We start from the raw sequence: 112,682 nt of genomic DNA on the forward strand, positions 1-112,682 counted from the left end.
CTGCTTCCCTGGAGACTAGGACAAAATGGAGGAATGGCTTCAAACTACAAGAGAGGAGATTCCATCTGAACACGAGGAAGAACTTCCTGACTGTGAGAGCTGTTCAGCAGTGGAACTCTCTGCCCCAGAGTGTGGTGGAGGCTCCTTCTTTGGAAGCTTTTAAACAGAGGCTGGATGGCCATCTGTCAGGGGTGATTTGAATGCAATATTCCTGCTTCTTGGCAGAATGGGGTTGGACTGGATGGCCCATGAGGTCTCTTCCAACTCTAGGATTCTATGATTCTATAACATCATAAGCAGGCCTTTAGCCAGGATTTTGGTCGGGGGGGGGGGGGGGGGGCTAAAAAAATTTCAGGGGGGGTTTCGGGGGGGCTGAGTTTCGGGAGGGGGCTGAATCTTAGTGAAAGAGGGTCTAGCCTAGCAAACCTTTTGTATCATTACCCCAATACCCCCCTAGATATGGGATATATTGAGTATGATGATCAAATCATGATACGAATAAACATAACAGTTTAAATAATGCACCAGTAAGGCCTTTTCACGAACCACCATGAGAATTTCGGGGGGGGGGGGGCTCAAGCCCCTCAAGCCCCCCCCCCCCCCCCCACCCCGGCTACATGCTTGATCATAAGCAATAATAAAACATTAGGAAGAACTTCCTGACTGTGAGGGCCGTTCAGCAGTGGAACTCTCTGCCCCGGAGTGTGGTGGAGGCTCATTCTTTGGAGGCTTTTAAACAGAGGCTGGATGGCCATCTGTCGGGGGTGCTTTGAATGCAATTTTTCTGCTTCTTGGCAGAATGGGGTTGGACTGGATGGTTCACGAGGTCTCTTCCAACTCTAGGATTCTATGATTCTAAGTCTGTATCCCTGTGTTTTGTGTTTTTTTGTGTGAAAATGTCACATTCCTATCCTTCCTGCAGAGGGCAGTGAAAGTCAACAAACTGAAGATCCGTAAACCTTCATCTCTTTGAAGCTCCTTCTTCACCTCCATATAAAATCCACATTATCTGCTTTGAATTGGATTATATGGCAGTGTGATGATGATGATGATGATGATGATGATGATAAATACTTTGTCGAAGGCTTTCATGGCCAGAATCACTGGATTGTTGTAGGTTTTTTTCAGGCTATATGGCCATGTTTTAGAGGCATTCTCTCCTGACGTTTCGCCTGCATCTATGGCAAGCATCCTCAGAGGTAGTGAGGTCTGTTGGAACTAGGAAAATGGGTTTATATATCTGTGGAATGACCAGGGTGGGACAAAGGACTCTTGTCTGTTGGAGGTAGGTGTGAATGTTTCAATTGGCCACCTTGATTAGCATTTGATGGCCTGACAGTTTGGGGTGTGGATAGTTACTGCCTGGGGGAATCCTTTGTTGAGAGGTGATTAGGTGTCCCTGATTGTTTCTTGTCTAGAGTTCCCCTGTGTTTGAGTGTTGTTCACTAGCTAGCTCCAGCAGACAAGAGTCCTTTGTCCCACCCAGGTTATTCCACAGATATATAAACCCATTTTCCTTGTTCCAACAGACCTCACTACCTCTGAGGATGCTTGCCATAGATGCAGGAGAAACGTCAGGAGAGAATGCCTCTAGACCATGGCCATATAGCCCGAAAAAACCTACAACAACCCAATAATAAAAACTTTAATTATACCCCGCCATCATCTCCCCCAACGAGGACTCAGGGCGGCTTACATGAGGCCAAACCCAACAAATTACAATAAAATAAAATACAAGTTGCAATAAAATAAACAACATTAACAATAAGCAGTATACACAAAACATTAAGGAAAAAAACATGTAGACTCATATAATCCAATTCAAAGCAGATAATGTGGATTATCTGTTTTGATAATGTGGATTATATGGCAGTGTATTACAGGTCTGAATTTCTCAGTTTCGGAATTCTTGCTCTGTGTCCATTTACTCTTTGGACATGTATTTCTTCTTCCTTCTCTGTACACATGGAAATTTATGAATATCGCAGCACACATAAATGATTCCATCTGAACATTAGGAAGAACTTCCTGACTGTGAGAGCCGTTCAGCAGTGGAACTCTCTGCCCCGGAGTGTGGTGGAGGCTCCTTCTCTGGAAGCTTTTAAGCAGAGGCTGGATGGCCATTTGTCAGGGGTGATTTGAATGCAATATTCCTGCTTCTTGGCAGAATGGGGTTGGACTGGACGGCCCATGAGGTCTCTTCCAACTCTTTGAGTCTATGATTCTATGATTCTTTAAAGTACACAAATTTGAATTCAGTATTCTAATGCATTCATACTTCAGAGGATTGGAGATTAACATAAGGTTTGTCTATAAGGGGTGGAGGAGAAAATATATTCCAAATCCAGCACTGGCAAGGAGGCTTCTTCAGTGTCATTATTTAAACTTTGGGTGCATACTGTAGAAATAATGCAGTTTGGTGCAATTTTAAAAGCCATGGTCCATCGCTATGAGATCCAAGGTGTTGTAGTTTGGTGAAGCACCAACACTTTTTGCAGAGAAGGCTAAAGATCTTTGTGAAACCACAACTCCCAGAATCCCATCGCATTGAGCCATGGCAATTCATGTTGAATCAAACAGGGTAGATGTTGAATCAAGCAGGGAGCTTTGAGATGGCTGAAAAGAAGCTCTCCGAAGCTCTAGGTGCTCTTACTGCCTATTACAGGGAAAACCAACTGATCCCTAATCCATCTAAAACACAGACATGCGCCTTTCACCTTAAGAACAGACAAGCATCCCGAGCTCTGAGGATTATTACCTGGGAAGGAATCCCACTGGAGCATTGCAGCGCACCCAAATACCTGGGAGTCACTCTGGACCGTTCTCTTACCTACAAGAAGCACTGCCTGAACATCAAGCAAAAACTGGGCGCTAGAAACAACATCATACGAAAGCTGATGGCACAACCTGGGGATCACAACCAGACACAGTGAAGACATCTGCCCTTGCACTATGCTACTGTGCTGCTGAGTATGCATGCCCAGTGTGGAACACATCTCACCACGCTAAAACAGTGGATGTGGCTCTTAATGAGACATGCCGCATTATCACGGGGTGTCTGCGCCCTACACCACTGGAGAAATTACACTGCTTAGCCGGTATTGCACCACCTGACATCCGCTGGGAAGTAGCAACCAATAGTGAAAGGAACAAGGCAGAGACATCTCCAGCTCATCCCTTGTTTGGGTATCAACCAGCACGTCAACTACTTAAATTAAGAAATAGTTTTCTAAGATCTACAGAGACACTCGCTGGAACACCCCAGCAAGCGAGAGTCCAAAAGTGGCAGGCCCAAACCCAGGACCTCAATCCATGGGTGATACCAGATGAGAGACTCCCCCCTGGGCACACAGAAGACTGGGTGACTTGGAAGGCACTGAACAGACTGCGCTCTGGCACCACGAGGTGCAGAGCCAATCTTAAGAAATGGGGCTACAAAGTGGAATCCACAACATGCGAGTGGGGAGAAGAGCAAAGCACTGACCACCTGCTGCAATGCACCCTGAGCCCTGCCACATGCACCATGGAGGACCTTCTTGAGGCAACACCAGAGGCACTCCAAGGGGCCAGATACTGGTCAAAGGACATTTAACCAACTACCAAGCTTGCAAAATCTGTGTGTTTTTTTCCTTCTTTTTCTTTTTAATCTGTGTGTTTGTTTTGTTCTGTTAGAATTGTAACACAATGGTATGGTTGCTGATGACACGATAAATAAATAAACAGGGTAGATGAAGCCATGGATAATGTGATTGGATTTTGGGTCTTGTGGACCACCTTTCCTCTGCCAGAATGGCTCCTTGTGATGTGTAGTTTCCCAGAGGCACATTTCTACGAGCTCCGAGCCCAGAAGGACACCAGTAGCACTGCTGTAGGTCTTCTAAGCTAACAATGTGACACAACCAATGTGACACAAGTCCATTATGTTTGGAGACATGGTTACATTTAGCAATCCCTGCCATTGATCCCAGTTATTAATATTTCTTGGCAGCAGGACAAAATACTTCACCAGAAAGGAATGCATGGCAACAGATTCACTCCTGCTCTGGGCAAAAAGAAACAGTTCCCAAAGAAGAAGGAGGAAGGGGTCCTATATATACACACACATACATACTAGCCATCCCCTGCCATGCGTTGCTGTGGCCCAATCAGTGTATATAGAACCATAGAATCATAGAATCAAAGAGTTGGAAGAGACCTCATGGGCCATCCAGTCCAACCCCATTCTGCCAAGAAGCAGGAATATTGCATTCAAATCACCCCTGACAGATGGCCATCCAGCCTCTGCTTAAAAGCTTCCAAAGAAGGAGCCTCCACCACACTCCGGGGCAGAGAGTTCCACTGCTGAACGGCTCTCACAGTCAGGAAGTTCTTCCTAATGTTCAGATGGAATCTCCTCTCTTGTAGTTTGAAGCCATTGTTCTGCGTCCTAGTCTCCAAGGAAGCAGAAAACAAGCTTGCTCCCTCCTCCCTGTGGCTTCCTCTCACATATTTATACATGGCTATCATATCTCCTCTCAGCCTTCTCTTCTTCAGGCTAAACATGCCCAGTTCCCCAAGCCGCTCCTCATAGGGCTTGTTCTCCAGACCCTTGATCATTTGAGTCGCCCTCCTCTGGACACATTCCAGCTTGTCAATATCTCTCTTGAATTGTGGTGCCCAGAATTGGACACAATATTCCAGATGTGGTCTAACCAAAGCAGAATAGAGGGGTAGCATTACTTCCTTAGATCTAGACACTATGCTCCTCTTGATGCAGGCCAAAATCCCATTGGCTTTTTTTGCCGCCACATCACATTGTTGGCTCATGTTTAACTTGTTGTCCATGAGGACTCTAAGATCTTTTTCACACGTACTGCTCTTGAGCCAGGCGTCACTCATTCTGTATCTTTGCATTTCATTTTTTCTGCCAAAGTGGAGTATCTTGCATTTGTCACTGTTGAACTTCATTGTGTTAGTTTTGGCCATTCATCTCTCTAATCTGTGAAGATCATTCTGAATCCTGCTCCTGTCCTCTGGAGTGTTGGCTCTCCCTCCCAATTTGGTGTCATCTGCAAACTTGATGATCCTGCCTTCTAACCCTTCATCTAAGTCATTAATAAAGATGTTGAACAGGACCGGGCCCAGGACGGAACCCTGCTTTGGGCACTCCACTTGTCACTTCTTTCCAAGATGAAGAGGAAGCATTAGTGAGCACTCTCTGTGTTCGTCCACTTAACCAATTACAGATCCACCTCACCGTAGTTTTGCCTCGCCCACATTGGACTAGTTTCCTTGCCAGAAGGTCATGGGGGACCTTGTCAAAGAAGGCCTTCCTGAAATCCAGGTACGCTAAGGAGGAAGGGGTCCTATATATACACACACATACATACTAGCCATCCCCTGCCATGCGTTGCTGTGGCCCAATCAGTGTATATGTGTTTTGTATGTGTATATATTTATGTATATATGTATATGTGTGTTTGCGTATATACGAGGGGTATTTTTAAAGTAAGATCCGTTTGAACATAAGTACACAACAAAAGTGTATTTCAAAAAAGTAAATTTATTTTCAGAAAGTACATACTTCACTCTATTTTTCGACATAGTTGCCAAGTTTGTTCAAACACTTATCATACCTCTGAACCAATTTTAAAATACACTTTTCATAAAAACTTGCCGCCTGCTCCGATAACCAAATAGTCTGTAATCAAAGAAGGGCGACCGGAGCAGTCCTCATCATGGACGTTGTCACGGCCATCTTTGAATTGTCGTTCCCACTTACGCACTTTGTTTTCACTCATAACAGTATCACCGCACACTTCACAAATCTGTCGATGAATTTCTGCAGCAGGCAGGTTCCTTGCTGACAAAAACCGTATCACTGAGCGAACCTCACATGCGGAGGGTGAGTTGATAGTCTTAAACATTTTGAAAGCACAGCACAGAACCGTACAGGTGAGCTACAGAGCGGAAACTGAGCACAGTTGTTCCCGAGGCATTAGGCCTGGGTAACAACGGAAAAATTTGTTTCTAAAATCGATTTGTATTTGGGGTTTTTTTTTGTTTCGATATTTAAAATAATTACAAAATTTTCCTTTTAAAAAGTTCGATATTTACGAAATTTCGTAAATGGTAAAAAAATAACGAATCGATTTCCGAAGCAATAACGAATCGATTCGTTAATGGCGGACGCGACCGCGAAATATGCTAAAAAACCTCCAAAACCTTCTGAAGCTTCCCTCTCCCTCTGTTGTCGACTGTTGGTGTGATATTATAATTTTTTTTCACTAATTAAACCATAAAACTGGCCCAGACATGCGGAAATAATAACGAAACGACCTCAGAACAATAACGAAACGAATACAATAACGAAATACGAAGCATTTACAAAACGTCTTTAAAAATTCGTTTTTTAAAACAATTGCTCCAGAATGGTTCGTTATCGCTTCGTAATCAACAAAATTAACGAATTATTAACGAATTACGAATTAACGAAACGAAACCGCCCAGCCCTATAAAATACCCTCTTCATAAAAACTTGCCGCCTGCTCCGATAACCTAATAGTCTTTAATCAAAGAAGGGCAACCGGAGCAGTCCTCATCATGGACGTTGTCACGGCCATCTTTGAATTGTCGTACCCACTTACACACTTTGCTTTCACTCATAACAGTATCACTGTACACTTCACAAATCTGTCGATGAATTTCTGCAACAGGCAGGTTCCTTGCTGACAAAAAACGTATCACTGAGCGAACTTCACATGTGGTGGGTGAGTTGAGAGTCTTAAACATTTTCAAAGCACAGAACAGAACCGAACAGGTTAGCTACAGAGCGGAAACTGAGCACAGTTGTTCCCGAGGCATGCCGGTACACAACGCACGCGCTCGTTGTGGTATGCGCGCGAACTACTAGTGTCTACAACAAAACGGACCTTACTTTAAAAATACCCCTCGTATATGTGTGGATTTCCGCATGCACTGTAGCATCTTTTTGCTTTTTTGGCTTTTTAAGTCCCTTCTGCTGTGTTTTTCGTTGTTTTTCTGAGTGATGGTCACTTGTTGGCCTGATAGCTGTATTGTGTCCAAATTTGGTATCAATTTATCCAGTGGTTTTTGAGTTATGTTCATCCCACAAATGAACATTTCATCTATATCTATCTATCTATCTATCTATCTATCTATCTATCTATCTATCTATCTATGTAGCTATCTACACACTAGCTGTCCCTTCCCATGTGTTGCTGTGGCCCAGTCTGTGTATATGTGTTTTTTGTGTGTTTATATTTGAATATATGTGGTTTTGTGCATGGATTCTAATGTATTATTTATTTAGGTTCTTGTAGGTTTTTTCGGGCTATAGGGCCATGTTCTAGAGGCATTTCTCCTGACGTTTCGCCTGCATCTATGGCAAGCATCCTCAGAGGCACCTCACTGCCTCTGAGGATGCTTGCCATAGATGCAGACAAAACGTCAGGAGAAATGCCTCTAGAACATGGCCCTATAGCCCGAAAAAACCTACAAGAACCTAGTGATTCCAGCCATGAAAGCCTTCGACAATATTATTTATTTATTTATTTGGCTTTTTAAGTCTCTTCTGCTGTGCTTTTCAGTGTTTTTATGAGTGATGGCCACTCATTGGCTTGAGAGGTGTCTTATGTCCAAATTTGGTGTCAATTCATCCAGGGGTTTTTGAGTTATGTTAACCTCACAAACAAACATTACATTTACAAACAAACAAACGAACACCTTCCTCTCTACAACCATCTTGTAGAGAGGAAGGTGCCTTGAAGGTATAAGGCATGCAACCCTGAAGAATACCTGCTTGGAATGGGATTATATGGTAATGGGCCTGGCCTTGGCCGAATTCCAACCAGTGCAACACTTAGGGTTTCCAGGTTGTGTTGGCACAAAATACGAATTAAAGATTCAGCTGAACGCCGATCTGCTTTAGTGAGCCAAACGCATTCGATTTTGGCAATAGCTGATGTCTCACCCATAGCTTGTTTTGTTGAGCTCTGTCGTTTGTGTAATACTAGCAACGCCTTAAATGCAATATTATGTGTGCAGGAACAATGACCTGAAGTTATGGCTGCATCCAGGACCAGACACTGAGAACATCCTCTTAAACAACAAACAAGCTCTGTGGTGGACACACAGACCTCAGACAAGGAGGACCATGTTTCCATGAGATACTAGGGTTCATTTATTTGGGGTAAACCTTGACCCATTTCATGTCCCAGCTTTCATTGGGCCCCTGATCCATTTTTTGGGAGCCTCCTGAAATCGGGAGGGCAGATGCCTGCTTTCGCTCTGGGATGCCGAAAGATCTGTTTTCTATTGAACCAGGTCTAAACATAACACTAATTTATGCTTCATATATAACATTTTGTGCATGAAACAAAGTCTACGATACTAAACTACCAGAATGCAAAGAAGTCACTCTTTCAGGCAACCATATGGGTAATATCAGAGTGATTTTGGAATTCCAGATAAGGGATGCTCAACCTGGACTTCAAAGTCACAGAACGATAGAACTGAACGAAGCCCCAAGGGCCATCCAGTCCTATCTTCTATCACACAGGAAGATACAAGGAAAGCACATCAATAGGAATGTAGTGCAGGCATCCTCAAACTGTGGCCCTCCAGCTGTTTGGGTCTCCATGTTCTAGAAGCCCTAACGGGCTTGTTCAATTCTCAGGAATTCTGGGAGTTGAAGGCCCAAACAGCTGGAGGGCCGCAGTTTGAGGATGCCATGGGCCAACTTGGGCCCTGCAGGTGTTTTGGACTTCAACTCCCATAATTCCTAACAGCCTCCTGGCTGTTGGGAATTATGGGAGTTGAAGTCCAAAACACCTGCAGGGTCCAAGTTGGCCCATGCTTGGTCTAAACTGGGGGAAGTCCATAGTTTCACTCTATTCTGGTTTGGTCGGACTTCACCTGGGGTAACCCTGGGTCCAGTTCTGGGCAGAACAATTTTAGAAAGAGATTGACAAGCTGGAAGGGATCTGAAACCTCTGAGCAGCATCTTATGGAGCTGGGCATGTTTAGCCTTCAGAAGAGAAGGCTGAGAGGAGACATGATGAGGGCTATATGTACAAATATGTGAAGGGAAATCATAGAGAGGAGGGAGCAAGCTTGCTTTCTGCTGCCCTGGAGACTAGGACACAATGGAGCAATGGCTTCAAGCTACAGTAAAAGAAGGAGATTCCATCTGAACATTAGGAAGAACTTCCTGACTGTCAGAGATGTTCAGCAGTGGAACTCTCTGCCCCAGAGTATGGTGGAGGCTCCTTCTTTAGAGGCTTTGAAGCAGAGGCTGGATGGCCATCTATCGGGGGTGCTTTCAAGGCAACTTTCCTGCTTCTTGGCAGAATGGGGTTGGACTGGATGGCCCACCAGGTCTCTTCCAACTCTAGGATTCTAGGATTCTATAATGGCCAGTGCTTCAAAATGTGAAAGGATGTCCCATTGAGGAGGGAAAACCTTGTTTTCTGCTCGTCCAGAGAATAGAATACTACTGAACAATGGATTCAAGTTACAGAAAATGAGATTCTACCACAATGTTAGGGGGAACTTCCTGTTGGTTGGAGCTCTTCAAAACTCTGGTGGAGCTTCTTGCTCTGGAGGTTTTTAGGCAGGGACTAGTGACCACATCACATTGAGATAGATGGCCATCTGTCAGGAGGGGATTATGACTTCCTGCCTGACAGAGTTGGGGTCTCTTCCAACTCTATGTTTCTTTCTATGATTCTATGATTCTAGCAAGTATCTGTTAGAGAGGACCACCACATCAAACCAAGATTTGGCTTCTGGGATCAGACCACTCCTGGCCAGATGTTGGCTTGGTATCTGCAGGAGCATCTACACAATAGAATTAATGCAGATTGACCAACTGTTGTGGCTCAGTTTTCTGGAATCCTGGGAGGTATAGCTTTACCATGTCTTGAACCTTTTCTGTCAGAGAGTGCTGGTGCCTCAGCAAACAAACAACAAACACCAAGATTCCCTAGCATTGAGCCTTGGTAGTCCAAGTGGTGTCTCACCCTGTGACCCTCTGCCACCATTGCAAATGTTTTCCCTCTCTGCCTCTTCCAGGCTCGAAAACCAGCTTCAGCCAAATGCTCGAACATGAAGCAATAAACATGCTTGAACATGAAGCGATGCATTCCAGACACGGTGTTCTGGAGAAGCAGAAGGGAACAAATGCATCCATGGAACAGCAGAAAACGGAGAGCTGCTGCCTCTCGGAGGCGAAACTCTTGTTGAAAGTGAGGAATACTTTTATGTGCCGTGACTGTGCTGCTCGTGGCACAGAAACGCCTGAAACGGGTGACCCACTTTTTCCATGGGTCCTCTGCCTAGCCTTCAGGGCATCTTGCGCATTGTGCCACATCAGAAACCAAGGCTGACAACTGTCATTACTTGTGACGCATAATTTCCTGGATTCAGACCAGACTCCCGGTTGCTCACTTGACTCAAAGGTTCATCAGCTACATTTAGGGTGCATCTACACTATAGAATTAATTCAGTTTGATTCCACTTGAACTGCCATGGCTTAATGCAATGCAATCCTGGGAGTTCTCTGCCAAAGAGTGCTGGTGCCTCCCAAACTACAAATCCCAGGCTTTCATAGCATTGAGTCATGGCAGTTCAAATGGGGTCAAACTGTGACAATTCTACAGTGTAGGTGCATCTTACGTCTGAATTAGAGAATTCCACGTTTTGATATTCTCCTGGTATATACTTACATGTAGGTGACTATTTAGCTTCAAAGATGCCATATAATCCTGATTATCACATCAGATAATCCACATTATCTGCTTTGGACTGGATTATTTAATCTACACTGCCATATAATCCAGTTCAGAGCAGATAATCTGGATTTTATATGGCAGTGTAGAAGGGACATTGGTCTGAAGTGGTTCCATAGCCCTTTCATTCACTCACCTCCATCCAAATCTAACCATGGGATCTGCAGTTTGATTAGGGGAATTTGGAGCTAATAATGTAAATGGCTGTCGAAGGCTTTCATGGCTGGAATCACTGGGTTGTTGTAGGTTTTTCAGGCTATATGGGCATGTTCTAGAAGCATTCTCTCCTGACGTTTCACTGTATCTATGGCAAGCATCCTCAGAGGTTGTGAGGACCTCACAACCTCTGAGGATGCTTGCCATAGATGCAGGCTATTTTATCAAGCTTGGTCATTGCTCTCCTCCCAAGAAGGAAGTGTCTCCTGATTTCCTGGCCACAGTCTGCATCTGCACTCATCTTCGCACCTAGAAATACAAACCCTGTCACGGCCTCCACATTTTCTCCCTCTATTTCTCAGTTGTCAATCATTCTTGTTGCCATGATCTTGGTATTTTTTTTTAATGTTTGGCTGCAACGCAGCTTTTGCACTTTCTTCTTTATTTATTTATTTTATTTCGTGTAGTTCTACCCCGCCCTTCTCAACCCCCGAGGGGGGACTCTGGGCGGCTTACGAAAAGGCACAATTCGATGCCTACACAGTAATACAGATAAAATATAGACAGCAATCAAAACATTTATAACAGTTAAACAATCAATATATATCGCAGTAAAAAAACCAATCTTATGCTCAACGTTCACAACTCAGAATCCATAGTTTCATTCCACATTTTCCATTCCTATCAGTCGTCGTTGTCCTTTATTTATTTATCTTCCAGATTGCTCAAACGCCTGGTCCCAAATCCATGACTTTAATTTCCTTCTAAAGGAAAGGAGGGATGACGATGATCTAATTTCCCCGGGGAGTGAATTCCACAGGTGAGGGGCCACCACCGAGAAGGCCCTGCTCCTCGTCCCTGCCAATCTCACTTGTGATAGAGGCGGGGTCGAGAGCAGGGCCTCCCCGGAAGATCTTAAACTCCGAGGTGGGACGTAGAGGGAGATACGTTCAGGCAGATACACTGGGCCGGAACTGTATAGGGTTTTGTAGGTCAAAACCAGCACTTTGAATTGTGCTCGGAACTGGATCGGCAGCTTGATGAGAAGGCTCCTCAGCTCCTTCTCACTTTCGGCTATCAAAGTGATATCATCTGCATATCTAAGGTTGTTAATGTTTCTTCCAGCAATTTTCACCCCAGCCTTGCATTCATCAAGCCCCGCACATCACATCGCATGATGTGTTCTGCATACAAGTTGAATAGGTTGGGTGAGAGGATACAACCCTGCTGTACTCCTTTCCCAATCTTGAACCAGTCTCCTGTTCCATGGTCAGTTCTGACTGTTGCTCCTTGGTCCTTGTACAGATTCCTCAGGAGAGAGGGAAGGGGGCTTGGGATGCCCATCCCACCAAGAACTTGCCACAATTTATTGTGATCCACACAGTCAAAGGCTTTAGAATAGTCAATAAAACAGAAATAGATGTTCAATGTATTGTCGAAGGCTTTCATGGCTGGAATCACTAGGTTCTTGTGGGTTTTTTCGGGCTATAGAGCCATGTTCTAGAGGCATTTCTCCTGACGTTTCGCCTGCATCTATGGCAAGCATCCTCAGAGGTAGGTAGGTAGAGGTATCCTCACTACCTCTGAGGATGCTTGCCATAGATGCAGGCGAAACGTCAGGAGAAATGTCTCTAGAACATGGCCATATAGCCCGAAAAAACCCACAAGAACCTCGAAATAGATGTTTTTCTGAAACTCCCTGCCTTTCTTCATGATCCAGCAGATATTGGCAATTTGGTCTCTTGTCCCTCTGCCTTTTCTAAACCCAGCTTATCAGTACCTAGAAGGTCATTTTATGCACAACATTTTGTCCATGAAACCACATTTGCGCTCATGGCATCATCGGAAAACCAAGGTGCCACTCTCTGGGTTCTGGAGTATTTCATAACCTGGTTAAGGGATGCTCACTTGCTCAGCCTGTGCTTGGTCTTGGGATATGAGCCACGACATGGCTGGGTTGTGATATGGGGCTCTTTTTCCTTCTTCCAGCCACCCACGAAGGAGGAGGATGCAAAGAGCCAGAGGAGTGGCTGATCCCGCTGAACGGGTTTTGACTGAACTATGCCTCATGCCAAGGAGCAGTATGTGTTTTTCTGATGCATGTATGTGTCAATCCCTGCACTGGGAGAAAATAAGGGAAATAAATGTGTCAGACCCTATTTTGGGAGAAAGGCAGGATAAAAATAAAGATAAACCCAGCCTTCCTAGAACAAGAAATCTCAGAAGCTGAGATTGCTCTTTTAAAGTTCTGAATAAAACCCAGAACGGATTCACTCTTTCCTGGCCAGGGGTGTATCAACATGGCAGAATGAATGCAGTTTGACACGACTTTAGCTGCCATGGTTCAACGACATGGAATCCTGGGATTTGCAGTTTGCTAAGATAGAATCATAGAATCATAGAATCAAAGAGTTGGAAGAGACCTCCTGGGCCATCCAGTCCAACCCCATTCTGCCAAGAAGCAGGAATATTGCATTCAAATCACCCCTGACAGATGGCCATCCAGCCTCTGCTTAAAAGCTTCCAAAGAAGGAGCCTCCACCACACTCCGGGGCAGAGAGTTCCACTGCTGAACGGCTCTCACAGTCAGGAAGTTCTTCCTCATGTTCAGATGGAATCTCCTCTCTTGTAGTTTGAAGCCATTGTTCCATTGCGTCCTAGTCTCCAAGGAAGCAGAAAACAAGCTTGCTCCCTCCTCCTCCCTGTGGCTTCCTCTCACATATTTATACATGGCTATCATATCTCCTCTCATCCTTCTCTTCTTCAGGCTAAACATGCCCAGTTCCCTAAGCCGCTCCTCATAGGGCTTGTTCTCCAGACCCTTGATCATTTTAGTCGCCCTCCTCTGGACACATTCCAGCTTGTCAATATCTCTCTTGAATTGTGGTGCTCAGAATATACACTCTTTGGTAGAGATATATACACTCTTTGGTAGAGAAGGATTAAACACCATATTAAACACCCAGGAGTCCATAATATTGAGCTGTGTGGGGTCAAACTGCATTCATTCTGCAGTCTAGGTACACTCTCTAGTAGGCCTGGGTGGTTTCGTTCGTTAATTTTGTAATTCGTTACTAATTCGTATTTAAATTAGCTTACGATCCAATATTGAGCCATGCAGGAATAGTGTGGATAATGATAATAATGATAATAATAACAACAACAACAACAACAACAACAACACACAGTCCTAGACGCTTGGGAAGTGTTCGACTTGTGATTTTGTGATACGAAATCCAGCATATAGATCTCGTTTGCTGTGACATACTGTGCTTTTGTGTCAGTAAAATAATAATAATAATAATAATAATAATAATAATGTATTTATTAGGCCTGGGTAACAACGGAAAAATTTGTTTCTAAACTCGTTTAGTTTTTAGGGGTCCATTGCGTTTCGTTTTTTAAATGAATTCCGAAATTTTCTTTAAATTTTTTTCGTTATTTATGAAATTTCGTAATTGATTCGTTAATGGCGGACGCGATTGCGCAATACGCAAAAAACCCTCCAAATGGGACAGGGGGAACTTCTGAAGCTTCCCTCTCCCTCTGTTGTTGACTGTTGTGTGATAATTATTTTTTTTATCACTGATAAAACAAACAACAACTATAAAACTTGCACCAGACATACGGAAATAATAACGAAACGATTTCGAAATGATTACGAATCAATAACGAATCAATTACGAAATTGATCAAAAAATTCGTTTCGTTATTTGGATGCTCCAGAATGGTTCGTTATCGGTTCGTAAGCTAATTTAAATACGAATCAATAACGAATTACAAAATTAACGAACGAAACCGCCCAGCCCTAGTATTTATACCCAGCCACCATCTCTCCGATGGGGACTCAGGGCGGCTAACATGGGGCCAAGCCCGAGCAATTACGTCAAATCAAATGAAATACATAGAGCAAATAATAACATTAAATGAGGATTCAACCATCCTCAGCTTGCCCCACACCACTGGAGAAATTACACTGTTTAGCCGGTATTACACCACCTGACATCCGCCAGGAAGTGGCAGCCAATAGTGAAAGGACCAAGGCAGAGACATCTCCAGCCCATTCCTTGTTTGGGTATCAGCCAGCAGGCCAACGACTTAAATCAAGAAATAGTTTTCTAAGATCTACAGAGACACTTGCTGGAACACCTCAGCAAGCGAGAGTCCAAAAGTGGCAGGCTCAAACCCAGAACTTCAATCCATGGCTGATACCAAATGAGATACTCCCACCTGGGCACACAGAAGACTGGGAGACTTGGAAGGCGCTGAACAGACTGTGCTCTGGCACCACGAGATGCAGAGCCCACTTTCAAAATTGGGGCCACAAAGTGGAATCCACAACATGCGAGTGTGGAGAAGAGCAAACCACTGACCACCTGCTTCAATGCAACCTGAGCCCTGCCACATGCACAATGGAGGACCTTCTTGCAGCAACACCAGAGGCACTCCAAGTGGCCAGATACTGGTCAAAGGACATTTAATCAACTCTCATACTCACACATTTTGTATTTTGTGTTTGTTTGCTTTGTTCTGTTAGAAATGTAATACAATGGTCTGGTTGCCCCCTGACACGATAAATAAATAGCTTGCAAATATGTTTTTTTAACAAATCCAAAAAGGAAACATTGATTTTGCCATTTTATATAAGGAACACTACTGTATTCTGCCATTGCATATAACAATATGAAACACAATTTTTGTTCCTTTGTTATAAATGTCATTTCCTCATTGATTCTAACATAAAAACATGGACAAAGTTTATTAAACTACAAAAAAAATGTTTTTGCAGGACATCCTGCAGCATGTTTTGCTCTAGTTTTTCAATAAGCATCTCTCATCATAGTGAAGCCGAGCATGACCCCTCCCCCCAACAAGGGATGGTGACTTATAGTTCTGCAAAGGACAAAGGGACCACACTGCACAATAGGGGTTAAGTCTTGGTCAGTTTGCCACGGCCCTAACAACAATGAGGAACCCATGAAACTTTGGGAATGGCTAGACCTTGGGGTCTCTGCCTCTCTTTCTAGAGAGCTGTAGTTTTCCAAGGACCATGGGACCGGCTTCCATCCCAGCGCTGCAGGGCTTTGCGTCTTAGCCCAGTGGAACTCCATAGACTCCCTTTGGTGGCTTTTTGAATTCTGCTACATTCCTGGACTTCACTCTCTTCAAGGACTTGCTCTTTACCCATGAACTTTCTTCAAGACAACTTATGAATTTATGCTGTGTCCTGATATCGTCTGCTTTTTATAATTGGTATTATTAATCTCTCTCTCTGGGGTCCTGGATGGGAAGATAGCTGCATATGATTTCCCTGTGTATAATTTCTATATGGTTTTTATGTTTCCTTGTATTCTTGACCCTTTGCCCCAGCACCCCAGCAAGCGAGAGTCCAAAAGTGGCAGGCTCAAACCCAGAACCTAAATCAATGGCTGATACCAAATGAGAGACTCCCCCCTGGGCACACAGAAGACTAGGCGACTTGGAAGGCACGGAACAGACTGCGCTCTGGCACCACGAGATGCAGAGCCAACCTTCAGAAATGGGGCCACAAAGTAGAATCCATGACATGCGAGTGCGGAGAAGAGCAAACCACTGACCACCTGCTGCAATGCATCCTGAGCCCTGCCAAATGCACAATGGAGGACCTCCTTGCGGCAACACCAGAGGCACTCCAAGTGGCCAGAAACTGGTCAAAGGACATTTAATCAACTACCAAACTCACAAATTCTGTGTTTTGTCTGTTTGTTTGTTTTTGTTAAAAATGTAATACAAATGTCTGGTTGCTGATGACACAATAAATAAATATAAATACAAATAAATGGGCCATGAAGCAATTCAAGCCTGGACTCTCCCTAGAATCCAAAATGGAAATGGTTGAGCTTTGGGATGAAATGACTGCCTAGAAAATATTATTATTATTATTATTCATTTACAGCTTTTATATTCCGCTCTTCTCCTCACCCCGCAGGGGACTCAGGGCGCATTACAGTGTACACACATATATGGCAAACATTCAATGCCAATTTTAACATACAAACATATACAGACATACACAGAGGCTATTTAACTTTTTCTGGCCGCCAGGGGAGCTGTCGCTTTCATCGTCCATCTGCGACGCTGATGAAGCACTTCCGCATTCCCCGCATGCTTCCCCACTGGAATGCTTTGCTGGAGTCTTCTTTATGGCCTCATAAATCAGTTAATTTAGCCTCCCCACACTTTAAGGTGGTACCTAATTTTCCTACTTGGCATAGAATCATAGAATCATAGAATTATAGAATCATAGAATCAAAAAGTTGGAAGAGACCTCATGGGCCATCCAGTCCAACCCCCTGCCACGAAGCAGGAATATTGCAGTCAAATCACCCCTGACAGATGGCCATCCAGCCTCTGTTTAAAAGCTTCCAAAGAAGGAGCCCCCACCACACTCCGGGGCAGAGAGTTCCACTGCTGAACGGCTCTCACAGTCAGGAAGTTCTTCCTCATGTTCAGATGGAATCTCCTCTCTTGTAGTTTGAAGCCATTGTTCCATTGTGTCCTAGTCTCCAGGGAAGCAGAAAACAAGCTTGCTCCCTCCTCCCTGTGGCTTCCTCTCACATATTTATACATGGCTATCATATCCCCTCTCAGCCTTCTCTTCTTCAGGCTAAACATGCCCTTAAGCCGCTCCTCATAGGGCTTGTTCTCCAGACCGTTGTTCATTTGAGTTGCCCTCCTCTGGACACATTCCAGCTTGTCAACATCTCTCTTGAATTGTGGTGCCCAGAACTGGACACAATATTCCAGATGTGGTCTAACCAAAGCAGAATAGAGGGGTAGCATTACTTCCCTAGATCTAGACACTATGCTCCTCTTGATGCAGGCCAAAATCCCATTGGCTTTTTTTGCTGCCACATCACATTGTTGGCTCATGTTTAACTTGTTGTCCACGAGGACTCCAAGATCTTTTTCACACGTACTGCTCTCGAGCCAGGCATTGTCCCCCATTCTGTATCTTTGCATTTCATTTTTTCTGCCAAAGTGGAGTATCTTGCATTTGTCCCTGTTGAACTTCTTTTTGTTAGTTTTGGCCCTTCATCTCCCTAATCTGTCAAGATCGTTTTGAATCCTGCTCCTGTCCTCTGGAGTATTGGCTATCCCTCCCAATTTGGTGTCGTCTGCAAACTTGATGATCCTGCCTTCTAGCCCTTCATCCAAGTCATTAATAAAGATCCTGATCAGGACCGGGCCCAGGACAGAACCCTGCGGCACTCCGCTCGTCACTTCTTTCCAGGATGAAGAGGAAGCATTGGTGAGCACCCTCTGGGTTCGTCCACTTAACCAATTACAGATCCACCTCACCGTAGTTTTGCCTAGCCCACATTGGACTAGTTTCCTTGCCAGAAGGTCATGGGGGACAGATGCAACTGTCTTTCGGGTTGCAAAGGTCGACAACAGGCTACACACAATTGGTTGGAAACCCACTCCAACCCGGACTGGCTTCGAACTCATGACCTTTTGGTCAGAGTGATCTTAATGCAGCTGACACTCAGCCAGCTGCGCCATGGAAAGGTAGAAGGCAGTTGGAAGGAGGAAGCCTCCATTGCGGATGGATGGCTCCCAATGAGGAAGCCATGGTTGTCCTGCATTTGCAAGACCTGAACAGGACTCTTGAGGACATGAGGACTTGGAGGTCTCCATCATGGAACTGCTGTAGGTTAGAGTCAATGTGATGACAGGTAACAATGACAGCATGATGCATTTAAAACCTAAGGCCGAGCCAATGTAATGAACAAAATTTAAAAGTGCTGGACATGGCAGGTGAAATGTAGAGGTTTTGGAGGTAGGTGCAATGTGCAGACAATCCTAGATCTCTAACAAAGTGCATTTGGGACATGATGCTAGGAGCTTCCTATTCTGGAAAGGCAAACTGGAACAACCAAGTCTTCAGGCCCTTCCTAAAGACCGCCAACGTTGGGGCTTGTCTGATGTGCTTGGGGAGAGAGTTCCAGAGTCGTGGGGCCACCACAGAGAAGGCCCTGTCCCTCGTCCCTACCAAACACGCTTGCGACGCAGGTGGGATCGTGAGCAGGGTCTCTCCGGATGATCGAAGGGAACACGTGGGTTCATATATGGAGATGCGGTCACACAGGTAGGCGGGTTCCAAACCGTTTAGGGCTTTGTAGGTGAGCACCTGCACCTTGAATTGGGACCAGAAGATGAACGGCAGCCAACGGAGCTCCTTAAACAGGAGGGTTGACCTCTCTCTGTAAGGAGCACCAGTTAACAACCTGGCCGCTGACCGCTGGACAAGTTGGAATTTCCGAGCCGTTTTCAAGGGCAGCCCCACGTAGAGCGCATTACAGTAGTCCAATCTGGAGGTAACCAAGGCATGGACCACCCCGGCCAGATCAGCCTTCACGAGGTACGGTCGCAGTTGGCGCATGAGTCTCAATTGTGCAAAAGCCCTTATCATAGAATCATAGAATCATAGAATCAAAGAGTTGGAAGAGACCTCATGGGCCATCCAGTCCAACCCCATTCTGCCAAGAAGCAGGAATATTGCATTCAAATCACCCCTGACAGATGGCCATCCAGCCTTTGCTTAAAAGCTTTCAAAGAAGGAGACTCCACCACACTCCGGGGCAGAGAGTTCCACTGCTGAACGGCTCTCACAGTCAGGAAGTTCTTCCTCGTGTTCAGATGGAATCTCCTCTCTTGTAGTTTGAAGCCATTGTTCCGCATCCTAGTCTCCAAGGAAGCAGAAAACAAGCTCCCTCCTCCTCCCTGTGGCTTCCTCTCACATATTTATACATGGCTATCATATCTCCTCTCAGCCTTCTCTTCTTCAGGCTAAACATGCCCAGTTCCCTAAGCCGCTCCTCATAGGGCTTGTTCTCCAGACCCTTGATCATTTTAGTCACCCTCCTCTGGACACATTCCAGCTTGTCAATATCTCTCTTGAATTGTGGTGCCCAGAATTGGACACAATATTCCAGATGTGGTCTAACCAAAGCAGAATAGAGCATGGGGAGCATTACTTCCTTAGATCTAGACACTATGCTCCTCTTGATGCAGGCCAAAATCCCATTGGCTTTTTTTGCCGCCACATCTCATTGTTGGCTCATGTTTAACTTGTTGTCCACGAGGACTCCAAGGTCTTTTTCACACGTACTGCTCTCGAGCCAGGCATTGTCCCTCATTCTGTATCTTTGCATTTCATTATCTTTTGTCTATCACTCTTCAATCGACCCCAAGAAGAAGAATACGGGGAGGAAGAGGTGGGTGGGTCCACTGGTCACATTCTTTCGGAGTGGTTTGCCAAAAAGGGCTGGGTGGGCTCCGGAGGAGAAGCGGCTTCTGCGGCTGCAGCCGAGTCAACAAATCCCACTCGCCCCAGGTGTCTGTTCCGACTTGTCCTGCGCCTTTGCCAAGTGGGGCCACTCCTCGATCCCCTTCTGTTGTGTTTGAACTCAGAGCCACATTCCCCAATCCCCACAGGCTGCGTTTGGGCTTGTCTGCATGGAGGCGAAGGGCTGGGCCGGGCCGGGGGAAAGCAGGCAGCCACCCCCGATGCACAAAGAATGATGCTGGGGGGTGCATCTGGCCAGAAGTGGGAAGGGAAATCATATTTTTGGCTTCTGCAAAGAGCACAGAACTCAGGCGGGCGGCCAACCCCCGGCTCCCACCGAGAGGAACATCAACTTCTAAGAAGGGCTCCTGCATTTCTGGTTTATTTTGAAAAGAGAAGGAATTAGCATTTGGGCTCCACAAGGAAGTGGAGCAGAAAAGGGCGCATGACTCAGGCTCAAAGAAAACACGGGGGATGCAAATGGTTTGCGAGCCCATTAGCTGAAAAGCATAAGGCAGTTTTTAATGGGGTGGGGAAAACATCAACAATTTAGGAATAGAGCAGGGGAGGAAGGTCTTGGGGGGATTTGAGATGGATACATAATGATTACACTATGTAGCAAAATTCGAAAAAATGCCAGTTTCTGGTGTATTCCTGTTTCATTGTGCAGTCTTTACTTTGAAAGTAGTTGTTCCATTCCAGAAACTTGGTTTTTGTGGCTGTCACAAACTATACTGAACTAGCTGTCCCCTGCCACGCGTTGCTGTGGCTCAGTCTGTTGATCTGGAAAATGGTCTTGGATGGCCTTAAGTATTTTCTGTTGGTCATGGGGGTTCTGTGTGGGAAGTTTGCCCTGACTGTGTCATTCGTGGGGTTCAGAATGCTCTTTGATTGTAGGTGAACTGTTTGCAAGTGACTACAATGCCCAAATGTCAAGGTCTATTTCCCCCAAACGCCATCTGTGTTCATATTTGGGCGTACTGAGTGCTTGTGTCAAGTGTGGTCAAGATCCATCATTGTTTGAGTCCACAGTGCTCTCTGGATGGAGGTGAACTACAACTCCCAAACTCAAAGTCAATGCCCAACAGTATTTTCTGTTGGTCAGGGGAGTCCTGTGTGCCAAGTTTGGTTCAATTCCATCGTTGATGGAGTTCAGAATGCTCTTTGATTGTAGGTGAACTATAAATCCCAGCAACTACAACTCCCAAATGAGATATTCAGTGATATCCAGCCGTATCGCAATATGCTAAAGAAACTGGAACAGAATGGAATAACAAAGATTGAGGACTTACTGAAACCAGACGGAAGTGTAATTCAATGTGTGGTGGTGGTGGGATTGGGGAAAATACTCGTATTTTGAATGTTAATTTCAAAGATTGTATGTTTCTATGTATTATACAATTTTAAAAAACTTTAAAAAGGAGATATTCAGTGAAAAACTAGAGCAAAATGTGCTGATGCATGATGTGCTGATACAAGATGAACTGAACCACCTCGACTGGACTCTACAGGCCAATGGAGACTCCACCACAGACATCAGAAGAGTTGCATGACCAAGAACAAGCCATGAGAGTAAGGACAAAGATCCCCCCAGAGGATACATCATGGCACATGGAAGCTAATGAAGAAACACAACCTACAAACTATCTACAGACCCACCTATGTTCAGCAATGGACAAGAGGGATCCTCTAACCCAGTGTTTCTCAACCTGGGGGTTGGGACCCCTGGAGGGGTCGCGAGGGGGTGTCAGAGGGGTCACCAAAGACCACCAGAAAACACAGTATTTTCTGTTGGTCATGGAGGTTCTGTGTGGGAAGTTTGGCCCAATTCAATCGTTGGTAGGGTTCAGAATGCTCTTTGATTGTAGGTGAACTATAAATCCCAGCAACTACAACTCCCAAATGTCAAGGTCTATTTCCCCAAACTCCACCAGCACTCATATTTGGGCATATTGAGTATTTGTGCCAAGTTTGGTCCAGATCCATCATTGTTTGAGTCCACAGTGCTCTCTGGATATAGGTGAACTACAACTCCCAAACTCAAGGTCAGTGCCCACCAAACCCTTCCAGTATTTTCTGTTAGTCATGGCAGTTCTGTGTGCCAAGTTTGATTCAATTCTATCGTTGGTGGAGTTCAGAATGCTCTTTGATTGTAGGTGAACTATAAATCTCAGCAATTGCAACTCCCACAGCGCAAAATCAATACCCTCCCCCGATCCCACTAGTATTCAAATTTGGGTGTATTGGGTATTTGTGCCAAATTTGGTCCAGTGTATGAAAATACATCCTGTATATCAGATATTTACATTACTATTCATAACAGCAGCAAAATGACAGTTATGAAGTAGCAACTAAACTAATTTTATGTTTGGGGGTCACCATAACATGAGGAAATGTATTAAGGGGTCGTGGCATTAGGAAGGTTGAAAACCACTGCTCTAACCACTGCAAACATCTACTGTATACCATGTAACTGTGGGCAAGAAGTCTACATAGGGACCACCAAATGCAGCAATGCCCAAACATCAATCAAAGAACATGCAAGGCACTGCAGACTCACTCAACCAGAGGAGTCAGCCATAGCAGAGCACCTGATGAACCAACCTGAACATAGAATACTATGGAGAACATAGGAATGTTGGACTATTCCAACAACCACCATGTCAGGCTACACAGAGAAGCCATTGAAATCCACAAGCAGGTGGACAATTTCAACTGAAAGGAGGAAACCATGAAAATGAACAAAATCTGCCTTCCAGGACTAAAAATAACCCTCTAAAATTAGGACAGTAAATAAAGAACAACACTCCAACAAAAGAGGAACTACAGACAGGAAACAATCAGGGCTTGCTAACACCTCCCAACAAAGGATTCCCCCAGGCTGGAATCAGTCAAACTTTGCCGTTGCAAAACTATTCCATGCTAATCAAGCTCGCCAACTGCAACAGGGAAGTAATGCAACTAGGGAAGTCCTGCTTCCCATGCTCTATTCTGCTTTGGTTAGACCACACCTGGAATAGTGTGTCCAATTCTGGGCACCACAATTGAAGGGAGATATTGACAAGCTGGAATGTGTCCAGAGAAAGAGGGCGACTAAAATGATCAAGGGTCTGGAGAACAAGCCCTATGAGGAGCGGCTTAAGGAGCTGGGCATGTTTAGCCTGAAGAAGAGAAGGCTGAGAGGGGATATGATAGCCATGTATAAATATGTGAGAGGAAGCCACAGGGAGGAGGGAGCAAGCTTCTTTTCTGCTTCCTTGGAGACTAGGACGCAATGGAACAACGGCTTCAAACTACAAGAGAGGAGATTCCATCTGAACATGAGGAAGAACTTCCTGACTGTGAGAGCCGTTCAGCAGTGGAACTCTCTGCCCCGGAGTGTGGTGGAGGCTCCTTCTTTGGAAGCTTCTAAACAGAGGCTGGATGGCCATCTGTCAGGGATGCTTTGAATGCAATATTCCTGCTTCTTGGCAGAATGGGGTTGGACTGGATGGCCCAGGAGGTCTCTTCCAACTCTTTGATTCTATGATTCTATGATTCAGCATCAACCTTGCAGTGTATCATTCAAGTACATAACATGACTACCAAGTCCCCTTCCCTCAGCCTTTCTCTCTCCAAGATAAAGCTATTCAGCTCCCTCAACAGCTCCTCATAGGGCTTGGCTTCTAGAACTTTGATCATTTTGCCGGACACCTTCTATGTAAGGCTACACAGGTAAGCCATTGAAATCCACAAGCAGGTAGACAATTTCAACAGAAAGGAGGAAACCATGAAAACGAACAAGATCTGCCTTCCAGGACTAAAAATAACCCTCTAAAATTAGGACAGTAAATAAAGAACAACACTCCAACAAAAGACAGGAAACAATCAGGGCTTGCTAACACCTCCCAACAAAGGATTCCCCCAGGCAGGAATAAGCCAAGCTTTGCAGTTGCAAGACTATTCAATGCTAATTAAGTGGCCAATTGCAGCATCCACACTTGTCTTAAGCAGTCAAGAGTTCTTTCTCCCACCCTGGACATTATTCCACAGGTATATACAGGGGCGGCTCAACCCATTACGCAAAATAAGCATTTGCAGTATAGTTGATTTTGTCCAGGGGAGTTTTTGAGGCACTCTTGGGGGAAAATAGACCTTGACATATGCAAGTTGTAGTTACTGGGATGTATAGTTCACCTACAATCAAAGAGCATTCTGAACTCCACCAATGATGGAATTGAACCAAATATGGCACACAGAACTCCCATGATGAACAGAAAATATATATCAATGATTGGTTGGGGGGTGGGGGGGTGGGGGCAAAATACTGTTTGCTTACCGTTGAAAATTACCTAGGGCCACCTCTGGGTATATAAACCCAATTTTCCAAGTTTCCAACAGACCTCACAACCTCTAAAGGTGGCCATCTGTTGGGAGGGCTTAGATTGTGTCTCTCTGCCTGGTCCTTGGGGTCTCTTCCAACTCTATGCCCTTGGAATTGGAGACGTAGCATCATGAGGTTGGAAATTAGCATCATGAGTTTGGTCAACCCTTCTGACCTTCTTGAGACACTTCCTAAAGATGGCTGGCCACTCTACCTTTTGCCAACTCAAGGTGACCTGACCAAAGCCACTCTGTGGGAAAGGGGCCGGGCGCTGACTTTCCCCAGTTTCCAAACTCATCCAGGAGGTTGGCTGTGCGAACAGCTCCCATCTGGGGTTTAATTGCAGGATGCAACTGGAATGGACGAGGCTGAGAAAGCCAGGCTTGGAATGGGGCGTCTCATCTGGCCAACCGGTTGGACCAGGCCGGCTGCATTTCTCCATGGCTGCGCATCTTCCCTTTGGGATGAGTGAGCCAGGAAAAACATCATCCCAAATAACACGGGAGAAGGAAGAGGGAAGGAGCTGGCCCACAACTCCGAGTATCTCTTAGCTGTCCAAGGCTGGCTCCACACTGGCCTATGTCCCAGCATCTGATCCCAGGTTATTCTCTGCTGTGAGCAGAGTCTTCACTGTCAGATAATCTGGGATAAACAGATTATTATCTGGGATCAGATCCTGGGATGTAGGGTAGTGCATATCCAGGCTAAGAAGACAACACGTAGAATCATAGAATCATAGAATCATAGAATCAAAGAGTTGGAAGAGACCTCATGGGCCATCCAGTCCAACCCCATTCAGCCAAGAAGCAGGAATATTGCATTCAAATCACCCCGGACAGATGGCCATCCAGCCTCTGCTTAAAAGTTTCCAAAGAAGGAGTCTCCACCACACTCCGGGGCAGAGAGTTCCACTGCTGAACGGCTCTCACAGTCAGGAAGTTCTTCCTCACGTTCAGATGGAATCTCCTCTCTTGTAGTTTGAAGCCATTGTTCCGTGTCCTAGTCTCCAAGGAAGCAGAAAACAAGCTTGCTCCCTCCTCCTCCCTGTGGCTTCCTCTCACATATTTATACATGGCTATCATATCTCCTCTCAGCCTTCTCTTCTTCAGGCTAAACATGCCCAGCTCTTTAAGCCGCTCCTCATAGGGCTTGTTCTCCAGACCCTTGATCATTTTAGTCACCCTCCTCTGGACACATTCCAGCTTGTCAATATCTCTCTTCAATTGTGGTGCCCAGAATTGGACACAATATTCCAGGTGTGGTCTAACCAAAGCAGAAAGAGCATGGGGAGCATGACTTCCCTAGATCTAGACACTATGCTCCTCTTGATGCAGGCCAAAATCCCATTGGCTTTTTTTGCCGCCACATCACATTGTTGGCTCATGTTTAACTTGTTGTCCACGAGGACTCCAAGATCTTTTTCACACGTATATTTTCACTCCTCCTTCCCAAGGAGGTTCTTCTCTCCATCCTTTTCCCTACTCCTATTCATCCTTCCTCCTCCTCCTTTTCTTTTCTTCTCATTCCTCCTTTTCTTCCTCCTCCTCCTCCTCTTCTTCACCTTCTTTTTTCTTCTTCTGCCTTTTTCCCTTCACTTTTCATTTCCTCCTCCACCTTTTTTCTCTTCTTGTTACACTTCCCCTCCTCTTTTTCTTTTTCCTCTTCTTCCTCCATTTCTCCTCTTCCTCTTCTCCTTCTATATATCCTTCCCTTCTCCTTCATTTTCTTCTCCTTCCTCTATGCCTTTTTTACCACGTCCCTTCTCTTTCCCCTCTTCTTCTCCTTCTTTTTCATTTCTACTTCTTTGTCTACCCCTCTTCTTATTTTTCTTCTTCATAATCCTCTTCCTTTTCTTCTCACTCTTTGTCCTTCTCCTCCTACTCTTTTTCTCTTCTTCTTCCTTTTCTTCTCATTTTTCCATTCTTTTTAACCATCTTTCTCCTCTTTCTCTTCTTCTTCTTCTTTTCCTTTCCACTTCTTTGTCTTCCTCCTCTTCTTATTTTGCTTCCTCTTCATCCTTTGCCTCTTCTTCTTACTCTTTGTTCTTCTCTTCCTCTCTTCCTTCTCCTCTTCTTCCTCTTCTTCTCTTTCCTCCACTTTTTCTACCTTCACTTTTTCTTTCCCATCTTCCTCCTCTTCTTCTTTTTCCTTTCCATTTATTTGTTTTCCTCCTCTTCTTATTTTAATTCCTCTTCATCCTCTTTCTCTCACTGTTATCTCTTCCTCTTCTCCTTCTCTATCTCCATCTCTTTCCTCCATTTCTTTTTCTTCTTTCACTGTTTCTTCTCCAACTTCCTCCTCTCCCTCCTCTTCTCCTTTTTCCTTTCCACTTCTCTGTCTTCTTCCTCTTCATATTTTTCTTCCTCTTCATCCTCTTTCTCTTCTTCACACTCTTTGTCCTTCTCCTTCTATTCCTCTTCCCCTTCTCCTTCTCTTCTTCTCCTTCTCCTTCCTCCACTTTTTCTTCTTTCACTTTTTTCTTCCCCATCTTCCTCCTCTTCTCCTTCTCCTTTTTCCTTTCCATTTCTTTGTTTTCCTCCTCTTCTTATTTTAATTCCTCTTCATCCTATTCCTCTTTTTCTCACTCTTATTCTCTTCCTCTTCTCCTTCTCTACCTTCTTCTCTTTCCTCCACTTCTTTTTCTTCTTTCACTGTTTCTTCTCCAACTTCCTCCTTTCCCCCCTCTTCTCCTTTTTCCTTTCCACTTCTTTGTCTTCTTCCTCTTCATATTTTTCTTCCTCTCCATCCTCTTTCTCTTCTTCACACTCTTTGTCCTTCTCCTCCTATTCCTCTTCCCCTTCTCCTTCTCTTCTTCTCCTTTTCCTTCTTCTCCTTCCTCCACTTTTTCTTCTTTCACTTTTTCTTCCCCATCTTCCTCCTCTTCTCCTTCTTCTTTTTCCTTTCCACTTCTTTGTTTTCCTCCTCTTCTTATTTTAATTCCTCTTCATCCTATTCCTCTTTTTCTCACTGTTATTCTCTTCCTCTTCTCCTTCTCTACCTTCTTCTCTTTCCTCCACTTCCTTTTCTTCTTTCAGTGTTTCTTCTCCAACTTCCTCCTTTCCCTCCTCTTCTCCTTTTTCCTTTCCACTTCTCTGTCTTCTTCCTCTTCATATTTTTCTTCCTCTTCATCCTCTTTCTCTTCTTCACACTCTTTGTCCTCCTATTCTTCTTCCCCTTCTCCTTCTCTTCTTCTCCTTCTCCTTCTTCTCCTTCCTCCACTTTTTCTTCTTTCATTTTTTCTTCCCCATCTTCCTCCTCTTCTCCTTCTTCTTTTTCCTTTCCCCTTCTTTGTTTTCCTCCTCTTCTTATTTTGATTCCTGTTCATCCCCTTCCTCTTTTTCTCACTGTTATTCTCTTCTCCTTCTTCTCTTTCCTCCACTTCTTTTTCTTCTTTCAGTGTTTCTTCTCCAACTTCCTCCTCTCCATCCTCTTCTCCTTTTTCCTTTCCACTTTTTTGTCTTCTTCCTCTTTATATTTTTCTTCCCCTTCATCCTCTTTCTCTTCTTCACACTCTATGTCCTTTTCCTCCTATTCTTCTCCTCCTTCTCTTCTCCTTCTTCTTCTCCTTCCTCCACTTTTCCTTCTCTCCTTTTTTCTTCCCTATCATCCTCCTCCTCCTTTTCCAACATTTTCCCCAATTTGCAAGTGAATTCAGCTTACAACATTTAGAACAAACATTAGCTAACCATTCTCAGCATCCAAAAGTGGAAGATGTAATTAAAATGGATTTTTTGTTTATTAAAAACATCTCTGCTAAATGATAATCCATTAGAGGCGAAAAGCCACAAAATGTACTAAATGTTGTTGGATATCTAAGAAGAAAGAGGTGCAACTGGGCATTATGGGTAAGATAGCCCTTAATTGCACCCTGGGGAGGGTTCTGATCAGTGAGAAAGAACTCAATTACTTCCCACTCTTGATCGTTCCCGTGTCTTTCCTCCTTCCTTCTTCTGGGAAGAGGAAAAAATGTTGAGCGAATCGTAAACAAGGATGACTTAGAATAAATCGACATCCTGATATGATGCACCGCATGAATGTTCTGGATTAGCACACTTGGGGCCAAAGGAGATTTCATCTTCCTTTCCTGAAACTTTGCATGTTGGCCAACCTAGCAAAACCCTACCCAGGAGATAAACCCAATCCCTGTGATCCAGTCATTTGTTTTGCAAGGGAAACTCCATGGTTAGGGATCATAAAATGGATTGAAAAGCAGGCATTGGTATCATGATACAAACACTCTTGGAATATTGTGGCTGGAGCTGAGCTATTGAGACTTCTGCCTTTGGTCATATCCTGATTCAGCGTGCAACAATGAGTCTACTTTAATTGGGACAAACCCACAAGATGCCAGCTTTGGTTGGGGCTGCAATCCCATTCTCATTTTGCAAATGGGTAAGATTCCTCTGTAGTCCAAAGTGCAACTCAGTTCATGGTAGCAGAAGCAAGGAGTTATGCATGTAGTGTCATTGTGCATAGGACTACTAAGACTCCAAGATCCCTTTTCCATGTTCTGTTTTCAAACCATCCCATATCCTCTTCTCAACCAGATATCTGATGGTCCATTTAGCCAATGAACATTGACTGGCAATCTTAGTTCTCCAAGGTTTCAAGCAGGATTCTTTGCTAGCCCATCTTGCGATTGCTATGGTCTCTCATTCATAGCAACCAGGGTCCATTTCTCTGTTTGACTATGGAAACCCACTAGGTGACCTAGGGCAAGCCACTGTCATCCTCAGAAGCAAACCATGGTGATTCCACTTTGGGCCAAATATTGTGAAGAAAACCCCATGAGTTTACATTCATGTTGCCATGAGATAGAAATGGCATGAAGGCACACAACAATGGCTTCTAATATCTCTACCTGGAGATCTCTGAGGATCTTTTCTGGTGGTTCAGCATCCAAGAACTTACTAGATACTGCCAAGTTTCCAGAATCAGATAAGGTTGGGTGTATTGACATTGGGATGGTGGCACAAATTCAAAGAAGTAATAATTACTTAGGGTCAGGTCTGTCTTGCCCTGTTTCTGGTTTCCACAGCTGTCAGTCACTAGTCAGCCTGCAAACAGGACATGTCCCATCTCCTCATAAATGTTAATTAATGCAACTAATGTTATGGGGCCTGTTTCTGTTGATTATGGAAGCAGAGACCATGGGGAATCTACATCATGTTTTAGCCTGAACTTTGAAGGAGTTTTTTTTATAGTGTCCAATCTATCTAGGTGATAGACTTTGGATGTCTCTGTTGGAGTTTAGACCAGGCATGGGCAAACTTGGGCCTTCCAGGTGTGTTGGACTTCAGCTCCCACAATTCCTAATAGCCTACCTGTGCTGGAACATCTGTACCAGGAGCTTTATTTTCTTTCTATTAAATGTTTGCATGCATTCCAAAGTTTCAGGGATTCTGCAAAAAGGGTGGCTTTTTTTTGTTTGCAGTCATAGGGCAAGCCACCTGTCTATCATTGTTAAGTTTGGATCTGCCCCTTCTCCAAGGGAGATGGGAAGGGAAGAGGGGGCCATTTTTAGTTAGTCTTAGTGAGAAAAGCTAAGTTAGAGGACGTGGACAAGCTTCACCTGCAGAAAAGCTTCCTTTCTCAGGACATTCCGGGGGGAAATTCCCAAAGCTTTGGCTGGGAGCTTGCAGCCTCTCAGCCTTACAGCATCTGAGGGAAACAGCCCTAAAGTCTTAAAGAAATTCCAGAGGGAAAACAGCTTTACAGACCCAAAGAACTCCAGCTGGAGAATCTACAAGCTTTGTCTGGTAGGTTTACTCGGTACCAAGACGCAGTTTGGAATCGGTAGTAGAGCCCACACCAACAAAACTTAGATAACAGACAGCCTGGGAGAGGTTAAAAAAGGGTTTTCCTCTCAAAGTATAAGAACAGTTAATGAAGACAGTTGCCTGTCCCTTGTGGACAAGATTAAGGAAGCCACCAGTTGATTTAAAGCAGGGGTCCACAAACTTTTTAAACAGAGGGCCAGGTCACAGTCCCTCAAACTGTTGGAGGGCTGGATTATGATTTGAAAAACACATGAATGAATTCCTATGCACACTGCACATATCTTATTTGTAGTGTAAAAAGCACTTTAAAACAATACAATAATTAAAATGAAGAACAATTCTAACAAATATAACCTTATTAGTATTTCAATAGGAAGTGTGGACCTGCTTTTGGCTGATGAGATAGGATTGTTGTTGTTGTGTGCTTTCAGACTTAGGTTGACCCTGAGCGAGGGCCGGGTAAATGACTTTGGAGGGCCGCATCCAGCCCCCGGGCCTTAGTTTGAGCACCAGGAAGCCACCAGCTGATTTAAAGCCTTGAAGCATTGGTTTGACTCATGGAAGATTTGAGAAATATCTGTTTAATTTGTTCAATAATAAAGGACTTTGTTTAACTTTTCAAGCCGTCTAAAGACCATTTCTTCAGGAAAACCCTTGAGGGCCTCTTTCGTGGCACCCTGGCTTCCCGCTGGGCACAAGGTGCACATCCTATTTCAAAAGACAATTATTACAGTCCCAGGGCGTGGCAGAACACTACCAGCTTAGAAATTGTAGGAGCTGAAGTCCAAAACACCTAGCAGGCCCACGCTTGCCCATGCCTGGTTTAGACTATCTCTTTGGAGTGGATTAATCGCTCTACAGAAATTAACTACCTCACACAGAAGGTCCTATGTGGCCATTATTTGCCCAGTTCCATTCCCCAAAGCCATCTGAGCTGGCTCCGTTGCAACATCTGCATTTCAGATTTCATTCCATGTGTGAAGAATCACTTCCTTTTGCTGTTCCTGAATTATTCATCACTGGGCCACCTGGGGTTCAGATATCCTCAGAGCAGAAGAAGAAATTCAAATATTCCTCGCCTAGGTCAGTATAATTTCATGGCAATAGTAAGAGAATCGATGGGTTGTTGTAGGTTTTTCCGGGCTATATGGCCATGTTCTGGAGGCAATTTTTCTCCTGACGTTTCGCCTGCATCTATGGCAAGCATCCTCAGAGGTAGTGAGGTCTGTTGGAACTAGGAAAAATGGGTTTATATATCTGTGGAATGACCAGGGTAGGACAAAGGACTCTTGTCTGCTGGGGCTAGATGTGAATGTTTCGGCTGATCACCTTGATTTGCATTCAATGGCTTGGAAGCGCCTGGGGGGAATCTTTTGTTGAGAGGTAATTAGATGTCCCTGCCTGCTTCCTCTCTGTTGCTGTTCTAATTTTTGAGTTTTTTAATACTGGTAGCCAGATTTTGTTCATTTTCATGGTTTCCTCCTTTCTGCTGAAATTGTCCACATGCTTGTGGATTTCCATGGCTTCTCTGTGTAGTCTGACATGGTGGTTGTGAGAGTGGTCCAGCACTTCTGTGTTCTCAAATCATATGCTGTGTCCAGGTTGGTTCATCACAACCACCATGTCAGATTACACAAAGAAGCCATTGAAATCCACAAGCATGTGGACAATTTCAACAGAAAGGAAGAAACCATGAAAATGAACAAAATCTGGCGACCAGTATTAAAAAACTCAAAAATTACAGCAGCAAAACAACAGAGGGGAAACAAACAGGCACATGAAATCACTCTCAACAAAAGATTCCCCCAAGGCACTTCCAAGCCATTGAATGCTAATCAAGGTGATCAGCTGAAACATTCACAGCTAGCCCCAGCAGACAAAAGTCCTTTGTCCCACCCTGGTCATTCCATGGATATATACCCATTTTTCCTACTTCCAACAGACCTCACTACCTCTGAGGATGCTTGCCACAGATGCAGGCGAAACGTCAGGAGAAAAATTGCCTCCAGAACATGGCCATATAGCTCGGAAAAACCTACAACAACCCATGGATTCCGGCCATGAAAGCCTTTGACAATACAGTAAGAGAATCATTTCCCCACAAAGTTTTTTTTTTTTCATTTCCTCACCGACCAAGAAGCGAAAGGACTGGGAAAACGGAGGCGTGTGTTCTTTACAAAAAAGAGGTTACATTTATTGAAAACTGTTATAATACTTTATACAAGTTTTCCTCATAGAAAAGCCATTCCCTCCCCGTCCCTTGTGGGCCAACTGAATGGACGAAGACAGATATGTCCGGGTGCACATTTGGGTCAAATTGCAGAAGATTCACCGAATGAACCCTATGACAAATTGTGTGTGGGAAAATCATATTAACTTCATCAATTGGACAATGTGGGGCCCCCCAAAGTAAATATGTCATTTAGTCCCTCATTACAGACAAGGAAAGGCCTTGGGCCAGCCCTGGAAAGAGATAGGACCGGGTGCAAGTACAGGATGGGGTTGCCTTAAGGTAAATGTAAAGGTAGTCCCCTGACATTAAGTCCAGTCATGTCTGATTCTGGGATGTGGTGCTCATCTCCATTTCTAAGCCGAAGAGCGTTGTCCGTAGACACCTCCAAAGTCATGTGGCCGGCATGACTGCATGGAGCGCCATTACCTTCCCGCCGGAGCGGTACCTATTGATCTACTCACATTTGCATGTTTTCGAACTGCTAGGTTGGCAGAAGCTAGGGCTGACAGCGGAAGCTCAAACCGCTCCCCGGAATCGAACCTGCGACCTTTCGATCAACAAGCTCATCAGCTCAGTGCTTTAACCCACTGCGCCGCCGGGGTTGCCTTAGCCATTTGTTACTATGTGTATGCATCTACATGGTAGAATTATTGCAGTTTGGCACCACTTTGAGTGCTGTGACTCAAGGATATGGAATTTTGGGAACCAAAATTGGTGAGGCTAAGGCCTTGCAAAATGACAACTCTCAGATGATCCGCTTTGAACTGGATTATATGAGTCTACACTGCCATATAATTCAGCTCAATGCAGATAATCTGGGATCAGAAACTTCCTTGTGGGCCAGTTTAGAAGGAGACCCAAAGTCTCCCAAAGGGTTTCAATATGGGACTTGAACCCCAGCTTTCTGGAATCCTATAAGATGCAAACCACACTGTCTCTTCCATTCCTTTTCATAGTGTTTGGGAAAGATGGAAACTCTCCCATCGTTAGCCCTATTCACCCTGCATTCTCATTTATTCCTGATCTTTATGCCCACGGAAAGACGGAAGGAATCGAACCAAAGCTTTAGTATATTCCAAAGCTTTAGTATATTCACACATTCAAAAAGGATTTTTGATCCAGCCGAGCATTCTTCATGATTTTTGACCATTTGGCCTCCGGCGCTGTTGTAGTTCAGCGTGCTGACAGCGTTGCTACTCCTAGTAGCAGAGCGGAAAGGTCTCCTCGGGAGTCAGAGGGAGAACGGCAGCGTCAGCACATTAGAGAAACCCTCATGGCTCCAAGTGATACCGATACGTTTCCTGGCTTCTCAGATGACGACAGGAGGAATGAGGAAGTGAGCAGAGGTGTACAAAGGACTGCTCACAAGCCGGGAGTCTGAGGGGGAATTGCAAAGAAAGCGTATTCGGGAAATACTTAGTGCACCAACCGATGAGGAAGACTTCCTGGGTTTTGAAGGGAGTTCTGGGTCTTGTAGTGACATGGAGGGGGAGGAATTGGATTGGACCCGTGTGCAAGAAATAAGGGACATCTGCAATCAGCCCACCTCTAGCAAAGAGTTTGAGGGGTTCACTGGGGACTGGCAGCCAGGGGATTCCTGGCAGAATCTGAACCCTGATGGTAATTGGCAGAGGTGGAGGGATGGGCACTCAGCTGCGGACTTGGGAGCAGGTGACAGCGATGATGAGAGAGTGGGGAGCTCATCAGGCTCTGACGATGAGCTTTGAGATATAAGGGGGTTCTGTTGGCACATTTAGTTGCAGGAAGCAAAGTGTCTTAATGGGACTTAATTCTTTGCGCAGCCAACTCTCACCCTTGGGTTCCGGGATTCAGCCTCCTGTGTTCCTGAACCTCTGTGTTCCAGCTTTGTTCTACTTCGGATTGACCAACGGACTGGCTTAACTACGCTCTGGCTTTCCTGGACTTATATCTTGGTGACTAAAACCTTCTTTAAGTTTTGTAATAGCATTTTCATGCTTCATTGACTGTTATTTGACTATATCCTGATTTTTGAGCAATTTGCTACACTTTTTGTTTATAGCGGATTATAAATCTACGTTATAATCCGGATTATATTTTTGTTTGCTGAAACTACTTCTTTTTGGTGCCAAATCACTCACAGGACTTCTACACTGTTGTTAAGTGCATTTTTTGATCCTTTGTTTCAAATAAAGATGTGTTTTGAACTTTTACTTTGTGTCTGGCATTGTTTACAAGCATCTGGGTCTTGACAGGCGCCCTATCTTCTGCCGATATAGAAGTATACGCAAAGGGATGGGATTGAAAGGACAGGAGAGGAATGTGTTACAATCACAAACATTTGCTGCCAAATATATATATAGAAAACAACGTTTTGGGGGTGTTTCTTTTTCCCAAAGGAAGAGTAATAGATTCCCAACAAGTGCAATGATGACGTGCCGATTTCTCGCCCTTTTGCTGTGGATATCTACAAATTGGGACTGGGATTCTCCGTCGGATCAAATGCATGAAACCACAACTGCCCATCCAGGACTACAAGGAATGAGGCATGTGTGTATAGATATCTATATACAGATACATGTTGGTTGTACAGGCAGTAAACCCAAGGCTTTGGTTGTTGCATTTGGGGAAACGGTGGTTGAACAAGTCCCTGTGGGTTCTCCAAGGCCGCGGTGTTCCTCCTCCAGCGCCGCTCGGCCTCATTATACGTAATCCTTCCCGGCGGACGGGGCACTTTTGGGGTAAGGCCGGGTTGGGGGGTAGGAGGTCTCCTTCCGGGGGCAGGAGCAGCAGAGGAAGGCCCCTCCCAAGAGGACCAGCGAGGCCGCCGCCCAGCCCACAAAGAGCGCCGGGCCAAACTCGAATCTGGGAGGAAGAAGAAGCAATGACATGCGGTCAAGCACAGCTCAACTCAACAAACAAGCTTTTCTCCAAATATTCCTGGCCTTGCTTCCCAAATGAGACCAAAAACAAGGAGATTATAACATAGAAACTTGCCACACTGGCTCTGTAAAGGCCTGAATGCCACACCCTATTTCCAAGATGGGCACCCTTCTCTATGTTTCTTTTGGTCACACAATTCACACTACATCTGGATACATTAGAATCCTAGAATCAAAGAGTTGGAAGAGACCTCCTGGGCCATCCAGTCCAACCCCATTCTGCCAAGAAGCAGGAATATCACATTCAAATCACCCCTGACAAATGGCCATCCAGCCTCTGCTTAAAAGCTTCCAAAGAAGGAGCCTCCACCACACGGCGGGGCAGAGAGTTCCACTGCTGAACGGCTCTCACAGTCAGGAAGTTCTTCCTCATGTTCAGGTGGAATCTCCTTTCCTGTAGTTTGAAGCCATTGTTCCGTTGCGTCCTAGTCTCCAAGGAAGCAGAAAACAAGCTTGCTCCCTCCTCCCTGTGGCTTCCTCTCACATATTTATACATGGCTATCATATCCCCTCTCAGCCTTCTCTTCTTCAGGCTAAACATGCCCAGCTCCTTAAGCCGCTCCTCATAGGGCTTGTTTTCCAGGCCCTTGATCATTTTAGTCGCCCTCCTCTGGACACATTCCAGCTTGTCAATATCTCTCTTGAATTGTGGTGCGCAGAATTGGACACAATATTCCAGTTAAAGTGGTCTGACCAAGGCAGAATAGAGCATGGGGAGCATGACTTCCCTAGATCTAGACATTAGGCTCCTACTGATTCAGGCCAAAATCCCATTGGCTTTTTTTGCTGCCACATCACATTGTTGGCTCATGTTTAATTTGTTGTCCATGAGGACTCCAAGATCTTTTTCACACATACTGCTCTCAAGCCAGGCATCTCCCATAGCTTGTCAATATCTCTCTTGAATTGTGGTGCTTGGAATATTGTGTCCAATTCTGGGCACCACGATTCAAGAGAGATATTGACAAGCTGGAATGTGTCCAGAGGAGGGCGACTCAATGGATCAAGGGTCTGTAGAACAAGCCCTATGAGGAGCGGCTTAAGGAGCTGGGCATGTTTAGCCTGAAGAAGAGAAGGCTGAGAGGAGATATGATAGCCATGTATAAATATGTGAGAGGAAGCCACAGGGAGGAGGAGGGAGCAAGCTTGTTTTCTGCTTCCCTGGAGACTAGGACGCAATGGAGCCATGGCTTCAATCTACAAGAGAGGAGATTCCATCTGAACATTAGGAAGTACTTCCTGACTGTGAGAGCCGTTCAGCAGTGGAACTCTCTGCCCTGGAGTGTGGTGGAGGCTCCTTCTTTGGAAGCTTTTAAACAGAGGCTGGATGGCCATCTGTCAGGGGTGCTTTGAATGCAATATTCCTGCTTCTTGGCAGAATAGGGTTGGACTGGATGGCCCAGGAGGTCCAACTCTTTGATTCTATGATTCTATATGTCAGGATCTGCAATACAGACAAAGATGAAGGGCTGCCAGGCCCAGCATCTGAGTCAGTGGAAAGCAGGGAAGAACAACAGCTACAGCCTGATCCTGAGGAAGCTATCCATGCAGTGCAGGACCAAGTGCTTCAAGCAAGGGGGAGTCCTGAGTTCAATCAGGAGAGCAATGAGACAGAGTTAAGTATCCCAGAAAGACTGCAACTGAGGACTCATGCTATTCAGCAGCGTAGATCCACCTGGTTGGCACAGAGAAAGGCTAACAGGTGAGAGCACTTGTGCTATGGAGCATAAAGAGTGGCAGTTTGGATTTGGTCTTTGCTGGGAACAATGTTTGGAATCTGTTACAGCTCTGTCGTATGAGTTTGCGTGCCTTATTGTCATGTATCATGTTCTGCCGTTGATGGTGGTAGGCCTAGCAGTTGGTGATGGAAAGGTTAATACAAGTCTTATTTCTAAAGGGTTGAGTAATCTGTAAGTAAGAGTTCATGGGTGAAAGCAATTAAGGGTGGAAGTATGCAAGAGATGGGTTGCAGCTGGGTGTTTCTGGATATAAGGAGCTAGCCTTGCGACTGACCTTTGGGAGAAAAGTATTTGTTTTATCTTGGTGGTAGATGCTGCTGGTTTTCCCCCAGGTTTGTGGATTTTCAGTGTCCTGACCTGTCTCCTGAACCTTTGGAATCTTGAAACCTTGAACCTTTGGACTGGCTTTTGACTACGGTATAGACTCTTGATCCCTGGACTTTGTTTATTGAAATCTCAGCGTTTGTCCATTGAACTGAACCTTTTGACTATGGAGTTATCTTGAACCTTCAACAGTGTTTGCTGTTTTTGTTTTATATTCTGTGGCTGAGTGCAATCTTTATGTTTTATATTTTAGACTAGTAAAACAGCCAAAAAGTAAGTGCTGTTTTAATTAAAATGTTTAACACAAACTGGGAGTTTGGTTCATCTCTGCCTAAATATTGGCAGAGCCCTGGCATCGTGACACTTATCGTGTGCTAGACCTTGACTTTGGACTACATATAGTTTGGATGTGTTGGTGAGGATCTTTGGACTGGACTATTGACTATGCCTTCTGGATTATCCCCTCATAGTTTGTTGTTTGAATCTACTTTGGCTTTGACCCCGGACTGACTGACGACGAGCATAGTGAGTGACGGTTTATACTGAGAGACGCTGTGCAGGGTTGGGACAATATAGCAGGCATGGGCAAACTTTTGGCTCTCCAGGTGTTTTGGACTCAACTCCCACCATTCCTAACAACCTCAGGCCCCTTCCTTTTTTCCCTCAGCCATTTTGTTTATACAAACTGGGAGTTTGGTTCATCTCTGCCTAAATATTGGCAGAGCCCTGGCATCATGACACTTATCGTGTGCTAGACCTTGACTTTGGACTTTGGACGACATATAGTTTGGATGTGTTGGTGAGGATCTTTGGACTGGACTATTGACTATGCCTTCTGGATTATCCCTGCATAGTTTGTTGTTTGAATCTACTTTGGCTTTGACCCTGGACGAGCATAGTGAGTGACTGTTTATACTGAAAGACGCTGAGCAGGGTTGTGACAACATAGTAGGCATGGGCAAACTTTTGGCTCTCCAGGTGTTTTGGACTCAACTCCCACCATTCCTAACAGCCTCAGGTCCCTTCCTTTTCTCCCTCACCCGCTTAAGCAGAAAGGGAAATCTAAAATATTCTAGAATTCTAAAATATTTGGGGTGGGCCACACAAACACTTCGAATACAACTTACAAAACTTCTGATTTTATTACGATTTCCGAAACTTCCATTTTTTTTGCACATGTCTACACACTAACATTTCTTCACCCCTCTCCATGGTCCTCCCAGTTCCACCTCCTTTCTACTCCAATTCTTGTTCCTCCTCTAACTCTGCCTTCTTCATTCTTTTCCAGCCAAATGAAGCCACTGTTTTCCGGTTTGCAACAGTTTTATCTTATCTTTTGGGCATTTCTGTAGACCAAAACTTGGGTCAGAGTGATCCATTGCTGTGAAAACCTAGCTCTCCACACTTCAGCTAAGATTAAGTTTCCCTAACCAGCTTCCCCTACCCATCTCTGCTGTGTTACTGAACCAACATTAGCAATTTAACACAGAAATTCTTCTTTTACCAATTATTAAAAATTATAATTCAGCCAGGTGCATCTTCACAACTAGGAATAATGCTCTTTCATTACACTACATAACATGAATTTTGTTACTGGGTCATAAACGTCATTTCCTAATTGGTTACATCATTAAAAATATGGGAATTGTGAGAGTTGAAGTCCAAAACTCCTGGAGGACCCAAGTTTGCCCATGCTTGCCTTACAGTATATCTTAACTATAGAATGGATGCAAGTGTAGAGAGGCAACTTTGGGTCTGATGGTTTTTGTAGTCTAAGGGAAGGTTGTTGAAGCCCCTTCCATTCCCCAGAAGCCCCACCTGCACCTTACCTGGTGTTGACTGGAGTGAATGGGTTGAAGAACTCCTGGGCGATGACATTCCCATACCATGATGTGGCTACCAAAGTGGCGAAGCCTGTAAATAGGGAAGAGAGAGAGAGAGAGGAACAGGCAGTGAGTCCATAGGCGAGGTTCTCAAGGAGGGACACACAGGTTTTGTCATGGTCCAAGGTAAGCCATGATCTCTGGGTGGAAGTGGGCATGAACATCATGATGGAAAAGGACACATTCCTACAATGGTATCAGCCTGGGTTCCACCTCCAACAGAGATTTCCTTTTAGTTGGGGCTGCTGCAAAAAGAGCAGTGCTAACAGTATTGTATGCCCGCCATATCTTTGTGGGAGTCATCCTGGACTTACTGTGGAAACACAGAACTATGGATAAAGCATAGCATTTTCCAGGTCTTCCATCATAAGTCCACCAGGAGGGTTTCATTTCAGAACCACTTCCAATAAAAAGCATTGTGCTTAAAGTTCCTAGAAAATCCCTAGAGAGAATACCACACATGCATTTCTGGGTTCTTCAGCATGACTCCAAGACAAGAAGGATCTTGACCTGAAATGAGGAAGATGATGTCTCTGAGAACAACCAGGCACATCATGCTGGAGGACCTAGAAAATGCTTAGATAGATATCAAAGTATAAGAACAGTTACCTACTAACATTGTGCTGGTACGTCTGTACCAGGAGCTCCAACTTTATTTTCTCTCTATTAAGTGTTTGCATGCATTCCAAAGTTTCAGGGATTTTGCAAAAGGTGGCTTCCTTTGGTTTGCAGTCATAGGGCAAGCCACCTGTCTATCATTGTTAAGTTTGATCCGCCCCTTCTCCCAGGGACATGGGAAGGGAACCATTTTAGTTAGTCTTAATGAGGAAAACTAAGTTAGAGGACGTGGACAAGCTTCACCTGCAGAAAAGCTTCATTTCTAAAGACATTCTGGGGGGAAATTCCCAAAGCTCTGGTTGGGAGCTTGCAGCCTCTCGGCCTTACAGCATCTGAGGGAAACAGCCCTAAAGTCTTAAAGAAATTCCAGAGGGAAAACAGCGTTACAGACCCAAAGAACTCCGGCTGGAGAATCTACAAGCTTTGTCTGGTAGATTTACTCGGTGCCAAGACGCAGTTTGGAATCGGTAGTGGATCCCACACCAACAAGCTTAGATAACAGACAGCCTGGGAGAGGTTAACAAAGGGTTTTCCTCTCAAAGTATAAGAACAATGAACGAAGACAGTTGCCTGTCCCTTGTGGACAAGATTAAGGAAGCCACCAGTTGATTTAAAGCCCTGAAGCATTGGTTTGACTAATTGAAGATCTGAGAAATATCTGTTTAATTTGTTCAATAATAAAGGACTTTGTTTAACCTCTCAAGCCATCTAAAGACCATTTCTTCAGGAAAATCCTTGAAGGCCTCTTTCGTGGCGCCCTGGCTTCCCGCTGAGCACAAGGTGCACGTCCTATTTCAAAGACAATTATTACAGGCCCAGTGCGGGACAGAACAAACATGTCTAGATCCTCCAGCACATTTCTAAGGTCAGCTTCCAGCATAAGCCTGTTCTAGAATTATGCTGGAGGATGTAGAAAATGCCTAGAGAGAAGACCTCATTAATATTCCGAGATCCACCAGCATGACTCTGTAGTCAACTTCTGGTAATAGTATGCTATAAAACTTTGCTGGAGGACCAACGAAATACCTAGACAGAAGACCTCTCTAGTATGTCTAGGTTTCCATGTGAGGTCAACTTCTGTGGAAGCATAGCACAGAATTATGTTGGAAGACCTAGAAAATGTCTAGAGAGAATATTGTTTTCCAGACACGGATACTGATCCTGGGAACACATGGCTTGTTCTGTGTAGTTGTGGATTTCAACCTGATGTTCCTCACCTGAGATAAGGAAGATGATGCCCCCGAGAACTGCCATCCTCATCTTCTTGACTTCATCGTCCTCCAGGCACTTCATGCATTTCATGCCGATCATGGCGACGAAGGACGCAATGAGACCCAGGAGGATGCTGGCCACCATCAAGGCTCGCGTTGCCTGCAAGTTGCCTGCGGAAGAATGCACAAAATCGGTTTGCAAAAGCATTCATACTGGAAAGGCTAAGTGTGAAGGTATGGCTGTACCAGGAGCTCCAAATTTATTTGCTTTGTATTAAATGTTTGCTTGCAGCCCTGGATTTCAGGGACTCTGCAGATAGGTGGCTTCCTTTGGTTGCAGTCATAGGGCAAGTCACCTGTCCATCATCGTTAAGTCTGATTCAGCCCCTTGCTCAGGGCAATTGGGAAGGGAAGGGAGCCATTTTTAGTTAGTCTCAGCAAGGAAAGCTAATGTACAGGACATTTGCAAGCTTCCCCTGTACAAAAGCTTCAACCCTTAAGACTTTCTGGGGGGAAACAGTCTTATTTATTTACTTTATTTATTATTTACTTTATTTGTATACCGCTGTTCTCAGCCCTTAGGCGACTCACAGCCGTTAACAACAAGAACAGCAAAAATTCAATGCTATCATCACATGGTATAAAAAACAGTTAACAACATAACATATTATAGAAAAGTATGCAATTAACAACAATATACAATTAACACCAATAGCCATTCACTAGCATCCAAGACTTTCCGGGGGGAAACAGTATTAAGAGTCTCCAAAGATTTCCAGGAAAACAGCCCTAAAGACCAAAGAACTCCAGCTGGAGAATATCTAAGCCTTTACTGGTAGGTCCACTCGGTGCTTCGAGACGCAGTTCGACCCGGTAGCGGAGCCCACATCAGTAAGGGTTAGATTACAGTCAGCCTGGGAGAAGTTAAAAAGGGGATTTTCCTTTAAAGTAAAGAAGAAGTTATTGAAGACAGTTGCCTGTCCTTTGCGGGCAAGATTAGGAAGCCACCAGTTGCATAAAAGTCTGGAAGCATTTGTTTAGTAGGGCTGGGCGTTTTCGTTTCGTTAATTCGTAATTCGTTAAAAATTTGTTATTTTTTGTTAACAAAGTGATAACGAACCATTCTGGAGCAACTTAAAAATGAAACTAATTTTTCAATTCGTTTCGTAAATGCTTCGTATTTCGTTATGTATTCGTTTCGTTATTGGTTTGAGGTTGTTTCGTTATTATTTCCGCATGTCTGGGGCAAGTTTTATAGTTGTTTTTTGTTTAATTAGTGAAAAAAAAATTATAATATCACACCAACAGTCAACAACAGAGGGAGAGGGAAGCTTCAGAAGTTTTTTTAGCTTATTGCGCGATCGCGGCCGCCATTAACGAATCGATTCGTTATTGTTTCGTTATTGTTTTGTAATTTTTTTTACCATTTACGAAATTTCGTAAATATCGAACTTTTTTAAAGGAAAATTTCGGAATTCTTTTAAATATCGAAACGCAAAAAAACCCCAAAAAACGAATCGATTTTAGAAACAAATTTTTCCGTTGTTACCCAGGCCTATTGTTTAGCTTTATTGAAGACAAGAGAAGTTTCTGTTTGATTGTTCATTAATAAAAGCCTTCTAAAAGTCATTTGTGGTGGAAAATCCCTGAGAACTTTTCTTCGGGGGCCCCTGGTTTCCCGCTGGGCAAAGGTTGCACGTCCTGTTCTAAAGGAAATTCTTTACAAACCCAGCGCAGAACAGAACACTAAGCTTAGCATATCTTTGGAAGAGATGCTCCTTTGAGATGCCAGTTTATCAGGGCACATGATTTCCATCATCTTACATATCAGGTATTTTTGTGGAAGATAAATCTAGGATTCATTTGCAAATTTCATTGCTTGTTTGAGAAGATCCCATAATCCTTGAGGACACATGCTTCTCTGGGGAAATCTCATATTCAGAGACCGCATCAACACTGTAAATATGAAGGTTTTGCTGTTAATATTACAGCACATCCTAACTCCTTTTCTCTTGTCCAAAGGGTAGGGAAGGATCACGCATCTCAACATATTAATCATGCTCCTACTCATTCATGTAAGACCTGTTTTGAGAGCTACTCCTTTGGCAAGAGCGTCTGAGGATGAGTATCTGTCAAGACAAAACTCCCTTTGGAGATCCTTGCAACACCGCCAAGACTTGAACATGTATTGTTTGTATCACTGTTCGCCACTGAATCTCTTCAGAGAGAAAAGGCAGTTTATGAATAACAACAACAACAGCAACCTACCACCCAAATGTAGAGTAGCATTACAGTTGCCAGGTCAGGACTATCCCAGGCCTGGAGATCTCAGGCCCAGAACTTGAAGCATGGAACATCAACCTTGCAGTGTATCATTCAAGTAAATAACATGACTACCAAGTCCCCTTCCCTCAGCCTTTTTTTCTCCAAGGTAAACCTACTCGGCTCCCTCAACAGCTCCTCATAGGGCTTGGCTTCTAGAACTTTGATCATTTTGCTGGATACCTTCCAGCTTGTTGCCTTTCACTGGTGCTCTCCAGCTCATCCCCTATTTGGGTATCAGCCAGCACGTCAATGACTTAAATCTAGAAATAGTTTTCTAAGATCTACAGAGACACTCGCTGGAACACCTCAGCAAGCGAGAGTCCAAAAGTGGCAGGCTCAAACCCAGAACCTCAACCAATGGCTGATACCAAATGAGAGACTCCCTCCTAGGCATACAGAGGACTGGGCAACTTGGAAGGCGCTGAACAGACTGCGCTCTGGCACCACGAGATGCAGAGCCAACCTTAAGAAATGGGGCCACAAAGTGGAATCCACGACATGTGAGTGTGGAGAGGAGCAAACCACTGACCACCTGCTGCAATGCAACCTGAGCCCTGCCACATGCACAATGGAGGACCTTCTTGCAGCAACACCAGAAGCACTCCAAGTGGCCAGATACTGGTCAAAGGACATTTAATCAACTACCAAACTTGCAAATTTTGTATTTTGTCTGTCTGTTTTGTTCTGTTAGAAATGTATACAATTGACTGGTTGCCCTGACACGACAAATAAATACTAGTGCTGTTTTTCATCGGCACAAAAGGGGTTTGGACTAGGTGACCTTTGTGGCTCTGGCCAACGCTATGGAAAGGTTGAAGCAACCACGGAGTTCATGGAATGACCTCACGCTGGATCTCAGAGGTGGATCCCACCCACGTCTCTCTGCTCCTGGACATTCTTGTGGCCTGAGTAATGCCTCTTGCATCCCACTGTTTCTGAATTGGGAAAGCACGTTCCGTTCCCCTCCTCCATGGCTACGGGATAGTTCTGACCTATCTAATCTCCCATCTTCTTCCTGCAAAAATTGCACCAGAAGAGACGTCTGCAAGACTTTCACTATGATAACCACAGTCTTTGTGCACAGGATGGAACTTGGTTGGGTAACAACTATGGGTTTGGGGGTTAGTTTCCAGGGGAGAAAAGAAAAATATTCGGAAACGCAGGGGGAGATGGTAAAGGAGCTTTTCAAGGGCCAACAAAATGTTAGGAGGAGAAGCCTCATGGATATAGACATACACACACACGTATGTAAAATTAACATACAGTAAAAATACAAATACCACATAAAACAAACACAAAATCCAATCTACCTACTACAAGCTACATAATGGTAAAATTAAAGACAAATATGACACTCATGTTGGAGAAAGGAAGACCTATATATGTATGTGTGTTTCTTGTTTGTAAAACCTACATATAATAAAAATAAACTATCACAATCTAGGTTGTTGGAGGTTTTTTTGGCCTATATGGCCATGTTCTAGAATAGCAGTTCTCAACCTGGGGGTCGTGGGGGGGGGGGGGGTGACAGAGGGGTCGCCAAAGACCATCAGAAAACATAGTATTTTCTGTTGGTCATGGGGGTTCTGCATGGAAAGTTTCAGCCAATTCTATCATTGGTGGGGTTCGGTATGCTCTGTGATTGTAGGTGAACTATAAATCCCAGCAACTACAACTCCCAACTGTCAATGTCTATTTTCCCCAAATGCCACCAGTGTTCACATTTGGATATATTGAGTATTCTTGCCACGTTTGGTCCAGTTCCATCATTGTTTGAGTCCATAGTGGTCTCTGGATGTAGGTGAACTACAACTCCAAAACTCAAGGTCAATGCCCATCAATGGCCTTTGAGTATTTTCTGGTTCAAGTTTGGTTCAATTGTATCATTGGTGAAGTTCAGAATGCTCTTTGATTGTAGGTGAACTATAAATGAAAGTAACTACAACTCCCGAATTACACAATCAATCCCTCCCCCAACCCCAGTAGTATCACATTTGGGTGTTTTGGGTATTTGTGCCAAATTTGGTCCAGTGAATGAAAATACATCCTGCATATTGGATATTTACATTACAGTTCATAACAGTAGCAAAATTACAGTTATGAAGCAGCAATGAAAATAATGTTATGGTTGGGGGTCACCACAACGTGAGAAAGTGTATTAAGGGGTCGCGGCCTTTGGAAGGTTGAGAAGCACTGTTCTAGAAGCATTCTCTCCTGTCATTTTGCCTGCCTCTATGGCAAGCATCCTCAGAGGTTGTGAAGTCTCACAACCTCTGAGATGCTCATAACCTCTGAGGATGCTTGCCATACATGAAGGCAAAACGTCAGGAGAGAATGCTTCTAGAATATGGCCATATAGCCCGAAAAACCTACAACAACCCAGTGATTCCAGCCATGAAAGCCTTCGACAATACATAATCACAATCTACCTGCTACATACCAAATTGAAACCTATCACTAAACTAACCTAACAAAGAACTAATAGAGAACAAAGAAAAACAAAACAACAAATTCTAACTCTGTTCTCTGCAATCACAATTCTATTCTATCATATCTCAGTGCTATCAGTCCTAGGAGATGTAGCTTTACATGGTCTTTTCTTTGCCACAGAGGCTTGGTGACTCACCAAACCTCACCTGTAGCCATGGCAGTTAAAGTGGCCTCAAACTGTATTAATTCTATGATGTAGATGCACCCATTGTCAGTCTATTTAGCTCAGACTAATTGGTAAAATTGATCCAATCCCACCTACTCTGCACCCCAAAACGGAATGTGCACGTTTTGCATTGGACAAAGTGTCCAACTCCTTATGCAAGGAAGGTTTTGCATGTTTCACAAGTGTCCAGTCCCAAAGCCCTGCTCTATTGGGAGCGCTCCCAAGCTGAGAGATGTTTAGGTTTCGGCAACATCAGGGAAGAGATTCCAGGCAGTTACAAAGAAAGCAAAGCAGGGCTGCTGGCCTCCCCATCCCTTGCGGGCACACGCCCTTCTTCGCAGAACCAGGTCTTGCAAAGAAGCTGTTAAGGCAGGTTTGCCTCCCGCAGGTGGAACTCATTGAGCCCAAGGGTTTTGTTTGGGGCGCTGGCTTTGCATTGTTCACTTCTGAAGACCAGGACGAGGATCCAGGGAATTGTGTTGTTGGTGCATATGTTGTTGGTGTTGCTATTATTGCAATATTTATTCCCCACCCTGTATCAAAGGTCTGAGTGAGGCTTACAAAATGCACCAAAGCATGTTACAAAGTTTAAAATGGTAGAATAATTAATGCAGCAATAAGTTAAATAGGCTCTAAAAGCTTTGTACATGGTGGATGCATGTGGAAATGATATGCAGGATTGTATTGTCGAAGGCTTTCATGGCCGGAATCACTGGGTCGTTGTAGGTTTTTCGGGCTATATGGCCATGGTCTAGAGGCATTCTCTCCTGATGTTTTGCCTGCATCTATGGCAAGCATCCTCAGAGGTAGTGAGGTCTGTTGGAACTAGGAAAAAGGGTTTATATATCTGTGGAATGACCAGGGTGAGACAAAGGACTCTTGTCTGCTGGAGTTAGGTGGCAATATGTATTGTCGAAGGCTTTCATGGCCGGAATCACTGGGTTGTTGTAGGTTTTTTCGGGCTATATGGCCATGTTCTAGAGGCATTTCTCCTGACGTTTCGCCTGCATCTGTGACAAGCATCCTCAGAGGTAGTGAGGTCTGTTGGAACTAGGAAAATGGGTTTATAGCTCTGTGGAATGACCAGGGTGAGACAAAGGACTCTTGTCTGCTGGAGTTAGGTGGCAATATGTATTGTCGAAGGCTTTCATGGCCGGAATCACTGGGTCGTTGTAGGTTTTTTTGGGCTATATGGCCATGGTCTAGAGGCATTCTCTCCTGACTTTTCGCCTGCATCTGTGGCAAGCATCCTCAGAGGGAGTGAGGTCTGTTGGAACTAGGAAAAAGGGTTTATATATCTGTGGAATGATGTCCAGGGTGGGACAAAGGACTCTTGTCTGCTGGAGTTAGGTGGCAATATGTATTGTCGAAGGCTTTCATGGCCGGAATCACTGGGTTGTTGTAGGGTTTTTTGGGCTATATGGCCATGGTCTAGAGGCATTCTCTCCTGACGTTTCGCCTGCATCTGTGGCAAGCATCCTCAGAGGTAGTGAGGTCTGCTGGAACTAGGAAAATGGGTGTATATCTCTGTGGAATGACCAGGGTGAGACAAAGGACTCTTGTCTGCAGGAGCAAGGTGTGAATATTTAAACTGACCACCTTGAATAGCATTTGATTGCCTGGCAGTGCCTGGAGCAATCTTTTGTTGAGAGGTGATTAGATGTCCTTGTTTGTTTCCTCTCTGTTGTTGTGCTGTTCTAATTTTAGGGACAAGAGTCCTTTGTCCAACCCTGGTCATTCCACAGATATATAAACCCATTTTCCTAGTTCCAACAGACCTCACTACCTCTGAGGATGCCATAGATGCAGGCGAAACGTCAGGAGAGAATGCCTCTAGAACATGGCCATATAGCCCAAAAAAACCTACAACAACCCATATGTAGGATTGATATACAACACTATCAAATCAATGCAGTTTGACACCTATGCCATAACTCAATGCTGTGGGGTCCTGGGAGTTGTCACAGCTACAAGGTCTGTAGTCTTCTCTGCCAAAGAGTGCTGATGCCTCACCAAACTACAGCTCCCAGGACTCCATAGCATGGAATCATGGCAGTTAAACTGCATTAATTCTGAAGTGCAATTTCTTTTCCTGCAATTTGAATCCATTGCTCCATATCCTAGTCTCCAGAGCAATGGAAACAAACATGTGGCGACACCCTTTTTGACCACATCATGATGTCTGCATCCAGCTCACAGTTGCATCAGATGGGTTTTGCAGGTGCAACCTTTACAAATGCATTTGTGCATTCTTGGACAGTGTGTAACAATGTGCCAGTACTTTATCCCCTGGGAATGCAGAAACAACCCCTGTGCATTATTCCCCATTGCACAAGGGCGCATTGACAGGAACACAATAGGTTGCTCAATGTGAGGATTCAGCAGAGAGGTGGTGAAGTGCAACTATCACTTAAATATATGATTGTAGACTTACGCTGTGAAAGAATAATGTAGGATGTCAGCAAAATTGAGCTTCCATAATGCTCAACCCAAGGAACCATTGTGATGTGCTGGTGTGAGCACTAGACTTGAATCTCTGCTCAGTCATGGAACCCCACTTGAGTGAGTCACACTCTCTGAGCCTCAGAGAGAGGCAAAGGCAAATCTGGCCAGGAAAATGCCATGATTAACTTATTTAATGGGCGCCATAAGTTGGCAACGACTTGAAAACTCATGAGTACAACAAACGATTGTACCAAGAACTAGAGGACTCATCAAGAAACCTGAAACATAGTACTGTAGAATCAATTCTATTGATACCTTCTTATTGCAAGGAAGGAGTTGGACAGTTTTGTCTCATGCCCCATGACCATATTCACCACTACAAAAGTGTAGTTTTGCACGAGGCGCCATTGTGCGTGGAACCATCTATATGTTGTGCATGACAGTACATTGAACATGTCTATTCATTGTACATTTGAGAACCCTCGAGTGCATTCAGTTGATCACAAAAAAGGAAATGGAGGTGCACCTACATGGTAGAATTAATGCATGGACACTACATTAGCTGCTGTGCCTCAATGCTATGGAATCGCAGGAGTTGCAGTTTGGTGAGGGACCAGTCACTCTTTAGCAGAGAAAGTTAAAGAACTTGTGGAACTACAACTCCCATGATCCCATGAAAAAAACGAAATGCAAAGATACAGAATGGGGAACGATGCCTGGCTTGAGAGCAGTACGTGTGAAAAAGATCTTGGAGTCCTCATGGACAACAAGTTAAACATGAGCCAACAATGTGATGTGGCGGCATGCTCCCCATGCTCTATTCTGCTTTGGTTAGACCACATCTGGAATATTGTGTCCAATTCTGGGCACCACAATTGAAGAGCAATATTGACAAGCTGGAATGTGTCCAGAGGAGGGCGACTAAAATGATCAAGGGTCTGGAGAACAAGCCCTATGAGGAGCGGCTTAAGGAGCTGGGCATGTTTAGCCTGAAGAAGAGAAGGCTGAGAGAAGATATGATGAGGGCCATGTATAAATATGTGAGAGGAAGCCACAGGGAGGAGGGAGCAAGCTTGTTTTCTGCTTCCCTGGAGACTAGGACGCAATGGAACAATGGCTTCAAACTACAAGAGAGGAGATTCCACCTGAACATGAGGAAGAACTTCCTGACTGTGAGAGCCGTTCAGCAGTGGAACTCTCTGCCCTGGAGTGTGGTGGAGGCTCCTTCTTTGGAAGCTTTTAAACAGAGGCTGGATGGCCATCTGTCTGGGGTGCTTTGAATGCGATTTTTCTGCTTCTTGGCAGGGGGTTGGACTGGATGACCCATGAGGTCTCTTCTAACTCTTTGATTCTATGATTCTATTCATTGTACATTTGAGAATAAACACTCGAGTGCATTCAGTTGATCACAAAAAGAAAATGGAGGTGCACCTACATGGTAGAATTCATACATGGACACTACATTAGCTGCTGTGCCTCAATGCTATGGAATCACAGGAGTTGCAGTTTGGTGAGGGACCGGTCACTCTTTAGCAGAGAAAGTTAAAAAACTTGTGGAACTACAACTCCCATGATCCCATGGCAATGAGCCATGGCAGCTAAAGTGGAGTCAAACTGTGTGTAGATTGGTTGTTGTAGTTTTTTCGGGCTATATGGACATGTTCTTGAGGTATTCTCTCCTGACATTTCGCCTGCATCTATGGCAAGCATCCTCAGAGGTAGTGAGGTCTGTTGGAACTAGGAAAAAGGGGTTTAGATGTGTGTAGATGGCTCAGGGTTGTTCAACTGCCACAATTCAATGAAGATGAAGTTGAACTCTCTCTTTCCTCAATATAGGACCTCATCCATACAGTTTGAAGGGTCATGTAGTTACTCCAGCTCCTCCCTCCCAGTGGTTCTCAACCTATGGGTCCTCAGTAGTTTTGGCCTTCAATTCCCAGAAGTCCTAACATCTGGTAAACTGGCTGGGATTTCTGGTAGTTGAAGGCCAAAACACCTGGGGACCCACAGGTTGAGAACCACTGATCTATCCTAAAATACTAATGGGCTTGTCTTCCATCCTTTCACATCAATGAGCAAGAGGTTGGATGGATGTGCAATTGAAACAACAGCTGAAGGCAAGATGACAGAATGTCTGAACATCTGCCACATTGATGAAGCCATAGCTGGCAGAAGAAAGAGAGTTGTCTCAGGAAGAACCCGTCTTGAAGGCACTCAACTGCAACCGAGAGTTCCTTCTGGTCTTCCACATGAGACATCAGCACTCAAATCACAATTAGGGTTGGGCACCTTGGCATTGACCTAAGGGATCTGTCTACCTTTGGAAGTAGACTCATGAAGAACCAGCTCCAAAGGCCTGTGGAGCATTGTCCCAATAGGCTCCTCCAGAGGCACATTTCCATGTTCAAATTAATGCAGTTTGATACCATTTGAATTACCATGGCTCCATGTGATGGAATTTCTCACCAAACTACAACAGCCATGATCCCATAACATGGAGCCATGACAATTAAAAGTGGTGTCCAGATACATTGATTCCACACTTTAGGTGCACCCAGAGCTAAAAGAAACGTCTTGGGTGATATTCTATTTCTACCCAAACAGTGGTTTATGTTTTGCATATTTTCTTTTTCTGGAGGCTGCATTTCTGGGCATGCTTCCTGGTTCCTTACATGCTTGGCATGAATATGAATGACTTCATTTCCTCTGTGTGAATAACGGTTCCTTTTCTGGACTACACCTCCCATAGTTCTCCAACTGTCTGGGGAATCATGGATGTGATAGCGCAACATCTTTGAAAATTCCCCCAAAATCTGCAGATGAGTGGAGCATTCTGAAACTTGATGGGCTAACAATGTGTTCTACAATTGTAGTAAATGTGTTCTACAGTTGTAGCAAGTTTCATGCTAATAGTTCTAACAATGACGGAGAAAGACACCCCTGAAGTTTCCCCACTCACCCAATTACTTAATGAAAAGTAACAACAAAAGTAGTTAACTCATTATAGTTATGATACGGACCCCGTCCAATTTTGGAAACATTTTATGAATGATTTTTCCCCACCCTCTAATTTTGTAGTGAGCATTGAAACATTTTTGTCTTTGATCACACAGGCCTATTCTCCAATGCAACACTGGAAGTAAGAAGATCATTCAACAGGTTTATTTGATCAAATCACCCTGTTGGGTGCACAGAAGAAAGTGCCATGCAAAACTGAGACCAGCTGAGTTTTAAAGTCAACACCTTGGGCATGTGCCCAGGCTATTTTCTCTAATTCATACTTTTTCTTTTTCTTTTGTTCCCTTCTGGTGTGAGCTCTTATCAGTATTCCTGCACCTCCTTTTCTCAGCAGCTGATTCCCCCTCCTGTGTTTCCCACCATCCTGTGCCTGCTTTTCTTATTCGCATTTCCCTTTGGAACTTTCCTCTTAATTAAGTTCCTTGCTTTGGCTAGTAGTTTTCCACTCCAGGCCCTTGTCCCTTCAGAACCCTAGTCCCACTGTGACAGAGTTTGACACTGAAACTATGAGATGGAGCCATGATGGTTAAAGTGATTCCAAACTGCATTCATTTGACCGTGTAGATACATCCTAGTTGGATCCATTGAAGAACAGTTTGTTCATAGGTAGGCTCTGGAACACAGTGGGAAATCTTGCTGATTGCAGCTCCTAGCATCCCTAACCAATCATAGAATCATAGAATCAAAGAGTTGGAAGAGACCTCATGGACCATCCAGTCCATCCCCATTCCTGCCAAGAAGCAGGAATACTGCATTCAAATCACCCCTGACAGATGGCCATCCAGCCACTGTTTAAAAGCTTCCAAAGAAGGAGCCTCCACCACACTTCGGGGCAGAGAGTTCCACTGCTGAACAGCTCTCACAGTCAGGAAGTTCTTCCTCATGTTCAGGTGGAATCTCCTTTCTTGTAGTTTGAAGCCATTGTTCCATGTCCTAGTCAGTGATCAGAATGCTGGATGTTGCAGTGCAACAACATCTGGAGAATCCAAACCATGGTCTGGAACAATGAGGGCTTTTAAATGGGCTTAAATTGATGGGGGAAGCCCGCTTTCTGGGTCCTCCAGGTGATTCTATGGCATGCTTCTATCTGAAGTTAGCACATAGTTGTGTTGAAGTTGTGTTTGCAACTTCCAGCAAAGATGGTTCATTTCAATAAGGTTTGGTATTTTCCATGGTTCAGGAACAAACCCCATGCAGACATGGTGGTCATACTATCTGGTTGCAACTTCATCTGCAATTAAAGCAGTTTGACACTACTTTAATTGCCATGGTTCAATGCTATGGAATACTGAGATTTGAAGTTTGGTGATGCACCAGCCAACTCTTTGGCAGATAAGGCTAATGGCTTGGTGAAACTACAACTCCGAGGATGACTACTACTACTACTACCACTACTGTTGCTACTACTCATCATCACCATCACCTTTTTTACTTAGGCGATCCCTCGCTTTCCGAGGATTGTCTTCCAGTATTCTTGTGGGTCCATATGTGGCTGTGGAGCCCTATTCTTGCTCTGCATCTTCTTCCGCAGTGAGGGCATTGGTTTCCAGGTGGAAGGCGCTCTCGGCCGGGGTTGGCTTGATGCGCCTTCCTCTTGGCGCACTTCTCCCTTTTGCCCTCCATGCGTGTCTCCTCAAATTCTGCAGCATTGATGGTCACAGCTGACCTCCAGCTGGAGCGCTCAAGGGCCAGGGCTTCCCAGTTCTCAGTGTCTATGCCACAGTTTTTAAGGTTGGCTTTGAGCCCATCTTTGAATCTCTTTTCCTGCCCACCAACATTCCGTTTTCTGTTCTTGAGTTCGGAGTAGAGCAACTGCTTTGGGAGACAGTGGTCGGGCATCCGGACAATGTGGCCGGTCCAGCGGAGTTGATGGCGGAGGACCATCGCTTCAATGAGGTGGTCTTTCCTTCTTCCAGCACGCTGACGTTTGTCCGCCTGTGTTTCCAAGAGATTTGCAGGATTTTCCGGAGGCAGCGCTGATGGAATCGTTCCAGGAGTTGCATTGACATCTGTAGACAGTCCACGTCTCACAAGCATATAGCAGGGTTGAGAGGACAATAGCTCTATAAACAAGCGCCTTCATATCCCTACCGATGTCCCAGTCCTCAAACACTCTCTGCTTCATTTGGAAAAATGCTGCGCTCGCAGAGCTCAGGCGGTGTTGTATTTTGGTGTCAATGTTGACTTTGGTGGAGAGGTAGCTACCAAGGGAGCGGAAATGGTCAACATTTTCTAATGTTACACCATTAAGCTGTATCGCTAGCATTGGAGAGGGGTTGGCTGGTGTCTGCTGGAACAGCACCTTGGTTTTTTCGATGTTCAATGACAGGCTGAGCTTCTCGTATGCTTCTACGAAGGTGTTTAAAGTGGCTTGTACATCTTCTTCTGAATGTGCACAGACGACATTGTCATCAGCATACTGGAGTTCTATAACAGCTGTTGTTGTAACCTTGGTTTTGGCTTTCAGTCTGCTGAGGTTGAATAGCTTGCCATCTGTCCGATAGATGATTTCCACTCCGGTGGGAAGCTTCTCATCAACAAGATGAAGTATCATAGCAATGAAGATGGAGAATAAAGTGACTACTATTACTATTGTTGCTACTCATCATCATCATCATCACCATCATCACCACCATCACCATTTTTATTTATATCCCGCCCCCTCTCCAAACAGGACTCAAGGCACCTAGCATTGAACCATGGCAGCTAAAGTGGTGTCAAACTGCATTAATTCTACAGTATAGATGGACATTAGTTGAGCTATTTTGACAACAAAAATGCCACTCCTTCTAATCCACAAGCAGAATGTGAGCTCATTCTGGTTTGTTTTCATTTCTTTCTATCCGGGAGTGCTTTTGGCCATTGAGGATCCCAAGGATGCCACCTTCCCCATTGTTCAGACCCACTTTAGACCCATTTTTAAAAACCAAATGCAATCTGGAGATGACTTTGTTGTGATGCCTCACCCATATTTCACAAATTCCTTTGCTCCTCAAAAATCCTGCCAAATGCCAGCAGGTTTCCTTATCTTTGCAGCTACCTTTGATGCCTGTTGTAAAACCAAACAAAACTTGCAAACCTAAACTCGGCACAAACCAGAAGGGCTGCTTTGGAATCAACATAAAAAAATGTTTTTTTGGAAGGGGGGAAAAAAACACAAAAAGCAGAACCCTGCACAGGAAATGAGTTGCAGAGAGAGAGGAAAGAAAAAGATAATTGTCAGCAAAACATATTTTTCAGATGACTTGCAGCCAAACCCAATAGTTATATCGTGCACGGTCGGGTGAGTGGCGCACGCCAGCATTGGGCCCAATGGAGGACTTCCTGCAACACACCCGCCACCTCCGGCCTGAGTCAACAAGCAGCACCAAGGGGCCAAAGGGCCGGAGCAGGGCTTTGCGATGGCCACACATGTTGATAGCAAGGTGGCCCAAGGAGCATGGATGGCTCTCCAGGGTCCATGCATCCCAGGCAGCTCCATAAAGGAAAACACCACCCTTGTAGTCGTGAGGCTTTGCCAAAGGACCTCGCCAAAGTTTCATAGAATCATAGAGTTGGAAGGGATCCCCAGGGGCCATCTAGTCCAACCCCTTTCCGCCTTGCAGGAAGGCACCATTAAAGCACTCCCAACAGGTGACCATCCACTTACAAACCACTAGAGAATCAGTGTTGCAAGAGACATCCAGAGGCCGTCTAGTCCAACCCTCTTCCACCTTGCAGGAAGGCACTATCAAAGCACTCCCCACAGATAGTCATCTGTTGTCGGCTTACAAAGCACCATAATGTTGCAAGGGACCCCTGGAGCCATCTAGTCCAACCTGTTTCCGCCTTCCAGGAAGGCACCATTAAAGCACTCCCAACAGGTGACCATGCACTTACAAACCACTAGAGAATCATTGTTGCAAGGGACATCCAGAGGCCAACTAGTCCAACCCTCTCCCACCTTGCAGGAAGGCACCATCAAAGCACTCCCCACAGAGGGCCATCTGTTTTGGCTTACAAAACACCATAATGTTGCAAGGGAGTCCAGGAGCCATCTAGTCCAACCCCTTTACACCTTGCAGGAAGGCACCATCAAAGCACTCCCATCAGGTGACCATCCACTTACAAACCACTAGAGAATCATAGTGTTGCAAGGGACATTCAGAGGCCATCTAGTCCAACCCTCTCCCACCTTGCAGGAAGGCACCATCAAAGCACTCCCCACAGATGACCATCTGTTGTTGGCTTACAAAGCACCATAGTGTTGCAAGGGATTCCCAGGGGCCATCTAGCCCAACCCCTTTCCTCCTTGCAGGAAGGCACCATCAAAGCACTCCCAACAGGTGACCATCCACTTACAAACCACTAGAGAATCATAGTGTTACAAGGGACATCCAGAGACCATCTAGTCCAACCCTCTTCCACCTTGCAGGAAGGCACTATCAAAGCACTCCCCACAGATGGCCATCTGTTGTTGGCTTACAAAGCATCATAGTGTTGCAAGGGACATCCAGAGGCCATCTAGTTCAACTCTCTTCCATCTTGCAGGAAGGCACCATCAAAGCAGTCCCCACAGTGTTGCAAGGGACCCCAGGGACCATCTAGTCCAACCCCTTTCCGCTGTACAGGAAGGCACCATCCAGCCTCTGCTTAAAACCTACTCTTAGAATTGTAGAATTCTAAGGGACCCCTAAAGGCTATTCAGTCCATCCTCTTCTGCTATGTGGGAAGACACTCTCAGAGGCCTCCCAACAGATGGCCATTTGGTCTCTGTTTCACATAATCCAGAGGAGGAGACACCCAGGAAGCAGGAGATTACCTTGCCAAACTGCAGATCTGACCATCACAACGTTCTTCCTAATGTTTAGGTGGAATCTCTTTTCCGGCCATTTGCATCCATTACCACATTGTGTCCTAGGGCATATCTTCTGGCAATTTATGTCGAAGGGCTACCGAATTGCCTCGACAGTGTTTACATGACCCACAGAGCAGATATGGCATAGCATGGCATTGAACTGCATTCATAGAAGTTGCAGGATACTCCAGAGCTCACCAAAAAGTCAAGTCAATCATGACTTCCATCTCTTATCACCACCTGGGCTCACACAGAATATTTAAATAAGTAAAATGCAGAAATAATCCTTTGAATGTGCTCTTTAATGACCACTATTGGCTTTTCCACATAATTACCAGACAATTGGATACATTTCTGCCAACAATGAACAAGTTTTCTGAAGCTGTCGTGGAAGAAGTTGACACTCTAGGTTCTTGTGGGGTTTTTGGGCTATATGGCCATGTTCTCGAGGAATTTTCTCCTGATGTTTCACCTGCATCTATGGCAAGCATCCTCATTACCTCTGAGGATGCTTGCCATAGATGCAGGTGAAACGTCAGGAGAAAATGCCTCGAGAACATGGCCATATAGCCTGAAAAAACCCACAAGAACCTAGTGATTCCAGCCATGAAAGCCTTCGACAGTTGACACTCTGTTTCTGTAACCAGCGTCTCGCAGTTCTCTCAACATCTTCATCGGAAGCATCATGAGGTCCCCGCAGATCTTCTTTCATTATTGGGAACAGATGGAAGTCACACGGTGCTAAATCTGGACTGTATGGAGGATGCTGTATGGTGGTGAGATCCAGAGTCTGAAGTTCTGCTGTGGTGGCATGGGAAGTGTGTGGTCACAGGATGTCCAACTCTTTGTTTATCACGCAAGTCAGATGTTCCCACCTCAACATCTTTAAACTTACTTGCCCATCAACGCACAGTACTCACATCAACACAATCCTCATCAACAGCTTGCATTCTCTGATGAATCTCCTTTGGAGTGACACCTTCTGCTGTCAAGAATTCAATGACTGCACGTTGCTTAAGTCGCATTGTCCAACCATCTGCGCAGGGCTCCATACTTTACACTTTAACAACACAACCATTCAATGCTAAGGTTTCCCGCCAAAATGGAACTGTAGAGGAGAGCCTACTGAACAAGCCAGTACCTGCTGCATACCAGTACTGCCATCTGTTGAGGAGTTACGCAGGTGGAGGTATTACTTTTCATTCAACCCTTGTATATAATTCTGCCCAGATTTCTCATTAATTGCTATATCTTGGGATGGAAGATGCACCACAAGAGACTCCCAGGTGGTGTTTGTTTTCACCTGTAAAGCCACCAAGACTATGGCTGCATCTACATTGTACAAGGAATGCGGTTTGAACCCAGTTGAACTGCCTTGGCTCAATGCTGTAGAAGTTTGGGAGTTGTAGTTTGGTGAGGCACCAGCACTAATAGGAAGAGAAGGCTTCCAAAACGACAACTCCCAGGATTCCATAGAGTGAGGCATAGCAATTAGTGGGGTCAAACTGTATTCCTTCTAAGGTGTAGATGCATCCTTATAAGGCAACAGGCTGGCACCTGCCCTAGGGCATCAAACAACAGGTGAAACCGACAAGATCAGTGGAGGTGAAACTGATGCAGAAAGAAGGATTCGTGGTGAATCATGATCACGTCAGATAAGATGGGAAGCCCACGGCGGGAATTGCCAAGAGATTACGTGCAGGTGAATGCAATTTACACCTGGCTAGGGATGCAGTCCTTAACTAACCCCATTCTGGAAAGTAGCAATGAATGAGGCAGCACTTTCTGCCCTATACGGTTCCAGCCCAGCTTACCTGTCCAAACGTATCTCCCCCTACGTCCCACCTTGGAGTTTAGATCTTCTGGGGAGGCTCTGCTCTCAGCCCCGCCTCTGGCACAAGGATGGTTGGCGGGGATGAGGGACAGGGCCTTCTTGGTGGTGGCTCCCTGCCTGTGGAACTCGCTTCCCAGTGAAATCAGGTCAACTACATCCCTCCTCTCCTTCAGGAGGAAATTGAAAATTTTGTTTGCCAATTTATTCAGAAACAATCCTAGTTGGGGGGAAAACCACTGCAATGGGTTAGTTTTAGGGTCTATTTACATTTCCATGCTCTGGTTACATCCTGTATAGATTACTGTAATGCACTCTACGTGGGGTTGCTTTTGAAGACGGCCCAGAAGCTTAAAATGGTCCAGCGTGTGGCAGCCAGGTTCCTAACAGGAGCGGCGCTCAGGGAGCACACAACTCCTCTGCTGAACCAGCTCCACTGGCTGCCAGTTGGCTACCGGGCTCAATTCAAAGTGCTGGCTTTAGCCTATAAGGCCCTAAACGGTTCCGGCCCAGCTTATCTATCTGAACGCATCTCTTCCTACGAACCCTCTAGGAACTTAAGATCGTCGAGGAGGCCCTGCTCTCGATCCCACCTGCTTCGCAAGCACGTCTGGCGGGGACGAGAGACAGGGCCTTCTCTGTGGTGGCCCCTCGGCTGTGGAGCTCCCTGCCCAGGGATATTAGATCAGCCCCCTCCCTCCTGACTTTCCGAAAATGAGTAAAAACTTGGTTCTTTGACCAAGCATTTGGAACCCCGGAATAAATAGACAAACTAGAGCTGGAAAATGACCCAGGAACGCCCAAGACAATGCAACGGATGAGGATTGAACGAGAGGACATAGTTCTTTTAAAATTGTTATTATGCACTGTCTTTTTGTTTAAATGCACTTTAATGTTTTTGCTTTATTAATGTATGTTTTTTTAATGGCATCGAATTGTGCCGACTGTGTATACCGCCCTGAGTCACCTTCGGGCTGATATGGGCGGGATAGAAATAATGTAAATAAATAAATAAATAAATTGTGGAATGAATCCACTTTGACCCTACTACAATCCTGGGAGTTGTAGTTTGGCTAGGTCTATAGCCTCACCTAGGTGCAACTGCACTGTAGAATGAATACACTTTGACGTGACTTTAGCTGCCATGATACAATACGATGGAATCCTGGGAATTCTAGTTCTTTAGCAGAGAAGCCTTGCAAAACTACAACTCCCAGGATTCCATAGCATTGAGCTATGAGCTATGTTCGAAGCAATGTCAAACTGCATTCATTCTACAGTGTAGATGCACCCATAAATCAGAAACAACTTCAAAGTGCAGAACAAGAACTCTAGCACAAATGTCTGTACACAAATGCACAAAAATACAAATGCAACCTTCCCCAAACCTTTCAGGAAATGCTTTTCTGACGGTACAGGATTTGCCATTTGTTCCTTATCCTTCCCCAAAATTTGTTGTTTGCAGAAGGGATGCCACCCTAAAAATATTCCTTTCCTGGATTGTTGTAGGTTTTTTTGGGCTATATGGCCATGTTCTAGAGGCATTCTCTCCTGACGTTTCACCTGCATCTATGGCAAGCATCCTCAGAGGTAGTGAGGTCTCTTGGAACTAGGAAAATGGGTTTATATATCCGTGGAAAGACCAGGGTGGGACAAAGGATTCTTGTCTGCTGGAGCTAGGTGTGAATGTTCCAACTGACCACCTTGATTAGTGGTTCCGACCATGAAAGCCTTCGAGAATACATATTCCTTTCCTGCTGGTTGCCTGGTTTCCTCCCTTTTGTCTCTTTTTTAAATATATATATATATATATATATATATAATCTTTATTCACAGTTTTTCAATATATATAGCATTAGACATACAATGCAATAAACAGTGTTGTCAGGTTATGGGGAGGGGGTGGGGAGAGGGAAAGGGGGGTATAGATAGATGGGGGATGGAATGGGGGTTGTGGGGGGGGGGGAGGATAAGTGGTAAGCGAGTTACATACATCGAATACATAAAAAAGCTTGGCTTCCTAAATAGTCCGTGGGGTTGTAAAGCCTCCCTTTTCTCCCTTGAATGAGTACAGATTCCTCCACCAAAAAGAGATTACTGCTTGTTATTAAGGATTTCTGGACATGAGGAGGCGTTTGAAGATGGTTCAAAGGGTGCAGCTTTGGCAAATAAAACAGAGGCAACCCATGGACACAAGCGCCTCGCCCTGCAAGATGCATGGTTTCCCAGCCATAAAGTCCTGGTTACTATCAAGACAACCCAAAATAACCGAGATCACGATCCAGATGCACGCACTGAACTATGTCTTCCCTTCCAACTCTCTGGCTCTATATTGATTTATGTACTTTGTTTTGCACTTCAGTGACCAAATGAACAAAGTAATCTAAGGACGTCAGGGTTTGGAAAAGTTGCAATCCTATCTCCAGAATCTCAAAATAGAGATTCCACGACATGAAATATAGCCATACAGTATGTTTTAACATTTCACATATTATTTTCTTCCATTTTGAAAGGTATTTACATTATCCTCTTTGAGAAGGTATTCACATGACTCCATATAGACCACTGTTTCTCAAATTTCCTAATGCTGCGACCCATTCATACAGTTCCCCACGTTGTGGTGACCCCCAACCACAACATTATTTTCGTTGCTACTTCAGAACTGTAATTTTGCTACTGTTATGAATCATAATGCAAATATCTGATATATAGGATGTATTTTCAATCACTCGACCAAATTTGGCACAAATACCCAATATGCCCAAATTTGAATACTGGTGGGATTGGGGGGATTTATTTTGTCATTTGGGAGTTGTAATTGCTGGGATTTATAGTTTACCTACAATCAAAGAGCATTCTGAACTCCACCAATGATGGAATTGAAGCAAACTTGGCACTCAAAACTCCCACGACCAACAGAAAATACTGGAAGGGTTTGGCGGGCACAGACCTTGAGTTTGGGAATTGTAGTTCACTTACATCTAGAGAGCACTGTGGACTAAAAAAAATGATGGATCTGGACCAAACTTGGCACAAATACTCAATATGCCAAATGCGAAGTTTGAGGAAAATCGACCTTGGTATTTGGGAATTGTAGTTGCTGGGATTTATAGTTCACCTACAATCAAAGAGCATTCTGAACTCCATCAGTGATGAAATTGAACCAAACTTGGCACACAGAACTCCCATGAAATACTGGAAGGGTTTGGTGGGCATTGACCTTGAGTTTGGGAATTGTAGTTCACTTACATCCAGAGAGCACTGTGGACTAAAAAAAATGATGGATCTGGACCAAACTTGGCACAAGCACTCAATATGTCCAAATGTGACGTTTGAGGGGAAAATAGGCCTTGACATGTGGGAATTGTAGTTGCTGGGATTTATAGTTCACCTACAATCAAAGAGCATTCTGAACTCCACCATTGAATGGAATTGAACCAAACTTGGCACACAGGACTCCCATGACCAACAGAAAATACTGGAAGGGTTTGGTGGGCATTGACCATGAGTTTTGGAGTTGTAGTACACTTATATCCAGAGAGCACTGTGGACTAAAAAAAAATGATGGATCTGGACCAAACTTGGCACAAGCACTCAATATGTCCAAATGTGACGTTTGAGGGGAAAATAGGCCTTGACATGTGGGAATTGTAGTTGCTGGGATTTATAGTTCACCTACAATCAAAGAGCATTCTGAACTCCACCAATGATAGAATTGGGCCAAACTTTGCACATCGAACCCTCATGCCTTGAATGGACTATCTGGCATGAACCTCCCTCCATCCTCGCATGCTCTCCTTCACCTGCCCATGCGCACCATGCTGCCATGCGCCAAGCATGCCTGCTCTCCCCTCCCCACTTGGAGTCTCAGGAACAGCCCTTCCCATGGCTGAGAAGCTGACCAATCACAGCAGGAGGGCTTTTGTTGGGAGGATTCTCCATCTGTTTCCAAAAAGGAAGAGAAAGACAGGCGGAGAGATCTTCAGCCTTTTCTGCCAAAGAGGCTCCTAAGACCAGCAAATATATATGGTATTTGGTGACCACTCTGAAACCCCCTTTGCAACCCCCCTCCCCCAAGGGGTTCCCTTCCTCCATGTTGTGAAATGCTTAAAAGATTTTTTTTTCCATTTTATACTATACTAGCCATCCCCTGCCACGCGTTGCTGTGGCTCACATGGGGGTTCTGTGTGGCAGGTTGGGCCCAATTCCATTGTTGGTGGGGTTCAGAATGCTCTGTGATTGTAGGTGAACTATACATCCCAGCAACTACAACTCTTGAGTGTCAAGATTCTATTTTCCCCCAAACTCCACTCAGTGTTCACATTTGGGCATACTGAGTATTCATGCAGAGTTTGGTCCAGATCCATCATTGTTTGAGTCCACAGTGATCTCGAGATGTAGGTAAACTACAACTCTCAAACTCAAAGTCAATGCTCACCAAACCCATCTTGTGCTTTCTGTTGGTCATGGGAGTCCTGTTATGCCACGTTTGGTTCAATTCCCTCTTTGGTGGGGTTCAGAATGCTCTTTGATTGTAGTTGAACTATAAATCCCAGCAACTACAACTCCCAAATGACAAAATAATATTTTTTTTGAGTGAAGGACATACATTGGGTTGTTCGGTATATTGTGTCCAAATTTGGTGCCAATTCGTCCAGTGGTTTTTGAGTTCTGTTAATCCCACAAACGAACATTTGCATTTTTATTTATATAGATTTTTATTGTTTTAAAGGGCCATCCTTCTAATTTTTAAGTTGATTTCCTGGAAGGCCACCCAAATAGCTTATGATGTGCGGAAAAGTTTAACTATTTTCAATGTCTGAATGAATACTCCCAAATGGTAACTAACTTGGCACAACTTTGTTGGAAAGAGCCCACCAAAGGACAACAGAAGGATGCATCTGGACCACTGAAATCTCTTGGAACTGACCAAAAAGCAAAGATAAACAAAATACAGTGATGTCCATTTCTTCCTTCATTTTCCACTCAGCACCTGCTGTTTCTATCTTTAAACAGAGGCTGGATGGCCATCTGTCGGGGGTGATTTGAATGCAATATTCCTGCTTCTTGGCAGAATGGGGTTGGACTGGGTGGCCCATGAGGTCTCTTCCAACTCTAGGATTCTATGACTCTATGAAAAGTCATAGGTTCGAATCCATGGAGAGCACGGATGAGCTCCCTCTATCAGCTCCAGCTCTTCATGCAGGGACATGAAAGGAGCCTCCCACAAGGATGATAAAACATCAAAACATCTGGGCATCCCCTGGGCAATGTCCTTACAGACGGCCAATTCTCCGGCACCAGAAGCAACTTGCAGTTTCTCAAGTTTCTCATGACACAACAACAGCAACAACAAAAGTTAATACACAGAGGCCAATGTGGATTCAATTAGGAGGATGTGAGATTTCACCTGAATATTTTGAAGTACTTCCTGATAGTAAGAGCTGTTTGACAGTGGGAAAAATGCTACTTTATTCTGTGAAGGTTTTGGAGCAGAGGCTGGATGGCCATCTGTCAGGAGGGCTTGGATGGTGTCCCTCTACTTGGAGGAATGGGTTGGACTGGATGGCCTTTGGAAGACCTTTCATAGAATCATAGATTCATAGAGTTGGAAGAGTCCTCATGGGCCATCCAGTCCAACCACACTATGAGGATGCTTGCCATAGATGCAGGCAAAACGTCAGAAGAAAATGCCTCTAGAACATGGCCATATAGCCCGGAAAAATCTACAACAACCCAGCAGGAAAATTGCATTCAAGGCACCCCCGACAGATGGCCATCCACCCTCTGTTTAAAAGCCTCCAAAGAAGGAGCGTCCACCACACTCAGGGGCAGAGAGTTCCACTGGTGAACATCTCTCACAGTCAGGAGTGGAACTCTCTGCCCCAGAGAGTGGTGGAGGCTCCTTCTTTCAAATTCGATATTCCTTTGATTCTAGGCATGGTGTGATGATGCTACCAACGCAAAATGGAACTCATGCCAAATGCAATTGATGTACAATTGAACTTGATGCACCACCAAACCAATGCACAAAGGGATCCAATGCACAATGGGTTGCAAGGCCATTCAAATAGGTAGAGCTCAGTGTGGGTGGGGGAAATCATTCTGGCATCCCATTTTGCATTTGTGCAATTCAGTACCAACATTTCTGCTAAGTATCTCTAAAGTTGTGCAATGCAGACGGCGATCGACAATTGCCAAGGTAGTTTTCGTTTCACAACCCAGTATCAGTAACCAAGTTGCTCTCCAAATCACAGCACAGTAATTAGCTAACAAGCTAGAAGCAAGGCACCCAGATCTTTATCCAAAGGACTTGTAGTAACTACGCTTAGTAAGGAAAACAATCTTTGGAGTGAGTTTCAGCCTGAGAAGCCAGAGCTCCCAAGTCCTGGAAATTATTTGAAGGGTATAGCGGCTGAGGGGAGAAAGGAAGGGGCCTGAGGCCAGGAATTGTGGGAGTTGAAGTCCAAAACACCCAGAAGGCCAAAATTTGCCCATGCCTCCTCTAGATACTTGAAGATGGACTTCAGAGATTTTGGAAGTACTTCAGAAAAGAACAATGAAGGAATATCAAGAAGAAAAAGTTGGAGGAGCTGGTTATGCTACAAAGAAGAGGTGGAAAGGAGCAGCTGAGCTCTTGACTACTACCTTCCCTCTCCCTGGACGTACCTTGAAGACTGTTCCAATTCTGTATCCATTTAACAATATGTTTAAGTCTCCAAGACAGTGGCTCTCTGACTTTTTTTTTTAAAACCAGGGACCACTCTCCAATATTAGTACCAAAAGGGTTACGAACCAGTTTTTGGTCAACTTTGGTTTAGTTATTTGAGGTGCTGATTCAGAAAATTGCATTGGATAGACCACATCAGCTCTAGATTCCGGTACAGATCATGTGTCATCCAGTAGTTGCCATCTACTCGCCCCCATATTTAATAAGCCTTGGCACTCTCTCATTGCAACAGTGTAGAAACAGTGAAGCCATGGACCATATTTTAGTTTTTGCAAACCACTGGTGGTCCACGGACCACAGGTTTGGAACCACTGCTCTAAGACAATGGTCTTATGTTACACTAGCTGTACTCACCACACATTGCTGTAGTCAACCTTCCCTCCCTCTTTCTCTCCTTCTTTCTTTCTCCCCTTCCTTCCCTCCCTCCCTCTTTTCTTCCTTCCCTCTTTTTCTTTCCCTTCAACTTTCCCTTCTTCTTTCTTCCTTTTCTACCTGTTCCTTTCCTCTCTTCCTTTGCTCTTTGGTTCCATCCTTCCTTATCTCTTTCCTTCCTTCCCTCCCTCCAGCTTTTTCTCTTTCGTTCCTTCTCTCCTTCCTTCCCTCTCTCTTTCCTTCCTTCTTTTACTTTTTTATTTCCTTCTCTCCTTCCTTCCTTTTCTACCTTTCCTTCCTTCCTTCCTTCCTTCCCTCCCTCCTTCTTTCCCACTTTCTCTCCTTCCTTCCTTCTTTCCTTCCTTCCTTCCTTCCCTCCTTCCTTCCCTCCTTCCTTCCCTCCTTCTTTCCTTCCTTCCCTCCTTCTTTCCCTCTTTCTCTCCTTCCTTCCTTCCTTCCTTCCTTCCTTCCTTCCTTCCTTCCTTCCTTCTTTCCTTCCTTCCTTCCTTCTTTCTGTGTATATGTGTTTTGTGTGTATATATATGAATGAAGAGCTCCTAAACCAGACACTCACCAGAATTGTCCCTTTTTAAGAGGCCTTGCACAACCACAGTGGCATTTAATGTGCCATGAAACTGCTATAATTGTGCAATACGGATACAGAATAAAAAGCTTCTTTTGCAAGTGGCTGAAAGAGCCAGTAAAAAAAGACCAGCAAAACAGACAATTGGATATTGAATGCCATTCTTGGCTAGGTCTTGAGTGGTTCATACCGGAAGCATCTGTTTGAGAGATGTTTTGTACAGAGAGAACAAAACAGCCCTGGGATCTGGTTGCTGAACCAAGAAAAGGCCCAGCATTCCTCGAGGAGGCGTTTCGGGGAAGGCAAGTAGATGCTTGCAAAGCCGTCCATGAGCACATCGCAAAAGCTCCTAAAACGGGTGGCCAAAATCACAAGTTTTTCTAAATGGGAACTTGGAAGATGCAATGGCACAAATGTGTTGAAGATCTTGAGTGGCCAAGCAGCAGCATCACCAACACAAGATGGTCAAAGTCATTCCCGAGGAAGCCCATGCCAGCTAGGAGAGTGAGAATGATTCCCCTCTGTGGATATGCGGGCCTGCTGTAGTTTGAAATCAGGTTAATGCTTTCAGAAGCTTAATACTATTTAAGTATTTTCTGGGGGTCTGTATTTGGCAATATTTTGTTGTTTTTTTCCAAACTGTAAGCTGCCTTGAACTCCAGTTTAGCAAGAAGAGAAAGATAGAAATAAAGAGCAGGGAGAAGAAGGAAGGAAAGAAATGGTGGGGGAGGAAAAAGAGGAAGGAGAAAGAGGAGAAAGGAAGGAAAGGAGAGCCACAGAAGAGGAGGAAACCAAGCAAGAGGAGGAATAAGAGGAACAGGAAAAGAGGAAGGAAGGAAGGAAGGAAGGAAGGAAGGAAGGAAGGAAGGAAGGAGAGGCAAAGAAGAGGAGGAAAAGCAGGTGGAATAAGAAGAACAGGAAGGAAAGGAAGGAAAGAAAGATAAAAAAGAGGAAATAAAGCAGGAGGAGAAATAAGAGGAACAGGAAGGAAGGAAAGGAAGGAAAGGAAGGAAGGAAGGAAGGAAGGAAGAAGAGATAAAGAAGAGGAGGAAACCAAGCAAGAGGAGGAATAAGAAGAACAGGAAAGGGGGAAGGAAAGAAGAAAGGAAGGAAGGAAGAAAGGAAGGAAGGAAGGAAAGAAGGAAGGAAGGAAGGAAGGAGAGGCAAAGAAGAGGAGGAAAAGCCGGAGGAGGAATAAGAAGAACAAGAAGAAAGGAAGGAAGGAAGGAAGGAAGGAAGGAAGGAAGGAAGGAAGGAACAAAAGGAGAGATAAAGAAGAGGAGGAAACCAAGCAAGAGGAGGAATAAGAGGAACAGGGGGGAAGGAAGGAATGAAGGAAGGAAAGATAAAGAAGAGGAGGAAAAGCAGGAGGGGGAATAAGGAGAACAGGAAGGAAGGAAGGAAGGAAGGAAGGAAGGAGAGATAAAGAAGAGGAGGAAATGAAACAGGAGGAAGAATAAGAGGAACAGAAAGAAATGAAGGAAGGACAAAGAAGAGGAGGAGCAAGTAGAAAAAGAAGAGGAGGAGAAGTAGAAGGAAGAGGAAAAGAGAAAGGGAAGGCAGGAAGGAAAGAAGTGGAAGAACTAAAAGAGAAAGGAAGGAAGAGAAGAAGGAGGTGAGAGGAAGAAGAAGAGAAAGAAGGAGAAAAGGAGGAGGAAGTAGTGAAACAAAGGAAGAAATAAAGGAAAGGAGGTGGAAATGAAGATAAGGAGGAGGAGGAAAATGAAGGGAAAGACAGAAAGAAGACAAAGAGGAGAAAGAAGAGGAGGAGGAAGACAAAAGAAGGAAGGAAGGAAGGAAGGAGAAAGAAAGGAAGGGAGAGAAAGAGATGAGAGATGAAGAAAAGGTGGCGGAGGAAGAAGAAGAGAAGGAGGATGAAGGAGGAATGGGAGGAGGAAATGGGCACATTGGGGAGGATACATTTTCTCCCAGGGTTGCATCATCTCAGCTCATTTCTGGCTACAAACTTTGCACCAACAAAGAAGTGAAGGCAGACACTTCTTTTGCACTGGCATTGCTCAGAGGAAACTCTCTTGACTCCAGGAGAGCTGCCTCGGCTTCTGTTCATTTTGTACCTGACATTTCAGGCGTCGCTTTCCAAGCCCTCTGTCAACAAACATTCCAAGGCAGCCAATGTTATCCTTTCATTATCAGTGGGCATGCCATTCAGATGGGAGGATATGAAGGATTACCGCGAATGCCAGTGTGGTCTTTGGGGCTTGAGTGTGGGACCCTGGAGACCTGGGTCCGCACTGTGCCTTCATTCCTGCCTTTGTGGCCTCTTCCATGCTGTGAATGCATAAATCCTCCTCTCAGACACGGTGACCTCGGGCTAGTCACACCATCTCAGCCTCAGGCAAAAACATGTCTCTGAACAAATTCCACCATCAGTTTGCCTTTGGCTCTCCATAAGTCAGAACAACTTGAAGGTTCAAAACAAATACTATTTATTTAACGTGTTTTTCTGCACAGGAAATCCAGGTTCATCCTCAGCTGCCCCAGAAGGGAAACCAGACCTTATGGTTTTAAGCTATGAAAGGCTAGATTTCAGATGGACATTAGAAGGAACTTCTTGGTGGTAAAAGCAAATCAGAACTATGTCTTCCTTAGGGAAGGGTTGGGGTTTCTTCCTCTGAATATCACCAAAAATATTCTTAAAAGGCTGGACAGCTCCATGCTGGCGATGCTTTTGCTGGATTCAAAGTCAAATGGAGTTGGACTAGATGGCTTCTAAGAGACCCCTTCCAAATCTATGATTTTCCACACACAAAATGGTGGATTTCTGATCCCAGTGGTGCAGTGGGTTAAACTGCTGAGCTGCTGAACTTGCTGACCAAAAGGTTGGAGGTTCGAATCCAGAGAGCAGAGTGAGCTCCCGCTGTTAGGCCCAGCTTCTGCCTCTTTCTTTCTTTCTTTCTTTCTTCCTTCCCTCCCTCCCTCTCTTTCATTTATTCCCTTCATTCATTCATTCTTTATTTTCTCCCTCCCTCCCTTTTCCCCATTATCTTCCTTCTTTCCTCCTTTCCTTCTTTTCTCTTCCCTTCTCTTCTTCTCTTCCTACCTTTTTTACTTTCTTTCTTTCTTTCTTTCTTTCTTTCTTTCTTTCTTTCTTTCCTCCCTCTCTCCTTTCCTTTAATTTATTCCCTTCCTTCCTTCGTTATTTTCTCCCTCCCTCTCTTTCCTCCATTATCTTCCTTCCTTCTTCCTTTCCTTCCTCTTTTCCTTCCTTTTCTCTTCCTTTCTTCCCTCCCTTCTTTTTTTACTTTCTTTCTTTCCTCCCTCTTTCCTTCCCTTTCCTTTACTCCCTTCCTTCATTCTTTATTTCCTCTCCACTTTCCTTGTCTCCATTACCTTCCTTCCTTCTTTCCTTCATTTTCTCTTCTCTTCCCTTCCCCCATTCCCTCCCCCCTTCCTACTTGCCTTCCTTTTTCCTTCCTCACTCCTCCCATTTCCTTTATTCTCTTCCTTCCTTCATTCTTTATTTTCTCCCTCCCTTTCTTCCTTCCATTATCTTCCTTCCTTCCTCCTTTCCTTCCTCTTTTCCTTCCTTTTCTTTTTCCTTCTTCCTTCCTTTTTTACTTTCTTTCTTTCTTTCCTCCCTCTTTCTTTCTCTTCTCTTTACTCCCTTCCTTCCTTCATTCTTTATTTCCTCCCTCCTTTCCTTTCCTCCATTATCTTCCTTCCCTCCTCCTTTCCTTCCTTTTCTCTTCCCTTCTTCCCTCCCCTTTCTTTCTTTCTTTCTTTCTTTCTTTCTTTCTTTCTTTCTTTCTTTCCTCTCTGTCACCTTCCCTTTTTCTCACTTCCTTCATTCACTCTTTATTTCCTCCCTCCTTCTCTTTCTTCCATTATCTTCCTTCCTTCCCTCCTTCCTTCCTTCCTTTCCTTTCCTTTCCTTTCCTTTCCTTTCCTTTCCTTTCCTTTCCTTTCCTTTCCTTTCCTTTCCTTTCCTTTCCTTTCCTTTCCTTTCCTTTCCCTTCCTTCCTTCCTTCCTTCCTTCCTTCCTTCCTCCTTTCTCTCTTTGAGACCCAGGACATTTCTGGATATAAGTTCGAGCCCAATGACATTTAAAGCACGGCAGGCTACTGAAGTTTAAAAGCAATTAAACAAACACCCACACTGAAAGGTTTAATTTACAACATTTACAAAAACAGTTAAGCGATCACCATATATTTCAAATCTAATTAATATTTAATCAACCAGGACTATGCAAAGATGCAAATCTTCGGCTATTGTGTTCTTATGAGTGGGAATGAATAATTGAAACCGTTTCCCCTGTAATATACAGTTTTTGAAGACTGTTCAGATTATTTTCAAATAAGTCCTTTTGGAGAAGAAAGCATGGCACGTTTCTCTCTTCCACCCTCCATTCGTACCTCATCAAATTCTACAGCACTGCTGGTCACAGCTGACCTCCAGCTGGAGCGCTCAAGGGCCAGGGCTTCCCAGTTCTCGGTGTCTATGCCAGAGTTTTTAAGGTTGGCTTTAAGCCCATTTTTCAATCTCTTTTCCTGTCCTCCAACATTCTGTTTTCTGTTCTTGTGTTCAGAGTAGATCAATTACTTTGGGAGATTGTGGTCGGGCATCCGGACAACGTGGCCGGTCCAGTGGAGCTGATGGTGGAGGACCATCGCTTCAATGCTGGTGGTCTTTGCTTCTTCCAGGACGCTGACATTTGTCCGCTTGTCTTCCCAAGAGATTTGCAGGATTTTCCGGAGGCAGCGCTGATGGAATTGTTCCAGGAGTTGCATGTGATGTCTGTAGACAGTCCACGTTTCGCAGGCATAAAGCAGGGTTGGGAGGACAAGCACCTTGGTATCTCTACTGATGTCTTGGTCCTCAAACACTCTCTGCTTCATTCCGAAAAAGGCTGCACTCGCAGAGCTCAGACAGTGTTGTATTTTGGTGTCGATGTTGACTTTGGTGGAGAGGTGGCTGCCAAGGGAGCGGAAATGGTCCACATTTTCTAATGTTACACCATTAAGCTATATTTCTGGCATTGGAGAGGGATTGGCCAGTGACTGCTGGAAGAGCACTTTGGCTTTCTCAATGTTCAATGACAGGCCGAGCTTCTCGTATGCTTCTGCGAAGGTGTTTAGAGTGGCTTGTAGATCTTCTTCTGAATGCACACAGACGACTGTACCATGCTCAATATATGCCTGTGAGACGTGGACTGTCTACTGACATCACATGCAACTCCTGGAACGATTCCATCAGCGCTGTCTCCGAAAAATCCTTCAAATCTCTTGGGAAGACAGGCGGACAAACGTCAGCGTGCTGGAAGAAGCAAAGACCACCAGCATTGAAGCAATGGTCCTCCGCCATCAACTTCGCTGGACCGACCACATTGTCCGGATGCCTGACCACCTTCTCCCAAAGCAGTTGCTCTACTCCTAACTCAAGAACGGGAAATGGAATGTCGGTGGACAGGAAAAGAGATTTAAAAATGGGCTCAAAGCCAACTTTTAAAACTCTGGCATAGACACTGAGAACTGGGAAGCCCTGGCCCTTGAGCACTCCAGTTGGAGGTCAGCTGTGACCAGCAGTGCTGCGGAATTTGAAGAGGCACGAATGGAGGGCGAAAGGGAGAAGCGTGCCGGGAGGAGGGCGCGTCAAGCCAACCCTGACCGAGACCGCCTTCCACCTGGAAACCAATGCCCTCACTGCGGAAGAAGATGCAGAGCAAGAGTGGGGCTCCACAGCCACTGGAATACAGTCATCCTCAGAAAACAAGGGATTGCCTAAGTAAGTAAAGTAAGTAAATAATCCCATATGCATGGGGGTATTGGGATAACGATACAAAAGGTTTTTCTAGGGTAGATCCTCAACCCCCCCCCCCCCCCCGAATCAAAATCCTGGCTACGGGCCTGGTTACAATCCATGCTGCCAAGCAAAATTAAAAGTCCTTTGCATTAAATTTTCCGAAATCCTCGATATTCAGGTGCTAGAAAGAGCAAAACAAATGCTCAAGTTGCAAAATGGCAGTTTTGTTTTCGATTTGTTTTGCAGCCTTGGGCAACGGGGTTGTTGGCTTTCCTGCAGCCGCCTCATGCTGCGCTGACATTTCTAACCTGCGCATGTGTCCACCATTAAGCATCCATCCACTGAGCTGGCTTACTGGTCCCGACTGGGCCCAGCAGGAAACTGTGAAACAAGGCTCCTAATCAGATTATGGCTCCAACTACAGACGAGAGAGAGCCGTAACAGAGATACTTTTTGACGCCCTCGGAATAGCTGAGCAGCCGGACTCCGCTGGGAATAGGCTTTAATGAGAGCTCAGCCTTGGAGACTTGCATCCCGGTGCCAAGACACAAACCTCAAAGCATGGAGGCAACAAGAATCATGAGACATAGCCCCTGAATGGGGGCAAAGTGCCTTTCTGGAGTGCATCAAGTTTGCAGACGACACCAAATTGGGAGGGAGAGCCAAGACTCCAGAGGACAGGAGCAGGATTCAAAACGATCTTGACAGATTAGAGAGATGATGGGCCAAAACTAACACAATGAAGTTCAACAGGGACAAATGCAAGATACTCCACTTTGGCAGGAAAAACGAAATGCAAAGAGACAGAATGGGGGACAATGCCTGGCTCGAGAGCAGTACATGTGAAAAAGATCTTGGAGTCCTCGTGGACAACAAGTTAAACGTGAGCCAACAATGTGATGTGGCGGCAAAAAAAGCCAATGGGATTTTGGCCTGCATCAATAGGACCATAGTGTCTAGATCCAGGGAAGTCATGCTCCCCATGCTCTATTCCACTTTGGTTAGACTACACCTGGAATATTGTGTCCAATTCTGGGCACTACAGTTCAGGAGAGATGTTGACAAGCTGGAATGTGTCCTGAGGAGGGCAACTGAAATGATCCAGGGTCTGGAGAACAAGCCCTATGAGGAGCGGCTTAAGGAGCTGGGCATGTTTAGCCTGAAGAAGAGAAGGCTGAGAGGAGATATGATGAGAGCCATGCATAAATATGTGAGAAGAAGCCACAGGGAGGAGGAGGGAGCAAGCATGTTTTCTGCTGCCCTGGAGATTAGGACGCAATGGAGCCATGGCTTCAAACTACAAGAAAGGAGATTCCATCTGAACATGAGGAAGAACTTCCTGACTGTGAGAGCCATTCAGCAGTGGAACTCTCTGCCCCGGAGTGTGGTGGAGGCTCCTTCTTTGGAAGCTTTTAAACAGGGGCTGGACGGCCATCTGTCAGGAGTGATTTGAATGCAATATTCCTGCTTCTTGGCAGAATGGGGTTGGACTGGATGGCCCAGGAGGTCTCTTCCAACTCTTTGATTCTATGATTCTATGATTCTATCTGCACAGTAGAATGTACCAATTTGATACCACTTCAACTGCCACTCTTCTTCCTCCTACAATGGGCCAACTCCACTAACTCAAGGTGCATCGACACTGTAGAATGAATGTGTTTGAACTGCTATGCTATGGAATCCTGAGAGTTGTAGTTTTACAAAGTCTCAAGACTTCTCTGCCAAAGAGTGCAGACTACAAATCCCGGGTTTCCATAGCATTGAGCCACAGTGGTTGAAGTGATGTCAAACTGCATCTGCTCCAGAGTGTAGATGCATTCCTGGATGACCGAAACCAAAATTGATTTTCTAATCATCTCAGGTCATCCAGATTGCAGAATGAATGCAGTTCAAGATGACTTTGGTCCCATCCACACTGCCATATAATCCAGTTTCTGGTTCCAGAACCTCTGCTTTGAACTGGTTTATATGGCAGTGCAAAGCCTGTTCTAGAAGCATTCTCTCCTGACATTTCGCCTGCATCTATGGCAAGCCTCATCAGAGGTTGTGAGGTCTCTGAGAATGCTTGCCATAGATTGCCATAGATGCAGGCAAAACGTCAGGAGAGAATGCTTCTAGAACATGGCCATATAGCCCGAAAGACCTACAACAACCCAGTGATTCCGGCCATGAAAGCCTTCGACAATGCATTCAAAGCAGATTAACTGGGATCAGATACTGGGTTATATGGCAGTGTAGATTCAACCTTTAACTACCAAGGTCCCAAAGTATGAAATCCTGGGATTTGGAGATTGTTGTGGCACCAGAACTCTCTGACCGAAACTACACATCTCAATGGGCACGGTGGTTAGTATGATAACAAACTGCTGTAATTCTCCAGTGTAGATACATCCAAAGAGTACATCCATGCCATAGAATTAATGCAGTGTGACACTGCTACAGCTCACTGCTATGGAATCCTGGGAGCTATAGTTTCCCAAGGTCTGTAGCCTTCTCTGCCAAAGAAGGCTAGCACCTCACCAAACGACAAGTCCCAGGATCCCATAGCACTGAGCCATGGCAGTGCAAACACATTCGAAGCAGATTGACTAGGATCAGATCCTGGATTATAAAGCAGTGTAGATTCAACCTTTAATTGTCAAGGTCTCATAGTATAGAATCCTGGGATTTGGGGTTTGTTGTGGCACCAGTACTCTCTGATCAAAACTGCATATCTCGATAGACATGTGGTAGCAAACTGCTGTAATTCTCCAGTGTAGATACATCCAAAGAGTGCATCCATGCCATAGAATTAATGCAACATGACACTGCTACCACGCAATGCTATGGAATCCTAGGAGCTATAGTTTTCCAAGTGTCCCCTATAGTTTTCCAAGTGTACACTATAGTTTTCCAAGTGTACACTATAGTTTTCCAAGTGTACACTATAGTTTTCCAATTGTACCCTATAGTTTTCCAAGTGTACCCTATAGTTTTCCAAGTGTACCCTATAGTTTTCCAAGTGTACACTATAGTTTTCCAAGTGTACACTATAGTTTTCCAAGTGTACACTATAGTTTTCCAAGTGTACCCTATAGTTTTCCAAGTGTACCCTATAGTTTTCCAAGTGTACACTATAGTTTTCCAAGCATACCCTATAGTTTTCCAAGTGTACACTATAGTTTTCCAAGTGTACACTATAGTTTTCCAAGCGTACCCTATAGTTTTCCAAGTGTACTCTATAGTTTTCCAAGTCTACACTATAGTTTTCCAAGCGTACCCTATAGTTTTCCAAGTGTACTCTATAGTTTTCCAAGTGTACACTATAGTTTTCCAAGTTTACACTATAGTTTTCCAAGCTATAGTGTACCCTTCTCTGCCAAAGAATGCTAGCATCTCACCAAACTACAAGTCCCAGGATCCCATAGCATTGAACCATGGCAATTAGAGTGGTGTCAAACTGCATTAATTGTAGAGTGGAAATGCGCAAAGGGATGCCTTTTCAGGGTCAGCATGCGCAACTAATCCCATTTCCAGACATGTTTTTGCTGTATTCTGGAAGCCAAGGGGGAGTGTGGGCCCAGAGAGGTTATGCATGTGGCAGGAAATCCACAGAGAATACCACACACACACACACACACCCTTTCACCTGTATATTTGTGTGTCTCCAAATTAGTCTCGGTTGAGTAGCCAAGAGAAGGAGCGTATATAAAAACCCTCTGTTCCTTTTTTGGGGTAAACAAGAAAAGCCATCCGACCGCTTCATTCTTTCGAGGAACAGCATGAAAACACCGTTTGGAAAACCTTGCCAAATTCCAAACTCTAATTGTGCAAACTGGATCACTCCACATTCTCCTTCTGTTCTCCGGCAAAATGTTCCCAAAGTAGCCTTCTAAGCGTCAAGTTGTAAAAGTTTGCTTTGCAAGCTGTGGATTGATTTTACGATTTGTGTTTGTATTTTATTTATTTATTTATTTATTTATTTATTTATTTATTTATTTATTTATTTATCGTGCCAGGCAACCGAACAGTTGTATTACATTTTTGACCGAACAAAAAAAACAAACAAACATACAAAAAGGTTGTTGTAGGTTTTTTCGGGCTATATGGCCATGGTCTAGAGGCATTCTCTCCTGACGTTTCGCCTGCATCTATGGCAAGCATCCTCAGAGGTAGTGAGGTCTCTTGGAACTAGGAAAAAGGGTTTGTATATCTGTGGAGTGACCAGGGTGGGACAAAGGACTCTTCTCTGCTGGAGCTAGGTGTGAATGTTTCAACTGACCGCCTTGATTAGCATATAATGGCCTGACATTGCCTGGAGCAAACTTTTGTTGAGAGGTGATTAGATGTCCTTGTTTGTTTCATCTCTGTTGTTGTGCTGTTGTAATTTTATAGTTTATACTGGTAGCCAGATTTTGTTCATTTTCATGGTCTCCTCCTTTCTGTTGAAATTGTCCAGATTCTTGTGTATTTCAATGGCTTCTCTGTGTAGTCTAACATGGTGGTTGTGAGAGTGGTCCAGCATTTTTGTGTTCTCAAATAATACGCTGTGTCCATACAAAAGACACAGAGTTTGCAAGCTTGGTAGTTGATTAGATGTCCTTTGACCAGTATCTGGCCCCTTGGAGTGCCTCTGGTGTTGCCGCAAGAAGGTCCTCCATCGTGCCTGTGGCAGGGCTCAGGTTGCATTGCAGCAGGTGGTCAGTGGTTTGCTCTTCTCCACACTCGCATGTTGTGGACTCCACTTTGTGGCCCCATTTCTGGAGGTTGGCTCTGCATCTCGTGGTGCCAGAGCACAGTCTGTTCAGCACCTTCCAAGTCGCCCAGTTTTCTGTGTGCCCAGGGGGGAGTCTCTCATTTGGTATCAGCCATTGGTTGAGGTGCTGGGTTTGAGCCTGCCACTATTGGACTCTCGCTTGCTGAGGTGTTCCAGCGAGTGCCTCTGTAGTTCTTAGAAAACTATTTCTTGATTTAATTTGTTGACGTGCTGGCTGATACCCAAACAAGGGATGGGCTGGAGATGTCTCCGCCTTGGTCCTTTCACTATTGGCTGCCACTTCCCGGCGGATGTCAGGTGGTGCAATACCGGCTAAGCAGTGTAATTTCTCCAGTGGTGTAGGGTGCAGACACCCCGTGATAATGCGGCATGTCTCATTAAGAGCCACATCCACTGTTTTAGCATGGTGAGATGTGTTCCACACTGGGCATGCAGACTCAGCAGCAGAGTAGCATAGCGCAAGGGCGGATGTCTTCATTGTGTCTGGTTGTGATCCCCAGGTTGTGCCAGTCAGCTTTCATATGATATTGTTTCTAGTGCCCACTTTTTGCTTGATATTCAGACAGTGCTTCTTGTAGGTCAGAGCATGGTCCAGAGTAACTCTGAGACATTTGGGTGTGCTGCAATGCTCCAGTGGTATTCCTCCCCATGTCATCCTCAGAGCTCGGGATGCTTGTCTGTTCTTGAGATGAAAAGCACATGTCTGTGTTTTAGATGGATTAGGGAACAGCTGGTTTTCCCTGTAGTAGGCAGTATTGTTTGTGTTTGTATTGACTTATATGTCATGCCCTACAACAATCCTGATTTGATGTAATCAGCCTGAGGGTGCATCTTCACTTTGGAATGAATGCACTTCGACACCACTTGTAAATATAAATATAGTAAATAAATAATTAATAAAATAAATAAATAGATATGCCATCATCATCACCATCATCTGTTTGAACCCGCATTTCAATTACAGAAAGCATAGCATCAGTCCTGTTGAAAGCTCCTATCTCTGCCAAGCCTGCCTAACCAGAAAAGCCTTTGCACCAGTTTCATCCCCAGCGTGAACACAGCCCTGCCTTATATAATCAGGGCACGTTTGCCTGCATGGCACACTACAGCTCCCACATTCCCATCACACATTGAGCTACACTCTTTTGGTGACTCCAAATTTGCCCATGAAAACGGGGCTCCGATGGTGGATCCAAGCTTTTGAACCCAAATAGGTTTTTTGCAACTAAGTCATAACCTTAGATGCCATCCTCATTTCAGTGCTTGTAAGTATTAAAGTCATTTGCATTGGAAGTTGGGAATTACGGGTTTGAAACTGGGTTTTTTCGGCAACTAGCCCTAGCACTTCTTAGGGCAGTGGTTCCCAAACTTCCTAATGCTGTGACCCCTTAATTCAGTTCCCCATGTTGTGGTGACCCCCAACCATAACATTATTTTCATTGGTTTCTTCGTAATTGTAATTTTGCTACTGTTATGAATCATCATGTAAACATCTGATATGCAGGATGGATTTTCATTCACTGTATCAAATTTGGCACAAATACCTGATATGACCAAATTTGAATACTGGTGGGGTTTGGGGGGGGGGGGGGTGATTTTGTCATTTGGGAGTTATAATTGCTGGGATTTATAGTTCACCTACCATCAAAGGGCATTCTGAACCCCACCAACGATGGGATTGAACCCAACTTGGCACACAAAACTCCCATGACCAACAGAAAATACTGGAAGGGTTTAGTGGGCATTGATCTTGCATTATGGAGTTGTAGTTCACCTACATCCAGAGAGCACTGTGGACTCAAACAATGATGGATCTGGACCAAACTTGGCACAAATACGCAATATGCCCAAATGTAAACACTGGTGGAGTTTGAGGGAAATAGATCTTGACATTTGGGAGTTGTCGTTGCTGGGATTTATAGTTCACCTACAATCAAAGGGCATTCTGAACTTCACCAATAATGGGATTGAACCAAACTTGGCACACAGAACTCCTATGACCAACAGAAAATACTGGAAGAGTTTAGTTGGCATTGATCTTACATTATGGAGTTGTAGTTCACCTACATCCAGAGATCACTGTGGACTCAAACAATAACAGATCTGGACCAAGCTTGGCACAAATACTCAATATGCCCAAATGTGAAAACTGGTTGAGTTTGAGGGAAATAGAGCTTGACATTTAGGATTTGTAGTTGCTGGGATTTATAGTTCACCTACAATCAAAGAGAATTCTGAATCACATCAATGATAGAACTGAGACAAACTTCCCACACAGAACCCCCATGACCAACAGAAAATATTGTCGAAGGCTTTCATGGCCAGAATCACTGGGTTGTTGTAGGTTTTTTCAGGCGATATGGCCATGTTCTAGAGGCATTCTCTCCTGACATTTTGCCTGCATCTATGGCAAGCATCCTCAGAGGTTGTGAGGTCTAGAACATGGCCATATAGCCTGAACAAACCTACAAAAATCCAGAAAATATTGTGTTTCCTGATGGTCTTTGGTGACCCCTGTGAACCCTCCTCAGGGTTGAGACCAGGCGTCCCAAACTACATGTTGAGAAACACTGTCTTAGGGTGTGTCTACACTTTTTTTTTTGTCGTGTCAGGAGCGACTTGAGAAACTGCAAATCACTTCTGGTGTGAGAGAATTGGCCGTCTGCAAGGACGTTGCCCAGGGGACGCCCGGATGAATTGATGTTTTTATCATCCTTGTGGGAGGCTCCTCTCATGTCCCCGCATGAAGAGCTGGAGCTGATAGAGGGAGCTCATCCGCCTCTCCCCGGATTTGAACCTGCGACCTGTCGGTCTTCAGTCCTGCCGGCACAGGGGTTTAACACACTGCACCACCGAGAGCTCGTGTGTGTCTACACTGAAGCATAAATTCGGTTTTATCCCACTTTATCTGCCCTAGCTTAATGGTATGGATACCTGGGAGTTGTAGCTGGACAAGGTCTTGGCCATCTCTACCAAAAAGGGCCAAACTACAACTCCATAGCATTGGAGTAGTTCCAAACAGCATTCATTCTACAATGTGGAGATGCACACTACGCAGCTCCTGTGACACATCCCTGAAACTGAGCATTGCATTCCTTGATTTCAAAGTGAAACCCATCAATAAGGTCCAAACAATTCAAATGTGCACCATAAGGAGTTTGGGAATGCACGAGCTCTTCATTGCAATGCAGACGCATTTTGTGCAGGAGAAGGAGTACTAGTGTGCATTGCAACTCCCATGCCTGCTCCCTTAAAACCAAAACAACATGGGAAATACTGTAGAAAAAGGTATCGCCGTAATTAGCGGCTCCACCCCGGGAGACGCAGATACAAAGCAAGCCAGATCTTGCAGTGCAACCCGAACCAAAGAGGGATTTGCTTTCAGAACGCGAATGGTATCTCCCTACGTGGCTCAGGAAGGAAAGCAGACAGAAATTTCTGCATTGAGTTGCCAAAGACCAGGCGTGGACAAACTTTGGTCCTCCAAGTATTTTGGACTTCAACTCCCACAATTCCTAACAGCCTCAGAGGTCCCACTGTTACGAATCGTAATGTAAATATCTGATATACAGGATGTATTTCCATTCACTGGATCAAATTTGGCACAAATACCCGATACACCCAAATTTGAATACTGGTGGGGTTGACGGGGATTGATTTTGTTATTTTGGAGTTGTAGTTGCTGGGATTTGTAGTTCACCTACAATCAAAGAGCATTCTGAACTCCACCAATAATAGAATTGGGGCAAACTTGGCATAAAGAACTCCCATGACCATGAGAAAATACTAGAAGGGTTTGGTGAGCATTGACCTTGAGTTTTGGAGTTGTAGTTCACCTACATCCAGAGAGCACTGTGGACTCAAACAATGATGGATCTGGATCAAACTTGGAACAAAGACTTAATATGCCTAAAAGGAACACTGGTGGAATTTGGGGAAAATAGAATAGACCTTGACATTTGGGAGTTGTAGTTGCTGGGATTTATAGTTCACCTACAATCAAATAGCATTCTGAACTCTACCAATGATAGAATTGGGCCAAACTTGGCATACAGAATTTCCATGACCATGAGGAAATACTGGAAGGGTTTGGTGGACATTGACCTTGAGTTTTGAAGTTGTAGTTCACCTACATCCAGAGAGCACTGTGGACTCAAACAATGATGGATCCGGACCAAACTTGGCATGAATACTCAATATGCTGCAAATGTGTACTCTGGTGGAGTTTGGGGAAAATAGACCTTGACATTTGGGAGTTGTAGCTGCTGGGATTTATATTTCACCTACAACCAAAGAGCATTCTGAACCCCACCAATGATTTTTCCTAGTTCCAAAACACCTCACTACCTCTGAGGATGCTTGCCATAGATGCAGGCGAAACGTCAGGAGAGAATGCCTCTAGAACAAGGCCATATAGCCTGAAAAAACCTACAACAACCCAGAAAATACTGTGTTTTCTGATGGTTCTGACCCCCAGGTCGAGAAATGCTGTTTCAAAGGGTTTATATATAGTCTTTTCAGGCATTTAAATATTTTTAATGTTTTAACTCCACAAATACTTTGTTTATACATTTAATCTGGATATTGTATTGCTTTTCATTTGTATTGCTTTGTATATGCTGCAAGCCACCTTGAGTCCCATTATCGGTTGGAGCCAACAACAACAACCACAACAACAACAACAATGCTGCCAATCCAGAATTCCATAATCCAAAATGCTCCAAATTTTCCTTCTGGGTGGCTGGAAGCGTGATCCCTTTGCTTTCTGATCTTTCAATACATCCAAATTTCATTATGTACTGAATGGTTTACAATAATGTATATATACCATTACCTCCAGGCTATGTGTATATGATACACTCATGAATTTTGTGTTCAGACTCAGTTTCCATCTCCAAAATATCTCATTATGTATGTATGATGCATGCAATTACACATACATACAGGTTGTGTATTCAGTATCCAAAATGCTTGGGGCCAGAGGTGTTTGGGATTTACTCAGACTTTGAAATCCTTGTCTTTGCAATATGTCTGTAATGAGATCTCTTAGAGATTGGGACCAAGTTTAGTATACGTCTTATACACATAACCTGAAGGTAGTCTTATCTATATAAATAAAAATATAATGTCCGTTTGTGGGATTAACAGAACTCAAAAACCACTGGACGAATTGACACCAAATTTGGACACAAGACACCTAACAACCCAATGTATGTCCTTCACTCAAAAAACATTGTTTTTGTCATTTGGGAGTTGTAGTTGCTGGGATTTATAGTTCACCTACAATCAAAGAGCATTCTGAACCCCACCAACGATAGAATTGAACCAAACTTGGCACACAGTTCTCCCATGACCAACAGAAAATACTGGGTTTGGTGGGCAGTGTCCTTTGGTTTTGGAGTTGTAGTTCACCTCCATCCAGAGATCACTGTGGACTCAAACAATGATGGATCTGGACCAAACTCTACACGAATACTCAATATGCCCAAATGTGAACACTGGTGGAGTTTGGGGAAAATAGAATCTTGACATTTGGGAGTTGTAGTTGCTGGGATTTATAGTTCACCTACAATCAGAGCATTCTGAACCCCACCAACAATAGAATTGGGTCAAACCTCCCACACAGAACCCCCATGTGGGCCACAGCAACGCATGGCAGGGGACAGCTAGTGGACAATATTTGTAATTGTTTTGCACACAAAGCAAAGTTTCTGTATCACTGGAAAGCAAAGGGACCACTCCCTCAGCCTTGTTCTCCAAAATCTTGATCATTTTAGTCCAGAGGAGGGTGACTAAAATGATCAAGATTCTGGAGAACAAGCCCTATGAGGAGCGGCTTAAAGAGCTGGGCATGTTTAGCCAGGAAGAAGAGAAGGCTGAAAGGAGATATGATAGCCATGTATAAATATGTGAGAGGAAATCACAGGGAGGAGGGAGCAAGCTTGTTTTCTGCTTCCTTAGAGACTAGGACACAATGGAACAATGGCTTCAAACTATAAGAGAGGAGATTCCATCTGAACATGAGGAAGAACTTCCTGACTGTGAGAGCTGTTCAGCAGTGGAACTCTCTGCCCCGGAGTGTGGTGGAGGCTCCTTCTTTGGAAGCTTTTAAACAGAGGCTGGATGGCCATCTGTCTGGGGTGATTTGAATGCAATATTCCTGCTTCTTGGCAGAATGGGGTTGGACTGGATGGCCCATGAGGTCTCTTCCAACTCTTTGATTCTATGATCTCATGAGGGACGAAGACACAAATACAAGAATTCCAAAAATTTTAATACCAAACAACTCTGGTTCTAAACATTTCGGATAAGGAATACTCAAACTGTCTTTTTTAAACATACATGGATGCTGTGTTTACCTTTGGATCCCATGTCCAAGATTCCTCAATATGTGAGCATACCCAGAAACAGGTATTCCAGATCCTAAACATTTTGGTTCTAACCCTTTTGGATAAGGAATACTCCACCCATATAAGGAGGAGGGGGGAATCTAAAACCCCAAACACAAGTGATCCCAACCATTTTGGATAAGGAATATTCTGCCTTTCCATGACTTTTGTATGTTTCATAGATAGTTTAAACCTGAATCTAATCTCAAAGATACAGATAGGCAAATACAGGTATTGGAAAATATGAAATATCCCAAAACTCTTCTGTTCACCAGGATTTCAGATAAGGAATACTCCACCCATAATAAGGTGTCCATTAAATATACATGAATTTTGTGTTTAGACAAATACATATTTCAAAAAAACCCAAATTCCAAGATACCAAGATGACTGATCCCAACTGTTTTTGACGAAGAACACTCATATGTCTATGAAACATATCAAGTTTCGACTTGGGTTCAAACTCCAAGATATCTCATGAGGTTCGTAGCCAACATCTGAATTCCATTGTTGATGAAACATCACTGAATTTCATGTTTAGGTTTGAATCCCATCTCCATATATCTCATTGTTTACATATGTCCAAAACAAAGCATTCCAAAACACTTCTAGTCCCAAGCATTTGGAAAAGGGAGAGTTGACCTGTACGAGTGTGTAGTGTCTATGACACCTAAATGAATTTTGTGTTTAGATTGGTGTCCCATCTCCAAGACATCTCATGATGTCCGTAATTGCAGATACAAGTATCTGAAAATATGAAAACCCCTGGAATCTCAACCATAGGAGTCAATGACACAGAAGCATTTGGGATAAGGAATTATTGACCTGTGGAAGGTGTCTATGAAACTGACACAAATGTTACATTTAGACTTGGAGCCCACACCCAAGTTCTCTCGTGATGTACATATATATTTGAATATGGGGTAAACACCAACTCCCAAACACTTCTGGTCCTGACCAGACTTGACCCATACATACTGTCCTATGGTCTTGACCCATATATAGTGTCCTATGCAATGTCACTCAATGTTGTGTTAGATTTGGTTCTCATCTCGATGACATCTTATGATATAGGTCTACTCAAGACATGGGCAACCTTGGGCCTTCAAGGTGTTTTGGACTTCAACTCACACAAATCCTAACACCCTACTAACTACCAAGTTGAAGTCCAAAACACTGGAGGGTCGAAGTTTGCCCATGTCTGGGATAGACCTATAGCATGAGATGTCATTGAGATGGCACCCAAATCTAACACAGCATTCAGTGACATTTCATAGGACACTATATATGGGTCAAGATCATCGGACACTATGTATGGGTCAAGTCCGGTTAGGACCAGAAGATGTGCTTTGGATTTGGATTTATTGGTATTTTAAGATCGGGATAGACCCGGCATGGGCAAACTTCGACCCTCCAGATGTTTTGGACTTCAACTCACACAATTCCTAACAGCATACCAACTACCAAGTTGAAGTCCAAAACACCTGGAGGGTCGAAGTTTGCCCATGTCTGGGATAGACCTATAGCATGAGGTGTCATTGAGATGGCACCCAAATCTAAGACAGCATTCAATGACATTTCATAGGACACTATATATGGGTCAAGTCCGGTTAGGACCAGAAGATGTGCTTTGGATTTGGATATATTGATATTTTAAGATCAGGATAGACCCACCATGGGCAAACTTCAACCCTCCAGGTGTTTTGGACTTCAACTCACACAATTCCTAACACCCTACCAACTACCAAGTTGAAGTCCAAAACACCTGGAGGGTCAAAGTTTGCCCATGCTAGGTCTATCCCGATCTTAAAATACCAATAAATCCAAATCCAAAGCACATCTGCTCCTGTGCATTTCAGATGAGAGAGACCCAACCTGCCATCATCACCATCTTGACCCTGTTTTGGGGCCCTACCTGGCAGCTTGAGGAGGGAGTCGAAGACCTTGCACTGCATCTGCCCGGTGCTCTGCATCACACAGTTCATCCAGAGCCCCTCGTAGATGGCTTGGGCCGTGATGAGGTTGTCTCCGGCGTAGGAGTTGATCTTCCACTGAGGCATGGCAGTGCTGACGATGGTGCCGATCCAGCCGATGAAGGCCAGGAGGAAGCCCAGCATCTGCAGACCACCACTGGCCATTGCGTCTCCACTGGAACAGCAACAATGAGGCAAAGGAGCACCTGAAAAGGATGGATGGATGGAGGAAGGAAGGGCGCTTGGTCCTTGGAGAGATGAAGCCAAGGAGGGATCCTTCTCTGCTCTTCTCTGCTCTCCTTTTTGTAATCCGAGGGATTTCAGAGCAGGTTGATGCTGCTGGACTTGGAGCCGACTTGGAGAACTGGCTTTCGGGGCAGCTCGGCAGCTCTATTTAAACCAGCGCCTCTCCAGCTCCGCCTGGTGGTTTCGTTCGACTTTGCCGTCCATCCAGTGCTTTGCTTTCCCAAATGAAAAATTGCAACCACAAAACAAAAAAAGTTACAATGCTTTGACGGTTCTTTTGCAACCCATACTTCAAGGTTTAGTTCTGGGGAAAGGTGGGGAAAGATACTTGCTTCGACTGGTGGAAAAGGTGTGGGGTTAAGGCAATATCAGTCACCCCAAGTTGCGTTCCTTCCTGGGCCAAAGTGCACCCCCGATGTGTTCTCTCGCTTCATGACACATCTCCCTTGCAGGATCCACCCTGTTCTTTGGAAGCGTCGGGACACTTCCAGAACAGGAAAGGAGAGGCGTCAAAGGGATTTCCAGATACTTTCTTGCTAGACGTCGTGTGTGATTACATAGAACCCCTCGACTTGAAAGGGAACCCAGAGGTCATCCGGTCCAACCTCGTACTACTGTGTGGGAAGAAATAATTCAAGCACAACTCTTTGTTAACAAAACTTCCATAGAAGGAGGTTCTACCATACTTCAAAGTGACACATCCTACTGTCAGAAAGCTGTTACCATCAGGAATGTCTTCCTAAAACATAGGTGGGATCTCTTTCCCTGCAATTTGCATCCATGGCTCCATTGTGTCCCAGCCTCTGGAGCAACAGGAAGCACGCTTTTCCCTTTCTCCTCAATGTATCATCCTTTCCAATAAATCAACTCAAGCATCATGTTCCCTCTTATCGTTCTCTCCTCCAAGCTAAACATCCCGAGCTCCCTCAGCTGCTCCTCAGAGGGATTCACACATGCAAAAGTCAATCTATTGCTCTTTCTTATTTCAGGTCTCTTCTACGCTGCCATGTTGTTGTTGTTCATTCGTTCAGTCGTCTCAGACTCTTCGTGACCTCATGGACCAGCCCACGCCAGAGCTCCCTGTCGGCCGTCACCACCCCCAGCTCCTTCAAGGTCAGTCCAGTCACTTCAAGGATGCCATCCATCCATCTTGCCTTGGTCGGCCCCTCTTCCTTTTGCCTTCCACTTTCCCCAGCATCATTCCCTTCTCTAGGCTTTGCTGTCTCCTCATGATGTGGCCAAAGGACTTCCACTTTGTCTCTAGTATCCTTCCCTCCAGTGAGAAGTCAGGCATTATTTCCTGGAGGATGGACTGGTTGGATCTTCTTGCAGTCCAAGGCACGCTCAGAACTTTCCTCCAACACCACAGCTCAAAAGCATCTCTCTTCCTTGGCTCAGCCTTCCCTAAGGTCCAGCTCTCACATCCGTAGGTGACTACAGGGAAGACCATGGCTTTGACTAGGCAATGGATCTTGGTTGCCAGTCTGATGTCTCTGCTCTTTACTATTATATCGAGACTGGACATTGCTCTCCTCCCGAGTAGGAAGCGTCTTCTGATTTCCTGGCCACAGTAATCTGCATCTGCAGTCATCTTTGCACCTAGAAATACAAAGTCTGTCACGGCCTCCACATTTTATCCCTCTATTCACAGTACTCTCAGTCATTACACTGAGATTTCATGGGAGTTATAGTTTTACACAGTCTCTGAGGTTTCTCCACCAAATAGTGTTGTTGCCTCACCAAACTATAACACTCAGGACTCAATAGCATTGGAAAATGGCAGTTAACATGGGTCAAACTGAATTCATTCTGCACCCTAAGACAGAGTAATAGATTCCGACTCCTGGAAAAGAAACTCTACCAAAACATTGAGAAAACTTTCCTGAGTGAAAGAGGGGTTTGAAAGGGGAACGGCCTTCCTCAACATGTGGTGGACCCTCGCTCTTTGGAGGTCTTTAAGCAGAGAATGGAAAACCTGCTTTTAGGGGTGCATCTATACTGTCGAATTAATGCAGTTTGACCCCATTTTAACTGTCATGGCTCACTGCTATAGAATCCTGGGAGTTGTAGTTTGGTGAGGCAACAAAACCCTATACGGTTCCGACCCAGTGTATCTGTCTAAACGGATCTCCCTCTACATCCCACCTCGAAGTCTAAGATCTTCTGGGGAGGCCCTGCTCTCGACCCCGCCTCTATCACAAGTGAGATTGGCAGGGACGAGGAGCAGGGCTTTCTCGGTGGTGGCCCCTCACCTGTGGAATTCACTCCCCGGGGAAATCAGAACAGGGACATCCCTCCTTTCCTTCAGGAAAAAACTGAAAACATGGATTTGGGACCAGGCATTCGGACAATCGGGCAGATAAAGGAGGATTTCGACAATGGACAGGAATTGAGAAAGTGGAATGGAATTATGGAACTCTGAAAGACGAACGCTGAGCTTGAGATTAGTTTTTTATTGATTGTGTTTTATTTTTATTGATTGTGTTATATACTGACCAATTTAACTGTGATAATTGTTTGATTGCTGTATGTATTCTATGTAGGCATCGAATTGTGCCTTTTTGTAAGCCGCCCTGAGTCCCCCCTCGGGGGTTGAGAAGGGCGGGGTAAAAGTACCTGAAATAAATAATAATAAAAATAAATAATAATAATAACACTATTTGGTGGAGAAGCCTTTTTTTTGCCAGGCGAAAAGGCACAACACTCATTGGCAGAGAAGGCTAAAGACCTTATAAAACTATAGCTCTTATGATGCCAAGGCCATGAGCATGGTAGTTAAAGTAGTGTCAACATGCATTAATTCCACATGTAGATGCACACTAGGAGGAATATTGTGTCCAATTCTGGGCACCACAATTCAAGAGAGATATTGACAAGCTGGAATGTGTCCAGAGGAGGGAGACTAAAATGATCAAGGGTCTGGAGAACAAGCCCTATGAGGAGCGGCTTAGGGAACTGGGCATGTTTAGCCTGAAGAAGAGAAGGCTGAGAGGAGATATGATAGCCATGTATAAATATGTGAGAGGAAGCCACAGGGAGGAGGAGGGAGCAAGCTTGTTTTCTGCTTCCTTGGAGACTAGGACAAGGAACAATGGCTTCAAACTACAAGAGAGGAGATTCCATCTGAACATTAGGAAGAACTTCCTGACTGTGAGAGCCGTTCAGCAGTGGAACTCTCTGCCCCGGAGTGTGGTGGAGGCTCCTTCTTTGGAAGCTTTTAAGCAGAGGCTGGATGGCCATTTGTCAGGGGTGATTTGAATGCAATATTCCTGCTTCTTGGCAGAATGGGGTTGGACTGGATGGCCCAGGAGGTCTCTTCCAACTCTTTGATTCTATGATTCTATGATTCTAGGGGATGTAGTTGTGCATTTTAGCCTGGCAGAAAAGGTTTGGGCTGGATGGCCTTCGGGGGTCCCTTTCAACTCCAAGATTGTGTGATTCTATAACCTGGAGATTTGGGGAAAAAATGCAGAAGACGAATGCCAGGACCATCCCTGTTTGAGGCCAGAGGAGGGGAGAGTCAACACACGAGAGACGTTCTATTTATGGAGCCACTTTTGTTTGTTGTTTCGGATAGAAGGGAGCGATGATGTTTCCCTGCTTCTGGATCCCTTTGTGGTGGAGCCAGGCCTGGTGGGTAATCCTCATCCCTTGAGCCGGCGTGTTTTGCAAACCCCTCCGAGAGGCCAGCCAAAATCCCTCAAGTCATCAAGATGAAGCAACGTCCGGACCAAAACAACCTCCTCCTCCCTTTTGAGTTGTTTTCGCTCTTTGTGGCTGGATGGTCTTGGAGCTGAAGAACAATTATGGAAAGTGCTGTCTGAGAATTGCTTGGCGGAGGATTATACCGAGAGATAAAAACACCGCAAGGGTCTGGTGTGTTGGTGAAGAACAAACAAGGTGTTTTTCACTAGGTTCTTGTGGGTTTTTTCGGGCTATAGGGCCATGTTCTAGAGGCATTTCTCCTGACGTTTCGCCTGCATCTATGGCAAGCATCTTCAGAGGTAGTGAGGTCTGTTGGAATTAGGACAATGGGTTTATATATCTCTGGAATGGCTGGGATGGGGCAAGAAGCTGGAGCTAGATGTGAATGTTTCAACTGATCACCTTCATTAGCATTTGAAGGCCTGGCTGAGCCTGGGAAAATCCCCTGTTGAGAGGTGTTAAAATGTGCCTGGTTGTTTTTTCCCTCATCCGCAAAGGGTTTCTGCATTTTAGGAAATAGGTGCATCTACAGCCAGTGCTTCCCCAACTTTGGTCTTCCAGGTTCGAGAATCCCTAGTGTTGTCCAAAGCTCCTGAAGGACGAGAGTCTGGGAATTATGGGCATAGATCATCTAGTTATTCAGATTTTTGCACTTCAACTCCCAGAATCCACAGCTGTCTTATCCAATTATCAGGCATTCTGGGAGCTGAAGTCCAAAACACCTGGAAGATCTGAGTTTGGGAAATACTGATCTGCATTGTAAAATATATTACAGTTTAGAACCCTTTTAACTTTCATGGCTCAATGGTATGGAGAAGTGCTGGTACGGCTGTACCAGGAGCTCCAACTTTATTTTCTTTTTGTTATCTGTTTGCAGTCATAGGGCAGGCCTCCTGTCCATCATAATTAAGCTTTGGTTCCGCCCCTTGTTCAGGGCTCTGGGAGGGAAAGGAGCCATTTTTTGGGCAGTCTCACACAAGGAAGCTAGACTATAGGACGTAGATCAGCTTGCCCCGTAGAAAAGCTTCTTTTCTCAAGACCATCCGGGGAAACAGAAACAGAAATTCCAGGGAAAGGTCCCAAGGCTCTGGATGAGATCTCACAGCCTCTCAGCCTCTCAGCAATCAGAGGGAAAACAACCCTGAGGTTTTCAAAGAATTCTCTGAGGGAGGACAGCACTACAGATCCACAGAACTCCAGCTGAAATATCTTCAAGCCTCAGCTGGTAGGTCTACTCGATACCCAGACGCATTTGGAATCGGTAGTAGGACCCACATCGATGAGGCATAGATAGTAAACAGCCTGGGAGAGGTTAAGTAGGGTTTTTCCTACAGAGAAAGTTCAGTTACTCAAAGTCAGGTACCAATCCATTGAGGACTAGACTAAGAAAGCCTTGAAGTGTTGTTTGAACCATTGAAGATTTGTTGTTTGTTCCATAATGAAGACTTTGTTGTATCATTAAAGACTCTAAAGACCATTACTTCAGAAAAATCCCTGAGAACCTCTCTTTGAGGCACCCTGGCTTCCCGCTGGGCTTAAAGTATACGTCCTATAGAAAAGACAGCTGATACAGGCCCAGCGCACGACAGAACAGGAGTCATGTTAGGAATTGTAGTTTTAAAAGGCCTTTTGCCTTCTCTGCCAAAGAAGACGGATGGCGTTCCAAACTGAGACCCCATCTACACTACATTGCATTATATAGTCAGTGTAGATCCATATGATGTGGTTTGAACTGTACAGAACCACGTTATATCAGGTTTCCCTTCTTGGGGATAGATTTCTCTCACTTCCTGGCATCTCGCCTCTGTTCTTCACTAGAAATAATTCATAATTTGGACTGCACCATGCAAGCAGCCATTTACACACTCTTTCCAAGGCATTTTAAGGAGGCAGCCCACTTCCAGGTACAGAAAAGCAATGACCTCCTGGAAAAGGAAAGGTAACTGGTAGTAATTTTCAGAGAATTAGGGTTTTCTTTTTGTTTACTGCTTTGTTGGGCTCTACTGCAAGAGGGAACCTGAGGCCTGAGTATTGCCATCCAGCTTTGCTGCCTGCTCAGCCCTGGGCTTACCCACGAGGAGACCTGCAGCCTCATTCTCATTCCAGCCAGCTGATCCAGCAAGGAGAGAACATGGCCCCCGCAACCTTGCCGCGCTGCTACTTTAATGTCCGTGCCACCCATTGCCCGGCTGCCGGAATACCTGCGCCGGGTGCCTCCGTAGCCATGCTGCCCATCATTTGGACATTGGAACACCTGTGCGGGCGCTCGTTTTCGGGGTTCCCCTGCCTCCCCTGTTGCTTCAGACCACTTTTTCCATCAGCCCACTTTGGTTGGGATTCGATGTTTACTTTTAAGCTCTTTTTTTGTATTTCTATTTGAATTAGTTCTAAGCTTGCTATTGTATTTATATTCGAATTATTATCTCATGTTTATTATTGTATGTTTAAATTGATATGTTAATTGTTTAAATTCATGTGTTATGTGCTGGTATGGCTGTACCAGGAGCTCCAACTTTATCTGCTTTGTATTAAATGTTTGCTTGCAGTCCAGGTTTCAGGGATTCTGCAGAAAGGTGGCTTCCTTTGGTTGCAGTCGTAGGGGAAGTCACCTGTCCATCATCGTTAAGTTTTGGTTCCGCCCCTTGTTCAAGGCAATTGGGAAGGGAAGGGAGCCATTTTTAGTTAGTCTCAGTAAGGAAAGCTAATTTAGAGGACGTGTACAAGCTTCTCCTGTACAAAAGCTTCAACCCTTAAGACTTTCCGGGGGAGAACAGTCTTAAGAGCATCCAAAGATTTCCAAAGATTTCCAGGGAAACAGCCTTAAAACTTTGGGGAATTTCAAAGGTTAAACTGTTTGGAAGACCAAAGAACTTCAGCTGGAGAATCTACTGGCCTTACTGGTAGGTCCACTCGGTGCTCGAGATGCAGTTCGACCCGGTAGCGGAGCCCACATCAGTAAGGCTTAGATTACAGTTAGCCTGAGAGAAGTTAAAAGGGGATTTTCCTTTAAAGTAAAGAAACAGTTATTGAAGACAGTTGTCTGTCCCTCATGGACATGATTAGGAAGCCACCAGTTGCATAAAAGCCTGGAAGTATTTGTTTAACTTTATTGAAGACAAGAGAAGTTTCTGTTTGATTGTTCATTAATAAAGGACTTTGTTATACTTCACAAGCCATCTAAAGACCATTTGTGCTGGAAAATCCTTGAGAACTTCTCTTCGGGGGGCCCCTGGCTTCCTGCCGGGCAAAAGTTGCATGTCCTATTTTAAGAGCAATTCATTACAGGCCCAACGCGTGGCAGAACATGTTATGTTTATTACTATATGTGTAATGTGGCATTGTATGCCATGGATTGTAAGCCACCCTGAATCCCCCACTGGGATGAGAAGGGTGGGGTATAAATGTAGTATAATTATAATAATAATAACAATAATAATGGGGGATTAATAAAAAAAGATTAAATCGTGATGCTGAAAAGAAGAGGAGAAGCCGGTATGGGCTCCCACTTGTTTTCGTGTTGGGTAGCTTTTCGTACCAGGAAGGTCCTTACCATTACGGGCTCTCGAAGTACCAAAGGCACTGAAGGAAATGGAAGAAGCTAATTCCGTGCACAAGTCTCATGAGAACTAATTGTGTGCCCTGTGAAATGTCATGCACAATGGCCACACTTGCAGAACCCTGCTTACACAATGGAACTTTCCCAATGGACAAAGAAGTCCAACTACACACGTAAAAGAAACCGCTTGTGTGTAAAACAGCAAAAGGATGCCAACCACAGTGTCTTCAGTTCCTCTTCTGTTTTCCCAACTGCACATGATCAGTTTTGACATCACACACTTTTCCCCCCAGTTACACATTTTCCACCTTCTTCTTTTGAAAGCTCTGCAATATTGACCTGATTTGAAATGACGAAGGCCCTTCAGATTTTGACGAAGCAGTTCTGGAACCTTACACTGAGCATTTCTTAACACAGGACATTGGATCTGGGTTTTTTTTATGATTGTCAGGGAATGATGTAGTTTTACCCCACTTTAACTGCCACCAATAAGTGCTCTGGAATTCTGGGAGTTGTAGGCCACATCTATACTGCCATATAATGCAGTTTCAAACTGCTTTATATGGGCAGCATAAATTTATATAATGTTGTTTAACTGCATTGAATTGCAGCTGGATTTACACTGTCAAATGATGCCTTTTGAACTGCATTATTACTTACTTAGGCGATCCCTCGTTTTCCGAGGAGGATTGTCTTCCAGTATTCCTGTGGGTCCGTATGTGACTGTGGAGCCCTATTCTTGCTCTGCATCTTCTCTCCCAGTGAGGGTATTGGTTTCCAGGTGGAAGGCGGTCTCGGTCGGGGTTGGCTTGAGGCACCTTCCTCTTGGCACGCTTCTCCCTTTCGCCCTCCATTCATGCCTCTTCAAATTCTGCAGCACTGCTGGTCACAGCTGACCTCCAACTGGAGCACTCAAGGGCCAGGGCTTCCCAGTTCTCGGTGTCTATGCCACAGGTTTTAAGGTTGGCTTTGAGCCCATCTTTCAACCTCTTTTCCTGCCCACCAACATTCCATTTTCCGTTCTTGAGTTTGGAGTAGAGCAACTGCTTTGGGAGATGGTGGTCGGGCATCCGGACAACGTGGCCGGTCCAGCGGAGTTGATGGCAGAGGACCATGGCTTCAATGCTGGTGGTCTTTGCTTCTTCCAGCATGCTGACGTTTGTCCACCTGTCTTCCCAAGAGATTTGTAGGATTTTCCGGAGGCAGCGCTGATGGAATCGTTCCAGGAGTTGCATGTGACGTCTGTAGACAGTCCACGTCTCACAGGCATATAGCAGGGTTGAGAGGACAATAGCTCTATAAACAAGCACCTTGGTATCCCTACGGATGTCCCGTTCCTCAAACACTCTCTGCTTCATTCGGAAAAATGCTGCGCTCGCAGAGCTCAGGCAGTGTTGTATTTCGGTGTCGATGTTGACTTTGCTGGAGAGGTGGCTGCCAAGGGAGCGGAAATGGTCAACATTTTCTAATGTTACACCATTAAGCTGCATCACTGGCATTAGAAAGGGGTTGGCTGGTGACTCCTGGAACAGCACCTTGGTTTTTTCAATGTTCAATGACAGACTGAGCTTCATTATATGGTCAGTGCATTATATGGTCTGCATTATATGGTCAGTATAGACTGGGGCTGGATCTAGGCTGCCCTATATCCTAGGTTCTGATCCCAGATTATCTGGCAGTGTAGACTCATATAATCCAGTTCAGAACAGATAATTTAGGATTGGATCCTGGGATATAGGACAGTATAGATCTGAAGCCTGATGGGAAGAATCCCAAACCACTGAGAATCATTGCAATTTGAGACTGATACGTTGGAAAACATGCATGTGAAGCATTTTCTGTGTGGAAAATATTACTATTGATTTTTGTGCTGCTTAGTACACAAATAATGCTGCAACTAGATAATTATTGGGTTGTTGTAGGTTTTTCCGGGCTATATGGCCATGTTCTAGAGGCATTTTCTCCTGATGTTTCACCTGCATCTATGGCAAGCATCCTATGTTGTGTCTCTAATAATAATAATAATAATAATAATAATAATAATAATATGCAGGGAAAGGAACACTTTTCTGGTATTCCAAAATACTCTGGAATTTACCTGTGTGGCTGAAATTGTGACACATTTGCTTTCTGATGGTGCAATTTATGCAAACGTTTTTTCATGCACAAAATTAATACAAATATTGCATAAAACATGCATAAACACACACACACATGCAGTCTAGGCATTCCTTATTTGAATGGAAATCTGGGAGATGTAGTTTTGCAAGTCCTTTTGTCTTCTTTGCCAGGGAGTGCTGGTGCCTTGCCAAACTGCAGATCCCAGGAATTCATAGTGTCAAACTGCATTAATTCTACAGGGTAGATGCACCCAGTGAGCATTCTCTGAATCCCAATTAGCCAGTCAAATTAATTATTGGAAAGGAATGCTGGGTTGTGCAGTCCAAAAAGTTATTGAGGGAGATCCCCCCCCCCCCCCACCTGTGCACTCCTTTATGGGAAATGTCTCAGTTTTCCTCTCTTTCCCAATTTAGACAGCAACCCACAAATTACTGCATTTTGTGGCCACTCAAACGTGGAAAACGTTTGCAAAACATTGATCTCACCATGTCTTGCAAGACCTGTTTGGGTGGCTGCGGAGGAAGGTTGGGGGTCTGCCCCAAACCGCAATCTCCAAATTACAACAACAAAGTCTGGAGAGAAGAAGTAGCCGTAAATAAGGGATTAATGTGGGCCAAGGGATGCCTCCCCTTCTGCTGAGCAAGCGTGAGAAGGTGGGAACACACCAACCAAACAGGACAGCTTGTTTTGCAGTTTTCGGCTGCTCTGCCACATTCTCTTGGGCATCGGAGGAAACTCTTTGGAGACTTCTAGGAACTTCTGTAAATTTGTTCCTATATGGGATCTCCATGATGCTGTCCAAAACCAGTGTGTCATTGTGGTTTGAACATTGGCCTACGTTGGGACCAGCGTTTGAATCCATATTCAGCCATGGAAACCTAATGGGTAACCCTGGCAAGTTACATTCTCCCAACCTCTGCCCAAGAAAACACTCTGGAAAACTCACTACAAGGTGGAAAGAACTTGAAGGCACACAACAACCATACTTATATTGAAATGCATCACAAGGTCTTTAGCCTCCTCTGCCAGAAAGAGGGCTGGGGTCTCACCAAACTACAGCTCCCAAGATTTCATAGCATTCAGCCATGGTAGTTAAATTAGCGTAGATGTACCCAACGTTGTGAGCTTTCCTTGTTTAATGTGTTGTCGAAGGCTTTCATGGCTGGAGTCACTGGGTTGCTATAAGTTTCTCTGCTGTCTGGCCATGTTCCAGAAGCATTCTCTCCTGACGTTTCGCCCACATCTAGGGCAGGCATCCTCGGTGATTGTGAAGTCTGTTAGAAACTAGGAAAATGGGGTTTATATTTCTGTGGAATGTCCAGGTGAGAGAAAGAACTCCTGTACGTTGGAGACAAGTGTGAATGTTGCAATTGGTCACCTCAATTAGCTTTGCAGCTTCAAAGCCTGGTTGCTTTCTGCCTGGGGGAATTATTTGTTGGGAGGTGTTAGCTGGTTCTGATTGTTTCCTATCTGGAATTCTCCTGCTTTTTGAGTATTGCCCTTTGTTTATTGTCCTGATTTTAGAGTCTTTTTTAAATATTGGCAACCAAATATGACTGTATTGGTGTATTCTCCTCATGCTTTGTAGGCGAATTATTGCTACATAGCATTCTTTTCAGCTGAATTGCTAATAAACACCTCGATGCCACTTCTTCAACTTTGGTGAGCTTTATTCTGAATTTTTTTAATCTAAATAAAATTGTTGAAATCAGGCTTCTCTGGCTCGCCAAGGTAGCGGACCCTCTTTGGTGGGTTCTCAGGGTCTCTCCTCCTGGGGAGGACCCTTCCAAAGCTTCTATCGGCTTCACCCCCGGAAACTATCAATAATTCACGGACCACAGGTTGGGAACCACTGTTTAAACGTAGGCTGGATTGCATCTATTGGGAAGGCCTGGATGGTGTGTTCTTGCATGGCAAAATGGCATTGAACTAGATTGCCTTTTTCCAACACTAGGACCCCATGATTCTAAGGCTCTCAGGCTTGAGGAAGAAAGTCTGTTTTGTGGGTCCAATGTTGTTGTTGTTGCATTTATATTGTTAAAAACATATTTATCCATTTGTCTCAAAATGCACCGCTCCCGCCTTTGGGTTCTGGTGAAAACCAAGCTATTTTTCTAATCTTTTAATTTGCGTTAATCATCGGGATGGCTTACGTGGTCTGTTAATGATCTATTTTTGTGAGCTGGTGTTTTTTTCTTTCTGTTGTTGTAGTGAGAGGATATCCAAAAGAGAAAGAGACTGAGGGAGAGAGAGGCTGCGGAGGATACACCCAGCAGGGATTTTAGCATCGCAAAAGAATGAGACAGTCATGGCTAAAATAGTAGGAATCAATGAGCTGATTCTCTCGATTGCATCCTCAAACCAGACCAAATCAGATTCTCAGCCACACCTGCCTTCCTGCCCTGTCTTCCCAAAGAGCACGCGTTGAAACCAGTGACTCCATAAAATGGAGCAATGGCAATGAAAAGGGAATCATCGCAAGGCAACTCTGTAATATACATGCATTGCATATACTTCCCAGAATTCTGCAACTGTCTGGACCTCACAACCTCTGAGGATGCTTGCCACAGACGCAGGCGAAACATCAGGAGATAATGCTTCTAGAACATGGCCATATAACCCGAAAAACTTACAACAACCCTGTGTCTAGGGAAATTTTATGTATTGTCGAAGGCTTTCATGGCCAGAATCACTGGGTTGTTGTAGGTTTTTTCAGGCTATATGGCCATGTTCTAGAGGCATTCTCTCCTGACGTTTCGCCTGCATCTATGGCAAGCATCCTCAGAGGTAGTGAGGTCTGTTGGAACAAGGAAAATGGGTTTATATACCTGTGGAATGACCAGGGTGGACAAAGCCCGAAAAAACCTACAACAACCCATGGGGATTCTGTGTAGGAAGTTTGGCTCAATTCTATCATTGATGGGGTTCAGAATACTCTTTGATTGTAGATGAACTATGAATCCCCGCAACTACAACTCCCAAATGTCAAGGTCTATTTTCCCCAAACTCCACCAGTGTTCACATTTGGGCATATTGAGTATTCGTGCCAAGTTTGGTCCGCATCAGTCATTGTTTGAGTCCACAGTGCTCGCTGGATGTAGGTGAACTACAACTCCAAAAGTCAAGGTCAATGCCCATCAAACCCTTCCAGTATTTTCTGTTGGCCATGGGAGTTCTGTGTGCCAAGTTTCAATTCCATCGTTGGTGGAGTTCAGAATGCTCTTTGATGGTAGGTGAACTATAAATCCCAGCAACTACAACTCCAAAATAACAAAAATCAATCACCCCCTCAACTCCACCAGTATTCAAATTTGGGTGTATTGGGTATTTGTGCCAAATGTGATCCAGTGAATGAAAATACATCCGGTATATCAGATATTTACATTAAATCCATAACAGTAGCAAAATGACAATTATGGAAGTAGCAATGAAAATAATGTTATGGTTGGGGGTCACCACAACATGAGGCACTGTATGAAGGGGTCACGACATTAGGAAGGTTGAGAATCACTGTGCTGGTATGGCTGTACCAAAAGCTCCAGCTTCCTCGTCTTTCTTTGAGTGTTTGCATGTATTCCAAAGTTCCATGCATTTTGCAATAAGGTGGCTTCTCTTGGTTTGCAATTATAGGGCCTATGACCCATCAATCATTGTTAAGTTTTGGTTCCGCCCCTTTCCCCAGGGCTCTGGGCAGAGAGGGTGCCATTTTAGGTCAGTTTTGTATTGGAAAGCTTAGCTAAAGGACGTGAATTAGCTCCACCTGTAGAAAAGCTTCGTTTCTCACAGCATCCGGGGGAAATTCCAGGGGAAAACAGTTCCAAAGGACTCCAGCTGGAGAATCTACAAAGCCTTGACTGGTAGGTCTACTCAGGACCCAAGAAGCAGTTTGGAGCCGGGAGTAGAGCCCACACCAGCAAAGTTTAGAAAGTAGATTGCCCAAGGAGGGGTTAAAAAGGGTTTTCCTCTTAAAGAAAAGAAACAGTTCACGAAGCCAGTTGCCTGTTCCTTGTGGACAAGATTAAGAAAGCCACCAGTTGACAAGATTAAGAAAGCCACCAGTTGAATCAAAGCCTTCAAGCATTTGTTTAATTTGTTGAAGATCTAAGAAGTATTTGATTGTTTGTTGAAGACTTAAGCAATAATAAAGAACTGTGTTAAACCTTTCTAAAGACTCTCTATAGGAAAATCCTTAGGGTCTCTCACTCGAGCACCCCGGCTTCCCGCTGGGCACAAAGAGCACGTCCTGTTCAAAAGCCAACTGCTATAAGCCCAGTGCGTGACAGTACAATCACTGGTCTAGGGAATCATGTATGTGTGAGTTCAAAATTGTGTGAGTCCCCTGTTCTTCCAAATCATTTCTGTCTTGTGAAGACCCTGAGCAAATCCTCTCACAGCATTTTCTTGGCAGAATTTATGTATGCCTTGGCCTTCCTCTGAGGCCGAGAGTGTGACTTTCTCAAGATCTGAATTGTGTCCAAGTTCGACGGTCAAACCATTTTGCCACGCTGGCTCTCCAAGCTTGGGGACCCGGCGCTGCCTGGGTTGAGAAAGTGGGTAATGGCGGTTCTGTATGCCAAGTTTGGTCTTTATTGGTCATTGGAGAACGGCTGCATTGTTTTCAGGAAGTGAGTGAAGGTACTTGAAGTCCCATCATAGAATCATAGAATCATAGAATCAAAGAGTTGGAAGAGACCTCATGGGCCATCCAGTCCAACCCCATTCTGCCAAGAAGCAGGAATATTGCATTCAAATCACCCCTGACAAATGGCCATCCAGCCTCTGCTTAAAAGCTTCCAAAGAAGGAGCCTCCACCACACTCCGGGGCAGAGAGTTCCACTGCTGAACGGCTCTCACAGTCAGGAAGTTCTTCCTCATGGTCAGATGGAATTTCCTTTCTTGTAGTTTGAAGCCATTGTTCCGCGTCCTAGTCTCCAAGGAAGCAGAAAACAAGCTTGCTCCCTCCTCCTCCCTGTGGCTTCCTCTCACATATTTATACATGGCTATCATATCTCCTCTCAGCCTTCTCTTCTTCAGGCTAAACATGCCCAGTTCCCTAAGCCGCTCCTCATAGGGCTTGTTCTCCAGACCCTTGATCATTTTAGTTGCCCTCTTCCTCTGGACAGATTCCAGCTTGTCAATATCTCTCTTGAATTGTGGTGCCCAGAATTGGACACAATATCCATTGGACACATCATCCATGGTCCACCCTCCTCCAAACAGCAGCAGGATATAGAGTGAGTCATGGGGCCTCTGTGTGCCAAGTTTGGTCTTTATCAGTCAGTGGATGAGGGTGGCAGTGGTTTCAGTAAGTTAGTGAAGGTACTGCAAGTCCCATCATCCAAAGTCCACCCTCCTCCAAACTGAAACAGGATGTAGATAGGGTCATGGAGGCTCTGTGTGCCAAGTTTGGTATTGATCAGTCATTGGTTCAGGGTCGCAGTGGATTCAGTAAGTGAGTGAAGGTACTGCAAGTCCCATCATCCATGGCCAACCCTCCTCCAAGCTGCAGCAGGATGTACAGCTGGCTCTCCAAGTGCAAAATAGGCAAAAGCTGGATTAGATGTTCTTCAAGAAAAGTCAAGTCACTTTCTAATGAAATTGTATTATTTTTTTATTACCTTGCAGCTCGAGAGGGGTAGAACTGTAGCAAAGTGAAACGAAGCACTATTAAAAATACATATAACAAAACCACACAGGTAAAATGCAATTTAAAATTGACTAAAGTGCCAACTATTTGCTACTTGTGCATTTATTCTATTTGTTTTGGACTGGAGACATGCAATTGGCAGAGCAATATCCCGTGAATCTTCCCCTCCCATCACACTTTGGCTTCATCCTTGCTACTATCTTTAGAGAAATGATTCAGGCTCCAAAGCCATAAAAACAATTTTGTTGGGGAGTTAATTTTCGACAAAGGCTGTGTTTCAACTTGCAAACGTGAGTAAGAAACCAAACATAGCTCTGCGCTGGGCTTTTAATTCCAGTGTTTTTAGGGTGTGTGGCCCAAAAACAAAGTGCTTCTGAGTCAGGAAAAAACACAAGCACTGATTCAAGGCAAAAAGGGGTTTGCAACCCTCAACAAGGGATTTGAGGCTGGAAAACAGAAGGCGAGCCCAGGCGAGACATTTGCCCCGGTGCCAAAATACGGGGCCCCTTCACGCTGTTTTGGGTTGAAGCCAGAAGGATGAATCATGAGCTGAGAAGCAGAATATCAGGGCATCTACACTACAGAATTTGACATGTATTGTCAAAGGCTTTCATGACCGGAATCACTGGGTTGTTGTAGGTTTTTTCGGGCTATATGGCCATGTTCTAGAGGCATTCTCTCCTGACGTTTCGCCTGCATCTATGGCAAGCATCCTCAGAGATAGTCAGGTCTGTTGGAACTAGGAAAATTGGTTTATATATCTGTGGAATGACTGAGCCCGAGCGCGGCAGGGAGCCCCGCTTTCACATTGGTGTGAGCCGCAGCGGAGAGTTCCGCAGTTCCTGGACCAAGTTTTGGGGACCAACAGATGAAATGTGCTCCATCAGCCAGCCCAAAGCCAGGAATGCCTGCAACTTTCCTTTGCTTTCCCCTCTCCTTACTTTGTATCATTCCCCTAATAAAGGTACTTGAAACTTGCAACTTTTAATCTCTCCGCTTGATACTTTTGTATCTTTCCTGACTCAAACTATAACAACACTAAAATAAACCTTTTTCCGGGCTCCGGAGAGCCGTGAGCCCGCGGGAGGCGCCTCCGGGCGCCCCCGGGACCCTGAATCTGCGTCCGTCCAAACCGCGGATACGGAAACCGCCATTTCAGACCCCCTCATCCGCGAAAAATCATAAAATGGTGGATCGCCGCCGTTTCAATTTTATATTTTTCTGCTACTAATCCTAAGCCTAACTGCTATCTCCTTTTTCTCATTTTGGGCTCCTACACCCGGGGATAAATTGGTTTTGTTTTGAGCATTTTATTTTACAGAAATCAGCTGTTTGTCAATTTGGCCGGGCTCTTCCCAGACAGTTCATTTCTCCTCAGCGGTGCTCACTCCTGCCTGGATCCAGCAACCGGGGACCCACTGCGGCCACCAGCAGGAGACCACGGGAAGGCAGCCAGGCGTGGGTCCCGGTCTCTGATCTGGGAGACATAGTTTTCCAAAGGACAGAGAAGGACACTGCCCCACCATTGCAACCCAGAAATCCTCCTTGGACTCTTTTTGCCCTCTCCTATTGACTTTCTGCCCCACGTCCCGGACTGTTTTCTGCCATATCTTTGGACACGAACCTTCAGACCAGGCTTGCCCTGAAGAGCAAGCAGCCTCCGTTTCCGCGTGCCTTCGTCAAGAGACCATGAATTTCTTCAATAATAAAAATCAACTATTTTAATAAAATTTGCTTGGGATGGGGATGGGATTGCCTTATGAAATATATGAAATGTATGTAATGAAATATCATATAGAATGTACTGTGTTTCCCCTTCTCGCCTTTCCCTTTGACCCTTGCCCCATAAAGATGTGACCTGGGGATTACTGTCTTGAGGAGGAACTCCTTTGTCCTCCTGAAACTCTTCTTGATTGTTTCATTTGCATGGACCATGCTGTTGTTTCCCCCAAACCCTAGCCCTCGGAGCAGACCAGCGAGGGGAGGGGGCCAACAGAAACTCGGAAACAAAGACTGATTAAATCACCCAGGTATTGTTGACCCCCTCGAGGTCCGATATCGAAAAAGCCTTTTCATATCTCCTCCAAATCCCATCACATGCCAGGAAACTCATTGTTCCCCTATCTGACACCCCGCCGGTGAGGACAATAGCCTCACATTCCAGCTGGCGGATGCCCTTAAACTTGTCATTTCCTCAGTCTTTGTCAGGCTTCGTCCTGCCTCCTAGCTGCCGATTGGTCCATCTTCAGAGGCGCTAGGAAGGCTCTGATTGGCCTCCCAGAGGCGGCGGAGCCCGCTGATTGGACCAGAGGCGAGGCGTGCTGCCGAGCCTCCTCCCAGCTGTTCTGCGGCCAGCCAATCAGCATGAAGCCGGCTGGCAGAGGGCGGGCGGGAATTTTGAAACTGTTTCCCTTTGTCTGAACCTTATAAAATGCTTGGAAAATTCTGTAAAATTATGCTTGTATGTGAATGATCACTACAATCGCATCCTTTTCAGCTGAATCGCAGAATAAACGCCTCGGTCACTGAACCTCTTCTGCCTCCGGTGAGATTAATTTTTAAATATTTTTGTATTCTTTGGATTGGCTTCGCTGGCCTCACCGAGGTTGAGGACCCTTTTGAACGGTCCTAAGGGATCTCTCCCGCTGGGAGACCCCCACAAAAGAGCTCGATATCATGACCAGGGTGGGACAAAGAACTCTTGTCTGTTGGAGCTAGGTGCGACTGTTTCAACTGACCACCTTCTTTGGCAGCTGACATGCCTTCAATGTTGATTGAGCTTATTGTCATGGTTGGTCCTGAAAAGGTCCGTTGGTTGTTTTGCTTGCTTGCTTGCATGATGCAAGTCGCTTCTGGTTGCTTCTGGAGTGAGAGAATCAGCTGTCTATGAAGACGTTGCCCAGGGGATGTCCGGATGTCTTGCAATCCTGCAAGGAGGCTTCTCTCATGTCCCCCATCAAGTGGCCAGATATTGGTCAAAGGACATTTAATCAACTACCAAGCTTGCAAATTTTGTGTTTTGTCTGTTTGTTTGTTTGTTTTGTTTTGTTAGAAATGTAATACAATCGTCTTGTTGCCCCTGACGTGATAAATAAATAAACTGACCACCTTGATTAGCATTTGATGGCCTGGCAGTGCCTGGGGCAATCTTTTTTTGAGAGGTGGACACAACAATTAGGTGTCCCTGATTGTTTCCTCTCTGTTGTTTTGCTGTTGTAATTTTAGAATTTTTTAAAATACTGGTTGCCAGATTTCATTCATTTTCATGGTTTCCTCCTTTCTTTTGAAATTGTCCACATGCTTCTTGTGTGTTTCAGCAGCTTCTCTGTGTAGTCTGACATGGTGGTTGTGAGAGTGGTCCAGCATTTCTGTGTTCTCAAATAATCTGCTGTGTCCAGGTTGGTTCCTCAGGTGTTCTGCTATGGCTGACTGCTCTGGTTGAAGTAGTCTGTAGTGCCTTTCATGATCCTTGATTCATGTTTTGGTGTTGCGTTTGGGGGTCCCTCTGTAGACTTGTCCACAGCTGCATGGTATACGGTAGACTCCTGCAGAAGTGAGAGGATCCCTCTTGTCCTTTGCTGAACGGAGCATTTGTTGGATTTTCTTGGTGGGTCTGTAGAATGGATATGGTTTTGCAGCACTTTAACTACCACTGATCCATGTTCTGGAATCCTAAGATTTATAGTTTGGTGAAGAACCAGCACTCCTTGGCAGAGAAGGCTGAAGACCTTGCAATGGTTCATATCGCCTTCGGGATGATATGAGCAGGATAGAAATAGCATATATAAATAAATAATAAATAATATCCTCCTCCTTTATTTACTTTTACTTTGCTTCTATGCCGCTGTTCTCAGCCCGGGGGCGACTAATATCCTCCTTCCTCCCTCCCCTTCTTCTTTCTCCTTAGTCTTCCTCCTCTTCTTCCTTTACTCCTCCATCTTCTTCCAATTCTCTTTTCACTCCTCTTCTCTTTCTTCCCCCTTCCACTCCTTTTCTTCTCTTCTTCTCCCATCCTCTTCCTCTCCTCCTCTTCCTTCTCTCCCCTCTGTTGAGTGATTTCAGCTAACCACTAAACGTGGGTTCATAGCTCGGTGTGCTCTGCTACTCCGAAAGTCAGATCAAGACATGAACCAGGTTTGAAAGCAACAAACAGAGGTTTATTCTTTCTGCCAAGAAAGGATGTCAGTACAGAGTCTGTGCTCAAAAAGTACTACCATAAGGCATACAGAGAAGCATTTTATTGACTTTCACAGCTAATCAAAATACCTGTGCCCTTCCCTGATTGGTGGGTAGCCAGCCTGGTTTGGATCCAGGCTCCGATTTGCTGGGAATTCCTCCTGATGACACTTGTTGGAGGAGTTTCCCTGGAACAGCTGTGGTTGATGAACTCAAAGTCCAAGTTTGTTTAAAGGTCTGCCCTCATGAAGGTGTAATTCCAGGAATGCAATAATTCCCATGATTAAATTAATGCCCAGTACAGGTAAACACAAACAGATAGTCACAAATGAGATTATTTGATGGAACAATGGGCAGGCTTAGACTGCAGCAGGTCTGCTGGTACATATCAGCTGATGGTTCACATCCCATCAATGGAGGCCAGGAAGTTTCTGAGGACACATTAAATGAATTTATTAATGGGGGAGAGGTTTGTTAATGGAAGGGAATTGTGGTTTACACAAACACAATAGACATCCCATCAATGAGATTTCCACTCATTAGCATGTTTCTGTCACAAGGCATAGAATCATAGAATCAAAGAGTTGGAAGAGACCTCCTGGGCCATCCAGTCCAACCCCATTCTGCCAAGAAGCAGGAATATTGCATTCAAATCACCCCTGACAGATGGCCATCCAGCCTCTGTTTAAAAGCTTCCAAAGAAGGAGCCTCCACCACACTCCTGGGGCAGAGAGTTCCACTGCTGAACGGCGCTCACAGTCAGGAAGTTCTTCCTCATGTTCAGGTGGAATCTCCTTTCTTGTAGTTCGAAGCCATTGCTCCATTGTGTCCTAGTCTCCAGGGAAGCAGAAAACACACTTGCTCCCTTCTCCATGTCTTCTTCTCTCCTAGATCACAATTCTAGATCTAGGGAAGTCATACTCCCCATGCTCTATTCCGCTTTGGTTAGACCACACCTGGAATATTGTGTCCAATTCTGGGCACCACAATTCAAGAGAGATATTGACAAGCTGGAATGTGTCCAGAGGAGAGCGACTAAAATGATCAAGGGTCTGGAGAACAAGCCCTATGAGGAACGGCTTAAGGAGCTGGGCATGTTTAGCCTGAAGAAGAGGCGATATGATAGCCATGTATAAATATGTGAGAGGAAGCCACAGGGAGGAGGGAGTGAGCTTGTTTTCTGCTTCCTTGGAGATTAGGACACGAAACAATGGCTTCAAACTACAAGAAAGGAGATTCCATCTGAACATGAGAAAGCACTTCCTGACTGTGAGAGCCGTTCAGCAGTGGAACTCTCTGCCCCGGAGTGTGGTGGAGGCTCCTTCTTTGGAAGCTTTTAAACAGAGGCTGGATGGCCATCTGTCAGGGGTGATTTGAATGCAATATTCCTGCTTCTTGGCAGAAGGGGATTGGACTGGATGATGGCCCAGGAGGTCTCCTCCAACTCTTTGATTCTATGATTCTCTTCCTCCTCCTCTTGTCCTTCCATATCCTCCTTTGATTGTAGCTTTTCCTGCATGGCAGGTGGTCAGACTAGATGGCCCATGTGGCCTCTTCCAACTCTATTATACTTTGATTCTCTGATTCTTCTCCTTCCTCCTCCTCCTGCCAAATTAGGACCGTTGGGTGCTGTTCAGATTTGAAGGATGCCTTTCTGAGACATTGCTGAAAATAGCTGGGATATGAATGAAAATTCAAGCCAAAATAAGGCTGAATTGGGACTAAAGGTTCATTAGGAGGACTATTTGGGACCATCAAACTAGGGCAACAGGAGGGAAAGGGATGGCTAAGGGCACTGGGTATATTTAGCTTGGAGAAAAGAAGGTTGAGAGGAGACGTGAGAGACATGATTCAATGGGTCAAGGCTTAGAATCATAGAATCATAGAATCAAAGAGTTGGAAGAGACCTCCTGGGCCATCCAGTCCAACCCCATTCTGCCAAGAAGCAGGAATATTGCATTCAAATCACCCCTGACAGATGGCCATCCAGCCTCTGCTTAAAAGCTTCCAAAGAAGGAGCCTCCACCACACTCCGGGGCAGAGAGTTCCACTGCTGAACGGCTCTCACAGTCAGGAAGTTCTTCCTCATGTTCAGATAGAATCTCCTCTCTTGTAGTTTGAAGCCATTGTTCCATTGCGTCCTAGTCTCCAGGGAAGCAGAAAACAAGCTTGCTCCCTCCTCCCTGTGGCTTCCTCTCACATATTTATACATGGCTATCATATCTCCTCTCAGCCTTCTCTTCTTCAGGCTAAACATGCACAGTTCCCTAAGCCGCTCCTCATAGGGCTTGTTCTCCAGACCTCATAGGGCTTGTTTTCTGCAGCTCCAGAGACTGGGAGCCAGGGATTCAATCTACAGAAAAAGAGATTCCAGTTAAACATTAGGAAGAGCTTCCTGATAATTAGAGCTGTTTGGAAGTGGAATATGCTGCCTTGGGTCCTCATGGAGACTCTTTCTCTAGAGAAGTGTTTCTCAACCTTCCTAATGCCATGACCCCTTAATGCAGTTCCTCATGTTGTGGTGATCCCCAACCATAACATTACTTTCGTTGCTACTTCATAACTGTCATTTTGCTATTGTTATGTATCGTAATGTAAATATCTGATATGCAGGATGTATCTTCATTCACTGGACCAAATTTGGCACAAATACCCGCTACATCCAAATTTGAATACTTGTGGGTTTGGTGGGGGTGCATTTTGTCATTTGGGAGTTGTAATTCCTGGGATTTAAAGTTCACCTATAAGCAAAGAGGATTCTGAACTCCACCAAGGATGGAGTTGAACCAGACTTGGCACACAGAACTCCCACGACCAACAGGAAATACTGGAAGGGTTTGGTGGGTAGGCATTGACCTTGAATTTTGGAGTTGTAGTTCACCTACATCAAGAGAGCACTGTATACTCAAATAATGATGGATCTGGACCAAACTTGACACGGATACTCAATATGTCCAAATATGAACACTGGTGGAGTTTGGGGAAATAGACCTTGGCATTTTGGAGTTGTAGTTACTAGGATGTATATTTCACCTACAATTCACCCCACTAATGACTGAATTGGGCCAAACTTCCCACATAGAACGCCCATGACCAACAGAAAATACTGTGTTTTCTGATGGTCTTTGGTGACCCCTCTGACACCCTCTCACGACCTCCCGGTTGAGAAATACTCATCTAGAGCAGTGGTTCTCAACCTTCCTAATGCCGCGACCCCTTAATATAGTTCCTCATGTTGTGGTGACCCACAACCATAACCCTAACATTATGAATTGCCATGTAAATAATGATCTGCAGGATGTATTTTCATTCACTGGAGCAAATTTGGCACAAATACCCGGTATGCCCAAATTTGAATACTGATGGGGTTGGCGGGGGATTGATTTTGTCATTTGGGAGTTGTAGTTTCTGGGATTTATAGTTAACATGTAAACAAAGAGCATTCTGAACCCCACCAACAATGGAATTGAACCAAAGTTGGCACAGAGAACTCCCATGATCAACAGAAAATACTGGAAGGGTTTGGTGGATGGGCATTGACCTTGAATTTTGGAGTTGTAGTTCACCTACATCCAGAGGGCACTGTGTACTCAAATAATGATGGATCTGGACCAAACTTGGCACAGATACTCAATATTTCCTAATATAAACACTGGTGGAGTTTGGGGGAAATAGACCTTGGCATTTTGGAGTTGTGGTGGCTGGGATTTATAGTTCACCTACAATCAAAGAGCATCTTGAACCACACTAATGACTGAAGTCGGCCAAACTTCCCACATAGAATGCCCATGACCAACAGAAAATAGACATTCCACAGATATATAAACCCATATTCCTATTTCCAACAGACCTCACAACCTCTGAGGATGCTTGCCATAGATGCAGGCGAAACGTCAGGAGAAATGCCTCTAGAACATGGCCCTATAGCCTGAAAAAAACCACAAGAACCTAGAAAATACTGTGTTTTCTGATGGTCTTTGGCAACCCCTCTGACACCCTCTCATGACCCTCCCAGGGGTCCCGACCCCCAGGTTGAGAAACACTGCTCTGGAGCAATGTTTCTCAACCTTCCTAATCCCATGACCCCTTAATGCAGTTCCTCATGTTGTGGTGACCCCCAACCATAAAATAAATGTTGTTGCGACTACCTAACTAATTTTGCTCCTGTTAGGAGCAAAATAAGCTAAAAGCAGAATTCCTTCCTTCTTTCTTTCCTTCCTTTCTTTCCGAGGACATTGAAATTGAAATTTTCAAAATTTTGACATCAAAGAAGTTAGAATGAGTCTACTGTCACCTGGTGGATGAGGCTCAAAATGCAAGGCAGTTCCTTGGGAAACTGTCATCCATAGCCAATTAGTGATTTAAAGCACTTTTCAGGGACTATGTTGAATACTTGGGGCAATATATGGGGAAGAATAGGGATCATAATAAATGGTGGCAAGATCTTGGTGGTCTGGACATACCAAGCCACCTTCCCTCTCTCCTGAGGAATCTTTACAAGGACCAAGTAGCCACAGTCAGAACTGACCGTGGAACAACAGACTGGTTCAAGATTGGGAAAGGCGTACGGCAAGGTTGTCTACTCTCCCCCAACCTATTCAACTTGTATGCAGAACGCATCATGCGAGATGCGGAGATTGATGAATGCAAGGCTGGGGTAGAAATTGCTGGAAGAAACATTAACAACATCAGATATGCAGATGATACCACTTTGATGGCCGAAAGTGAGGAGGAGCTGAGGAGCCTTCTCATCAAGGTGAAAGAAGAAAGCGCAAAAGCCGGGTTGCAGCTAAACATCAAAAAAACCAAGATTATGGCAACAAGAATGATTGACAACTGGGAAATAGAGGGAGAAAACGTGGAGGCCGTGACAGACTTTGTATTTCTAGGTGCAGAGATTACTGCAGATGCAGACTGTGGCCAGGAAATCAGAAGACGCTTCCTTCTTGGGAGGAGAGCAATCGCCCATCTCCATAAAAGAGTGAAGTAACTGGCAACAAAGATCCGCATAGTTAAAGCCATGGTATTCCCCGTAGTCACCTACGGATGGGAGCGCTGGACCAGAAGGAAGGCTGAGTGAAGGAAGAGAGATGCTTTTGAGCTGTGGTGTTGGAGGAAAGTTCTGAGAGTGCCTTGGACCACCAGAAGATCCAATCAGTCCATACTTCGGGAAAAAAAGGCCTGACTGCTCGTTGGAGGGAAGGAGGGAAGGAGATTTATTTATTTTATTTATCGTGTCAGTATCAACCACAAAATTGGAAGGAGATGAGAGGCAAAGTTGAAGTCCTTTGGCCACATCATGAGAAGAAAGGAAAGCTTGGAGAATACAATGATGCTGGGGAAAGTGGAAGGAAAAAGGAAGAGGGGCCGACCAAGGGCAAGATGGATGGATGGTATCCTTGAAGTGACTGGACTGTCCTTGAAGGAGCTGGGGGTGGCCACGGCTGACAGGGAGCTCTGGCCTGGGATGGTCCATGAAGTCACGAAGAGTCGGAAATGACTGAGTGAATGAACAACAACAAAGGGACTTTGCCTCTATCAGAATAGAGATTGTGCACCACCCCATATATTATCCATACTGAAAATTATCCACCATTCAGGGTAAATTGGAAATGTACAAAGATTCTCAATTGCAATCCAACTGCTGTCATTTCAGATTTTGCACTGAGGAATGTTTTCAGTGAATGCACTGAACATGGGTTATTAAATTAATTTTAAAGTTATACTTTCAACTCTTCAATCCCACACACACACACACACACACATACACAAAAACAGTCCATGGGGAAGAGGTTTGGGTGTCTTCGTAAACCACAACATTGTGATGCAGCAGCTCAAAAAGCCCATGCAATCCTAGGCTGCATCGATAAGAGTTTAGTGCCCAGATTGAGGAAAGTCACAATCCCATTTTACTGTGCTTTGTTGAGACCTCTTTACCTAGAATAACCCTTATCCGGGTTGTTGCATGTTTTTCATTCTGTATGGCCATATTCTAGAAGTATTCTCTCCTGACATTTCACCTGCATCTATGGCAGGCATCATAGAATCATAGAATCAAAGAGTTGGAAGAGACCTCATGGGCCATCCAGTCCAACCCCATTCTGCCAAGAAGCAGGAATATTGCATTCAAATCACCCCTGACAAATGGCCATCCAGCCTCTGCTTAAAAGCTTCCAAAGAAGGAGCCTCCACCACACTCCGGGGCAGAGAGTTCCACTGCTGAACGGCTCTCACAGTCAGGAAGTTCTTCCTAATGTTCAGATGGAATCTCCTCTGTGCTCCTGTGGCCCAGACACAGAACTCCCATGACCAACAGAAAATACTGGAAGGGTTTGGTGGGCATTGACCTTGAGTTTTGGAATTGTAGTTCACCTGCATCCAGAGAGCACTGTGGACTAAAAAAAAAGATGAATCTGGACCAAACTTGGCACAAATACTCAATATGCTCAAATATGAACACAGATGGAGTTTGCGGGAAATAGACCTTGACATTTGAGAGTTGTAGTCACTGGGATTCACAGTTCATCTACAATCAAAGAGCATTCTGAACCCCACAAACGACAGAATTGGGGCAAACTTCCCACACAGAACCCTCATGACCAACAGAAAATACTTAAGGCCATCCAGTCCAACTCCCTTCACCAGGGCAAGAAAACATAATCAAAGCCCTCCTGACAAAGGGCCATCCAGCCATTCACACACACATGTGTGTGTATATGACAGATGTACTTCTTCTTCTTAGGCGATCCCTCGTTGGACAAGTAAGATGGTCTTCCATTATGGATTTCCTTGTGGGTCCGTATGTGGCTGTGGAGCCCTATTCTTGCTCTGCATCTTCTTCCGCAGTGAGGGCATTGGGTTCCAGGTGGAAGGCGGTCCCGGTCGGGGTTGGCTTGACGCGCCTTCCTCCTGGCATGTTTCTCTCTTTCACCCTCCACTCGTGCCTCCTCAAATTCTGCAGCACTGCTGGTCACAGCTGTCCTCCAGCTGGAGCGCTCAAGGGCCAGGGCTTCCCAGCTCTCAGTGTCTATGCCAGAGTTTTTAAGGTTGGCTTTGAGCCCATCTTTAAATCTCTTTTCCTGTCCACCAACGTTCCGTTTTCCGTTCTTAAGTTCGGAGTAGAGCAACTGCTTTGGGAGACGGTTGTCAGGCATCCGGACAATGTGGCCAGCCCAGCGGAGTTGATGTTGGAGGACCATCGCTTCAATGCTGGTGGTCTTTGCTTCTTCCAGCACACTGACGTTTGTCCGCTTGTCTTCCCAGGAGATTTGCAGGATTTTCCGGAGGCAGCGCTGATGGAAACGTTCCAGGAGCTGCATGTGACGTCTGTAGACAGTCCACGTCTCACAGGCATAGAGCAGGGTTGGGAGGACAATAGCTTTATAGACAAGCACCTTGGTCTCCCTACGGATGTCCCGGTCCTCAAACACTCTCTGCTTCATTCTGGAAAATGCTGCACTTGCAGAGCTCAGGCGGTGTTGTATTTCGGCGTCGATGTTGACTTTGATGGAGAGGTGGCTGCCAAGGTAGCGGAAATGATCAACATTTTCTAATGTTACACCATTAAGCTGTATCACTGGCATTGGAGAGGGGTTGGCTGGTGCCTGCTGGAAAAGCACCTTGGTTTTTTCAATGTTCAATGACAGGCCGAGCTTCTCATATGCTTCTGTGAAGGTGTTTAGAGTGGCTTGTAGATCTTCTTCTGAATGCGCACAGACGACATTGTCATCAGCATACTGGAGTTCTATAACAGATGTTGTTGTAACCTTGGTTTTGGCTTTCAGTCTGCTGAGGTTGAATAGCTTGCCATCTGTCCGATAGTAAGAAGAAAGTATGTTGCATGTTCCAGAGTAGGCAAACCAGGCACTCTCCACATCAACACTGACAAAGAAACAGCAAGAAATGCTGTTTACCCAAAAGCATCAAGACATTGCATATATTCGAAATCAACACTTTCTCATTACTTTATTTTCCAGATCACCAGACTGGGCCACAGCAAAGCGTGGCAGGGGACGGCTAGTTATTAATAAAACTAGACAATTGAATGGAACATAATGTATTGGGAAGAGGTTTAACAGGGAAGGAGATTGTAAACACCTGTGGCTTGAGGCGGGGAGGGAGAGAGGGTGGATGAAACAGAAGCAAGAGTTGAAATCATGATTTATTGCTATTCTGTGATGTTGCATAGGGTGTGGGGATTTATTAAA

General features: G+C 44.7%; 1 protein-coding gene across 1 annotated transcript; it reads right to left on the reverse strand.

Moving 5' to 3' along the window:
- Window positions 1–32,589: 32,589 nt before the first annotated feature.
- CLDN1 (claudin 1) lies at window positions 32,590–85,403 on the reverse strand. The gene is made up of 4 exons (XM_060767265.2): window positions 84,967–85,403; window positions 41,356–41,520; window positions 39,467–39,551; window positions 32,590–35,497 (listed from the first exon to the last, which is right to left on the reverse strand). The coding sequence occupies exons 1-4, from the start codon at window positions 85,187–85,189 to the stop codon at window positions 35,335–35,337; spliced, it is 636 nt and encodes a 211-aa protein (XP_060623248.1). The 5' UTR covers window positions 85,190–85,403; the 3' UTR covers window positions 32,590–35,334.
- Between the last annotated feature and the right edge of the window lie 27,279 nt (window positions 85,404–112,682).

This window comes from Anolis sagrei, chromosome 3 (assembly GCF_037176765.1).
Source record: "Anolis sagrei isolate rAnoSag1 chromosome 3, rAnoSag1.mat, whole genome shotgun sequence".
Taxonomy (NCBI): Eukaryota; Metazoa; Chordata; class Lepidosauria; order Squamata; family Dactyloidae; genus Anolis; species Anolis sagrei.

Coding starts and splice junctions, on each gene's coding strand:
- CLDN1 (XM_060767265.2), bottom strand. CDS start 85,189: ATGGCCAGTGGTGGTCTGCAGATGCTGGGCTTCCTCCTGGCCTTCATC. Junction 41,521..84,966: donor CTCCCTCCTCAAGCTGCCAG/GTAGGGCCCCAA, acceptor ATTCTTCCGCAG/GCAACTTGCAGGCAACGCGA. Junction 35,498..39,466: donor TTCACTCCAGTCAACACCAG/GTAAGGTGCAGG, acceptor TCTTCCTCCCAG/ATTCGAGTTTGGCCCGGCGC.